We start from the raw sequence: 130,767 nt of genomic DNA, 5'->3' as shown, positions 1-130,767 counted from the left end.
CAAACACACAGAGCAGAATTTACATACTGAGTACTGCACATAATACAAATTGGTGGAAAGTAATGATGTACAGTTACTCAAATACTGTATTTTATGTGAGTATTTGAATTTTCTGCTACTTGTTACTTCTACTCCAATAAATTTAAGAGGGAAGTATTGTATGTTTTCTCCATTTTTCATTTATTTGATAACTTCAGCTACATTGTGGTATTCCCACTTTTATTTAAGTGAAAGATCTGAGTACTTCTTCCACTGCAGTATAGATACAGATACACAAGCTGCTGCTGTTCAAAGAAAAGTCAACTATATGTAAATATTTTCTTGAATGCTTTCATCTAAATTCAACTTAAACATGCCTGCATTCTCCACAATGTAAAAAAATATAAGAAGATTTTGGTATTAACTCAGAAAAAGATGAAGATTTAAGTATTTGAGGACCAGACAGCAAAGAAAGTGGCTCCTGCGCCACAGTGTTGCTATGTTTGGAGAGGAGAGGGCCTCAGCATGTCGTAAGTTAAGCTAACATGTTTCCGCTTTTTCCTGTTGTTTTTTTCTAATCTATCCGTCTAGAGTTTTTTGTTGCAAAACATGTTTTTTCTGTGGAGAAAGTGCTGTCAGTTCAGGAGAAGTGGACTGAGGAGAGGAAATGTAGTTTCTTGGGTTAACATAAAGCTACACAAGATGGCTACGATGGCTAAAGTGACAGTTAGGCTAGGGAACTTTTTCGCACACAGTGAATGAATAAGCTGTTACTAACAACACCACAGACCACACTTGGAGCCACAAAGGTAAGCTTGCTTCGCTGGAATTTTCAAACTAACCTCTGTTTGACTTTTACAGGGGAGCCATTTCAATAATTAGCGCTAACAAAGTTAACATTAGCTTCCTGAACTCACTATCGCACGTAAGGCTAAGCTAGCTAGCGGCTATGCTAAGTTTTGCCCGAAAGCGTGTGGGACCTATACAGCTCAGGTTCAAGTATTCCCGCGGCACGTATTCAGTTGAAAGCGCCGTAAAGCACCAAAGAGTTAACCAGGTGCTTGGTGGCTGAACTGAGCTAACTTTTCAGTGATATAGTGAAGGTAGAGCTGTTCAGTGGTTAACCGAATGCAGATACTCCTGAGGCTGAAGTTAGCAGCGGATTCAGGAGTTGAGATTTATTTTAAAGTGTAAAATGAGCTTTTACTCTGAAGGTTCACCTGTTTACTCCACTTCAGGTGATAGTATCAGCTCTAACTCTGTTTAAAAGAGAGCTGTTGCTGAAACAGATGAGTAAACAATTAATCAATCAATTGAAGAATAAGAAACCATTTTGACAGTCAATTGATCATTTCAATAGTTTTTCAAGCACATATGCCAGACTTTCACTTGTCCCAGCTTCTTGTGGGGGATGTCAAATGGTACTGCATGTCTTTTATTTGGCTTTACATCTGACAATATGAAATGCTATTTGTGTAATGACAAATCAAAATGTGTGGCATGAAAAATGATGACAATGATGATGCTTTTAATCCCATAGTGACTCCTGTGAATACACAGGTTTTGTAATTGCCTGTAGTAATCTATAATAATCCATTCTGATCTATGTATGGAAAAATATAGTGTTGCTGAAGATTTAAAGCAGCTAACACATCAGCGCTAAGTTAATAAGCTGGTGATAGTGACTGTGTATCTGTCATGTTGGTTTGATATCTATGTTTGCCCCCTTGTGGACACAATTGGACTCACCCTGAATGGTTTAACAGCAGGGTAACCTCTGTCTATGAATTTATTGATTTATATTGTGTAATATTCTTTTAATTGGATAATATCCACTTGAATTGGCTTGCTGATGGACATTGTTTTCATCTGAACTGAAGTGCATTGATTTCCACCCCCACTTCTTACAGCAGAGCCCGCTCAAGTGCTGAGTCTGTCGGACCAGAATGGAGAAATGGATCGATCACTGTGACCAGAGACCCTCCTGAAACACATACAGGCAGTGAGTATAAAGTCAAGATAGACTGAAGTAATTACAGACCTATCCACTGTGCTTTGTTGATGTTCATAATAGTTTTTAAGTCAACACATGTTTGTGATTTCAGCACTAGATAATTATCACTGTTAACTTGGAGAAAAGCAAAGGTTTGATTGCCTAAACATTAAATCACCACATTAAGTCAGATCATTTGCTCCATATTCAACATTCAGAACATATACAAGATTGAAAAGTTTTTACTGGTTGGTCACCAATAAGTAAGACTTTCTCTTACGCCCCATCAGAAGGATTTGTGTGATCTCCAGTAAGATGTTCTCTGTGTAAGGCCTGGATGGCCAAATCATGTAAGAGCAGCATGTAAGCCATTCAGAGGCAGAATGCATGCAATGTCATGCAAAGATTTTTATAGTATACCCAGTGAGCTTTATAATTAGGATCAGTGGACCAACAGTATTTCTTTAGTAAATAACAAATCATGGTGAATCCTAGAAATCAAGCGGTACAAATAAAATAAGAGCAAATCGTGGATACAAACAAACATAAGAGGAAATTTGCTCATATATCGCGTCTTGCATGAAACCCATTGTCACCCATTTAATTATCCTAAAGAAGTTACAAGAAATAGTCACATGCAATAAAGGACACCAGCTGCCATATTCTGCAAACTCAAACTCAATCTCAAAAAAAAAAAAAAAAAGAAACTTGCAAAAACAAAAGTTCTTTGACAATAATGAGCTGCTCCACTTGTGTGTTCAGTATTTCTGTTTGTGTCTGCCTGTGTGTGTAGATGGAGCTGAAACCTCTCAGGATCAATTAGTCAGTTTGGTCATAACAGGTGTAAGCAAGACTGCCGTCCTCTGGGAAGCAGTTTGGTATGAGGAGAAAAACACATCAGGTCTCTCCTGAGGGAAAATGAGAAGGTACAGCGGCCTGGGAGTCCCCAGGGTCAGCCTGCAGGAGGTGTTGATAGACCTGTTTGTAATAGAGGAATGTAAGATCAAGTTAACTCTGCAATCCATGATTATTGTTTTATGCTCTCCTTGCTTGTCAAAAAAGAAAAGAGAGCCTAGAAATGTTGAAGATGTAGTATTCAGGAAACCATAGTCTAAAGATTACATCTCAAGGATGTTGTGCTAACAACACCTAGTAACGAGTAGCGAGTACTGCTACTGCTTCTACTATTGCAACTGCGACTTTGACAACCGATAGCATTACTCCTATTAGTTCTCCCACAACTATTATTATTATTACTGTGACTGTAACTAATAGTAATACTACCACAATGAGTGTAATTACGACAACTATTTTTACAACTACAGCCGGAAATAATACTACTATGACTTCAGTTACCCCTAGATCTATTACTACTCCTAATATCCTATAATCTTCAGCCAGTAATAGTACTAAAATCATTTCTAAAATAAAAAACATGTGCAGGTTCCAGCTTGAGGAGTGTGCATTTGCAGCTTTTGTTTATCTTATATGATTATGAAAGTAATCACTTGCCCTTCTGTGTATGTTAGACACACCATGGTGTTGCATCTTGGAAATCATATAAAAATGTCATAAGGTTGTCAAATTAGCAGGTGGTTGATCCTGTCAGCAGGCTAATTTCTGAGCTTTTTCTGTGGTGTGTAGAACGGTGTAATGAACTGTTCTCTGCAGGCCTGAAGCAGTGGATTCATCCTGACATTTTGTCCTCTTCGTTATTTCTTTCAGAGGAGACGTCTCTCTGTGGGAGAACATAAACACCTGTAATATACCCAGCGAGCTAATTTCATTAGTCTGGAAACAATACCTGAATAATAAATCCCTATGGGTAATACCCCATGCAATACTTTGAGTTTAGAGGTCTTGTGGCCCTGGAGCTTGAATAGTCTCTGGAGTAGGTTCTGATTCAGAATCGGCCTTCTCCAAGGTGGAGGTTATTGTTAGAGAGATTAGATAGATTTTTTTGTCCCAGCGGGAAATTTGCCTAGGACATCACAGTGTCTGCCATATAAAGTTACAGCAGAAAAACTGTAAAAAACGATAAATACATGCCTGCATTAATTACACATGCCCATATAAATTGGAAAAAGTGCACACATCGTACAGTATATACAGTAACAGCGTTCAATGAGAAGGATAGCTATGGCGTACACATTTCAGCTTTAATGGATATGGAGGATGACAAAGGAATGTTTGACACGGTAGCGCCTGCAAGGGGAACCCTGTACCTGTTCAATGCTGTAGAAGAAGGCAGTGGTAACACTCTTTGATCTCACTGCCACATGGTCACGTGGTTCATGCGGCTCTCAATATGTCCAAATAAATCTGTGCCGTCAACCTGTTTGAATCATTTCAAGTGGGACAGACAGCAGCAGGGATTATATTTGTGTCAGTTTTGGGGCAATACTAGTACATAATGTGTATTGATTACTACGTGTCATTGACTACACTCATGTTCAGTATAGCATTTTTTTCTGTGGAGGGGTGGAGAGACAGCATTGATCACTTTTTCTGTAGGAAGGGAAGAAGGAGAGCCATAAACATGATTCTATCTAAAAACTGTTGAAAGTATGACTTCAGTTTTGTGGTTACGGTGTGCACAAGCAGCTGCCCTGAGAGAATTTGACTGCAAGGGAGAGTGAATACAATTCCTTGTGCTTTGGTTGTTTTCAGTAACAAGTCTTCTCCCCCTAGACCTGGTCCCAACACAAGGCCATGCAGTCTTGGGAGCCATTTTCTCCATCTCTTCCACAGCATTAGGACTGTCCCTTGGCACACACACTCACGCACACACACACACACACACACACACACACACACACACACACACACACACACAGACAAAGTCAAGACCACTAGCTGAAAGAGAGGATGTTTGCATTTGCATACATTGCTGCTTTTTGAATCCTTTGTTGCAGCTTGCAAGGTCATCAAAGTCAGCACATTATGGACATAAATGTCCCCATGTTTGTCCTCTAATGTACACAGAGGACTTTTTTTAACCTGACACTGCACAAAAAATAATAATGCATAAAAGTCACTGTTGTAATATTTTTATGGCAGTGTTTTAACACAAACATTAGGTCTGCTTTTGTAGTTTGACGACCTTCTTTTCTAATGAGGCCAGAGGGAATGGTTTGACACTGAGCTGGTTCAGTGTGTTTAGTAATATGTGGGAGTAGGAAAGAAGTGTTGCACACTCCAGATGCATTTCTTTTATTTAGATGACGTTTCGGCCCTCAGGCCTTCTTCAAGATTCACATTCATTTATTGTGGATCACTTCTGTCCTGCTCTCTAGTTTACTTCCAGTGATCAGCACCTCACTACAAACCTTGGTGTAAGTTACTCTTCTGGGGCCCGTTTCACAAAGCAGGTTTAGTGAAAACTCCGAGTTTGTTAAGCCTGAAATGAAGGAAACTCTGAGTTTTCCGTTTCACAAAGGGAGGTAACTCAAACCAGAGAAAGAGGGGTAACTCTAGCCTGTTTCACAGAGAGCGGTAACTTAAGCTCTCGGTCAGTTACCATAGTAACAGACTCTATGAACCTAACCTGGTCGGGACCAGGTTTTTCTCAATGAACCTCGAGTTTCTCTCTGTCTCCGCCCTCTGTCAGCCACACACGGTATTTGATTTCCTCATTCATTCGTCAGCAGGCGAGTTTTGGGATAACATAGTTTTGCCGTCTGTTATTTAAAAAAAAAAATCAGTCAGTAGGCACTTTTTTCTCTAACATGTCTTTTTGACAACGATCCCGTGGATGAAGGTGCAGCATTACTGCGCAGGGAATTAAATATTCGTCGGGAGATGGTTATCAGACCGCGCATAGATGTTCTGGCATTTCCAGACAATTATCTTTTTGAACGGTACCGTTTCACGTCACAGTCCATCATCTACATACACAACCTAATCCGTCCTTACATTTGCAACATTACCAGCCGGAGTCATGCTCTCACATCCCAGCAGATATTGTGTGTTGCGCTGCGTTTCTTTGCGCAGCATTATGTTGGTGATAAAACAACTGCACAGTCAAACAGCCACTTAATATTTACTTTACAATGTAACACATGATCAAAATGAGGTACCCCCATTAAATTATGCCGTGTCTTAAAAACAATGTTTTTATGTTTCATCTTGAGCTGCTGCCAAGTGCGCTTCTTCTCCGCGGGATTGCACCTACATGAAATAAATTAATGAGCTACCATTCAAGCAGTTTTCCCCTGTAATATTACTGTGATTGCAAAGGACTGCGTTTAAACTTACGCACTGACCCGAGCAGCAATGTTCTCCCACGCCGCCTCCCTCTCTTTTGCAGCTGCAGCGGTGTTACACTTTTTTCTAAAAACATGCTCAAATTCGTCATATGAGCGCATTAAGATTTCGAGTTCCAGTGGGGTAAAATACGCAGCCCTCCTCTTCCCCGTCGCCATGGTGACTCGTCGAATCGGGGCTCCATTGATGTTGGCTTTTTATAGTCGTGGTGCACGCGCTTAACTCTGAGTTAACCTACTCTGAGTTGATTGAACTAACTCAAATCACCTGTTCTGAAACCGAAAACTCGGAGTTTCCTATCTCAGGCTAGATCAACTCAGGGTTCAGGATTAGACTCGGAGTTTGTTGAACCTCCTTTGTGAAACGGGCCCCTGTTCTGTCATATTTAGGGCTGCAAGGTGTTAAATGTGGACTACCATACACCTTGGGATGTTTAGTGACCGTGTGCACTATACTATTGATTGTATTATCAGTGCCTCAGTGGTGTCAGCATGGATCTAACTGTGGGCATACCTCAGACGTGCTCACCAGTATTACCATGCACATGATTAAATGGTCTGAAATCATGATTTTCTTAGGGGGTTAGGCTTTTTTGAGGGACAGGCATGATTTTCCATGTTGGTGCTTGCTTGCTTTTCACAATGAGTCTGCAGACCTCTAAACTGAATGTGTCAGAATATTTCCAAACTCCCAAGTCAGGTAAAATGGCCTCAGGCTGAGACACAGCAGCTGCAGCCTCTTTTCTGAACTTTATACTAGCTGTAGCACTTCATTAACACTCACACAGAGCCCGTCCTCTCTGCTTTTCCCTGAGACTTGAGTTCTGTCTGGATGAATGTGGGTAAAACCTCCAATTTCCACCATAAGATCTGGGATTTCTGGTCTTAACCATGTCTCACTGAAGAGCATTATTCAGGATTCACAGCAGGCTTTTGAAAGCCATCTTATTCCTCAGTGATCTGGCATCATAGATGGTAAGGGAGGCCTGTTTTCTATGCTTCTTACCAGCTGTTGGACAGCTCCTCTCTGGCCTCTTTTTCTGTCACTGTGATCATTGTGTCTCCTTGGGCAGGTTTTCAATGATCGATCCCTGCAGAGTTTGCAAGGGGACAGAAGCACCTGTTGTGTGTGTGCTTTATGACGAGGTTGTTCATTCCATGACAGGGTGTAGTAGTTTGACAGATGGCAGCAGGATCACTATTGCTATGAGAAGAGTTGAATGGCTCGCTGTAGCGCATTCCTTTTTGTCGTTCATGCACGTATGAATGCACATCATTTTTAAAACATCCCGATCATCTGACAGACAGCTGGTTAAACAGCCAGTCAACAATCAAATAAACACCAAAATACAGCCACTCACTGGTGTCTGTCCAGAGTTTAGTCAGTCTCCATCTTGCTGCAGAGACAAGTAATACAGTAGCTCAACCGATATGAAACATGACTTCTGTCAAGTAATACATATAAATCATGTTTCTTCAAAATGTTCTTTTTTTAATGAAATGGCGTCCCATGCAGTGATCAGCAAGCATGTACTGTATGCTTATTCCTATTAAAATAATCAAGGTCATGGAAAGTTTCTAACTTCATGAGGCAATGCAATTATTGCTGTCTTCCAACTTCCATGACATAACCCCCCCCCCCCCCCCCCCCCCCCTTCCTTGACTCTCCCCTGCAGTTTGGGACAAAGTGTTTACCAAACTATGTCATCATCCTGCAAAAGCAATGTCGACAAACAGCTCATTAACAGCCTCATTAGAGTTGCTCCGGCTTTCAGCAAGGGAATACAGAATAGTTCAGTTCTGAACTTCTTACTGCAGGAGGCAAACAATCAGAATTAAAGTATGAAGCAGCAAAAAAGTGTTTTCCTTCTGACTTTCAGTGTGTACAGTATTACTGATGTAAAAAGCAGCATGATTAGATGCATGAACAGTATATTTCCTGCTGGTGTTGAGCATCGTCTGAAACACATTTGCACATCTAAAGGAGTCCTTTTGGTTAGTACCAAAGGTCATCACTACGAATGAGGGAATATCATGTTTTTTGTTAATCTCAACCATGAGGAACATCTTGAGACACTTGAACTTTCGCTTTACACAACTCTTACTCCAGTGGTACATAGTCCAAATGGCTCAAAGCAGTAGCTCTGGTATGTGGTCATCATAGACTGTCCAACTGACAGACCTTAAAGGCAGCCTGAAGCTCTCCTCACAGTTTTATAAAATAAGATGGATTTATACTGTAGTCCCGCTGTAGATTGCTATGGCATAGCTTTAGATTTCTAGTCAGAATTCTCCAATTAATATCATCACAGTGGCAGAAGATGGATGTATTTTAACAATCTCTACCAGCGTAGCATACCACCTAACATAGCATTTTTCTGTTTCAGCTGCGCACTGCTCAGTGGCTGTATTGAGCTAATGCTACCTCACGCCAAATTTTACTGTAGCTGAGTGTCCAATGTCGAGTGCTGTGGGTTTTTGGCAGGCAGTGTGCAGTTTTAATCAAACTACATGGACAGCAGTGTAAACAAGCGATGTGACTTAATGGGCTGTAACAGAACACACAGAGTGCCTGGAAGGGTACGTTTGATTATTGTTCCCGTCCTTGCCAAATGTGTGGGCTGCCTCACCATTCAAGATGCAGTTTGCATCAAGGACAGATGATAACTACAACAGCAGGATCAACAACAACTATAAAAATAGTGATGATCATGATGATGATGGCATATCTGCTCTGTACTGTACTTGATTTTTCCCCACATGAAGAGGGCAAGTGGGGGAAAAGGTTACGTTGGACACTGCTTTCTCCTTACTTTTCCACTTATTGCAGTTGGCCTTTTTATGATACATTTCTTCTGTTAATTTGTCATTATAAACAGCTGTTTCTGTGACCATGGCCCAGTATGCCAGCTTGCCTGTAATGACAAAGCCTTCAGTTCTGTCACTGACCTCCAAACCATGTCAGACCACAGCGAACAGGCTCCAGAAAACAAAAGCTGACAGGGATTTGTGTTCAGTTGGTCTTTTAAGGATATCACTGATCAAGGCCTCAGTTGTGCAGTGCTCAGGTCCGACACAGTTCCTGAACGGTTGCTAATAATTTCAGCTGTCAGGCAGTTGGGGGATGTGGGGATAACTAAGAGTTTAAAAGCAGGAAACATTATTATTTATGATGTTACGGACTGGCTATTGATTTCTGTACTTCTACTGTGTGATTTTATTGTGAGGCAGGTAGAGGAAGTGTGACTCTGTGGAGCTGAACTGCCCTTTTCTGTCTGTATGTTTTGCATTTTTGAGATTTTGTAGGGCTAACACAGCAAAATTGAACAATGTTTATTCAGAGTGAGGTTTTTTAATCATGAAACAGCTGAGATAGGTCATTTAGGGTAAATGTGAGGTCTGAGTCTCTTTTCAACAATTTTTTTTTTATTGTTTTTGAAGGAAATTATGGAGAGAAGCGTTTTTATATACGGTATCATTAAGTCCAAATTTTTTTTTTATTATTTCTTCTTAAAATAACTATATAGAAAACAATGCAATCAAACGGAAAACTAATCAAACGGCCACTCACTGAAATAGAAAAATATCAAAATATATGTTATAGGTGAGTAAATGTAAGTAAATGATTGCTGTCAGTAAGATGATCACTGGCTTACATCCAGTAGACACAGGGGAACAGACAATGATGTAATATATGACTCTAAGCCAAGACAGTTAATCTGGGACTGAGCTCTGTCACCATGAAGACAGAGGACCTCCGTCTACATAAGACCACACAGTCCTGACGTTGATGCACAGAAGAGGACACTTCTTTACATAAATCGCTGTGCTGTGGACAGTTTTGCAATGGATTTCTTCAACTCTGCTCTTGGGAAAAACATCTCGTTTGTGCGTCCTGCCTATTTCATAATCAGTGGTTTATCTGGCATTGCAAACATAAAACATTACTATGTGTTTCTCTTCTTTGTTTACATTGTTTCAGTGCTGGGAAACACAGCTGTAATGGCCGTTATATACTTGGATCATAATCTGAGAACTCCAAAATATATCGCAGTTCTTAACCTCGCGTTTGTGGACCTGTTCGGTAGCTCTGCTTTGGTGCCGAAGCTTCTCGACATCTTTCTGTTTAACCATCGCTACATCGCCTACAACGACTGCTTGACCTTCCTTTTTTTCTGCTACACCTGCCTTTCGATGCAGTCATTTAATCTGCTTGCGCTCTCCTATGACAGACTGATAGCTATCATCTTCCCACTGCATTATCAAGTGAAGGTGACCCACAGCTTCATGTTGTCTCTGATTGCCTCTTTCTGGGCCTTTGTTTTAATCGCTGTACTTATTGCGGTCGGCCTTCTCACACGACTTTCCTTCTGTAAATCTGTGGTTATTAACAGCTATTTCTGTGACCATGGGCAGATATACCGGCTTTCCTGTAATGACCATTTCCCCAATTATGTCCTTAGTTGTTTGTACCCAGTTCTTCTGTTCTGGCTTCCGCTTGCTTTTATCTTGTTAAGTTATTTATATATTGGCTTTACTTTAGCGAAAGTAGCCACAGTTCAAGAAGGACTCAAGGCCTTTAAAACATGCGTAGGTCATCTCTCATTAGTTGCAATCTATTTCATCCCACTGTTAATAACATTTACACTGATGGAGAATATACATCCAAATGCCAGGATCATAAACCTGTCTCTGACCTCCGTCTTTCCTCCCATGTTGAACCCAATCATTTATGTTCTGCAGACACAAGAAATCAAAGAATCTGTGAAGAAGTTATTAAAACTAAGAGGAAGATCCAAAATAACTATGAAAAAATTAACCGTAATGTGACAATTTTTCTATATGCTGTCTTTTTTGGTGTCCAAAAAGTTACACATTATAGATGTTAGATTTTGACATTGCACAGATTGAATGACTACATTACACAACATTACTCCAAACTACTCCTCCAGGGTATGAGTCCACTGAGGTTAAGACTGTGGCAGTTGATGGTGTTTTTATAGGAATGTTTAAAGACATACAACAAATCTATTCAGATAAATGTTTTAGATAATCCACAGAACTGTCTCTGTGCTCTACAAAGTTTTCCAAAGTAATAGAAGAAGAAAGATGAAAGAATATATAAATATTTGAGAAAACACAGTGAATATACTTTGTTCTTTTTTGTGTGTATCCAGTTAAAAGCAAAAGCAAAAAAGTCTGATTTCTTGGTGCTGTTTATTTTTATTTCTAAAAGGAGTTATAGAATTAAAAAGCAGCCTTTGCTGAAATGGTTCACTGCAGAGTGTTTTGTGAATTTTGTGAGCAGATGTTAAATCTGGCACAAAAGCAAAAGCCTTACAAAGAAGTGTATGTTTGTCTTGTTTAAATTTATAATGGAGCAGACAAGTTATTCTGATCAACAAATTTGTGTCTCTGTGAGTTTCCCGTCTTCTGTGTATCTGAACGTTCATTTTTTGTTCTTTTTTACCTCTTTGGTGAAAAATCCAAACCGTATAAAGAAGGCACATTTTGTGTTTCTGAAATCAGTGATAACTTGTTTATTATTACAAATGTGTTGTTCTTTGTCTGCATCATGATTGAATGTTCTCTACATCTAAAAAATAAATTAGCATTTTTTAAATGATTTCTAATAGTCAAGTCAATTTTTTTTTATATAGCCCAGAATCACAAACTGTAGAGCACACGATACCCCGTGTCTGTCCTGGGAAACTCAGCTGGAATGGCTGTAATATACTTGGATTGTAATCAGAGAGTTCCAAAATATATTGCATTTGCCAAAAATCGCCACCTTAATGCAATTGCCAGTGGCAGTAGTAGCAAACTGATTGATTGTTTGACCAATCTGATTCATCTGGACTGGTGTGGGTGCGGTTAGGTCAGATTTGATTGTCTGTAGCCTTGCAACATAAGTAATCAACCTCACAACTGTCTGATACTGATTCAAATTTTAATAAATGTTGATCGGGGAAAGGAAATTCACCTTTTCCCAAGTGAATGCCAAACACCTCACACCAGTGAGAAGAGCACCGAGCAAACCATACAGGCCGAAATAACAAAACTTGGCAGAAAAGTTTGTGTCCATGCTCATAGTCCCACATTAATACTTTAAATTAACATAGCCAACAGAAGAGCACTGCTCAGGGGGGGGAGGGGGGGGGCTTGCCTCTGTCTACATATGCGAACACAGGACTCCAACTGAAACACAGTCTGTCCATGAACCTCTGCAGACAGTAAGACATTGAGAAGTCTTCAAATGGAGTTTTTCAACTCAGCTCTTGGAAAAAACATCACCTTTGTGCGTCCTGCATATTTCATAATAAGAGGTTTTATTGGCATACCCAATATGAAGTATTACTACGTCTTCCTCTTTTTCGTTTACATTGTTTCAGTGGTGGGAAACACAGTTGTGATGGCTTTAATAATGTTGGATCATAATCTGAGAACTCCAAAATATATTGCGGTTTTTAATTTAGCATTTGTGGACTTATGTGAGAGCTCTGCTTTGGTGCCGAAGCTTCTTGACATCTTTCTGTTTAACCATCACTCCATCCTTTACAATGACTGCTTGGCTTTCCTTTTTTTCTGCTTCGTCTGCCTTTCGATGCAGTCTTTGAATCTGGTTGCGCTCTCCTATGACAGACTGATAGCTATCTTCTTCCCACTGCATTATCAAGTGAAGGTGACCCACAGGTTCATGCTGTCTCTGATTGGCTCTTTTTGGCTCCTTGCTATTACTTTCTTACTCAGTGGAGTTGGCCTTCTCACAAGACTTTCCTTCTGTAAATCTGTGGTTATTAACAGCTTTTTCTGTGACCATGGTCCATTATTCTGGATGGCCTGCAATGATATTTACCCCAGTTATGTGTTTAGTAGGTTGTCATCAAGTGTTATTCTTTGGTTTCCACTGATATTCATCCTTGCAAGTTACTGTGGTATTGCCTACTCCTTGTTAAAAATTTCCACAGCTAAAGAAAGAGTGAAGGCCTTTAAAACATGTACAGGTCACCTTTCATTAGTGTCAATATATTTCTTCCCTGTCTTATTGGTGTTTTTTGGGGGAAAAATACATCCAAATACTAGAATCATAAATCTCTCTTTGACTGCTGTCATCCCTCCCATGTTGAATCCAATCATTTATGTTCTGCAGACACAAGAAATCAAACAATCTTTGAAAAAGTTGTTGAAAATGAGAGGGCGACCCCAAATTGCAACAAAAAATTAAAACATATCTAGCCTTCTGCTTTTGCACTGAGCGGCAAGATCCATGTTGAAATAGGTTTAGTTGTCGACTGTTTAAAATTCGCCATCAGCAGCAGCATATAAACAGAGGAATGAATAAAGTTCTTTGCTTAGTAGTAAATGTCTGCAGAATATTTATATTTCTAGTGGTTGCTTGTTTTTTTTCAATGCCTCTTATCATCATGCAAAATCAGTGAATCGTTGTATGAATTGGAATTTAATTGTGACTGGGTTTATTGACCTGAAATTGCAGCCAATGTTATTGCTGTCTCATATGTGGCACTGCAGCTGATACAGCCAACAGAGCTTAGATTCTGTGAAAAAAATGTAATAATGATAGAAAAAATGTCATGTAATTATATCACTAAATTGAAAACAATATGTAAATGTAGTCACAAACTTGAGTGAAACTCTGAGTGAATAAATAGTTTGTTGTCATCAGAGAGTTTTTGTCACTTGTCATCATGATGGAGCGTCCCCGTACGACTGTAGAGACTCAGAGATGTTCTGTTCTCATGCACTGTTTTTGTCTAATGAGCTTATGATGTTTAGTGTGAATTACATCAGATTTTCACAATGACTTGCCACGATTTCGACTAACAGTTGTAGTTTTTGTGGTTAAAAATTTGCCATAGATTTCACAAGATCTAATGTTAGTGTCCACTTTGTTTGACTGCATTACATTTAATGTGTTACTGGAATACAACAATTTGAAGTTACAAAGAAGCTTTTATTTCAGAATGAATGATGTTCAGACTTCAGCAGATCAACTGATGTGAATATGATCAAGTCACTCTGGTGTGAAGCTCTAAAAGTGGCCAAATGAAGAATAAGTCTCTGCATTAAACTTTGTATTTGACATGACACATTTAATTCTCCAAACACTTACGTAAATTTATATTTTAGCTCTGTGTTTATCAGTACTCCTAAAGTGCTTTCCATGTAAACAAGCTAAACAAATAAAAGTATACCTTATGCCTGGATCAGACCCTACAAATCTTTTGTCTTTCACGATGGTCACCGTGTCCGATCTAACAATCATACTGCCATAAACCGGTGCCGTGTCTCGGTCGGGTGAATGGTGAGACTACATGTGTGACCCTGATCGATCTCGCCACGTCATAGGCGGGTGAAGCCACTGTCAGTCAAACTGACAGAAGTGTTGTGTGTGATGCTGGCGGTCTTGTGTCGTGGGGCGTCCCAGACGACAGGTCGTTTAGCATGTCACACTGCACGGGTATGTGCGCACAATTGTCGTTCGAGATTGTCCAGGACACTGGTTATTTGGCCACGAAGAAATCGTCTCAAAATCAGGCTAAAATCATGTAGTCTGACTCCTTAGTTTGTAAAATATGATATAAAATATTTAAATCCCTGTCTGACCTATTCCTAATCCATTCAATAAGGGCAGTACTGGCCTGATACAATCCAGTTTATCCGATGAATCACTGTATTTCATCTGTTTTTTTAATTTATGTATATATTGCATTTTGTCTTAAACCTTACTTTTTTTTTCTTAACTTGACAGATCACTGAGAATTTCACCTTCACTTCAGTGAGTTGGTAAGTTCAGCTCCCTTCTTTTGACAAACTTTATGAGCACTGAATTCCTGTCTTGAGTATCATAACGCGGTGTTGATGTATGACAGTTTGATATCAGGGATAGACTTGGGCCTAACTACACGGATATGTGAAATGAGTAATTGAATGTGCAGCAAAGGGACAGACTGAAGGAAATCAATGAATTAAACTTATTGTTCAGTGGGAATGACATTTCTTATTCTTCATGTAGTTGCTGTGGATCAATGACTGTAATCCATGGTGTAGCTTGTAATGTTCACATAATCCCACTAGAGGGCAGCACTTATCATATTAACATACTGTAGGCTATGTCCTTGGTCACAGACAGCTTGAAGTATACTGGAATGTATTGTTATCCTGTAATATCATACAGGATGAATAGACATCATTAAGGACATCACATTTTATGAGATCTGGACACTCTATACTCCAGAGCATCGTCCAAACAGAGGAGCAAGTAGTGCAGAATGGATTCAGAGTCTTTTACTTTCTCCAAACGAGCACTAATGTCTGCTGGGTTCATGCTTCTGGTCAGTTCGCACTGTTGAAACTGTGTCAAGGAATGAATGACAATGGGGCGTCTATACCCGTGTAGTGTGACATGCTCAACGACCGTGACACACCGATGCAAAGACTAGCATGTCAGAATTTGTCAGAAGACAAAAAAATTGTGTAGTCTGATCCAGGCATTGTGGGAGGGCGAGGCTGGTGAGGGCCAAAACCAAACCAAGGCGTCCATAAGGCAAAAAAAAAAAATGCAAACAGACTTCCATGCACCGGGGAAGAACTAATGAGGCACAGTTGAAAACAGTCGGACAATCGCACAGGCGGGAAAATACAGGAAATAAAGCAAAATTTATCAAATAGGAATCAAATCATTTGGAAGCTGTGCCAGATATACCAACACAGTTAGGCAAACCTATCAATCTATCTGATGAGATGATGTCATGGTGACAATAACTTCACTGAGTGGATTGCATCAGGAACACAGTGGCAACCTGTGAGACAGTTGCACATTGAAGTGCATGGATATCTAACTCTGACCACGTGATACAGGCACCTGCACTTCTGTCTCACAGTGACAGAGGAACAGTATAAATGACAGGTCTTACTTGAATTACACATTTGGCTCTGAGGTGAGTCTGATTTCATCAACTTACATTAAACACCTAAACTATGTAATCCTTTATTATGATTTCTATTGTTTTCTCTCTTTATATTTTGGCAAACAGAGACTTGTAATGGGCCCTGAAGAGAAAGCTGCTACCATATTTAATAGCACATTTATTCGCCCTGCAAATTTCTATCTGAGTGGGTTCTCTGGCATCCCTCATGCTAAGTATTACTATGTGTTCCTGTGTTTTGTCTATATTGTGAGTGTTCTTGGGAATGGCTTCCTTCTCTTAGTGATTTACCTGGACAAGACTCTTCATTCTCCTAAATACATGATTGTTTTTAACTTGGCTTTGGCAGATTTGTGTGGGAACACTGCTCTAGTCCCAAAACTCTTGGACACATTTTTGTTTGACAGGAGATTCATTGTTTATGAGGCTTGCTTAAGTTTTATGTTCTTTGTTTTGTTCTTTTCAAGCATCCAGTCATGGACACTTGTCACGATGTCGTATGACAGATTAATAGCAATTTGCTTCCCTTTGAGGTACCACAGTATTGTGACCAAACCAGCTATTGTTGCAATGCTGCTGTTTATGTGGGTTTTTTTAGTGATTCTACTAACATATACTGTTAAGCTTATTGATCGCCTCTCCTTCTGTAGATCTTTGGTGATAAACAGCTTTTTTTGTGATCATGCCCCCGTATATCGTCTGGCCTGTAACGACACGTCTTTAAATAACATCATGGCATATGTTGCCTTTATTGTAGTCCTCTGCATTCCTCTTGTATTGATAGTATTGACATATGTTTGGATTTCCATAGCGCTGAGCAGGATTGCATCAGGAAAGGAACGACTGAAAGCATCGAAAACTTGTACTTCTCATCTCATCCTTGTGGCTATGTTTTTCCTACCAATTGTGGGCACCAACATTGCGGCAGTGTCCTCCTACATCCATCCTAATGCCAGGATAGTAAATTCTTCTTTGACTCAAATAATACCATCTTCGCTCAATCCTATTGTGTACTCTTTAAAGACAGAAGAAGTACTGAACTCAATCAAGAAGCTTTACAAAAGAAATAGGATTAGCAACACAACCACAAAAAGGAAAGTCTTAATCACTGTTGCACTGACACATTAACCAGAGTTACAACAGAACAATTGTGTTTTGTAACGTTTTGCTATTAATGTCTAACTAATAAATACTACAATTGAATAAGTAAAAATGATTATTATGTGGTATGTTGTATTTACTGTATTTTGCTAAATAAGAAGTTTCATATTGTATTAGCAACACAATGATCTGTGCAAAATGAAGATCTATTTCAGGAATTTCCATGTGTAGTGAATTGTTGTTTTTTTGCTTGAGATAACAATTATGTGGGAAGAGGAATCAAACCATCTGCAGCTCTTTTGTGAAAAGACTTAACTGAAATAGTCTTAACAAACGCCACGTTTTTGTACAGTACTTCACTGTATATATGTAGATATTAAAAGATGTACTCAGATATGATAGATAATTGTTTTAAAGAGCAAAATTCAACACGTTATTTTGCTTGCATTAGTTTTCAAATCTTGGAAATCATAGTGTTATGCATGCTCTGTCAAGACATGACTGTCGTCCATGGTGTGGCTTGTAATGTTCATATAATACCACTAGAGGGCAGCACTTATGCGCCCTGTCATGAAGGGTGAAGTAGCTTAGGGTACTCAATCTAGAAGGAAGGAGTTTAGAAAAGACTGAGATTTGTATTCGTGGAACAAAAGAACCTGTTGTTTCATTATCACTCACACAGGAGGACCAAACTGATGTGGTTCAGCAGTTTAATTTGGGTGCAGTCAACACAGTCATGTAGCACATGAAGAAAAATGGAATGATTGATGGCGTCAAAGGCCGCAGTCAAACCTGGTCGGATGAGAATGGAGTATTCACCTTTGTCTGCTTGCATAAACACTCTCAGTAAAGTGGACTCAGCTTGTGATGGACACCAGATGAAGTGTGTCAAAGGTTTTATGAGCCTCAACCAACTTTTGAGTTGGTCAGTGATTATTTTTTAAGGGTTTTGGGTAAAAAGGGTAGATTGGAGACTGGTCTGTGATTCTCTAACTGGACTCGGCCTGGAAGGCAATTTCGTAATAGTCAGGGACAGATCTGGATGCGAGAGGGTGGTTGAAAATAGAGAGCAAACAGAAGAGAGGAAAGATTTTTTGGAGGAGTTCTATCATATGAAACAGGAGGGACACATGTAAGTGAAGGATCTTCATTTAATTTAGTTTTAATACGTTCAGCCTTCCTATATTCTCTTCTTTGTTGTCTTATGACATTGTTGATCCAAACGGTTGAATCAGTGACTGGGACTGCTCTGGAGGTGTAGTTAGCAGAAGCATTAATCCAACGAACCTGGTCATTCATGTTAGTGAAGTGAGTTCTGCAATTGGCCAGATGAGAAAAGTAGCTGGAAAATGTGGCTGTGGACTTCTCATTAAAGATGAGCAGCCTGCCGCACCATTGAACGTGTATAAATGTATTTTTACAACACATTTATGAGACGCTGTATGAAAGTGTCAGAAGTTACCAAACAGTATGACGACCTGTCTTCTATATTACGTTCCCTGAGGATGCATTTATCGTTAAACAGACCATAGTGAGTCAAGACAAAACAGTTCTAATGAGCCCAGTTTGTGATGCCATCACCAGAACGCTTTGGTTAATGACCTCGACTTTAACAAGCAAACCTTTTACTGTTTAAACTTCAAACTAATTACTCCCAGTTGCACCTATTAAGAATAAAAACAATGGACAGAAATAGGTGGAAGCGTACAATACTGTTTTTGTGTTGTTAGAGTGATAGATCCTTTGAACCTGAAGTGACATGCCAGCACTCACGGGATGCTTTCACTGGGCTTTATTTATACTGAAATGAAGTCAGTTAATCTCACATTCATTAGCATTGTCATTAAAAAATAAAAATTGAATGATTATCCCACAAGATCTGTTATCTGCTTTTGTTGGCCTGAAAGGCAGAATTACTGCAATTTTAACTTGTAAAATTATATTAAAAATTTTGAAGGACTGCTGGATGAAGAAAGAAAAGAACGACAAAGGACAAACTTAAAGCCTCAAGCTGCAATCAAACAGTCAAAAAACTGCCTTTTAATCTTTCCCTGAACTCTTTTTCCTTGACCTTGATGGAAAAGGTCATGAGGTCAAGGAAAGATGTGATAAAATGACAATGTGCAATCACACTTTTACTACATTTCAAGCCTTGAATGGGCAATTGACTCACTACAGCCAAACAATCTGAGCACACTTGCATATTACACATATTGAAACTTCAATCACATTTACATAAATCGTGTGCGGTGACACTGTTCAGGTCTTCACTCACTGCACAGGCAAATAGGTCCGACATTGTTGCTGTGTTTTATTAACCCTCCATGCATTACTTTTTTATTGCCGTGTTTATTGTGTGCCAGTTTTATTTTTTTCAGCAGTGCCAGGGCTCTGGTTTTGATCTCTTCAGTTTTCAAAGAATATACAATAGGATTGATGCAGGGTGGGAGGCAGGAGGCCAGCGACAGGCTCAGCACACGCTGGTCTGCGTCAATGAGGCGCAGATAGAAGCCGATGGTGAAAATGGTAATGAGAGGAATGTAAAACACAGCAACAAGAATGAGATGCTCAACACAAGTGGCTAAAGCTTTCACCCGACTGTCCAAGGATTTCATCCTGAACACGGTCACCAGGATGCTGCCATAAGACAGAAGGATAAATATAAAGGGTCCCACAAGGAGCAAAATAGTGACAGAAGAAGCTACAGACCACTGCATTGTGTAATCATTACAGGAGAGTCTGAACACAGGAGCATAGTCACAGAAATAACTGAACACTCTGACAGAGCTGCAGAATGACAGTCGAGTCATTATACCTGTTGCAAACGCTGTTACTCCCACAGCAAAAGACCAAGTCAGGCCGACAATACAAGACATGCTCCTCAGCGTGTTGATGGAGTTGTGACGCAGAGGGAAACATATTGCGATCAACCTGTCATAGGCAAGAATAGCGAGCGCATATGACTCCAAAGTCCCAAAAGCATAGTAGACAAACATTTGAAAGAGACATAGGTTGAATGGGACAAAGTTGTCCTTAACGAGGAATATCTTTACCATGCTGGGAATAGTGCACGTGTTAAGGATGATATCAATTAGTGCGAGGTTGACAACAGCCAAAAATTTTGGCTTGTGTAGACGATGATTAAAGGTAATTATGTAGATCACCAAACTATTGAAGAACACTGTGACCACATAAACAAACACTAGAAAGATGAAGTAGATATTGATGAAGGGAAACGTCTCAAATCCGATGACATAGAAGCCTGGAGGGTGAATGATGAGAGAGTCGTTTAAAACAGGACGGAAAAAAGACATAGTTAAACTCCAGCAGCTTGTGTGTTGGAGGAAGCCGTCTGCTTAAAAGCTCTGCTGTCAGACAAAGAGAGAAATGAAATCATATTGTACATCAGACCTCTATACAGACTGTAAACCAGTAATCATTCCAGTTTGATGAGCATGTTTAAACTTAATGCTACATAAAATATATTCTCTTAGTTAAAACATGCTAACAGCCAGTGAATGTGTCTTACCTGAAGTTTCGTGGCAGATCTGTTTGATGCTGCATCCAAAAGCAGCAAACAGACGACTGCATGCCTGACCTGTGTGCGCTGAAAGATATACTTTCCTCATCCATCTCTTGAGAATGTCATTCAGCAATCCTCTATTAATGGCATTAATTAGATCCACAATGAGCAGGGGTGTAGCTTACTCTGATTAAACCTGAGCGCTCAAAACAAACATCCAATTAATGTTTTGATAGTGATTTAGTGGGTTTGAGCAACAAATTTCACATTCTGGTTGTGGGAGACATTTCTTAGTCATATTTGTTGCTCCCATAATAGATGCAGTTTCGTTTTTGGTGTCCTTGATTTTTGAATTCTGCTCTGTGCTGTCACTTGGCCATATATGTGGCACGAAAGAAGCGCTTTGACAGAAACTTAGTGATAGAGGAGTGGAGTCGGTGAGACTGGATCAATACCAGATTTTAGGCAGATCAATATGAATACACAAAAAATAAAAATAAAACAACTCAACTGGACCATTTTTGTCCATTAAGACTTCCTTAAATTATTTTTTGATTTGATTTGTTTGTTTTTGTACAGTAGTGACCAAGATATGTGCTGAAGAGGACATTTTCCAATTAAAAAATAACTTTTCACTGCTCACTGGTGGACAAACTACATAATAAAGACACTATCTGTAAATGAAAGTCCGCGACAGGATTTTTGTAGCTGCTCAAACTTGTTTATTTTCCTTCCAAATAATCAAATTATGTACAGTGTTATCACCTCAAGTATGCCAAGCAGTCCTCAGTGTGTGTGTGCGTGTGTGTGTGTGGTGGTTCAGCTGGGCGCAGACTGAGTGGAGGTTGGGTGCTGCTTCCTCAGCTGTTCTTTGCGGGCGTTTTGGAAATTCATCATGCAGTCTTTGAACGTCTGGACCTGGCTCTGGCACACTCGCCAGTCCTGGTGCTCGGCCATGCACTCCTGCACAGCATAATGTAGCTCGGCGCAGCCGGTGCGGGATATCATCCGTTCCACGGGGTCATCCTCGTCATCATCTTTACGGCTGCGGTCGTGTGGTGAAGGGGACGCCATCCTGTTTCAGTGCACGGTGCTGATGCGGTGGATCTGTTGAGGGGGACACATGGCGTTATTAATAAACTAGTGATAATACAGCTTTATGAACAGCTACAGAACATGCTGGCTGTTCTTCAGCGTTCCTTAGATGTTTCAGCCTTTCAGCAGTGGAGTTTATCTCTGTATCTCCAGCTGTGAAATCTGTAGCATTTTAAGTCACCTTCACACTTTTCAGCCGTCTTTTTGAGGGTTCTGTCAGGCCTTTTCAGATGCTTAATAAGGAGCTGCTCCATTCAATGACTCATTTTATATTACATTTCAGTTCTAATCACATTTTCTCATCTGAGTCCTAATGGTTGGTGGTATGTGTTGTAAATCTATCTGGTCTCCTAAGGCGTTTTGTAACCTTTGTGAATAAGCGTTCAGTTTTTAATCAAGGTTTATATCGTTTATCCAGCTTAACTCTTTCACTCCACTATAGTTCAGAGGGAGAAAGTATTTACTCCAGTCCGTTTGACTCAATCACAGTTCATTTGTGGATAAAGATTTTATATACAAACATGTTACGATGTAAACACTTGAGTGAGCTAGCTGCTACATTTGAAGCACGTACGTGTTAATGTATCACTCATAATAATCCAATCGCTCTCTGAAGTGGTGTTTAGTACACTAAGCACTTTCAATTTTGACACTTCAACGTGAACTATTTTAACTGAAGTAAAGATCACGAAAGCACTCGTTCGTGTCAGGTTGTCGTGGTCGGTCAACACACTGTGATGATACTTTAGTTTAAATCCAGCTCAGTGTCGTTTTAGGTAAAAAGCAACAGCCTCTGCTCCTCAACGTCGGTTAGCGTACCTCATGCTACTTAAGTTAACGTTGGGTTAGCTGTTATCATCGAGAACGGGGCTAACAGTTAGCTAATACACATTTTCACATTACGTTGTTCTTACCTGTGTTGGGGCTCTGCGTGAATCTGTTCGATAAGACACTGACATTAAGTTTCCGTCACCTGCATAACTCCGGACGTTTCATAACCAGGTGCGCGTCCGACGCTGAAAATGTTACACGGAGGACACATTTGAACGGAGGACGAACGTGTCGCCGTAAAATAGGTCCGTTCAGACATACATCAGTTCCGCCGCACAGCGAGGACAAAACTAATAATAAAACAGTGGTGGAATGTAACTAAGAAATTGTACTGAAGTACTTACGTACAAATTCGAGGCACATCTGCTTTACTGGAGTATGCCCATTTCATGCAACTATATCCTTGCACTCCACTGCAGGTAAATATTGTACTTTTTGCTCTGCTACATTTACTGACAGCTTTACTATTCAGATCCCAGTTTTTTTTTTTCCAGATTATCTGGAAAATGCATTGTCACAAAGCAGAAAACATGGCTGTTCTACTGAGCTCCTGAAAAGTTGCCCTTTTAGAGATATGTGGTTCTTACACTACGAACATATAATGATCTTATACAATATGGTGCATTGTCGTTTAAACTATAGGATATAAAGTAGTTAAAATTGGCTCAACTATAAATATCTGCAGCAGTAAAATGCAACATACACATGTAATATCATGTAATCAAAGGCACCATATGTAACAATAACACCTGTTTTATAAGTTTTAGACTTGTTAATATTTAGAAACTAAAAAACAAACAAACAAAAAACAACTAAGCATTAGCTTAGAAGTAGGCAATTGGTTAATAAGCCTTAAAGAAAAAAATGCACCCGGAGCCACTAAAATTGATTTTCATACAGACAACATTCAGGAAATCTTCCAAAGGTAAAAACGAGAAAGGCAGTTGTGCAGCTGTAGCCTCAATAATAGTTTTTATTTTTAATATTTAGACCATTCGATTCAACATGACAATGACGTGAAACCACATGAAATTATGAAAACACTCAAATCATACAGGAGTGCGTCTCTTCTCGTCCAATCAGAGTTGGCTTAATATTTAACCAAGATTTGGATGTTTACTCAGATTGAGATTAAACATAAACAGGTATAACCACTTTCCTCTTGTAAATAAGAAATTAGCAGACACATGGAATCACAAACGGGTGGAGGTTTGAAACAGAAATAAGACAATCACCTGCTCTGAAAACGCCGCCTGTGAAGCATCAGTCTGCCTCTTACAGTTGTAACATTTTAAGCAGTTTTCATCAGTGAAACATCTCATGAGTATTTCAAATTCTGTAAAATTGTGAAATACAATTTTTACATATAGTCGAACAACATTTTCCACACTTATATCACACAAGGTACAAGGTATACAAAATATTTGAGCACCAGAAACCTGCAGACACAATTGAACAAACTGCAACTGTCCCAAAATGGTGAATACCCCTGCAGTGAAATCACATGACCCCAGAATTATTCCGTGGTTAGGGTAAGGGTGAGGTCTGGTTAAGGTAAGAGGAAATGGACTGCCATGGAACACCTGGATAATCAAAGTAAAAAACTGGATCAAAAAGAGTCAGGCTGGCTTTTGACCCACTACACAAACATGGCTTTTGGGTGGAAAAGAAAGTTGTCAAGGATTTGTTTTCATTCTGTGGACCAGTGCCAGGGCTTTGGTTTTGATCTCTTTGGTTTTCAAAGAATATACAATAGGATTGATGCAGGGTGGGAGGCAGGAGGCCAGCGACAGGCTCAGCACACGCTGGTCTGCGTCAATGAGACCCAGATAGAAGCCGATAGTGAAAATGGTAATGAGAGGAATGTAAAACACAGCAACAAGAATGAGATGCTCAACACAAGTGGCTAAAGCTTTCACCCGACTGTCCAAGGATTTCATCCTGAACACGGTCACCAGGATGCTGCCATAAGACAGAAGGATAAATATAAAGGGTCCCACAAGGAGCAAGAAAGTAAGAAAAGAAGCCATGGACCACTGCATTGTGTAATCATTACAGGCGAGTCTGAACACAGGAGCATAGTCACAGAAATAACTGAACACTCTGACAGAGCTGCAGAATGACAGTCGAGTCATTATACCTGTTGCAAACGCTATAATTCCCACAGCAAAAGACCAAGTCAGGCCGACAATACAAGACATGCTCCTCAGCGTGTTGATGGAGTTGTGACGCAGAGGGAAACATATTGCGATCAACCTGTCATAGGCAAGAATAGCAAGCGCATATGACTCCAAAGTCCCAAAAGCATAGTAGACAAACATTTGAAAGAGACATAGGTTGAATGGGACAAAGTTGTCCTTAACGAGGAATATCTTTACCATGCTGGGAATAGTGCACGTGTTAAGGATGATATCAATCAGTGCGAGGTTGACAACAGCCAAAAATTTTGGCTTGTGTAGACGATGATTAAAGGTAATTATGTAGATCACCAAACTATTGAAGAACACTGTGACCACATAAACAAACACTAGAAAGATGAAGTAGGCATTGATGAAGGGAAACGTCTCAAATCCGATGACATAGAAGCCTGGAGGGTGAATGATGAGAGAGGCGTTTAAAACAGGACGGAAAAAAGACATAGTTAAACTCCAGCAGCTTGTGTGTTGGAGGAAGCCGTCTGCTTAAAAGCTCTGCTGTCAGACAAAGAGAGAAATGAAATCATATTGTACATCAGACCATGGGCTTCAATGGAGGCTAATACATAAGATGCACAATCTCTATGCCATTCTGATATAACACAATCCAACCAAGCAGTATTTATACATGTATGCAATATATTCTCAGCAAGTTGAACCACACATTCACGTGCTACAAGTCAGTCACTGAAGCTTACCCGATTCTCTGTGAAGAGTCGTTAAAATGCTAACTCATGATGCTGACACCAAAGGCAGCATGCAGATGTCTGCATGTCTGACACGAGGACAGCCACGAATATACTCTCCTGTTCGACCTCCAGAGATCAGTCAGTCACAGTGCAATCGTATCAATGAAATTAATTTGATCCTTGGAGAGTAAGGCTACGGGTTATTTGTTTTGATTGAACTTGTCCTACATTCAAAACAAACATGCCATTTTTATTTGACTGATAGTTTAACTGCAGAAGAAGCTGAGGAAAACACACTAAAATACTATAAAATAGAATAGAAAAGAAAATAGGTCATGGATAAACATATACTGCTTCGATTGTTCAACAACATCTGACAAGAACTGTAATTAATCAACAGATGTCTGAATATCACAGTAAGTGTGAAATCGTTGCATTTTGCTCAGTGCCACTAATTCCACTGGTTCATTTGAACAATTGCGTTTGTTTTTAGAAAATGTTGAGGAGGCAGGAAGAGATTTGGGCACAAATATACGAAAAAAACTTTTTTGTGAGAACACATTTTGCAACTAAGTAGTGACAAACACACGTACAGTAATGACTCATGTACTGCAGTAACGTTCCCCGAGGATGCATTTATCATTAAACAGGCCATGCTGAGCTAAAACAAAATGATTCTAATGAACCCAGTTTGTGAAGTCAATGGTTTTTTGTCTCTAACAACCATTTATGGTTTAAACTTCAAACTCATTAATCTCAGTTGCACCTGTTAAGATTAACAACAATTAAAAATGAAAGGAAATGGGCATGGCTGCTGATTACGTGTGCTTTCAAAGGGCTGCGAGAGAAAAGGCAGAAGTCTTTCCCCTCACACTCCACCATGTGTCCTCTGACAACCTTTTGCTAAATCAAGTGACATGTTTAAGATCTAATCTACTCGTCCTGCTTTGTTTTTATGCATTGAATTCCCTCTTAAAGGACTTAAAGGACTAAATACTCACTTCCATTCAGACTTTAAACTCAGTTTCCCATTGGTCACTGCACATGGCACATTGTTGGCATGTTCTTCTTGTGACTTCAGACCTCTAAAGCTACATTTAAAGGTCTCATTTCAGTAAATATTTTCCTGACAGATGTTCTGTCACTGGGCTGCTTTGTAGTATATTTTTTGTAGCATTGCACTGAACCGCAGCACAAAAAGTTCCTGTTTAAGTCATCAATATTCATCCAGCCTGCGTCTGTATGTACAAAGTCCAACTTATTAATTTATATTTAATACATTTATTTAATTTGAATGAATAATTCATACATACTCGTTGTAGAAAGTGATATAAGGTGACTGCATATATATCGGAGCCCAAAAACATTTCTCTGCATACCTCCGTCTCGCCTGCATAATTTTCAAGAACCAGAAATAAATAAAACATTTAATCAGCCGTTGTTTTAATATGGAGGGCTGCTCCATCTTTGTGCTGTAATGAATCCTGAGATCTACTTGACATAAACGTAGTTCAGTATTACTGAAAAATGGCTTTCTGATTTGGAACAACCAGCACTGTGCCTCAGGTAAAAGCAATAATGAATGAGACCGTCTGTTTTATCAGACACTTTATGAGCGATTTAGATGTGACATACAGTAAAATGAAGTCAAGGAGTGTCGTCAGAGTGACAGGTGAGGACGAGAGCGGTCCTTCTCTCCGGTCCTGTCCTGTATGCCTGGGATGTATGGGATTTATATTCTTTTCATTTGTTGAATTTGGTGAGTGTTTAAATAATAGTTAAGAAAAACATTAGTGAATAATAAGACAAATGTGTCTTTTTATGCTGATTAATCAGACAAGAACATTAGTAAAATAGGTCCCCTTAGCGAGAGCACATGACTCCATACTTACACATACATAATCATTCTGGTAATAGTGCTTGTGTTTGAGATTACAATAATAATTGCGAGGTCGACAACAACCAAAAATTGTGGAGCTTGTAAGCAGTGGTCACAGGCAAATGTGTAGATCAATAAAATATTGAACACTTCACACGGACAAAAGCTAGAAAGATGATGTAGACGCTGATACAGGAAATGTCTCAAATCCAATGATATCGAGAAGACATAGTTCAAGTCCACAGTCTATGAGCTGGAGGACTGTGTGGAAGCTCTCCAGTCTGAAGAGGAGGAAAACAATACAACTTATTACAAATCCTTCCAATCACATGCTTCTTCTGAACACATATACACTTGTGTATTTGGAATTTCAAGGCCAGTTTTATTTATTTATTATTATTATTATTATTTTTTTTTTTACAAATATTAGTCCTTTAAACAAACCTTTATGTCCATCAGACAGTATTATTAACTTAGATTGTCTGATGTCTGATAGTGTGACCCTTCTGTTTTCAATTGATTGTGTCTTTTAATAAGGAATTTATAGCAAACGTATGAAATATAGTATAGTTGCTGGTTTGGTGCTGACATGCTTTCAGGACCACGGACAGAGACTTGGTCTTCATGTCTTTGCTCTGAGGCCAGTTCACCCTCCCTCTGCCATCATGATATTAGATTTTTTTTTTTTTGTATTTCATTTGTACATATTCAAACTGTCATGAGCGCAAAAATATATGACTTGAATTAGTGGAGGAAAAAGTGTAGTGATCATACTCATCCTCTAGAGTCTCTCTAATGAACCCAGTTTGAAATGTCATCACCTGAGAATGCAGGTTAATGACCCTTCTCATCACAAAGAAGCCTTTTGCTGTTTAAATCACTGCCTAATTAATCTCACCTGCTTCTATTAGCAGGTCTCACAGTCTCACATTTGGAGGGGAATGGAGGGGAGCCCCTGTGCACTGCTAGCTTTTCCCCAAGAGGTCCTCTTCTGAAATAACAAGTTTCTTTGGACTGTACAGCAAAACATCATTAAATTTTGTAGAGGCTCGATTAAATCTTGAAACGCAATCAATTGCCCAAATCAACAAATGATCAAAGCTGTGATTGTAGCATCATGGCCGTAGGCTCACACGTTAATACACACACAAACTGACTATAGACTAAATGTAATGCAATGGGGAACATACATTGGTACACACAGTCAGAAAAACTGACTCATACTCAAAGAAATCTTTAAACTACTTTCAGCATAAACTAAATGTACGTGTGCATTAAACTGTCACGAAAGTGGCTCAACAACAAAATGTAACACTGACAATGAACCGTGTTCCCCAAGGGGACTGTTATCAGCAAACAGGACACGGTGACCCCAGACAAAAGGATCCTCTCCTTCCTCATTGACTCCTGGGAACCCTGCTAATGAGCCCCATTTGTGATGTCATTACCAAAGGATGCCGGCTAATGACTGCCAGCCTGTAACAAACAAACCTTTTACTGTTCAGATTTAAGCCTAATTAATCTCATCTGCATCCATTAGGAGGTTTTGCTCTCTCACAATTAAAACCGTAATGGGAAGGGGTGTGCACTGATATTAATGAGTCTTTAGTGTTCTTGAAAATCTCAAGTAAACCTCCTGATTGTTTAATAGTCACCTCTGCAACGCTGTAGCCTGCAGTCCCTGCCCCTACACACCACCGATGCCCTTTCTGAAATTGCATTTTTAGGGCCACGGGGCAGCCACGAGCACTACTGCCTACAGCAAAGCTGTAGACAGTAGTGCTCGGGGCTTCTGTTATCCTGCGTGTTTTTTCTTCTTATTAGGGCCACGGGGCAGCCACGAGCACTACTGCCTACAGCAAAGCTGTAGACAGTAGTGCTCGGGGCGAAGCCCCGAGCACTATTGTTATCCTGCGTGTTTTTTCTTCTTCTTATTATTATTATTATTAGGGCCACGGGGCAAGCCACGAGCACTACTGCCTACAGCAAAGCTGTAGACAGTAGTGCTCGGGGCGAAGCCCCGAGCACTATTGTTATCCTGCGGGTTTTTTCTTATTATTATTATTATTATTATTATTATTCTTCCTCTTCCGGACGTTTTTCGATTCGCTACTCCTCCTACAGTTTTGGGAGCACCCACGCAAATGTTATATCAAAACGTGCGTCTCGATCGGGATCGCTATGCTATTATTTTTCTTAAATTTTCCATAAGAAATGAATGGGAGGCGGTAAAAATTGTCGCACTTTTTCTACTGGCTACTGCTCCGGCATACTTTCACCTAGAGACTCCGTTTAAACTTTAAATTGTAGACACAAGTCTTGTCTATTGGTGTATTAAGCCACGTTTTGATAACTCGTGTAGTTTTTGAGTAATCCCTCATCAATGACCATGAGCGTTTTTGGAGAAATTCTCTGATTTCAATGGGTGTGTATTGCGCGGACAGTTAGAGGCTAGAGTGGGTGACATCATCGCTAGAGTGGGAGAGAGCCGAAAAAAACGCCTGGATTTTTGCTCTTTCCACGCTCCTCCCGGCCACAGTTTACACTCTACAGGCATGATTTTTTCCACAGTTGTAGACAAACTTGTCCTCTCTCTCACAATGTGCTCGAAAAATCTGTGAGAGTTACAGAATTTGAATTAGCAGCCTCTAAGCGCGGCCATGTCTGTCTCTGCTCCCCATGCACTCCAATACAAAGATTTTCGGAGAGAAGCAGAAAGGAGCCCCGTTTTCAACTCGCGACTGTGTCCACAATATATGCTGTAGAAGCATAAAATTACACCAAAACGTTCAGGAAGTCCTCAAGGCGCTCACGGTGTCTTTGTTTTTCTGATAGGAGCTTCCGTTCTCTCAGGAGAAGCCCAAATGTGAGAGGAGTGCAGAGGCAGAAAATCGCTCGTTTTCTCCGCTTTTCTGTCGCCCCTCTCTGTCTGCCCCTATCGTCATGGGCAACCAAGCCAAATTGCCATGACAACCACTGGGCCTCAGTGGCAGAGAGCCTAAAAAAAACTCCAGATTTTCTGTCTTTCCAGGCTCCTCCCGGCCACAGTTTACACACTACAGGCATGATTTTTTCCACAGTTGCAGACAAACTTGTCCTCTCTCTCACAATGTGCTGGAAAAATGTGTGAGACTTACAGAATTTGAATTAGAGGCCTCTAAGCCCGGCCACGTCTGTCTGTGTCTCTTTTTCTCTCTCTGAGTGCATGTGTGCCTGAGTGCTGAGAGGGGGCGTATGTGTGCGTGCGCAGCTGGGTCTCATAGAGCATGATTGGGAGGGGCTCTCAAGTTGCTGTGGCAACCTCTGAGGCTCAGTACCTGTGTGAGCACTTCTCTCTCATGCTCCCTCACACAAATAAACAGACATATGGGCATATAATGTAATGTATATGTACGCGGTCGGGCAGTAGACCCCGTGGCCCTTTCAAAATTTCCCGCAGGGAAATTGTCTAGTTATTATTATTAGGGCCACGGGGCAAGCCACGAGCACTACTGCCTACAGCAAAGCTGTAGACAGTAGTGCTCGGGGCGAAGCCCCGAGCACTATTGTTATCCTGCGTGTTTTTTCTTCTTATTATTATTATTCTTCCTCTTCCGTGTCAAATTTCGGACCGCTACTCCTCCTACAGTTTTGGGAGCACCCACGCAAATGTTATATCAAAACGTGCGTCTCGATCGGGATCGGCGTGCTATTATTTTTGGGAAATTTATCGCAGTTTTTCGCGACGTAAGTCGCGAAAAACTGCGATAAATTTTCCATAAGAAATGAATGGGAGGCCGTAAAAATTGTCGCACTTTTTCTACTGGCTACTGCTCCGGCATACTTTCACCTAGAGACTCCATTTAAACTGTAAATTGTAGACACAAGTCTTGTCTATTGGTGTATTAAGCCACGTTTTAATAACTCGTGTAGTTTTTGAATAATCCCTCATCAATGACCATGAGCGTTTTTGGAGAAATTCTCAGATTTCAATGGGTGTGTATTGCGCGGACAGTTAGAGGCTAGAGTGGGTGACATCATCGCTAGAGTGGGAGAGAGCCGAAAAAAACGCCTAGATTTTTGCTCTTTCCACGCTCCTCCTGGCCACAGTTTACGCTCTACAGGAGTGATTTTTTCCACAGTTGTAGACAAACTTGTCCTCTCTCTCACAATGTGCTCGAAAAATCTGTGAGACTTAGAGAATTTGAATTAGCAGCCTCTAAGCGCGGCCACGTCTGTCTCTGCTCTCCATGCACTCCAATACAAAGATTTTCGGAGAGAAGCAGAAAGGAGCCCCGTTTTCAACTCGCGACTGTGTCCACAATATTTGCTGTAGAAACACAAAATTACACCAAATCGTTCAGGAAGTCCTCAAGGCGCCCACGGTGTTTTTGTTTTTCTGATAGGAGCTACCGTTTTCTCAGGAGAAGCCCAAACGTGAGAGGAGTGCAGAGGCAGAAAATCGCTCGTTTTCTCCGCTTTTCTGTCTGCCCCAGTCTGTCTGCCCCTGTCGTCAACGGCAACCGGCTTAAGTTGCCATGACAACCTCTGAGCCTAAGTAGTCAGAGTGGCAGAGAGCCTTTTTTTAACTCCAGATTTTCTGTCTTTCCACGCTCCTCCCGGCCACAGTTTACACACTACAGGCATGATTTTTTCCACAGTTGCAGACAAACTTGTCCTCTCTCTCACAATGTGCTGGAAAAATGTGTGAGACTTACAGAATTTGAATTAGAGGCCTCTAAGCCCGGCCATGTCTGTCTCTGTCTCTTTTTCTCTCTCTGAGTGCATGTGTGCCTGAGTGCTGAGAGGGGGCGTGTGTGTGCGTGCGCAGCTGGGTCTCATAGAGCATGATTGGGAGGGGCTCTGAAGTTGCTGTGGCAACCTCTGAGGCTCAATACCTCTGTGAGCACTTCTCTCTCATGCTCCCACATGGACATAAACAGACATATGGGCATATAATGTAATGTATATGTACGCGGTCGGGCAGTAGACCCCGTGGCCCTTTCAAAATTTCCCGCAGGGAAATTGTCTAGTTAGGGCCACGGGGCAGCCACGAGCACTACTGCCTACAGCAAAGCTGTAGACAGTAGTGCTCGGGGCGAAGCCCCGAGCACTATTGTTATCCTGCGTGTTTTTTCTTCTTATTATTATTATTATTATTATTATTCTTCCTCTTCCGTGTCAAATTTCGATTCGCTACTCCTCCTACAGTTTTGGGAGCACCCACGCAAAAGTTATATCAAAACGTGCGTCTCGATCGGGATCGGCGTGCTATTATTTTTGGGAAATTTATCGCAGTTTTTCGCGACGTAAGTCGCGAAAAACTGCGATAAATTTCCCATAAGAAATGAATGGGAGGACGTAAAAATCATTCCACTTTTTCTACTGGCTACTGCTCCGGCATACTTTCACCTAGAGACTCCATTTAAACTTTAAATTGTAGACACAAGTCTTGTCTATTAATGTATTAAGCCACGTTTTGATAACTCATGTAGTTTTTGAATAATCCCTCATCAATGACCATGAGCGTTTTTGGAGAAATTCTCAGATTTCAATGGGTGTGTATTGCGCGGACAGTTAGAGGCTAGAGTGGGTGACATCATCGCTAGAGTGGGAGAGAGCCGATTAAAAACGACTAGGTTTTTGCTCTTTCCACGCTCCTCCCGGCCACAGTTTACACTCTACAGGCATGATTTTTTCCACAGTTGTAGACAAACTTGTCCTCTCTCTCACAATGTGCTCGAAAAATCTGTGAGATGAACAGAATTTGAATTAGCAGCCTCTAAGCGCGGCCACGTCTGTCTCTGCTCTCCATGCACTCCAATACAAAGATTTTCGGAGAGAGCAGAAAGGAGCCCTGTTTTCAACTCGCGACTGTGTCCACAAAATATTCTGTAGAAACACAAAATTACACCAAAACGTTCAGGAAGTCCTCAAGGCGCTCACGGTGTCTTTGTTTTTCTGATAGGAGCTTCCGTTCTCTCAGGAGAAGCCCAAATGTGAGAGGAGTGCAGAGGCAGAAAATCGCTCGTTTTCTCCGCTTTTCTGTCGCCCCTCTCTGTCTGCCCTTATCGTCATGGGCAACCAAGCCAAATTGCCGTGACAACCACTGAGCCTCAGTGGCAGAGAGCCTTTTTTTAACTCCAGATTTTCTGTCTTTCCAGGCTCCTCCCGGCCACAGTTTACACACTACAGGCATGATTTTTTCCACAGTTGCAGACAAACTTGTCCTCTCTCTCACAATGTGCTGGAAAAATGTGTGAGACTTACAGAATTTGAATTAGACGCCTCTAAGCCCGGCCACTGTCTCTTTTTCTCTCTCTGAGTGCATGTGTGCCTGAGTGCTGAGAGGGGGCGTGTGTGTGCGTGCGCAGCTGGGTCTCATAGAGCATGATTGGGAGGGGCTCTGAAGTTGCTGTGGCAACCTCTGAGGCTCAGTACCTCTGTGAGCACTTCTCTCTCATGCTCCCACATGGAAATAAACAGACATATGGGCATATAATGTAATGTATATGTACGCGGTCGGGCAGTAGACCCCGTGGCCCTTTCAAAATTTCCCGCAGGGAAATTGTCTAGTTATTCTTCCTCTTCCGTGTCAAATTTCGATTCGCTACTCCTCCTACAGTTTTGGGAGCACCCACGCAAATGTTATATCAAAACGTGCGTCTCGATCGGGATCGGTGTGCTATTATTTTTCTTGAATTTATCGCAGTTTTTCGCGACGTAAGTCGCGAAAAACTGCGATAAATTTTCCATAAGAAATGAATGGGAGGCCGTAAAAATTGTCGCACTTTTTCTACTGGCTACTGCTCCGGCATACTTTCACCTAGAGACTCCATTTAAACTTTAAATTGTAGACACAAGTCTTGTCTATTGCTGTATTAAGCCACGTTTTGATAACTCATGTAGTTTTTGAATAATCCCTCATCAATGACCATGAGCGTTTTTGGAGAAATTCTCTGATTTCAATGGGTGTGTATTGCGCGGACAGTTAGAGGCTAGAGTGGGTGACATCATCGCTAGAGTGGGAGAGAGCCGATTAAAAACGACTAGGTTTTTGCTCTTTCCACGCTCCTCCCGGCCACAGTTTACACTCTACAGGCATGATTTTTTCCACAGTTGTAGACAAACTTGTCCTCTCTCTCACAATGTGCTCGAAAAATCTGTGAGACAAACAGAATTTGAATTAGCAGCCTCTAAGCGCGGCCACTTCTGTCTCTGCTCTCCATGCACTCCAATACAAAGATTTTCGGAGAGAGCAGAAAGGAGCCCTGTTTTCAACTCGCGACTGTGTCCACAAAATATTCTGTAGAAACACAAAATTACACCAAAACGTTCAGGAAGTCCTCAAGGCGCTCACGGTGTCTTTGTTTTTCTGATAGGAGCTTCCGTTCTCTCAGGAGAAGCCCAAATGTGAGAGGAGTGCAGAGGCAGAAAATGGCTCGTTTTCTCCGCTTTTCTGTCGCCCCTCTCTGTCTGCCCCTATCGTCATGGGCAACCAAGCCAAATTGCCATGACAACCACTGAGCCTCAGTGGCAGAGAGCCTAAAAAAACCTCCAGATTTTCTGTCTTTCCAGGCTCCTCCCGGCCACAGTTTACACACTACAGGCATGATTTTTTCCACAGTTGCAGACAAACTTGTCCTCTCTCTCACAATGTGCTGGAAAAATGTGTGAGACTTACAGAATTTGAATTAGAGGCCTCTAAGCCCGGCCATGTCTGTCTCTGTCTCTTTTTCTCTCTCTGAGTGCATGTGTGCCTGAGTGCTGAGAGGGGGCGTGTGTGTGCGTGCGCAGCTGGGTCTCATAGAGCATGATTGGGAGGGGCTCTGAAGTTGCTGTGGCAACCTCTGAGGCTCAGTACCTCTGTGAGCACTTCTCTCTCATGCTCCCTTCCACAAATAAACAGACATATGGGCATATAATGTAATGTATATGTACGCGGTCGGGCAGTAGACCCCGTGGCCCTTTCAAAATTTCCCGCAGGGAAATTGTCTAGTTATTATTATTAGGGCCACGGGGCAAGCCACGAGCACTACTGCCTACAGCAAAGCTGTAGACAGTAGTGCTCGGGGCGAAGCCCCGAGCACTATTGTTATCCTGCGGGTTTTTTCTTATTATTATTATTAGGGCCACGGGGCAAGCCACGAGCACTACTGCCTACAGCAAAGCTGTAGACAGTAGTGCTCGGGGCGAAGCCCTGAGCACTATTGTTATCCTGCGTGTTTTTTCTTCTTATTATTATTAGGGCCACGGGGCAAGCCACGAGCACTACTGCCTACAGCAAAGCTGTAGACAGTAGTGCTCGGGGCGAAGCCCCGAGCACTATTGTTATCCTGCGGGTTTTTTCTTATTATTATTATTATTATTCTTCCTCTTCCGTGCTTTTTTCGATTCGCTACTCCTCCTACAGTTTTGGGAGCACCCACGCAAAAGTTATATCAAAACGTGCGTCTTGATCGGGATCGCTATGCTATTATTTTTCTTAAATTTATCGCAGTTTTTCGCGACGTAAGTCGCGAAAAACTGCGATAAATTTCCCATAAGAAATGAATGGGAGGTGGTAAAAATTGTCGCACTTTTTCTACTGGCTACTGCTCCGGCATACTTTCACCTAGAGACTCCATTTAAACTTTAAATTGTAGACACAAGTCTTGTCTATTGGTGTATTAAGCCACGTTTTAATAACTCGTGTAGTTTTTGAGTAATCCCTCATCAATGACCATGAGCGTTTTTGGAGAAATTCTCAGATTTCAATGGGTGTGTATTGCGTGGACAGTTAGAGGCTAGAGTGGGTGACATCATCGCTAGAGTGGGAGAGAGCCGATTAAAAATGACTAGGTTTTTGCTCTTTCCACGCTCCTCCCGGCCACAGTTTACACTCTACAGGCATGATTTTTTCCACAGTTGTAGACAAACTTGTCCTCTCTCTCACAATGTGCTCGAAAAATCTGTGAGATGAACAGAATTTGAATTAGCAGCCTCTAAGCGCGGCCACGTCTGTCTCTGCTCTCCATGCACTCCAATACAAAGATTTTCGGAGAGAGCAGAAAGGAGCCCTGTTTTCAACTCGCGACTGTGTCCACAAAATATTCTGTAGAAACACAAAATTACACCAAATCGTTCAGGAAGTCCTCAAGGCGCTCACGGTGTCTTTGTTTTTCTGATAGGAGCTTCCGTTCTCTCAGGAGAAGCCCAAATGTGAGAGGAGTGCAGAGGCAGAAAATCGCTCGTTTTCTCCGCTTTTCTGTCGCCCCTCTCTGTCTGCCCCTATCGTCATGGGCAACCAAGCCAAATTGCCATGACAACCACTGGGCCTCAGTGGCAGAGAGCCTAAAAAAAACTCCAGATTTTCTGTCTTTCCAGGCTCCTCCCGGCCACAGTTTACACACTACAGGCATGATTTTTTCCACAGTTGCAGACAAACTTGTCCTCTCTCTCACAATGTGCTGGAAAAATGTGTTAGACTTACAGAATTTGAATTAGAGGCCTCTAAGCCCGGCCATGTCTGTCTCTGTCTCTTTTTCTCTCTCTGAGTGCATGTGTGCCTGAGTGCTGAGAGGGGGCGTGTGTGTGCGTGCGCAGCTGGGTCTCATAGAGCATGATTGGGAGGGGCTCTGAAGTTGCTGTGGCAACCTGTGAGGCTCAGTACCTCTGTGAGCACTTCTCTCTCATGCTCCCTCACACACAGAGAGGCATAATGGGCATATAATGTAATGTATATGTACGCGGTCGGGCAGTAGACCCCGTGGCCCTTTCAAAATTTCCCGCAGGGAAATTGTCTAGTTAGGGCCACGGGGCAAGCCACGAGCACTACTGCCTACAGCAAAGCTGTAGACAGTAGTGCTCGGGGCGAAGCCCCGAGCACTATTGTTATCCTGCGTGTTTTTTCTTCTTATTATTATTATTATTATTATTATTATTCTTCCTCTTCCGTGTCAAATTTCGATTCGCTACTCCTCCTACAGTTTTGGGAGCACCCACGCAAATGTTATATCAAAACGTGCGTCTCGATCGGGATCGGTGTGCTATTATTTTTCTTGAATTTATCGCAGTTTTTCGCGACGTAAGTCGCGAAAAACTGCGATAAATTTCCCATAAGAAATGAATGGGAGGCGGTAAAAATTGTCGCACTTTTTCTACTGGCTACTGCTCCGGCATACTTTCACCTAGAGACTCCATTTAAACTTTAAATTGTAGACACAAGTCTTGTCTATTGCTGTATTAAGCCACGTTTTGATAACTCATGTAGTTTTTGAATAATCCCTCATCAATGACCATGAGCGTTTTTGGGGAAATTCTCAGATTTCAATGGGTGTGTATTGCGCGGACAGTTAGAGGCTAGAGTGGGTGACATCATCGCTAGAGTGGGAGAGAGCCGATTAAAAACGACTAGGTTTTTGCTCTTTCCACGCTCCTCCCGGCCACAGTTTACACTCTACAGGCATGATTTTTTCCACAGTTGTAGACAAACTTGTCCTCTCTCTCACAATGTGCTCGAAAAATCTGTGAGATGAACAGAATTTGAATTAGCAGCCTCTAAGCGCGGCCACGTCTGTCTCTGCTCTCCATGCACTCCAATACAAAGATTTTCGGAGAGAAGCAGAAAGGAGCCCTGTTTTCAACTCGCGACTGTGTCCACAAAATATTCTGTAGAAACACAAAATTACACCAAAACGTTCAGGAAGTCCTCAAGGCGCTCACGGTGTCTTTGTTTTTCTGATAGGAGCTTCCGTTCTCTCAGGAGAAGCCCAAATGTGAGAGGAGTGCAGAGGCAGAAAATTGCTCGTTTTCTCCGCTTTTCTGTCGCCCCTCTCTGTCTGCCCCTATCGTCATGGGCAACCAAGCCAAATTGCCATGACAACCACTGGGCCTCAGTGGCAGATAGCCTAAAAAAAACTCCAGATTTTCTGTCTTTCCAGGCTCCTCCCGGCCACAGTTTACACACTACAGGCATGATTTTTTCCACAGTTGCAGACAAACTTGTCCTCTCTCTCACAATGTGCTGGAAAAATGTGTGAGACTTACAGAATTTGAATTAGAGGCCTCTAAGCCCGGCCATGTCTGTCTGTGTCTCTTTTTCTCTCTCTGAGTGCATGTGTGCCTGAGTGCTGAGAGGGGGCGTGTGTGTGCGTGCGCAGCTGGGTCTCATAGAGCATGATTGGGAGGGGCTCTGAAGTTGCTGTGGCAACCTGTGAGGCTCAGTACCTCTGTGAGCACTTCTCTCTCATGCTCCCTCACACACAGAGAGACATAATGGGCATATAATGTAATGTATATGTACGCGGTCGGGCAGTAGACCCCGTGGCCCTTTCAAAATTTCCCGCAGGGAAATTGTCTAGTTATTATTATTATTATTCTTCCTCTTCCGTGTCAAATTTCGATTCGCTACTCCTCCTACAGTTTTGGGAGCACCCACGCAAATGTTATATCAAAACGTGCGTCTCGATCGGGATCGGCGTGCTATTATTTTTGGGAAATTTATCGCAGTTTTTCGCGACGTAAGTCGCGAAAAACTGCGATTAATTTCCCATAAGAAATGAATGGGAGGCCGTAAAAATTGTCGCACTTTTTCTACTGGCTACTGCTCCGGCATACTTTCACCTAGAGACTCCATTTAAACTTTAAATTGTAGACACAAGTCTTGTCTATTGCTGTATTAAGCCACGTTTTGATAACTCATGTAGTTTTTGAATAATCCCTCATCAATGACCATGAGCGTTTTTGGAGAAATTCTCAGATTTCAATGGGTGTGTATTGCGTGGACAGTTAGAGGCTAGAGTGGGTGACATCATCGCTAGAGTGGGAGAGAGCCGATTAAAAACGACTAGGTTTTTGCTCTTTCCACGCTCCTCCCGGCCACAGTTTACACTCTACAGGCATGATTTTTTCCACAGTTGTAGACAAACTTGTCCTCTCTCTCACAATGTGCTCGAAAAATCTGTGAGACAAACAGAATTTGAATTAGCAGCCTCTAAGCGCGGCCACGTCTGTCTCTGCTCTCCATGCACTCCAATACAAAGATTTTCGGAGAGAAGCAGAAAGGAGCCCTGTTTTCAACTCGCGACTGTGTCCACAAAATATTCTGTAGAAACACAAAATTACACCAAAACGTTCAGGAAGTCCTCAAGGCGCTCACGGTGTCTTTGTTTTTCTCATAGGAGCTTCCGTTCTCTCAGGAGAAGCCCAAATGTGAGAGGAGTGCAGAGGCAGAAAATCGCTCGTTTTCTCCGCTTTTCTGTCGCCCCTCTCTGTCTGCCCCTATCGTCATGGGCAACCAAGCCAAATTGCCGTGACAACCACTGAGCCTCAGTGGCAGAGAGCCTGAAAAAACCTCCAGATTTTCTGTCTTTCCACGCTCCTCCCGGCCACAGTTTACACACTACAGGCATGATTTTTTCCACAGTTGCAGACAAACTTGTCCTCTCTCTCACAATGTGCTGGAAAAATGTGTGAGACTTACAGAATTTGAATTAGAGGCCTCTAATCCCGGCCATGTCTGTCTCTGTCTCTTTTTCTCTCTCTGAGTGCATGTGTGCCTGAGTGCTGAGAGGGGGCGTGTGTGTGCGTGCGCAGCTGTGTCTCATAGAGCATGATTGGGAGGGGCTCTGAAGTTGCTGTGGCAACCTCTGAGGCTCAGTACCTCTGTGAGCACTTCTCTCTCATGCTCCCTCACACACAGAGAGGCATAATGGGCATATAATGAAATGTATATGTACGCGGTCGGGCAGTAGACCCCGTGGCCCTTTCAAAATTTCCCGCAGGGAAATTGTCTAGTTATTATTATTATTATTCTTCCTCTTCCGGACGTTTTTCGATTCGCTACTCCTCCTACAGTTTTGGGAGCACCCACGCAAATGTTATATCAAAACGTGCGTCTCGATCGGGATCGCTATGCTATTATTTTTCTTAAATTTATCGCAGTTTTTCGCGACGTAAGTCGCGAAAAACTGCGATAAATTTCCCATAAGAAATGAATGGGAGGCCGTAAAAATTGTCGCACTTTTTCTACTGGCTACTGCTCCGGCATACTTTCACCTAGAGACTCCATTTAAACTTTAAATTGTAGACACAAGTCTTGTCTATTGGTGTATTAAGCCACGTTTTGATAACTTGTGTAGTTTTTGAATAATCCCTCATCAATGACCATGAGCGTTTTTGGAGAAATTCTCTGATTTCAATGGGTGTGTATTGCGTGGACAGTTAGAGGCTAGAGTGGGTGACATCATCGCTAGAGTGGGAGAGAGCTGATTAAAAACGTCTGGATTTTTGCTCTTTCCACGCTCCTCCCGGCCACAGTTTACACTCTACAGGCATGATTTTTTCCACAGTTGTAGACAAACTTGTCCTCTCTCTCACAATGTGCTCGAAAAATCTGTGAGATGAACAGAATTTGAATTAGCAGCCTCTAAGCGCGGCCACGTCTGTCTCTGCTCTCCATGCACTCCAATACAAAGATTTTCGGAGAGAGCAGAAAGGAGCCCTGTTTTCAACTCGCGACTGTGTCCACAAAATATTCTGTAGAAACACAAAATTACACCAAATCGTTCAGGAAGTCCTCAAGGCGCTCACGGTGTCTTTGTTTTTCTGATAGGAGCTTCCGTTCTCTCAGGAGAAGCCCAAATGTGAGAGGAGTGCAGAGGCAGAAAATCGCTCGTTTTCTCCGCTTTTCTGTCGCCCCTCTCTGTCTGCCCCTATCGTCATGGGCAACCAAGCCAAATTGCCATGACAACCACTGGGCCTCAGTGGCAGAGAGCCTAAAAAAAACTCCAGATTTTCTGTCTTTCCAGGCTCCTCCCGGCCACAGTTTACACACTACAGGCATGATTTTTTCCACAGTTGCAGACAAACTTGTCCTCTCTCTCACAATGTGCTGGAAAAATGTGTTAGACTTACAGAATTTGAATTAGAGGCCTCTAAGCCCGGCCATGTCTGTCTCTGTCTCTTTTTCTCTCTCTGAGTGCATGTGTGCCTGAGTGCTGAGAGGGGGCGTGTGTGTGCGTGCGCAGCTGGGTCTCATAGAGCATGATTGGGAGGGGCTCTGAAGTTGCTGTGGCAACCTCTGAGGCTCAGTACCTCTGTGAGCACTTCTCTCTCATGCTCCCTCACACACAGAGAGACATAATGGGCATATAATGTAATGTATATGTACGCGGTCGGGCAGTAGACCCCGTGGCCCTTTCAAAATTTCCCGCAGGGAAATTGTCTAGTTATTATTATTATTATTCTTCCTCTTCCGTGTCAAATTTCGATTCGCTACTCCTCCTACAGTTTTGGGAGCACCCACGCAAAAGTTATATCAAAACGTGCGTCTCGATCGGGATCGGCGTGCTATTATTTTTCTCTACAGAATACGCGTTTTTCGCGACGTAAGTCGCGAAAAACGCGTATTCGTTTCCCATAAGAAATGAATGGGAGGCGATAAAAATTGTCGCACTTTTTCTACTGGCTACTGCTCCGGCATACTTTCACCTAGAGACTCCATTTAAACTTTAAATTGTAGACACAAGTCTTGTCTATTGGTGTATTAAGCCACGTTTTGATAACTCGTGTCGTTTTTGAATAATCCCTCATCAATGACCATGAGCGTTTTTGGAGAAATTCTCTGATTTCAATGGGTGTGTATTGCGCGGACAGTTAGAGGCTAGAGTGGGTGACATCATCGCTAGAGTGGGAGAGAGCCGAAAAAAACGCCTAGATTTTTGCTCTTTCCACGCTCCTCCCGGCCACAGTTTACGCTCTACAGTCGTGATTTTTTCCACAGTTGTAGACAAACTTGTCCTCTCTCTCACAATGTGCTCGAAAAATCTGTGAGACTTACAGAATTTGAGTTAGCAGCCTCTAAGCGCGGCCACGTCTGTCTCTGCTCCCCATGCACTCCAATACAAAGATTTTCGGAGAGAAGCAGAAAGGAGCCCCGTTTTCAACTCGCGACTGTGTCCACAATATTTGCTGTAGAAACACAAAATTACACCAAATCGTTCAGGAAGTCCTCAAGGCGCCCACGGTGTTTTTGTTTTTCTGATAGGAGCTACCGTTCTCTCAGGAGAAGCCCAAACGTGAGAGGAGTGCAGAGGCAGAAAATCGCTCGTTTTCTCCGCTTTTCTGTCTGCCCCAGTCTGTCTGCCCCTGTCGTCAACGGCAACCGGCTTAAGTTGCCATGACAACCTCTGAGCCTAAGTACTCAGAGTGGCAGAGAGCCTTTTTTTAACTCCAGATTTTCTGTCTTTCCACGCTCCTCCCGGCCACAGTTTACACACTACAGGCATGATTTTTTCCACAGTTGCAGACAAACTTGTCCTCTCTCTCACAATGTGCTGGAAAAATGTGTTAGACTTACAGAATTTGAATTAGAGGCCTCTAAGCCCGGCCATGTCTGTCTCTGTCTCTTTTTCTCTCTCTGAGTGCATGTGTGCCTGAGTGCTGAGAGGGGGCGTGTGTGTGCGTGCGCAGCTGGGTCTCATAGAGCATGATTGGGAGGGGCTCTGAAGTTGCTGTGGTAACCTCTGAGGCTCAGTACCTCTGTGAGCACTTCTCTCTCATGCTCCCACACACAAATAAACAGACATATGGGCATATAATGTAATGTATATGTACGCGGTCGGGCAGTAGACCCCGTGGCCCTTTCAAAATTTCCCGCAGGGAAATTGTCTAGTTATAATTAGTACGCTAAGTGTGACAAACAATAGGTGCCATTAAACCTTAGGAAGTGTTCACAGTTATGGTTGTGTCCAATACCAGTTGTGCCGGTATTGGACACAAACAATCTACTGCAGAATCAAAATGAATATGATTCATCAAATCTGTATCCCTCACTGTGTGGGACTCACTTGGTTTGAGTTCATGTGGATGAGAAATATTGCGTAGAGAGCGTGAAAAAATAAACGATAGAAAAAATCTATCGTTTCATATTATGCTCTATTGTCACGATATATATCTTCAAATCGCATTGAACTAGAAACTTTAGTAATATGGTGTCTCTCTACTTTCAAGCTTTTTGTCCAGACCATTGTTAAATACTGATCTGAGTGTCAAAGGGTTAATGAAACATTGAAAATAGGAGAAGTTAGCGATAAGGCCGAGCCAAGATCCACGAGAGCAGAGCAGATAAGAGCTGCCTTTATTGTGCAATGCAGTTTAGAAAGTGTGCAAAGATTTAGTGCAAGAAAAAAAAACACAATATAAAGTTATAAGATAAGGTAGGGCTGTTTACTCAGTGCTAAAATGGGCTTATTTATGCTGTTGTTAAAAACAAGTCGCAATAACACATTGGGACTCTGCATGTAAACTGACCAAATTATGAATTAGTACCCATGAATTTTTTTTTTTTTTTTGATATCACTTCATGTTTATGTATCATCAGTAGACTGGGCACACATCCTTTTAATTATATACTCAGGGTCGTAAGATTGAGCTTTCATGCTTTGAGGGTTTAAAACACGGGAGGCCATTTGATGGCGATGATCAAGCGTCAGGTTTTCCTCAAAATGTAATGTTTCTATGAAATATTTGCCTTCCCACGGTCCCCTCCATTTTTAATGAACGAGGGAAGAGATTAATTAGGCAAAAGGTTCAACGGTAGAGGGTTTGTTTGTTTACAGGCAAGGTCATTAAGCATCGTTCCCCTGTGATGCCATCGCAGCTGGGACTCATTAGAGAGGCTCTGAGGAGTTGGAGAGGCACAGTCTTTTTGTCTTGGGTCACCGTGTCCTTCTTGATAATAAAATGAATGTAAGTGGTGAATCCCAAAGGGAATCTCATGAAAGTGTCAAGACAATGTAATAAATAATGATATAATTTGTGTCTTCTGGCTTCTCAATTATGTAACTGGATTGTATGTTCATGTCAGCCCAGGTTTGAACAGTACGCTGACCTTGGCTCAGCTTTTAAACCCATGACAAACCCTGTCTTGATGATTTGTACCAGGAGAGGACTTCTGAGGCTGAGCCAGGCTTTGATATATGTAGTTTATGGAATTAGAAAAGATGTCTGGACTGCAGGTGTCTGATAAGGCAAGCCTGAGAAGCCCTCCTTGAATTGATACTGTATGTGCAGAGAGGAGAGCTCCGACAGTGGATTTAAAGTTTCAGGACCATGGATAGCGAAGCATGTCTCTGTTTTTGGATAGGAGGGGTCTTTGGACGCGTTGTCAAATGTAATGTTTTACCCTCAGTCGCTAACTTTTTATGTGTGAAAGTTTTAGACCATTTTCACAAACTTCTCCTGCTGTTAGCTTGCAGTACCTGTGATTTATGGCTGCACCTGAACGGCCTGATCTACATCTCTTTCATCCTGACGTTGATTTATGATTCTTTTCACTCTGGGGTAATGGATATAAAATGAGCACTTGTGTTCTGTTCTGTGAAACTGATGAGCCAAACTTTAGATATGATCAACTTTCTCTGGGGACATGACAGTCAGAACAGGTGGTACTCAGTTTTATGAGCTCCATCACGGTCTTCAGTTGCTGTTACGCTAACTCCTCTTGCGATATGCAGTATTGCAGAAAAGCTTAGTACAGCCCCAAACTTCCCATTTATCACCCAGAAGTGAGATGTACATCAATGTATGTTTCCTCTGCACTTATTACACTCGCTGTATAACTTCCATATAATCCATATATTAATTCCCGATGGTGCCTTTGTCAACACCCTCCTGACTCTTTGACTCCTGGAACTTTCCTAATGAGACTCATTTATGAGGCGCTGCTTTGTCATTTGATCAAATTGTTTTAGACTTTAGCCTCATTCATCTCATTTGCCTTTATGCAAAGAAATGTGCTCACAATTAAATCTCCTAACATTTCTGTAACTGATGAGTGAGACAAATAACAAAGTGGAGCCACAGCAGCAGATACACTCTATGTTTATACTGTGACAATAATAGTACAGGTGTAGGTTAATACAAGGTATCTGTTGCTTTATCAGCCTTGACCAATTTGCTGGATCCTCAATCATTTTAAATATAATTTTTCTGTTCTGCACAGAATAAAACTGCTGATACCAATAATAAGAATCACACTCTAGAAGAGGACCTTTATATAGTTTATGCTTTAATTATTTATCTAAATGATCAACAGCAAGGTCACTCTAAAGGCTTGGCTCTGACTCCAACCTTGGAGATTGTAAAGCTTGATGTCTGTGTTCTGGTTCTGTTCTGGCGCTGTAAATTATGCTATTATACTAGATATAATCGCAAATTCATGAAGAATGAAAGCTCATAACAAGTTACCACAAATCAGAAAACTACCTGGTTGTAAACATGACCCTATGTCCACTATTATTGTCCGTTTAGGCATTTAATGTGTGAAACAGGCAGTGTGTGGATTAAATTTTTAGTTACACAAGGAAATGAAAACACGTCAGAGGGGTTTATCCAGCTGGATTTTAGCCCAGTGGCCACATGAGGGCAGTAGTTGACAGTTTAATGATTTTAACAGTGAACGCTAAGAAGGGTGAAAAAAGTTAGTGTGCACTGGAATGAACACTGAATGATATTGAAGATTGTACATAAACGTGGAGCTTTATACACCAGTTTGGCATTATGGGCTCTCCAGGAGCGGTCAGCGGGCTGTTTGGCCAGTCTTGGGTGGATTTTGCTGACAGGATTGTTATGTGAGCACTGAAAGACATGAAACCATTGTGAGAAAACTTTCCAACACATGCAAATCTAAATGGGTGAGGGTGAAAATATTCTCCTGCTTGTACTGCGGTTGCGTATTGAAATTCAGGTTGTAATAGTTGAGACTGCACTGAGAGGACAGAGCTCTTCAAATACCCAGAAAGTGACGGACAGGTTGTCAGAGCAGATGCAGTTTTCTCTGAGGTAACGGGCCAACGTTATGACCGGTCAGACGATCGGCAGCTCCTCTCCACTGAAGGACAGCATGAAATATTCAAACTGCTGAGACTGCATTTTTTTCCTCACAGTCGTTTGAATGAGAAGCTGCCCGTCACGTATTCACGCTGCTCAGACAGACTCGCTGGCAGCCAATTAGCAGAGCTACAGTAGGAGGTGATGTGATTAATGGGAATGGAATTTAATGAGCCCTGAATGTTTCGTCATTAAGATGAATAATTGTTACAAGGCTTTGAAATACTTTCTTATCATTTTTCTAGAATTGCTTCAGTGATTAAAAAACAAACAATGTTTTGGGGTGTTGCTGTGATTAAAATGAAGCCACAGTGGTGTGCTTTTGTTAAATGTACCACAGAAAATTAGTATGTAGAAATGTAGAGCTGTATGTTTGATATATATATAATTCATTTCTCTGCACAACATGTAGCTTTAATGTCCTGAAATTAGCTGAACATATATTAATAAACATCAGAATACCGTTTTTTCTTAGTGTGTCTTCTGATTTTAAGGGTTCATACAGGTTTCAAACACAGAAAGTGTGGGTTCTGTTGCTGCTGAAATTTGCTGTCCACAGAAACTGTACACCCTCGACATCTAATTATTCATTCACATATTGATGGAGTGATTTCTGGTTGTCCTTGAGAGGACAGCGCAGCCGGTGAAAAAGGCTGAATTAATACCTCTTAGCAGCAAGGCAGCTGCTGAGTTGTGTTCGCTACTGTAGACGACAACTTGTAAAAGCTGCTGAAAGGTTTTTATGAAATGACAGTGGCACAAGGTCACCGGGAAGTTTGTCTGAGGTGCATAGAGAAGCACCCGTCTCAGCTCTGTGAGAGTCACATCCTGATCACTCCAGAGGTGCCGGCGTCACCTCTTCGATCATTCCGCTGAGCTCGGACGTGAAGGATATTAATGATTCTTCTTAACCGATTAATCTGATCCAGAATGAGCACCTGTGCCCTCGCTGGAAAGAACTTGATTGAAATTTATGTGTGAAATGTGAGGAATTAATGTTTGTCCTTAAGTGAGGGATTAAGGTCAGGACTCCCTCTGTGTCTTTCCCAGAAGATCTTTCCACACGCTGACTGTTTCTTCTTTTGATTTACAGGCAAGTCAGCGGGTTTTAATTAGCGTATAGATCTGAGATCCAGCTTATTAACACAGAATCCGTTCTCCTGGTCAAAGGCCAATCGACCTGCCAACTGTGTTTACACACACAGTCCAGGGTGATTTTTAACCCAGGCTAGGACTCCAGTTATCCTTTTTATTACTTGAGGTGGACCTTATCAAAACACACAAAACCTTTGAGCTTAGAGGCAGGACAGAAGTTCATAATTTCAGATGTGGTTCCCATGGTTTGTAATTACAGAAAATAGAAATATCAAGGGGAGTAGTGCAGGTGGAAGCTGAGTTTGATGCATTATTTCATAATTACCCACCTGATTCTTGGATTTCTCTCTAATCTGATGAAGCATGAAGTAAATCAGCACAATGAAAATAAAATGACGACACGCCAAATGCGTAGTATTCCCTTGGTTGTCTTTATCACCAAACAGGACAAGCTGACCCCAGACAAAACTTCTAATGAGCTCCCTTTATGATGACATTACCACCGAATGCCAGTTAATGACCTTGCCTGTAACAAACAAACCTTTTACTGTTCAAATTAAAGCTTAATTAATCTCATAAGAACTTGTTGGGCGCCCCAAGCTTGTCCTCTAACAATTAAAACTGGAAGGAAATTTGCGAGGGCGCACACTAATAATGAGTCATTAAGCTTGCTCTGGAAAGCTGCCACTTCATTTAAAGTAAACATGATAATGGTGAAATGGGCGGCGCTTCTGTGACACCTATTCACAGCTGTGTGTGTCTCAGCGGCGGTTTAACGAGCTCACGCTGACTTCACCTCGGCTCTTCCTCCGCAGGGAGTCCCCGTCATCATCTCCTCCTCTGAAGTCTGAACGGTTGAGGGAGAGTGTGAACAATGACAGACCAGATTTAGTAAATGAGAGCACGAATCTGACCAGATGTTCAATGCCAACTTTCAGTTCTCAGGTTTCGATACTACAGCTGTTGACCAGACTGATTTACTGATCAATATTAGCTTATTGCAGATATATCAGTATTTGTACAAGTGTCTACTGAGAAGTAACTAGAAATCCGAGCACAGAAATGCCAAACTAACTGTAGTTTGTTCTCCAGAGAGCACTGACAAGTTGTTTTTTTCAACGCTAAGTATGTCTCTTGGTCACAATTAGCCGATATCATTAAACCAAATATTAGATAATATATACCTCGTGTCAGCTGGGCGGGTTTGATTTCCAGCACTAATTGCAAAGAAACCAACACTGTGACATTTGAGGGCTTGTATATAAAAATACCACATGAGGTTTTAATTACACTCAATATTTCGGTGATCAAGGAAAGGCACATTTAATTTTCTATCTCCTCCCCTCCAGTCTGTGATGTACTGTAAATAACCCGGTGCAGAGGAGAGGTAAAAAGCAAAGTCCGTGACGTGCCCTCCATTGCTGCCCTTTTTTCATTCATATTAACAGTCTCCTTCTGTGCGTGAACGTTTCTGTCAACACTGAGTCAAGCCTGCAATAGCTTTCTGGCTGTTGTGATGGTGTGCTAAAGATTTATGTTTTAGAGTGAAAGACTGCTTTGTGATGCAGGAAAAGGTTCTGCTTGCTGGTTTTGTTGAGGACCCTGACAGCAGAGGAGGGAAATAGAAAATCGTGTTTGCCTCCAGTTCACAGATGAAGACATTAGTGCACTGGAATTTCAAAATGTTCTCAGCTCACATTATGGAAAGCTGCACTGATGAATTTGTCCTCTGAAACATTAACCCTCCTCTACCACTGAGGGTTCAATCTGAGCTGTGTCTGAGCAGACAGATGTGACCCTCGACCCCCTCCTCTCCTGCAGAGCTGAACCCCTTCCCTCATCTTCAGACAGCAGTCAGGGCACATCCAGCAATCAATAACCAGTAATCAGACCACCAACTAGCAGACTCATTTGCATATGTCACATCGTGAACTTCTCACAGTCTACTTCCCAGGATGCCGCTTTCACCTGGGCAGACAATAAATACAAACGTACAAGTGGATATGTGTGACCCACAGGGGCTTCACTGCACCCTCAGTCTGCAGCACCTGCATGTGTGAAGGTAACCGTCCTGTTCAATCAGTGGTTGATGGGCTGTGAGGCGGACAACTCATCTTCAGGCCACTTTCTCAATGCCATAAAAAGTGTCCTGAAGTTCAGATGCGGTTGAGTTCTCTGATAGCAGCAGCTGTTTAACAATAAAAATAATATTTCTCCCCTAGCTTGCAGTTGGGCTTTGGCCACCCAGACGTTCATATGTAGAGCAAGACGATGACTCATGCCTTTGCATAAGGCAAGGACATTTGGTGCCCGGACTAAAGAACTCTAATGAATCTTTTCTCTCCTTCTCTTTTCTTTATCTTTCTTTTTGCGGCCTTCCTTTTTGCCGGGCTCGGCTTAAACCCTACCCCCACGTCCTTACAAAGTCACTCAACTGGATAAAGTCATTTACCTGGATGAAGAGGAGCGAGAGAGAGGGGAATAGACAGAGAGGGAGAGAGAGATGGAGGGAGGGTTGGCCATGCAGGGCAGAGAGGATGTATCTGTGAGGAGAATGTAGCAAAATGGAGGAGGAACAAAGAAATGGAGCAATGCCATGTGAAGTGCACCGAGAGGGCAGAGTTGAAGCCTGAGCGCTAGTTCAGATTTGTCTGTTTGACCAATAGCAGAACATTGTGTGGTTTCTACCTAAAATAGAGAGAGCTGATGGTTCGACAGAGAAACAGAGAGCATGGCAGCAAAGGCAGGCTGAAGATTAGCGAAGGAAAGCTCATTTAATGTCTGTCAAATACAGCAGTGTCCATTTGATCATGTAACATATGATGTGTGTGGTGCAGTTGCGTAAGAGACAATGCATTGGTAAACATTAAAACTGTGATAAACAGAGAGACAAAGACTGTGTGTGTGTGTGTTTCCAGACTTTTTGAGGCCAGATATTTCCAGATATAAAGTGCAGCACATAACCATTAATCCTAGCACTTGTGCTGAAACAGCACATAAGATCCTCTCTTCTCGTTTTATCTATTCTCCGTCTCCATGAGATAAATGTGATCATCTCTGTGTTTTCTTTTGTGTTTTCATCCAGTTTACCTGTTTGATGGCACTACTTGATTTACTTGATTGATAATCAGATGTTACTCTCAATCTCACTTAGCTAATTATCAGATGAAAAAAAAAAAGTTGTGTGCTCCTTAATGTGTCTCTTCACTGCTGTTTGGTGCATACTGTCTGACCAATTTCCAGAAACTCAAAGAATTACCCCACAGTCACATTGAAGCATGTGCCACATTATAGACATTCACAAGCAGCTGCACATTTAATTAAACCTTGAGACGTTATTTTTAGCCTCACTAGTGGCTCTTCGGGTGGTAATCGCAGTCTGTCGGCTGCCTGTTTGGTCCAGACTGAAATATCTCTCTAAAATTAAATTTTGCACATGAATTCAGCATAAATCTTAAGGCCTTTGGCGACCCTCTGACTTTCAATCCAGTGCCACCACCTGCATACCTGCAACACTTAACGTCATTCCCATCAGCCTTAAGTGTTCTTTGCGTTTCCTGCTAATTAGCTAGCATGCTAACACAGTAAACTAACATGCTGAACTTGGTAAACATTGCTGACATCAGCGTTGCTAGCATGCTGATGCATTCAGCTCCAAGCGCCAGCCTGACTAAGCACAGTCCTTCAGAGTAGCTGCAGACTCTTGTTAGCTGGGCCGTGTATATACAGCACACAAACACACACAGTCCTCCAACTTTCAGCACCATCACAACATATTTCTGACACACTGTCATGTCTAATTTACATCATTTTAATTGCAAAGTTTTTTTTTTTATTAGTCCAATCCTCATGGATACTTTTTCTGACTTTTCCTACTTCATACTCCCCTCCCACATGCAAGTGGGTGTTTCAGTTGTTTGCTCTGTTCCTTTATTGATGGATGGCTTTGCTGTGCATCTCTTGAAGCTCTTAAAACAACATCCTGGATCAGAGTTTCTCAGAAGTGTTTACAGTATGAATAGATTTTAAGTTTGCAATGTCAGAACGAGTCAACGTGCTTGTATCCTTGGACACTGCTTTCCCTGTCAATAAATGCATCCTCTCAGCCTTTATATGCAACATGACAGTGTATGGTGTGCTGTCATGTCACCTGATATAACAAGTGACAGTGTCTCACATTTTGATGTCAGTGTTATGTAAAGGCAGCTCCGACACTGCTGACAGTGAAGTACTCTCACCAAGAGTGTACTATGTTGGAAAATTACGCTAGAGTCAAAAAGATATGAATACATGATCTGTCTTTCATGTTATTGAATGATCTTAAATCTACAATTACCAACATGTTAAAAGCTCTCTGTTTCAACAGTATTAATCTGTGTATTTGATCTGTGTGGCTGGGAGTGTCCATTGCTAACCATCAACACCCTCTTTGTCACACAACTGTACATCGAGTCTCCTGTAGATGATTCATCTCTCACCTCGTCGTCTTAAATCTGGTGCGTGAAATCACACTGATCCCAGATAGTTTTGCCAACCACTAGTTTTCATGTGTAAACACATAAATTACATGAGAAGAGAGGCGAACTGTCACGTGTTAATGAAACAAATAATCTTCATTAAAATCCCTGCTGGTTTTAGAACACATGTGTTTGTTGTTTTCACTTTCATCACATGGCTTTGATTAATATGCTCACACACACACACACACACACACACTCTTCCTCTCCTGCTTCTTTCCCCCAGCTTTTCATGATTGACCTTGGTTTCAAAATCCCCGTGATCGTAACTTTAGTTAAGAGGGTTGATGAGCTCCAGGCTATAGAGAGATACTGACTCCACAGGTCGATCATCATTCACCATGCTTTATTAGTCACGGTGCTGATGAGATTAACGCTGAGATGCCTTTCTGTTACATTTCTCTCTGTGCAGACCTCTGCCAGCCTTACACTCCTTGGTGCTTTAAAAGAAGAAGTGGATGAGATAGTCTAGTCCTTTTCTGGTGGGCCCAGAGGTACAGATACACCTGCTTTTAGCATATTTACTTTTTTTTCTGTAAACAAAATACAACTTGGAAACATTTCTTCTGTTTAACGTCCGGCACAGTGCTGCACGAAGGCAACGTTTCCTGACAGTGATGGTAAAATGTCCTGACGTAAAGAACACTGCTAACTCACCATTTGTGTTTGACCTTTTTTATTAATGTTTGGGTTGGTTTTCTATGCCTACAACAATCACATGCATGGTTAGATTCTGTCTCTTCCTCTTTCACCCCTTCACCGATAAACTGCCCTGCCGCTCGAATGATGCACGTGTGCTATTTTCAGAGATCAAAGGCTGCTCATAAAGACGAGGTTGGTGACTTGTGCCATGTGGTTGATGATGAAACCTGACAGTTTACTCCAGCATCGCCCGCTTGCATGAACATGGCACTCCAACAAACATCCTTGCCTCATCTTTTCTGCCTTCTCTACCACTTTTTTTTCCTCTCTCTCTTATTACATTATGCACTCTCTTCATCTGCAGATTACAAACAGAAATACATTGTATTCCCTGCAGGGTTTCCTGAATGCAGACTATTAGCTTGCAGCAGTTTGCAAGGGCTGCAGTTTTAATCACACTGATTCACCGTTTCATTGCATCTTTGCAAATCAGAAATTCTATATACCTTTACTGTATATTTGTCACTTGGTTAATAAGATAAATAATACTAAGTCTGACAAGCTGCCGTAGACTGCGTAAAATGATGCATGAAAAGCATTCCTGTCTTGAGGAGATACTATATATTTGTACAATATGTACAATAATAGTCTCTTATAGTCTTTTGAGTGTCTTTGGCTCTGTGCATATTCCAGTGTGAGAGGGATAATTGCAGTTAATTGGCCAGCTGCTGAAAATGATGAAACTGGTGTTTAACTCGATTGTGACAGGACACTGCCAGGAAATCTTCCCAGTCTTTATGATGAAGTACATCTCTGACTCGCCATCCTTCCCAGAAACACTGCCTATCCTTCCCTCTCACTGTAGAGAAGTGGTCTGACGTTTCAGCTGGTCAAACAGCCACGTTGGCCAGTCTCGGGTCCGAGTCCTGCTCGTAGCGGTAATGGTAGACCTCCATCTGGTCTCTACACGCCTCTCTGATGTTGTTGAGCCATCGTTTGATGCCTCCTCGGTTCAGATACAGCACCATGAGAAACACCACCCCTATCAGGGCCAGCACTATACCGAGGAACACGTACGAAACCGCCTCAAGGTTTTCATTCATACAATCCACGTCCTCCCTTCGGAGCTTCTCCACGGGAACCCCCCTCTTGGCCTCTGGCTCGCTGCACAGGACGCGCTGTGCATCCGGGCACTGGGATGAGTTCTTCAACCAGTAGTAAAACGCCTCCAGTTCACAGTTGCACCGGAACGGGTTCAAAGACAAGTAGACGCGTATGCGCCGCAGCTGGTACAAATTGGTTACGTTTTCCGGGCCAATGCTCTCTATTGAGTTATTTATCAGCACCAATGCGTGCAGGTTATAGATGTCTAATCTCATAAGGGGTATAGACTTCAGGCTGTTACCCGCCAGCTCCAGTCTGTGGAGGTTGTGCAAACTTTGTGTGCTGAGCGCATTTGAGAGCTGCATGGTGGCCGGAGGCAAAAGAGAGTCGTTTAGGTAAAGAGAGCGCAGCTCCAGTAACCCGTGGAACGCCCTGGCCGAGATAGACTCCAACTGATTGTGGCTCAGATCCAGCAAATGCAACCGGGGGAGTCCCAGGAAGGCGTAGGGTTCAATAGCCTGTATTCCGTTGTAGGACAGCGAAAGTGTTGTCATGTCCGACTCCGTGCCGTTGATCATGAACGCACCGCGCTGTAAAGTTGAGATGTTTCTCCCCTTAAGTATCAGGGTGGACGTCCAGACCGGTATGTCTCCCGGTACCTCAGCGTCCTCTCCATCACGACAGGTCACTGTCCCGGAGTCTCTGGCACAGACGCAGGACGACGGGCAGGCATCGTCCGTCCTGACAGGCGAGAACAACAAACACACCACTGCTGCGTAACACAAACACCACTGATTCCAAAGAGAGAAAAGACACTTTGCGTTGTCGGCACTGTGAAATATCCACGTCTTCTCCCTCATGTTAGTCTCCGAGCAGCTCGCCTAGATGCCGATGTGTCTTGCAAAGATTTATCCGACTACAATCCTCTCAGGCATGTAAAGTCGACTCGGTCCGGCACCGGTTACTTTGAACCATCAGGACAGAAAACAGAAGCTTTCCACGGTCATCTCGGCGCGTTGCGTCCCCGTCTGGAGAAAAGATGAGTTTTCAGGGAGGTATTTTACGCATGGGACGGTGGAAAACAGCCGAGTGTGGAAAGCTGCTGATCTGCCCTCCCTTGGTGGTATTTTTGACGCCTGTCACTGAGAGAGAGAGAGAGAGAGAGAGAGGGAGAGAGAGAGAGAGAGAGAGAGAGAGAGAGGCAGTACGCCAGTGCAAGTGCTCCCAAGCCATCCTAAATTATACTTATTTTAGAAATCGGATCAGCAGAAGAGGCCATTTAATACTGAAACACTGATTCTATTAATGTTGTTGAGAGTAAAATAATTTTAATATTCACATGTTGCTGCCTGAAGACAGACTCTTGAGTTACTGTCTCCTCAAACCCAATTTTCCCAGTTTGAACAGCAAAATGAGCCCATTTATCATGACCAGATGGTTGTAGGATAATTTAAACTCCAAGAGATTTTGTCATTTCCTCCCACACCACGTTTCCATTCTTGCGGCCTTAATTTATGGCATATTGTGTTTGTTGTAGATCAGTTGCTGTTATTATGTGTGGGCAGTGGAGCCTGTTTAATGGGGCTATGGTGGAGAAAACTCGCTTTTGGGGAGTTGGCCACGCTCTCCACGTCTACAGTATGGAGTTGGCAAACAAATCAATAAGCTTGAATACATAAACCGCTTCCAACACAGATTTGCATGGGGCATGTGGTGCTGGACTGACATGGGACTGATCCGTCATTACATGCCGGGGACCAAGAGAGTTTCACATTCAAGCCTGGAAATAATGAGAGTGAGGTGAGTTTAACTCTAATAAAGAAATATGGTGGCTTGAAGACGGCTGGTACAAAGCATCTTTTATCCTAAGTGGAAACCTCTGACAATGTTTTCACTAGTCCCCCAGCAGCCAGGATAATTCTGTGCTGAACAAAGTGCTTAGAGAAGGACATAAATAAGTGAGAAGTGCAGAATGTATCAGTTTAATTAAGTGTGTCAGTGTTCATAGGAAGAGAGTCAGAGGTTCAGCCCTATGGACAGCTCTCCCGAGCCCTACAGTACTGCGCCTTAAAGGAACTTGTGTGTTCAAAAGGATGCCAAAACAGAAGCTGCCAACAATAAAAAGATGAAGGGAAGGAACGAAGAAAAGAGGAACAAGCTTAAGCAAACAACAAATACAACAGGAGCTGAGGAAGAACAAAAAAATACAGAAGGAGAGAAGTCAGAGAAGGCGAGAGGTTCAGCAGCACGGAGAGCTCCAAATGGCAGAGCGGTGCACTTATTTCTGAGTGCAGACAGCGAACAGAACAGATACTGGATACCAAAATAACACTCAGGATGACAACCCAACAAGCCAACTTCAAATCCAACCATTTGGGGTTTACTTAATTGGAGCAGATGCAGAGTAACAGGAAGCTGTCGTTCAACATCCTTACTGACACCTAATCACAGTCACAGAGGGCCGAACTCTTCTTCTTTTTCGCTCTTTCTCTCTCTCTGTGTGTGTTTGTGTGTGTGTGTGTGTGTGTTTACCGAGTGACTGAGAGCTCACACCAAGACAAAGAGCATCAGACCATGGTGTGCGTTTTCTGTCCTGATAAGCAAAAGGTGCATCTGCAGTCTGCCTTGTCTGTGAGTGCCAGCCTTTTCTGTTTTCTGCAGCCTTATGAGGACATTTCTCTGGACTGCACAGAAAAGGAACAGGACAATGTATAATAGTAATTGGCTTTTTTTGTGAAAACATATTCAAAGTATTGCTGAACATCATCTGGATGAATCATTAACTCATAATAATTGTTTCAATGATTTTGACCCTCTGCTATATATCCAGCCTATGTATAGTCTCACCAGCTGTATATATGCAGGTATTCCATGTAGCTGAAAGTATGTGGACACCCCAGACATTACACTCATTTGTCCTTGTTTGTCCTTGTTGAAAAGCTCTCGAAAAACTCTCCATTAAAACCACTGCAGCACTGGTTAGGTTGGGGGAATGATGTTGGACAATAGACTCTTGTGCTGTACCAGTATATGCTGTGACATTGAAATTGAACAGATATCGAGACTTACAGCAAGAAAGCAAATAAGCGTATTTCCCAAAATGACATACTCCTCCTTTAAAGGACAAAAGGAACCATGGAGGACATTTAGACCCATAGTGTTTGTTTGTATTTAATAGGGGCCATGACACTGGGGAGTCTTGCGCTTACTGCACTTCGCTGTCATGCCCAAGAGCACTAAATCTGGAGCGGATGGACAGAAATGGCTTTGGTGGGGATGTAAATATAAACACTGGGAGACAGTGAGAATAAGAAACTGAGACAAAGAGACAACAGGACAGAAGAGATACCGAATGATGGAGAATGGCTTTACCGCTGGCGTTCCTGATAAGCACAAAGGGCCATCAGGCTGTTTTGCCTGTTAAGGCATATGGGATAGTATTTCTTCCTCCAAACAAACAAGGACATCTGCTCGGTCCTCTTCTCCTCTCAGGATCCTCGCCTGCTCCACAGGTGTCCGCTCTATCTGCCGGTGCAGAGAGCTGATTTAGTGGTGGCTGCTATTCACAGGCCGTTGCTGGGATATTGTTATGGTGCCCTCCTCGTGGCCTTCAACTTGACACTGAACCTCGTAATTGATTTCCTCAAGGCTGCCCATCCCTATCGCCCGACTACAGTTTGTGTGTGTGTAAACTTGTGGGTCACCAGTGGGCAGTAGCCTTGGCGGGCGAGTTTTAGCAGCTGCATACTGTTTTTTTTTGCGTGTGTACATGTGCACAATTACATTTCTTGTGTGCTTGTGTGTAGAATTTCGATTTCCACTGCAAATTGCTCCTGCAGTCTGCTCCCACATTTTGATTCCCTCCTTCATCCAAGCCGCATCATTCGTCATTCATTAACCTTGTTTTAATGGCCAACCTAATCTGTCCTTCGTCCTCCCACCAGCTGGTACATGACTGACACATGCTGGACTCACTCTTAATTAAATGCAATCCAGTGTGACCCAAGGACACAGGCATGCATATGCCATGTAACAGTCAAGGCTTGAAGGTATCCCAATGCAGAAAATAGTCGGTACAGTGGATGAAAGAAAGAGCATTGCTGTTTGTGGATAAACTGGGTATGGGCTGTGCTAATAATGCTTTTGATGTGTGGTTTTGGTTGTGAACGTGCCAAAGAGATGTTATTCAAATAACGATTGAGGTGCTGTTCCATTACATTGCATTATATTGCGAGGCGTGAAACAGTTTTGCCCTTCCAATTCCCCTTTTCCAAAGTCACAGTGGTGCTGCATTCAGAAACCCATTCTGAAATCATGACCTTTAAATAACAGATTGCTCTCTTTAACAACCACGCCAAACTGCTTTCTCCTTCACCCGGTTTGCCGTATTCCATCTTCAATGGATTCTGCCCTTCTTCTTACCTTTGACGGATTAGCAATGCTCATTTAAGTTTTGCATGAAAAGGACTTAAAGCTTGAGGACTAACTTTAATAAAAGTGAAAATTTCGTTGCTTCTCTGCAGAGGCATAACTCTGTTAGCTATGAAAGTGACTCAAGGAGCTTTTGTATGTGCAGGATCATTACCGGCTAGGAGCACACACACACACACACACACACACACACACTTATCCTGCTGCTGTCCATTAGATGGGTGGCAGGGGACGTACTGTGGTGCGCCAGGGTGCTCATGGGTAACAGTAGTTTCATCTAAAATCTCCTTTAATCTTTCTCCTTGCACTGTGTGCGTGTGTGTGCGTGCGTGTGTGTGTGTGTGGGGGGGGGGGGATGTTTGATAGTGTCCATCACTTAAAAAAGCAACCGGGGGTGAGAAGTTGAAGGACTCTGTAGCAACTGTGAATAATGTGGTTTACACACACACACATACAGACATGGAGTCATGTTTCCATCACTTTTGGGGACATTACATAGACTTTCATTCATTTCCTGGAGACTTACCCTAAACATAACCATAACCACTACTTGCCTAACCATAACCCTTACCCTAACCTGAGCCTAACCTTTCCCTAACTTTAACTCTAAAATTGAATGATTTACATTATGGCGACTTGAGTTTTGTCCCCGTAATGAAGGTGGTTCCCCACAATATGATTGTGCAAACAGCTTTATGTCCCCACACATGAGTAATACAGGTCCACACACACACACACACACGTACAGGGTCTGATAGTATCTATCTGACCAACAACATAAAACTCTTCAGAGAGGAGTGTGGGTGCGTTGTGCTGGTAGGCAGGTGGAAATCAGGGTTCATCTATCTCCCTCCAGACAAACTCCTGCAAAATACCTCAGAGTTGAAGAGAGCAGTAAAGATAGTAACACATCACCGGCCTCGCTATCTCTCTCTCCCTCCCATCTCAAATGCAGCCGTGCCCCTATTTGTCCAGTCCACCTGTCTCTCAATCTGCCCCGTCTGTCTATCCGCAGACCTGCTCCTTAAACAGTACTCCACCGCCCGATGAATAAGAGATGAGGGGGATGAGTGAGGAGAGGAGAGGACGGAGGTGAGGGAGAAGTGAAGAAGTGCGGTGGAGTTCAGTCAGAGCCCTTGTGGTGATGAGGGTGTAAATGGATCTTGAGGAGCCGGTGTCACCTGTCCCAGGACCATTAATTAGTCATTTAGACTTGTAATGGAGTGAGCCGTCGCCAGACAGACACAACCGGCCAAACAAAGCCAAGTCACTCAATCAGAGGACTTAGTTGTGGCTGCTGATCACTCTGTGTGCCCAGAGTGGAAAACTATAACGTGATCAGAGGAATCACTGAGTCCATGTCATAACAGAACATAAAACACATGCAGATGCGTACAGATGTGGAATATGTCGTCTTTGTTGGATTCTGGGATTTTCAGACACATAATAATGATAAGAAGAAGAAAAAATGCAAAAATGCGATATGGGATACAATAAAGACAACAGCAGTAAATGACAATGACTTGGATATAAAAACAAAATAAAAACCATTTGTTCAAGTTAAGTTGAAACAAACTCAACAAAGAACAAAAAAATGAAGACCAAAGAAAAAATTGCTTAGTCATTTTTCTTTTCCTTATATATTATTATATCGTATGAAATAATTTATTCAAATAATATCATAATAAATCTAATATTCCATTAACCATCTTACTTGCCCACCAAATATCCTGCATATAATGAAAAGTTAATATTCCATTTCGAGGCTGCAGATGAAGGATGTTTTCCAACCTTTTCGTCACTGTGATGCATAAATTCATCATTTTTCACATTACAGTCTGGACTGGGGGCATGATGCATCGCGTTCACTCAGTGGTATTCCACGGCGCTCAAACTCTTATGATTTAGAGTCTGAATGTAATCTGATGTGGAAATCAATAGTTCAGGGGAGTAGTGAAATCACGTTCACGCACTTTCCTCTCTAAACAGATATGCGGCTCTTTGAATTCATTACATAAGCAGGTAATTCAGCTTCACCTGCACAAGCTATGTTTTTATTGATTCATATCCAAGAGGCCATTTTTGCTCTCAAGTGTTATGTAGGACTTTTGAGCCGTGCCTACACCATGAAGTTTTTTTTAACGTTTTACTGACATATCTGTAAGTTTAAGAAGACTGATTATGTAATGATCATGTAACAATCAGTTGATATAAGAGTGACACAAGAGGTCTTCTGGTTTATTTCAGCATTTGTTTGGTCAAGAAGGTTTTTCAGTTTCCCAAAGGTCCTGATGGCTTTACACAAAATTACACAATAGTGACTCCTCCAGCAGCCAGTTGGATTAATTTATATCTCTTCCCGGCCCATAATGAACTTTGAGTTTCTGACGAGCACGACAAACGATATGGATACTTGGCTTGCAGTGTCTCTGTTTAGATCAAATTACAAAACAGTTGATATCTGATGTTCAGGTGACCGCTGTTTGTCCTTCTGGCTGTCATTGACTGAGGACGCCGAGGTCCCCATGGCAGTTAAGACACTCATGCTGAAGGGTGAAGTGTATCAGTGACACCTTGGAAAGTGAACCTACTGCCTGAGTCCGGGCAAGACGCTGGCCTGCCGCCAGTCCTGTTAGAAGAGGTTAGTCAGTGCCACTGGTAGGTGATCCAGTTTCAGTGCCACTATACGGATAAAATGTTTTGGAATAGGGAGAATTGCTTCCACTTGTCTATTAGATAATTGCACTATAAATACTGTATTTCTTTCTTTGTTGAGTCCAATAACATGGTGGTCCCATATAACAGATCAGGAGTGCACAAAATTCTTCTGGAGGACCGAAATTGAAACTTAATGGTGGGCCTGGAGCAAAAGCAGACACCTAATGTATTGTATTAAGATGCAAAATGGACTGACTTCCTGTGTCACTTCCTGTGCCGCCCTGCTCAGATTATGAAAAGGGGTGAATAATTAAAGATCCTACGTATTTAAAGATAATTTTACCTCACAAAAATAAAACATAAACAGCTCTTTATATTGTAATGTTTTAAATTGATTCTTAATTTTTTTTAATCCAGACCAACTCTTTGGGCAGCCCTATAATAGATGGACACATTTTATGTAGAGAAAACAATACAATGCTGATACTCAACCTTATATACACTTTGTTTAAGTATGCAGTCAGACTGGGGTCAGAAGTAACATCAGTCAGGGTGAGTTTCCAGAGTCCAGAGAGGTCATCAGATAATCAAGTGACAGTGTGTTGAAACCAGTGACTTAACTGTTAAATACCAATGCTAGGCTATTCAAATAGACTGTAAATTAAAGGGGCAAATAAACAGAGCCATAGATGTTCATTGTAGCATAGCCAGTCTGACATCACTCCCTCAGCCTCTTTCAATAAACCTTGATGCTGTCAGGCTGTCCTGAAGGGGCAAAGTAAGAGACAGTATTTATGTTTGGCAGGGCCAGGCAATCAGAGCAGTTGTACCCTCCATCCATCAGCAACTACTGTAGACGGCTCATCACTTCTGCCCACAGTCAGGGTGAACTTTCCAGGGCACGCCGCCGCTGTGCTGCTCTGCACCCACAGCAGCAGGACGCTGTGGAGATGGACGAGCGGCGACCAGAGTCTGGTGCTCTCGCCTCTCACTTATTCAGTAATTGATGCATTTGTAGCTGCTGAGAGATGTGAGATCTGCACGACCTGTGTGGTCGAGGAAGGTAGTTAGCAGTCAGCAGACAGTGGAGGAACGTACATTTAGAGTGTTTACTCCTGCTTTATACTTCTACTCCACATTTCAGAGGAAGTGTTGCACCTTTTCCTCCGCTGCATTTATTTGATGGCTGTAGTTCCAAGTTATTTTGCATTTCAACAAAAAAATGTGATAAGCTTATAAAATCCGTGTACTGTCAAAGATTCGCAGTCTTTTGGGCTTGTGGCCCCTTACTAAAAAGCTGTGCCTTGTCACATTTCTTGTTAGTAGCTCCACCAAAGACATTTCCTCTCGACACTTCTGAGATGGTTTTTATTTAAATGACTGTTCAAAACCCACAGAGGTTAAACTATCCAATATTTCACCGAAAAAGCAAAGTCCAGAAGCTGCTGAGCTTTTACATTTTTCCTGCCCCATGAATCATCTCATGACCCCCCAGATTTATTTTGTGTTCCTGTGAAGAATCACCTACCCTTACTGACCAAAACCAGCTCCACCTTGACCAGCTACAACAGTAATACGTTGCTTAGACAATGTTGCATCAGTATTAACAGTCTAAAAATGCCATATATAATCATATATCTCTCACAGGGGACTTTTACTTGAGTGGTTCGAATGAATTAAGGCTTATTACATGTAACAGACTACTTTTACATCATTAAAGATCTGAGCACCATCACTGCCTCCAGATAATCAACTGACCAAGCTCTTTCAGACTAAAAAGGCAGAAGGGAGACCCTTTGTCAGCAGGAGAGGACCAGCAGGCATTATCCCTGCTGAAGTGTCCTTGCACACGACACCAAATCCCTACCTGCTCTGCAGCTGATCCTGCACTCCTCTTATGAAGGCAGAAAGTGAAAAGGAAATTTGCCTACAAAGAGCAATAAAGGATCACATTGCACATTACAGGGAGGGACAGCTGATGAAGGAGAAGCGTGAGCGGTCATAGAGGGAAATGTCTTCATCACCATCCATCCACATTTCACCACGTTGCTGAAAATACTCGAGCCATTACGGCTGAGAACAGAGCAGGACATTTGCAGGGAAAAGGAGGCATGGATAGATGGACAAGGAGGAGGGAGAGATTATCTTACATTTATTATGGTGGAGCTTATTAAAAAGGAGAGGTCATTATTTTTATCTGGAGAGGAGAAAGAGAGGGACCTATTCTTAGCTTTTACCCCTTTGGCTGGACAAGATAGATCTACGGTTTTATATGAGCCTGTTTTAGAAAACTCAAGCCTCACTAAAGCTTCATCAAACACACACAAAATATGTCCTGCTTATATTATCATTGCTTTGTCGGGTGAATATACTTTTATAGCAGTTATGAAAAAGAGGAAGAGTTGCAGGCCTTCTATTCTACAGTTAACATATTTAGTACCCCGGGCGGCAGAGGGGAGTGCTGACACCACAGAATATAAACGAAGTAAATAAATAAATTTCCCCAAGGGCGACTTTCTCCTGAATATTTTTTTTTATTTGCTTTTTAAAGTTCGAAATATGTCACCGGGGTTATTATCCCCTGGAGTGGGATGAATAATGTCGGCAATATTCTGCGTTCATATCTGGGAACATCGTAACAAGCGAGCAGGCCGTAGTCAGTGGGCAGGAGAAGGCATTCCTCCACACAGTCTGTCAACAACAGCAACTGTCATTACGGGAGATAATGTGTGGATGATGATTTTAACAATTATGCAAAATAAAAATGTCACTTTAGGATTTAATGACAAGAATCAGCTCATATAAGAAAGGTCAAACTTTAGCTTCTCAAGCTTTTAAACAAGGAAACTGGACTGCGAGTCCACAGCCATGCTAGCAGCTTTGTGAAGCTATGCAGTGAGACTTTAAGCTAAATGCTAACTTCAACATGCTAACCACATACATGAGCAAAACAAGCTCACGGTGACACCAACACGCTGCTGCTAAGCAGGTGTAATCTCTGCCATGATTATCATGTTTTGCCATATTAGCATGCTAACAGTTACTAATTAGCACTATAAGAACAAAGCAGAGCAGAGGCTGATGGGGATGGCAGTTTTGCGTGTATTTGATCATAAAATTGAACATGGGAAGCATGAATCTCTTCATTAAATGTCATGGCAATCCATCCAACAGTTGTCAGAATGATTTCAGCTGGAACTAAATTGGTCAGCCGAACTAAAGACTGCCATCCCCAAAGGTGCTACACTAGCATGGCTAAAAATGCCGAAGATTAAAGTGCCAATCAAGCCCTCACCTTGTACGGTTCAGACTGCTTATTCATAGGTGTGTGACTGCGTTCCAGCAAGGTGAACTGTGTTAGGAGACTGATTGCCGGCGGGTGTGCCGGCCCAGCTGACCCTCATCTCGTCCAGCCGTGCACACGTCTCTCATACACACATGCCAAATTTAGCAAGCCCCCGCCTCTGCAGCCGATATTACACCAGCCCTCAAACACATAGATCATGATTCTCATTCAGCCCACAAGCCCTTCCTCTCTCTCTTTCTAATCATGGTTTGGATGTTGAAACTGTTGCCTGCAAGTGCAAGCAAGAACAAATGAGCGTTTCTATTTTTGCTCCAGCAGAAATTGAGACCAACCCGAGTCTTTCCAAACTTTTAAACACATCACTGTGCTTAACGTTCAGTCTTGAGTGACTATTATTTACTGTCAGCCATTTCCATAATAGTCAGTAATAACCTTGCTTGTGTGAGGGAGCGATGGGGATTTTATTTTTACATGAGCACCAGCCACATTAGCATCGTCTGCATCATGTATCAGATGTCCTCTGCCGCGGAGAGAGGGGCTGAAAGATGGAGCATCGAGGATACTGACTGAGGGAGCAAATCCACTTAAAGGCAGGCGCAGACATAGGAGAGCATGAGGGGGTCGGAGCTCTCGCAGTGTAAAGTGAGGGGCTCATGTAACTTTTTTTTTTTTTGTTCGATAAAGGTGAACATGAAACCCTCCGCAGGGGTTTGCGTGGGAGGATTTGAAGTGCAGGTTGATGGATAAGTGGTGAAAGGGAGGCCAGTGGGGTTTTTACTGAGTAGGTACAAAATGAAAGGAAATTATGATCGCAAGAAAAAAACTATTGAACTGTAAAAATATGATTAAGAGCTTAAAGGTGAGTAGTTTCAGTATGACAACAGAGCTTTTTTTAAAGTTTCTGGTTGTCTTTTGGGCTTTTCTGACCTTGACCTTTGCACTTTAGTGGCAGTGATTTTAAGCACTGGGCATCTGCCTTTCTGTTGGCAGATAAACTGACAGTTATGCCTGAAAACGAAACTCCAAAGCAAAAGAACAGAAGCCAAACAGCGAGGGGGCACTCCACTAGTTTCACACATCAGGATCAGTTTACTTATAATGAGGAGTACCTGTGAAAACACTTGTATTATGTCTCCTGAGGCTCTGGAGGAGCTTTGTGCAGTGTGACCAAAATAACCTGAGTGGTGGCAGCGGGGTAATCATGGCCTTGAGCTTGGAGGCCACTATTTTTTGCTGCAAAAGCTGTGTTAGACACTGGGAGCTCTTGAAACATGTAGGTGTTTATCAGGTAAGGAGGGTCTAATTTAAAATGTGTTGCATTGTGGGAACAGTGGGACCCATAGTCTCTGCAGCTTAACTCATGTTGAGAGTTAAAAGTCAGAAAATCTGCTCTGCTGCATCAGTTTTGACCATTTCTTTTAGCCATGCATGGCTCTATGGAGGATCAGTCTGTCTGTCCACACTGTCCTTGTCTTTGGTCCAGACAGATTTCTCAACCTCTCACATTTCCTCCAGCACCACCATGAGGTTAGTATTCGTGGCTGAGAGCGAAATATCTCGGCTGTCGGATGGATTACTGTGCAGTTTGGTGCAAATATTCAGCTTGTTAACGCTGGCAATCCCATTTCATATTTTATATTTGTTTGCTCCATTTAATGATTTGGCTTCTTTACAGTGAAGCCTCACAGGACTGCTGGTGCAGCTGTAAACTCCACGTCTTGTTTGAATCTGTCTCTTGTGAATCCACAAACTTAATAGCAGTGCAGTACCAAATTGCTGGAGTCGTTAGTGATTTGGGATGGAAATCCAGGCTCTTTTGACTCTCAGATATTCAGCTCTTTTTGATATATATTTTAAATATTCAGTAGCTTCAGGGTATCGTTATTGAAGTTTGTGAGCACTGCATTGTTAAGGGTACACAATCGATCTCATTAGACATTTGCTGTTTTCTAAGTAGTGATAAAGGCAGCTTGTGGTCAGTCTGATGATGTGGCCATTACTAAGTGCTTAAACTGTGTGTCAGGTGAGGACTTGACAGTCAGTGTGTTGGTCTTTTCTGTCACTCTATGAGTCGAGTCCATACCTTCACACTGAAGGTCAGAGTTCATTGTTATGGTTACAGTTGTGTGTATAATTCATGCAGGGGTGGTTGTAATGGCGAACACCAGCAGTTTACACAAGACACGCTCCCGCTCAGCTGTTAGTAACTCGGTCGGTCTGTGTTACAGATATTGACGCAGGCCTTGTTACAGAATACACACGCGACAGCTTTTTGTTTGCAGTCTGGCCAGTTTTGATTGCATTATGTATAGCAAGACATCTGATAAGATCCCAGCTGCTGGAAATGGCCTCAAGTGGCACTGGACAGTCAGTGATCTGATACTGGAGCAGCAAGGAGATGTCTGCAGTCTTACTCATGCCGGCTGTCTTCCTCCCTCGTCCCTGCTTCGCAATATTTACTTTGCTTGTGTTTTTCCTTTTGAACACGAGCTCACATTTTTCTCCCTGAGCTTCTGACTGATATAGAAACACACAAGGCTGAGCGTACAAATGCAAGCAAGCAAACAGAAATATCTCAGAAAAACATGAATGAAGAGTTTGTGTGTATGCGTGTGAGTGGGGGGAGTGCAAAGACGTACAACAACTGGAACCTGACGAAGCCTTTTTTTTTATATCAGTTGTGTTTGGAGAGGGGCATTACTGGATTTTAACATTCAATACTGCAGCTTTAATATTTCTCGGATTACTATTACAACTATGTTAATGACAGGCTCGTACATGAGGGGATGTTAAGCTACATTAGTGAACATCTCCCATTGTACGCTGCATCAATTCACGTCTATGTAATCAATGTTATCTCCGGCTCTATGTTTGCAGATTTTAAGCTGCATCGGTGGCTCTCCCGCTGTAAGGAGACATTATCTGACACGTCATGTTAACATTGCATTAATATACAGTAGCTCATTAGAGGATAAACTGCATAAAAGAGGGATTTGAGAGGACAGTAACTCCATACCCTAGCAAGTTCACTGGAATGTAAAAATGCATTGTTTGCAGAGTGGATACAGACTGTGCACCGGTATGATTCAGTTCTCTGAGAAAGTGTTTCTTATATATAATACAACCTGGAGTTACTCTGACTTTATAGTATAGCATCCTGAGGTATGTCTTGTATAGCGTGTATAGGTTTGTTTGCTTTAGTTGCAGCCCTACACTGACAGAGTATAATAAATGATAGAATAATCCCTGTGATAATGTCTTATTCTTTAAGCTAAGTTCCAGTGATTCACGAATGACCTGCAGCAACCTCGTCATGGAAATAATCAGCGGGAACCTGCCCCGTGGAGCCTTTTGCGTTCCCCCTTACGCGACTCCTCAGCTGATTCCACCAGCTGCCTCTCTGAGTTTTTTGACTTGACCTTGACTCCCTGTAAGTACGGATCCACGTCTGTCGGATTGGCTGCCCTCCAGATACTGGTGATGTCTAACTGGCAGACGCCTCAGGAGTTCCAGCTGCGATCGTGATTTTATTGTCTTTGCTTAACCGAAGCGGGCCCTCATGTCTGGAAACCAATGAACCTCTACAGCAGAGCTCACAGTGATCGGACCTCTTATTTTCCAGCCGTTTATGTGGCACACCAGGAATTAGTCCTCGTCCAACAGTGACTGATTGATTACAAGCTGAGATAGGAGGAAAAAACTAAAAACCTTATAACATTAATAGGTTCATAAAGACTTTTAAGTTGAATGTATAAGGTCTTGGAGGACATGGGGTGGGTACTGTAGGTTCAAGAGCCAGAGCAGCATCTTGCTTTCCGCCCATCGAAGCATGAAATTGAATTTGTCTGTGGATAACTGCTGCCACCTAAAGGTCAGAGGGTTACCTATTTATGTATATAGTAGCCGAGGGTATTTGCAGATTGTATAGATTGATCAGCTTGATGGGGTGTAAACCATTTCTTAAACACAGCCATGAAAAAGGCACACAATTACTTCAGTCTCATTAAGAGAAGTACATGTAACCTGGAAGTAGCTGGTGGATAAGTTGCCTCACACTGCAAGAGTGCCACTGAAGCATGAAATTGAAATTACTGATGGATACATTCTGACACCAACAGGTCAGAGAGCCACAATCAACTGCATGTACACCTGTGGCCATTTGGTAGCTGTGCAGACTTGCATGTCGCCTCTAGAACAGTATACTTATATACTGTATATCAGTATAAATGTGCCTGTATATGTACACACACGAGTGCTTAGAAATAGTAATATATCAGTTTCTGAATACATACAGAAACACAGAGAAAATTTCACAGATTTTAATCAGTTTACAGAGTTCAAACACGTCATTTTATCCTAAAGGTTTTTGCCCTTGTGTATGAGTAAGACTACCCTCGTAGACAGTCTTCCATACATTGCAGCTCCTGTATTTCATGACAGTGAGGGCCACAGTGAAGACAGAGGAGGCGTCTGACCTTGGGGATGACAGAGAGGGCCGGGCCTCTGGCACCACTGAGAGAAGGAGAGGAGAAAGAGAGCAAAGAAGAGCTGTTATTTCTACTAAGATCCTCAGTCAGTACATTTAGTTGTACAGTGAAAACAGAATTTTCATCGCTGTCTGTACAACACACTCACCCATTGAAGTGCAGCTGAGCTAATTTGAAGAGTTGACGACCCAGCTCAATACTATCTTCTCCGTACTGGGAGCCAATAGCTACAGTGCTTCGCTCCAGATGGGAGGCTGCGTTATTCCAGTCACCTGCAGACAGACACAAAGCAGTATGAGGGCTGAAAAATGTGAACTGTGCACGACTCTGCTCACGACTCAGTAAAGGTCACAGTGATTTATTTGACACCCTTTTGGTTTCTTGGGTTTAGCTCGACAACATTTGGCCAGTCATCAGTGTGGTTGTTCAGTAGCTCTTAGTTCTGCTCTCCTGTTACTGTTACTACGGCTGCATTTTTTCATTTCTGCTGAAACACACAAAAAGTGAATGCTCTTGCTTGATGCTGTTTATGTGTGTTACAGAATATATATGCTCCTTTATGTGAAACCAGTGCAATCAATGGTACACTGGTGTACCATTATGACCATTATGTCTATTTATTCATCTAGATGTGTAATTAAAACATGGCTTTTATTTCACTTCAATGGAGACAAACCGACGGACATCCCTGCTGCTATTAATGACCGTTAGAAGGTTTTCATGAATACGCACACACACACACACACACACACACACACACACATAGATATATATCCTGCTAACAGACAGACAGAACAAAGCACAAACATACCCCCTGCACCTGCCCATCGCCATCATTTAGGTAAATCTACCTAAACAGATGGGCACCACATGAAACAGTAGGGGTGTTTTGACCACAAAGCTCATCTGCTAATATGCATGAGCTGTTATTCTCACCTTTCGTAGCATATGCTCTGGCCATGGCATCTGCCAGCTCCCCCTGTAGAGGGTGTGTCTGTGTGAGGATCAGTGCAGACTGACCCTGGGTCCTTTTCAACAGTCTCAGAGCCTCATCTGATGGAGTGCAGAGCAGGAGAATAACACAGAGATGTATGAAAAGGCCTCTTGAACAAATGGCACACACATCACTCTATCTGCATATTGCATCACACCCACCTGGCCTTTCTCCCTCCATGAGGTCCACGGCCTCCTCCAGGCGGACCCTGATCTCCTGCAGCCTGTGGCTCACTTCAGAGGAAGACATGCGATGGCCACAGGATGACTGCGAACATATAAATGCTATTCCTCTGTCCTCACTGCGCTTCTGAAAATCACATAAAGGGCCTCAAAGGTCAACAATAGCAAGTTAAATCTCAAAAGAAGAATATATCAGAGATCAGTACAATTAATCACGCATAACAAACACAAATTAAAACTTACTTGAAGAGATCCTTTGCACTTGCCGCACCGGAGACCCAAGTCACGTGGACTACCTCCTGGACCACCACCTGATGACTTCTGTCTGCCCTCTGTACCCTCCCCCTCCTCCTCCTGCCGAGTGCACGCCTCACACTGACACAGGAAGTAGTACTGTTCCTGCAGGAGACGCTGGCGTTCTTGTGTCACCGTCCTGCTGCTGTGGGGACCTGACAACAGCAACAGAACAACACAGCACATCAGAAGCAGTAATTTCAGCGGAGAGTGCTGTAAAAATTCTGCTACTCACCCCTGCATCTTACGAAATATGTCTGCACCCAAACAATGCTTCACTGGACTCATCAAAATGACACATTTTCTTACCATAGCAGTGCAGGATCTCTTGTCCAGGAGGGATAACTTTGGCTGCTCTGACAGTTACAGTGACTCCGCGGGCTGTGCTTCTGTCCTCAGCTTCACTCTCACTCAGGTCTGCAGACACATCTGAACCAGAGGGAGCAGCGCCGGTTCCAGTGCTGAACACCAGGCTGGTGTTGGGACAGCAGGAGTGATTCAGAAGACTAAGAGTTGGGAATATTGCAGTAGCGATGCGGAATTCCCTGCTGGACTGCACCGGCGAGTTTGCTGCCCCTGAGGAGAAATGTAAGAACCGAAACATTAAGGTCACTCATAGTCGTCATTAAAAAGCACAAATTCTGTTATAGTATAACCATGAATGCAGTTACAGTATGTCAATGTTTGCTAACACCTGTGAGTCACCTGTATCTTGCAGCATGACGACTGCCTGGGCGTTACACCTCAGCTGCAGGATGTGTCTCAGGACTGCACTTCCCAGCAGCCATAGCTCCGAGCTCCGATCTGCAACACCTGCCTCCTCGCCTTTACCCGAGGGTCTGCTGAGGTCCCACGATGCAGGTGGATGTCCTGCCTTACGGAGCTTCAGGTAGAGCGTTGCTGCGGTGACAGCACACAGGAAGCGCAGGCCAGAGCTGTGGCGATTCAGGTGATGCAGCAGGTGAAACACGCTCAGGTAAGAGTCACCGTAGTATGAATTATGACATGGATCAGAATCCCTGGACTCTCTGATAAGACAGGTTGGCACTGACTTTGTGTACTCGTCTCTGATTGGACCCCGGGCAATTTGAATGTTTTTTAACCCCGCCTTCAGTGTTACCCTCAGAGCGAGCTGCGACATCACACCCATCACCATCAGATCTGCTCCCAGTGGACACTCCCAGCGGTGATGTTCTTCCCAGGCGTCCCGCTGACAGGAAGCTGAGCAGTATCGGCTGGAACTACACCCCTCACACGGCACGGGACACAGTGTTTCAGTCAAACACCTGTGACAGCGCCTGTGCTCCATTCCAAACAACACTCCTCTCTCCGTGTCCTGCCTTGCTCCCTCACCTTTCACCTCCACCATTCCTGGTATAAGGACACAGCTGTACGGCCTTTCACTGAGGATAACCTCCCCAGCTGCTATTCTCTCTGCAGCCACCAGGTGTCGACCTTTCTCCAGGCTGAAGCCAACAGCGGCTTGAGGACTAATCCCAAATGTGAGCGGCCCCTCTCTGTCTGGACCTTTATGATCGTTTGAGGCTGGATTGTGATGAACCCCTTTCACCTTCTGACCTGCAGAGAGGTGCTTCAGGCACTGTGCACGACGCTCTTCCAGTTTGTGGACAAGCTGAGAGGGATAGCCGTTGTTTAGAGCTCTGTCCATGTCATTAAGGGATTCCTGAAGAAAAGCAGAAACCCTGGAACGTGAGCCATGACAAAATCCAAGCTTGTGAGCTAAACCAAAAGATGACTGACATTTTGTTAGCTTATTTAAGTCAGCATTTTATCTTTAAGACTTTGAGACAAGTCTAGGACTGAGCGCAGATCTAAACCTTATCCAGGAGATGCTGACCTGAGAAGACTGAGAAAGGAACCATAAAGCTATCTGAGTGGTCACTGTGGCATCAGTCGTGGCTGGAGCTTCATCACTGATCTACTTAAACTTGAGAAGGCCACAGAATGAGTGATCATCCTGTTCATTTCATATTTCATCCATAGGGCCATTTAGCCATAGGCAAGTAGTAACAACAGCACATAAAAGATTCTGGAAGAATTTAATTAATGAAACAAGGTTGAGTCAATTTGCCAATCACTTGATTAAATGAGGCGTTATGGAGTCTGAACCCCTGCCCTCAGAGGTACATCTATAATAATTTCTCATTTCATGAGTTCCCGGAAAGATTTCCTGCAGGGAAAATTATACATTACCAGGGTGGCCTCGTGAAGAATTCACTTTAATGTCACATGATACATGTGAAAGAGTCAAATTAAGTGATTAAACTGTTCTCCCATAAAACCACTTATTTATGTGCTCAAGCAAATCATCTGCTATTTGTGTGGACTTTTAGTATCCACAGCATGCGAGGGTACTCTACATATAATTAAATATAATTAAACATATAATAAAAAATAATGAGAATATTTCCCTGCAGGATTCCTGCAGTCAAGCGCTGTTCAGACTCACAATGACACAATCTGTTGAACGACTACAACTAATATTAAGCAGAACTGGTCTGAACAGGTTTTAATGATAACCGCATGTATGACACGACCTCATTATTCGATTGCTGAAGGTGGCGCCAACTCACCTGGTAGTGCTGCAGATGGTAGAGCGCAGCCGAGCGGTTGGCATAGCACAGAGACAGCTGCTCTGAACTTAGGGGAGCAAAACACACGCCCTGTCATGACAGGAGACAAAGAAGCTGGAGGTCGATACATGTTAATCAGGACAAGCAAGCATGCCATGTTTAAGGTGTACTGCCATTTGCAAAGTACTAACACTTTATATTTAGAGTAACATCTGATTTTGGACCAATTTATGGAGATTTCACCTGCTGTGTAACAACTCCATCAGATGACTGTTGTTACTTTTGCACTGCATCAGACCTATTACTACATTAAAAATCATTTTCAGCCATCTTCTAATGTTCCCATAAGTACAAAATTAACTTAAACAGTTCAATAATGGAATAGTGGATTTTAACACGGTCCAATTTTTCCCAGAAGTGGATTGAAGTTTCTATTTTCTGGCTCATATGGAACAATACAGTCTCATTTTCCTTTCACCTGTGAGTAGTGCAGAGCAGCTGCAGTGTAGTCTCTGGTCTTGAAGCAGGAGTTGCCCCTCTCCCTGCATTTGGCCGCTTGCTGTGTGTCCTTCTGCACAGAGCATCCTGCAGAGATTGACTGCACGAAGTCCAGGTCATCTTGGCTATGAAACAAAAATGAAGAGCACAACTAAATGAGTGCCTCTGAGCGTGCCCCAGCAGCAGGAAATTTGGGATTTATTGTTTATAGTCATAGACAAGTTCTGAGAAAGCCTATATTCACATGAGCCTTTATTAAGATAATAAACTGTGGTCTCAGATTGCTCAGATAGTGTCTAGAAACCAACATGTATAAAACTACAGAAGTAGCGCTAAGCTAGCTACTCACGTTGTCAGAGTTAGAGCACATTTAAAAACATCATCTATTTCAGACAGGGATGTAAAGTGTTCCTTTAGCTCGGGTTGGAGTGCGGTCCATTTCTGTGAGACGTGATCTTGCCACTGGACACACGGCAGGTCCATCGTGAACTATAACAAAACCACATGGGCTAACCAGGGGTTTGTTTTCAGTCAGTTTCACGTCAGCCCGCAGCAGTCCGGAAAACTGTCAAGTTAGCGTGGATCAGAAGACTGTTTCCGGCGCCAACATTCGAAAGAAAAGCAGTACAGTCGAAACCCATGCTGTCAAGGGAAGTTCAACAGGATTTTCGGCGATTAAAAACCTTTTTTAACCTTATTTATGATGCATTGTCAAAACTGCTTTATCAGGACGTGAAAGGCGATTTTTAAAAATGTTCTATTTTTACTAGACAGTCGCTATTTCTCATATTGGTGTGAATGAGTATCCTAATAGTTAATAACAGAAAAAGCACATGTACCATTTACTTTACGTTTTAAAAACTCTCTTTTCACATTTTAACTTAAGAATCTGGTGTCTTTACATGTAACATTCTAACTATACATAAGAGTAATAAGTTCCATAAGTGCATGGACGAGTGCTATCCGTTTTACAATATCTTGACCAATGTACTCTTTTATTCTGAAAGCATAAATGTATCATATCCGGTGTTTCGTAGTAACGGAAATATCGTTTACCTCGCGAGAAGTGTCATACCTTTAACTTGAATACGCCTTCGAAAAGCTAAAGTTTGCTGGCTGTGACAGCCACTGTACTCAGGAGACATGAGTGCTAAGCTCACCCAGGGGGCCGTTGAAGTAAGAATAAATGTTAATATAACTGAATTACAGTTTGTGTCTTGACTCGATGTCTCGAGGCTGGCATTTAGCAAAGTAGCGCTACTAGCTATAGCTGCTAGCACTGTGAGCTAATGAGAGTGACTGTCACAGATGCATCAACAGTACCATTAACAGATCAAATTCCTTGTACTTTGCTCTTGTTGTGCTTTTTGATGTCTCGAGTTTATGTGTTTATATGGTGAAATAAATGCAGACGTGCCTCATTTACGCAAATATTGACTCAGAGCAAGGTCTTGCCATTTGGCTAATTACACCCTTATAACGTGATTTGGACTCCAGAGATTTAATGGAAACAACAGGACGGTCTGATGTAGTCCTGTGCTGTTTACTCACTGATGCCTCCCTGCTGGGGGTGGTACATGAATTGCCACTTCATTAAACTCCAATTATCGTTAGACTGTACCTTTGCATTATCAGCACGGTAATGTGATGGGACAGGATGGGGACAGGCGGTAGATAGTGACATGTCCATGTGTGTTATTGTCTAGGCCCTGTTCAGAGGCTCGGAGGTGAGCAGTCCTGTGCTGCAGCTGCTGGTGAGTGCACTTAAAGTGTCCACAGGACCATCCTGTTCAACTATGCAGAACTGTGGGATACGAATATAAAACCTTGTTACTTTGGAGATTTAATGAGCTATTCAAAAGATCGTCTCCAGACATGTTTTATGGCTCATGAAAAACAGTTTACTTAGGATAGCACTTTCTGTCTGATAGGGTTTTTTCACATTGTTATGCCTCAATCCAAGAACTACAATCAATGAAAATAAATGCATTGACACATGATGTCTCTTACATTGTACTTCAGTGAATTGTCCATTTACGGGGTCTGTGCACTGAAGGCTTCAAGTTTCAGAATTACCCTTGTGTAAATGCATAGATTCAAGATGAGCACAGAGAAACTTTTCCCCTTCAGCAGATGAATTTGAAGGCTTTGTTGTTTTGCTTATAATATCCCTCCTTCTCTCCGTGTTCGTCAGAACATGCGTAAAATACCCAGTGGCTCTGGGCCACCCCGGTTCCGGCTCATGATGAGCGATGGCCAGCACTCTTTGTCTTGTGAGTATTTGGCAGTAGCCAGAAAACTTTCAGTCTGTGGTTTCAGTTTGCCAAGGTACACTTGGTCTCTTGTTGACGAACAAACACATTGAATCCAACAATGGTAATATCATGAATTAGTACCACTGATAGGCAGATTTGTTGCATCATTTTTTCTAAAATGTACATGACTGTATTTGGGTATGTGTGTGTGTGTGTTTGTATGTAGCCTTCCTGTTGGCCACACAGTTAAATAATCTGGCAGACGAGAACCTCTTGGTACCAAACTGTGTGTGTAAGGTGAAGAGGACCATCACCAACACGCTGTCAGATGGCAGGTATGTGTTTTCATTTTGTTTCCTCTTGTCCTCTCCCTACTTTTTATTTGGCCCTTTTGGCCTTATTTTTACCTGTCTTGTACCCCAGGATTGTGGTGATTGTGATGGACATGGAGATATTGCAGTCGGCTGAGGAAACAGGAGGAAAGATTGGAAATCCCACTCCATATAATGCAGAGGGTATGCTTCTTTTAAGATGTGCATGTATGAAGTGAGAAACAGTAATAAACGACTTCTGCAGGTCCCTTAAGACATTTGTTCAACTTGCAGGTAAGACGTCATCCTCACAGGAGTCGGCCTCTAGTACCTCTGTCCCAGCATCCCCTCCATCTGCTGCAGAACCTGGACCCTCCTATAAGAACAGCAGCTGTGAGTTTGACGTCAGATATTTGTATTTATGTTTCTGTATATGAAATTCTCTTTTCCTGTCAGTCATTACACATGAATGCTGTGACAAAGATTGATCCTGTGATACTGACCCAGCAGAGTGTTTTTGCTCTGCCATGTTAATGGCAGAAGTAGCTGTTTGAGTCACTGACTTTTCAATCACAGCAGCAGTAACTAAAGAGAGATGTGCGTGAGCAGTGTCATTTTCTGCAGTGAAGGGTTGGTACACTCTGAGCATATTCTACCCGAGTTTTCCCAACTAGAGCCCATCAGCGGCGAGTCTCCACTTATTTTAGGAACATTTTCTACAGCCAACAAATTGGATGAATTTAACTCGTATCTCCTGCGCTGCCATTCTCGTTGTAGCAGGAGTTTACAACAGCTAAACCTTTGCTTTCCATGTCCAAGTGGGCAGCATGAGGCTGATTCAACTTCAAAACAAAACAATTCGGTATCAAACCAGGCATGCACAGAGTTTGTTATAGCCATCAGAATCATTTAGTCAAAAAAAAAAAAAAAATGGTTTGTGTGTTTTTTAAACCTGTAGCACACAGGGAGTATTGGCAGCAGTACCAAAAAAATATATGGATGCTTTCCCAAGCCACTGCAATAGATGACTGAATAAATCACAACAAAACAATGCACCCAAAGGCCCTCAAGCTCTCTGTTCATGGATATTACATGGCAAATAGATTAATACTGCTTAACTTGCTGAGTAGATTACAGCAATTAAATACCTCACTAATATAAACACGTTCTAATTTCCTCATTTAGCAAAGTTCGATGTACTGAGAATCAGGACGTTGCTCAACCTCAGCAGAGTTTGGCCGACTAGAAGTCAAAGTTTATTCTTTATTCTGCAGTCATGCACAATGGACTCTTGATATGTAGCATTATGGAGGTTCAAACTACATTTCTGAATAATAATGTGAAGTCAGGGAAGCATGCAGGGATCATTTTTCAGTAATAAGTAATTCGACATCCTTTGGGTCTTTGTGAAATGTGAGCTTTTCAGTTACATGACAACATAATATTTGTTGATTGTTTACAGCAGTATTAGGTCTGTTAACACTGGTAATAATTGAGTGGTACTTTCAGAATAAAATTCAGGAATTAGTTTGATATTTATTTTTGAGAAAATGTGAATAATTTGTCAAACCCTCATCTCACCTACAGAGGGAGCCATGTACCCACAAGAAAATGACTTGCACTCCCCTCACTGGTTTTTCTCCTCATTACTGTTGTTCTGAAGCCATAATTTGGGTCCAGCGGAGTCTTTGTTGTTCAGTTTTCAATCTCAATCACCATATCGCACTTAAACCAGCAGCATGAACTGAAAAGTTAAATCCTGGTTTTCATTCCTTTGATATTCACAGCACACCAGTGTTCAAAGGCTGTAGTCTGAGTGTGGGTTAAGAGCTAGATGAAACGGGATCATACAGCACAGGATGGTTTTCAACCAGTTGAAGGTAGCCACAAATTAATGGAGGTTCCTTTAGTTTAAGTGTCCCTTTTTCATATCCCATTGTGCACTTTTATCATACTGTATTTACTGCTCTGCTATGAGAGCAGAAAACTATCTTGTTGCCCACTGGCCACTGTGGCTGGAGGAGCCCATAACTCTCACCTTTCACTATTTTACCGCCACAAGATTTTTATAACAGAACAGGGGCTCCAAATGATGGTTGGTTTTCTGCCAAAATGGCTGGTGCCATGTATCATGCCTAAAGTAGCTTGTGCTTTATTGGATCTTCTTTTATTAGCTTAGCCTTTGTTTCACTCAGTTGTTTTATACCACCGACCGCTCTCAGCATCGACATTGATTTTTGTTATGTGGCAGAAACATACCAATAGTCCTCCTCAGTGGAGGATGTAACCATGTGGGTGGATAATGAGGGCTCGGTATATATTGTGTGTTTGTGCGTGTGTAGGTGTGTATCTATGTGTGTTGTGACTGAGGGAGCTTGTGTGGGCTGTTGGCTCCTCCAGTTCATGGCTTCATGAATATTGTGTTGTGGACTGAATCCCCTTGTAGCGATGCACAGACGGAGGGAAAGAGAGAAAGTCAACTAATTTGACTCAGCAAAGATGAGGCTCTGCATTAAGCAGTTCATCAGACTTTCCTCGTCGTATCCTTTGCATCATGTTACCTCAGAGATCCTGCCAGATACAGAAAACCTTCTGCTCTGTTTAATTGTCCTGTTGATGAAATGTCCTGCATCCATCGTTAGAGCCAAAAACAAGCCGTATGTATGAAGTCTCAAAGTAATTTCTCCACTCAGTGTGGCTCAGGGTTTGATTACTTTTCAGTCTTTTTGTAAATTGCATTTTCAGTAAGTCAGTCAATTCGTGTGCGTTCTCAAGATTGTTGAATGCCACAAATGAGATGTGGGCGATGCAATGATGAGGGAGAGCACTGTTTTATTAGAGGGTCTGAGTTCAAGCCTCTCTGAAGACTTAACAGTCATCAAGAAACACACTAAATCCCTGCATGCTTCCATTTGGCTAACATGTTTCCTTGCTTCCTTCACTTGCGTCTCTTCCTTGTGTCATAGCTCCTTTCAGCAGGGACACAGATGAGAGCTAAGATGTGAGGAAGAGACGCAAAGACAGAGACATTTCATTTAGCAAATGGGACATTTTGGCTTTTTCATGAGACGGCTACAACCAATGATGCACAGCATCTCAACTGTCCCATAAGGTGTAGAAATAATTAAATAATCATTTTAACAGCTCCAATAACAATTACAGATCTATTGCTGAGTCAGAGCATGGCAGTAATAACACCAATAGACAAATAAATGTGTTTATTACTGAGCGAATGGAACAGACAAGAGGGAGAATTAAAATAAAATCAGTAAATTGCCTCTGAAAGGCTGCCGGTAAACTAAGTGTGTCCTGTTCAGGCTCAGGCTGGATATTACAGGACTGTGCAGCTGATTAGTACAGACCTTTTTCCTGACTAAGCTGAGCTACACTTGGAGCAGAAAAGAAGAAGAAAAGTATTTTGACGAAGATGAAGAAAATGATTTATTTGTGATTCAGATTAAGCGCAAATCTGATTATTGTTAAAGTCTGGATGAAGATGAAAAACGTCAGAGCTGCCGTTGGTGCTGTTTCTAAAGCAGTTCGCTCAATGTATGACCATGTAACCGTGCAACAATACTAATATTACAGCACTGCAGTTCCACAGTCCATCAGCCCATTCCTTTACTTTCCCATCAGATCAGCCGACCAATCACCTAACAGACTCTAAGCGATGCTGTGCTTCTGTCCCAAAAAGCTCACACATAGGATACACATGCAGCTCCTCACTCCTTGTCTTCTCTGAGATGTAGTTCAGGATTGGTGCATCCTTCATGATGCCAGACCTTCATTAGTTTCCAGGTAACAGGCCAGAGGATGGAGGAGCGAGGACGGGAGGAAGCGTAATTAGCTGAATGGAACACAGCCCCTGTCAGCTCCAGGCGTTCTGCTCTGCAGTGAACTTTGACCCCTGACATCCTTGTCGTGGGAGGATGTGGTCAGAGAGCATTTTTCCTCTGGCATCGCCAGAGTTGGGAGAAATAATTTCAAATATTTTAAAGCATTTAATATTGTTAAATTATGCCGCGTAAGCTCTGTCAGTCACCAGTGACACTGTACTCTCTCTCGGTTAAAAAATATCAACATTTGAGTCACAATATTCATATTCTGGGAAAAAAAAAGACGCCAGTCCTTCAGCAGTAGGTGTAGAGTCAAAGGTCGTGACACAGTTGTCACTGGCGGTTCTGTGTTCTCATTTAAATATTCATCAGCAGCTATCCTTGAAATAGACTACCTTCAAACTGCTTCGCGGATGATATTTAAATTCCAAAAAGAGATCTGCACTTGCTGAAGTGCACTTAAAAAAAAAATTCATTATTCATCACTAACCATTCTCTGCAGGTTTCCTTTGTCCTCACAACTCTTTCCCTCTCTTCCTCCCTCTCTCCCTCTCATAAACACACACTCGCTTCTACACACTCGCTTTCTTATTCACTTCCTCTATTTATTGCCTTTTTCTCATCTATATATTTACTATTTACTATCATTTCTTTCACTCTCTCCTCTGACAGAATCCTCACCGCAAAGCGCTCTTCGCAAACAGGCGCTGTTGAATACGTTACCGGCATACATATTAGGACTCGGTACTGATCTTAATCACAAAAAATGAGGATCCCTGATAAACCTCTGTGCCCCTGTCTTTGCTCTGTTCTTCACTCCACCCACCCATCCCCACCTATCATCTTCTCCTCTCTTCTTCCCCTACCAGCTCCTTCCCTCCAACACTCCATCCGGATGGCGTGTGTATGAATATTGATGTTAATTACCCCTCGCCTGAAAATAGCTGTTCAATCTGTGATTTCCCCCAGGAATTTTGCTCATGACACACACACACACACACACACACACACACACACACACACACACACTCACACATATACACACCCGCAAAGGAGGGTATCATGGAGGTGAGTGTTTGTTGTGCTCCATAACGGGAGCTTAGATCAGGGGAGTGGTCTCGCTGGAATTGCATCTTTTTATTCCGAACAATTCTTCCCTCAAACGCTGTGGCTCAATATGGCAGATGATCTGTGCCAAAATGAGGCATTGCATAAAATGTGTTTTGACAACAGCCAACTATCTAGCCTGAATCACTGCTGATGGGGCTGATGCGACTTTATCGTGGGAGGTGAGGTAACACCTTGTGATTCTGTGGGCTGGTCCGAACTGTTCAAGTGTTCTGGCAAAAAAAAAAATAAATAAAAAAAGCTGAGCAGGTGTTTTAGGAACAAGGGGAACTTATTCTCAACTTTTAAGTAGTCGCTGTGTTTTATTTGTAAGTGAGATTTTTGGATTAGGTCTGAGTTGGTTAAGTGCACACCTGATGAGAAATTGTAATTCAGTTCAACTCAGGACAGGATACTGTGTTCTCAGCTGATTATTTCCACATGAGGCTTCAAGTGATCATCCGATAACACCTGACAAATTCAACCTTTTAGTTGCCCAAGTACCTACATATGTCACATACAAAATGGTAAATATATTCTAATTATTCCAAGCATCAGTGAGAAAAAACCTTTAGTCTTATGCTCCCTCATTTATTCATGCTGTTATATACTTCACTGCCTGTTTAAACTAATCAAGTTTCCTTTTAAAAAGCATGGTTGTCAAACTAAATCTAAAACTGTGGTGATGCAGGAAGGTTTTTAAGACTAGTATTTCCAGATTTATGTCAGGTGTCTTGGCAAAAAGACTGATATTCTGATAACTAATCCTAGTTTTTCTTATTCCTATGACTGAAAGGCATAAGTACAGTAATTATGAAATGAATAATTGATTGGCAGCCCAAGAAGAAAAAGGCAGTTTCATTCATTGGCACGAGCTGGTGTTAACAGGGAACTGAGTAAGTCTACAGAGAGATCAGTGGGGAGAGTTTAACTTTCTCAGGCATTTTATCATTTTGGCAGCTGCTCGAATCATCAGATAACGGCGCTACCACTGGTGTTTAATTAAGTTTCCACTGTCTAATGCTGGTAGGTCTGTACCACTTATATATATATATATATCTCAGTATCAGCAGATGAATTCATCCATGTAAACTACGGTTATTGATAACTTTGGTATGCACTTTGAGGTAATGAGTGTCTCACAATGTGTGGAACTTCTGTACAGTCAATGGAGAAAATTATGAGACTTTGGCCACATTTGTGTATAAATAAACATAATTCATCCAGGCATTTATTTAAAGAAGAACTCCACCGATTTCGCATATCAAAGTGTGTTTACAGGCTTTGAGGAGTACTACTGCACATGTGGAAAAAAAGTTGCATAAAGTCTTTTGTGGCTCCAGAGGGAGCTGCGCGAAGTCTGATAAAAGTGACATCACTTGAGGCAGCGTCGGTCGCGTCTGAAGACTGCGAGTTTGGAGATGAAAAAAATTAAAAAAAATGTGGGGGATGCAGAGTTAGAAAGAAGTGAGCTTACCAGACCTCCGCAGCTAGCTCCTCATCTCTGCTCCAGGCTAGAGGCTCAAGGCTACATTAGCTGTTACAAACAGAACGCTCCCGCATCTCCAACCAAACTGTCGGCAGTCGGGTTGCATTGTGGGTAATGTAGGTTTTGACAAGGAGGAATGAGTGGACTAAAATAGATGATACCTCTGGTTCTGCTGCATTAGTATTTATAGTTTTTTTTAAATGGTCCATCATGAGTCTGACAATGTTATATGAGTGCAATGTTAAATCGATGGAGTGGAATTGTTCAATTTCATGGTATATTAGTGACAATGAATGATTAAGTATTTGCTACTCACAAAAAAAAGGGTTGCTGAATGTATACACGCTGGCATAGATGGTTTATTTGTAGCGCTGCAGCTCACAATTATTATCATTAATTAAACTTAAGGATCTTTAAAAATCACTTCATCTTAAAAATGCCAGAAAACAGTAAAAAAAAATACGCATCACAATTAAGACAACATCATCACAGTGCTTGTTTTTCTCAACCGACAGTCTGAAAATATTCAATTTACAATTAAATAAAACAGAACGGCAGGAAATCCTCACAAGCTCGAACCAGCAAGTGTATTATTTAATGTAATGTATTATAGGTATTTTGCTAAATGAAGTTATATATCAATTACCAACACTGTAGTCAGTCTCTGTCCACTAATCAACTAATTAACTAGTCTTTCAGCACTATTAAACTGTCATCTTGTTAAATTGGAGTTCCCTTGTAAGTATCTCACTTTGTTTTCCAGCAGCTCTCTCTCCTCCCCGAGGCGGTGGAAGTGGTTTTGCAGGAACATCGCCCTCAAAGTTTTCACCCACGAAGGCTTCACCCTCAAAGTTTTCGCCCTCAAAGTTTTCACCCTCAAAGTTTACACCCACAAAGTTTTCACCCACAAAGGCTTCACCGTCAAAGTTTTCACCCTCAAAGTTTACACCCACAAAGTTTTCACCCACAAAGGCTTCACCGTCAAAGTTTTCACCCTCAAAGTTTTCGCCCATGAAGGCTACCAGCACGTCTCCAGGATCCTCAGCAAAAGTGATTCCTATTGCTCAGCTCAACCCCTACCAAAGCAAGTAAGTTTAAGCGTGTGTGTCTGTGTCTGCATGCACCTGCTTTCCGATGCACGTGTGGTATCTGGAAAATGATTTAAACTTGACTTGAACGCTGCGGTGGATAGTTAGAAAGCGTTGCGTCTGACTTACATGCATTTCCTTCCAAATTGCAGGCAAACTCTGGGCTGTATGATTTCACTTTGATTCTTTCCCCCTTCTGCTCATTCATCAGCTGAACTATTTCCTCTCATGCTGTGACTCTACTTCCCTGTTTGCTGCCATTCCTGAGTAGCACTTTGGGGTGTGTGTGTGTGTGTGTGTGTGTGTGTGTGTGTGTGTATGTGTGTGTGAGAGAGCATTAATTTTTTTCTGTATCAATGCATGTGTGGCTGTGTGGATTTGTGTGTGTGCATGATAGTCAGCCCATCTGCATGGAAATGAAATGAAATGACCGATCTTGCCTCAGAAATGGACACTTTAACGGCAGGTACTGCTGGGTCTTTATGGTCTGCTGCTGAGGTTTTGATTCTGTTATTTGGCCTGGTGGGGATTTGGCCAACCTCGTTTTTTTTCTCCCCCCGCTTCCTTTCCTCTTACAATTTCTTAACCTCCTCCAGGGCTCCATTTTACCGCTGTTTTTCTCCCCTCTTGCTTCTTATCATTTCATTTGGCTTAAGTCTCTGTCTCTGACCTTAAAGTTGCCCACAAAAAGACAAGAGAACTGTATAGCAAGATGTAGTTGTTCAGATTGGAGTAAAGGTACCCTGTCAACTCTCCCTCCATGTTTGGGCTCAGATAACGTAGCCCTGTTTGAAATTGCAAGCTGTAAAGATAACTGTGCCTCTAGGTGTTGTAATAAACTGATGACTGTTCTAACTTTGAAGTTGGGGGAGTACCTACAGTGAGTAAAACAGATGACTTCAGCAGCTGTTCTTCTATGTATGTTTGCCTGAAATGAAAAGCGTGTGCCTGTGTGTCTGTGTGTGACACAAGTAGATTATGTAGGGATGCTGTGTATGTGCACATGGTCTTTTATGGCCGTTTGCATTGCTTTCTCATCTCATTCTCCTGGTGTTAAGTAATAGCATCTAGAGCAGGCTATAATTGGCTTTTGGCTGCCATAAACCTTGTTGTAGCAGTCTTATCCATACTGAGCAGGGAATGGGGTTCACTCTGGGCCAGCAGCTGCTCTCATGATAGGGGATTTAATTGCAGGCAAAGTTATGGTATGAATATCCTCCACTGCACAATTATCAACGCAGTCAAAAAGCTCACTGCTGCATAAACTGCCGAGCTTGGCTGGCTGTTGTTAAAAACAGAACAAGAAGCACATTTTAAATGCATCCAGGAGTTGGCAGATGTACAACAGCTAGTTCACTGTTTGAAAGAAAAGTTGCTGGATGATTTTTTATTTTTTTTCCCCTTTCAGGGAACTTAAAAAAGACGGAAAGACACTCATTCAATTTCCTTGGGAATTGTTCTTTTGTGCGGTTGTGTTTCACAGTGGTGATTGATGTGAGCTGAGTTGGGATGCTCATTAACAAAAAAAGGAAGCTTTTTAAAGTGTCTCCGCTGCATTTCTTTGCTGTTTGTGCTGACCTTTAGACTCCTCGTGCAGCTCCTTTAGTTAAGTTTCACATAACTGTTTTGGTCAAAGGAAACTTTTTGTAATAGTTGATGGAAGGCACTCGTGTAACTTCTGCAAGTCAAACACTTTCAAAGCTTAGATTTTGATCCCGTGATGAAGGTATTTTTAATTGAAAAATATTGGGATGTTTTCAACCTTATAAAACCACCTGCAGCACATTGTGTTTTTAAGTTAGTTTTGTTGACGTATGTCTTTGTAAGTGCTCATCCGTTATTACAAGTGTGTACTCTGTGTGTGTGTATCCCCAGGTGGACTATCAGAGCCCGAGTCACCAACAAGTCCAGTATCCGCAACTGGAGTAACTCTAAAGGAGAGGGCAAGCTCTTTTCTTTTGAGATAGTAGATGAGAGTGTGAGTCGAGGAGGGCAGAGGCCTGAATATCTTCCTGTTATGTGCATGCATGTCAACATATGTCACACATGGCTGTTTTTCATTTTGAAACGACATGTTATTTCATGGAAATGTGCTGGTCAACAGGGAGAAATCAAGATCACAGCCTTCAACAACGAGGTGGACAAGTTTTTCTCTCTAGTGGAGCAAGGCAAGGTAAGCAGCTCCCACTCACCCATATCCATCCTCACTTCAAGTGATAAGAGCTTCTTGGAAAGTTCACTTAAAAATGATAACTTGGTGCATATCGCACATCGCCAGCAGCTTAGCATGCTGCAAGGGACTGTTTGTACTCATGTTTCAAAAGGAGCTTCTAAGCTTGGTCACCATTTCATTTCTTCAATGAAGTTGATTGACGAGCCATTTTAATGACAACACGACAATATGTAAAGCTGTAAATTCACAAACCAGTGTGCCCATTTTGTGTGCAGATAGCATTACAAACAAATGCATCATTGGTAAAATATTGGCTAATAAACCCTTCTGCAAAATCCTGTCATGCATGCAGGACTTCTGGCCAGTGACTGAGCCAGAGGCAAGTATTAGAGGATTTTGTGGAAAGGGATGTATAAAATATGTCTGTTTGAGACGTTAAGGATTTGGTTAGATATATGCTGCCGAGAAAAGTGTGAGGAAACTTGCCAGATCTGATATGTGGATATTGTTTTGCCGTTCTTAAGGTGGTTATCTTGATTTTGTCAGAAATGGCTGCCAGTCTTGCGCGCTGTGTTTTCCATTATAAAGTTTTTCTTCTGGTATAAGTAATTGATCCAGAGATTATCATTTTTAATTGAAGTACTCCTTTAAGAAATTAAAGGATAGGTTAGGATGTCTTAAAGTCTTTCTTCAAACATGCACATGCCGTATGTATGTTGAGAGATTTATGGCTCACTGTATTCGATCCTCTCCTCACTGCCGGTAGTAAAGTGATCCCTTCAAGCAGAAACACTGGAGGAAATGGGGCGAAAAAAGTCTTTATTCTGTGCAAAAATATATTCAAAAGTTTGGCCAAAGCTAATGTGCGGCTTCAGTGATCTGAGTTAGCCTAATTAAGTCGCTTTCTTTGGCCGGTAGTCGAGAGTAGGTTTACTGCCAGTGTTGTGTACTGGCAGTGTATCTGCCAGGATGTATGAGCCACGGCTCAGTAAGGACACACTGTCAGGGTAAACAAAAAGAGGAAATTACAGTCTTAAAAGGCCCTTAGTTTGGAATATACCCACCCTATCCATAAGATTTTTTTTGCATTTATCATATAGAGTAATACTAGAATTACAGTCGGGCAAACGTCATTGCGTATGAATCGTTTTGGTCTTAAAGAATCTTGGAGGTAGCCTTCGTTAATCAGATCATCTTTCAACCAGAGGGCCCTGATTCAAGACCTCCTGTCGGCTAGCATCTGCTTTACTGTCCTTTAGTAAGAAATGTAATGCCTACCAGCCGCAGCTCCAGTTGCGTAACTGAGGCTGACACTCACCTCTGACCTTGCTGTAGGGCTGCAATTCTGAATTTTATGCAAGAATATAAATATATATATACAGTAGGATCCTGAAAATAATCAGGAATTCTTTGTGAAGACGCAATTAAATGCCGCCCTCAAAAGAACTTACTGAACTCAAGTAAAGTCAAGCACCGAGTACATAATCCGTTCAAGTGGGTAAACTAATAAAACCACCAATAATAGACAAGCGATGAATGTAAAATGTCAGATGAGGTATGCAGATGGAGGATGACAGACAGTGAGAGATAAACAAAGACAGAGTTGGCACCAGTTATCAGGAGTCTCAGGGACGAGCTGAAATAACAGCTGTTTGTGTTGAAATGGGCAGTCATCAGTCTGAACACCCAGAACTTGCCCTTTGCATGTTCTTGTATACCTGTGCAATTACAGACAGGTAGAACACATGTTAAAGCTCTTGCTCAGCTCAGTCTGGCCCACAGAGCTTAATAACTCAATTAACCCCGGCCATCATTTTGCTAGTCACACTGGCTCAGGTATCAGCCACTGGCGGTGACTCCCAGCACAGCCCCAGATCCAATTTGTGCCCTCTGCCCCCCAAAGATAAATAAAGGAATGAATCCGTCTTCCCTTCGTGATCTGAGTATTGACAGAACAGTGAGTGGGTGTGACTGGCTCTGAGCGGCCAGAATGCTTATCACATTAGTTTCATGCTCCTATCTCTGTGTGGGGTAAATCAGAGAGAGAGGGAGGAAGGAGAGGACAGCAAGTAAGCTGTAGAGACAAACTCTGAGGCAGAGAGGGAGAGGGGATATTGGAGAGTTGGGGAGTAAATGAAGGAGTGCGCCTTGCATATTGAGTTTAAATTGTGCTGTTTAGCTCTCAGCTGCTTCTTATTTTCTGGTGAATTAGAGAAGTGATGGGGCTGATATGACACCACATCTTAGTTGGACCTGAAGGTTTTTCCATTCTTATTAAGAGGTTTTGGTGGAACAGAAGCTGTATTGTAATAATGAGAATTTCCCTTCCAGGATCAATAAAGTGCTCGCTCAAATCGATTAGTCATAGTTGCTTCAGATTCACAGGAAATAACCGGTCCGATTAGGTCTAATTTTATAATGCAAGTACACCTTTCTCGCCCGGCCTCTGTAGGTGTACTACATTTCCAAGGCTACGCTGAAGGTGGCCAACAAACAGTACACCACCCTGAAGAATGACTACGAGATGACGCTCCACGCTCATTCGTCCATTGTGCCCTGTGATGACAGTCAGGGCATCCCCGCAGTGCACTGTGACTTTGTGCCCATCGCAGAGCTGGAGAACAGAGACAAGGACGCCATCATCGGTAAGGAAGGAGTTCATCAGCGAGACTTCGCTTGTGCATTTGTACCATTTAACAGACAAAAGAACAACTTCAACAGTGAGTGAGCAGGTAGAGCTTTCACGCCAAGGAGAGCTGGGGAAGCAGGGAAAGACGTGGCTGCTGAGATGTTTCACCCTCACAAAGCCAGACTACATATCACCGGCTCAATTTACGCAATCAGGGCTTGAAAACATTAATAATCAAGTGATCCACATATGTGTGTGCGTCAAACCAATCAGCAATCTGTGGTGAAGGCCCCGATAATGACATGACTCACTCCCTCTCCAAACTTTGTGAACAACCATTGAAACAAGGTGTTAAAGATAGAAAATCAAGTGTGATACAGAGAGTGTGTGGCATAATTTTTTTGCTACAGATTCATTCAGATATTGATTTCTGTGGATAGTTACGGAGATATTTTTTTTTGTACCACATTCCTGAATGGCTGCCATGTACCGATCATCTATTTGAAAATCAGAAGCAAAGGCCAACAGCCGCTCAGGGAGTGTTGCGTTGCGTTGCGAGTGCAATCAGGTAAAGAAAAGGATCTTTTTGAGCTGTCAGTAATCTTTTGCACTGCAGCTTACATAGAGTTATGTCTGTAAAGAAAAGTCTCTCACCAGAACGCAACGGGCCCCATGAAAGAACATTTTTTTGTCTTTTTATTCGAAGCCTCTCTTACTTTCTTCTGTCTGCCTACACCTAAACTGGACAACCTCCACAAAAACTGAGCCTTTCCAGGACGCCCCTTTCATAGCCAATCATGATATAATCACCTGTTACCAATGAACCTGTTTACCTGTGGAGTGTTCAAACAGGTGTTCTTGGAGCGTTCCACAACTTTCCCAGTCTTTAGTTGCTCCTGTCCCAATATGCTTGAAACATATTGCTGCACAAAAATCAATTAAGTTCATGAGATAAAAAAAAAAAATACTTGTATTTTTGCTGTTTTCAATTGGGTATATGTCAAAAAGGATGATCACGTTCTGTTTTGTTATGTCTTACAAGCGTCCCAACTGTCCTGGAATCAGGGTTGTATTAATAGTACAGCAGCTGTCAGTGACGTGTCATCAGAGCAGTGATGCACTGTGACAGAAATAGTGAATGGTCTGAAATTATGTTAAATGCTAAAAGGAGTCTTTCTAAACAAAGCGGCTGGTGACTAATATAAAATATGGTCTTGTGACAGTGCATGAAGCCAAATAGCCAGCTGGTGTTTTCAGACTAGGAGAAGTTAGTTGCTGCCAGTATTAGAAGATCTGGTTTATCAGCTGGATCATCTCTCCAGCTGCTCAATCAACCAAGGCAATTACAGGTTATAGATATGGATGGTAAAAAAAACTGAGCTAATAGACAGACACGTGCCAGTCAGCCATGTTTCAGGTATCTTGGAAGAATACATTATGACGGGGTCAGCAGGAAGGTTAATTCAGGCATGGTAAAGAAGAGAGATAAAAAAGAGGATAACGCTCATTCCACTGTTTTTATGAAGGTTAGTTGCGGCGCCCGCCCTCTGCGCCTGACAGGAATGTCTTATCTCTGTGACAGGTAAATTGGGATGGTCCAAGTGCAGATTGGGGTTGAAATTGGCGATTCAACAGTGTGCTCTCGGCACTGCTCTCGATGTTATTAGTGAGATGATACACAGGTGTGGCGGTGATGTTTCTGCCGTTGTGGCAACGAGGAAGTCATTTTTTAAAAAGCTGCTCTTGGTCTGTTCCAAATTGAGGGGTCAGGACACAGTATTGCATGTTGAAGTTTTTGGCCCTGTCAGTTGTTCATTAGTAGTGAGTTTCGCATGGATGGTTATCATTTCAAAGTTCACTATAGTAGGGTGTGTTTGATACCTGAGTGTTGGTACTGAGACCAAAATGATGTGTTTTTTTGATACTGTATTTTTGAGGAACGTGTCTTTCATTTAACAACAGAGCCTTAAGTGAAATTATGTCTTAATGCAAGAATCCAGTGTGCCGTACATGAGTTAACAATCGTGGAAAACAGCACTTTCACACATCAACATCTTGTTTGGGTGAAAAACATTGTGCACCGACCTCTGTGGGTTGAAAGGTTAACTTCCGTTGCATTTGCCACCTCACCCAACAGCACAGGCCCGTCTGGTGTTTTGTGCTTGCGATCAAACGCCCAGATGTGATTTTTCATTGCACAGGAAGGCGGGTGCTGCACTGCGTAGGGTCAGCGGCTGTTGTATGGCCGTACGAGCAGGGCTGTTATTTCTTGTAAGTGTCAGACACGCCATATTACAGAACAAATTAATGGTCGTAAAGAAGTGCAAACAAAATGCTGTAACCTACTGAGTAGAAGATTTATGTAGGTTAATATCCGTGATTATAGTAGTGTGAACAATGAGCAATGCACAGCAGCACACCACAGAGTTTAGAGAAGCAGTGAGAGGTTTACCTGGAGGAGTGTGTTTGTGTCACTCACAGAGGGCCAGCGTTACATGTCCTGTGTGTCATCTGTTGTCTCTCCATTTGCTCCCCCTGCACTCCCTCTCTCCTGGCTCCTTTGTTAAATAGGGGATTATAACATGGTAATGAGAACTGTCAGCCTGTTCCTGTGGTGATAATGGAGTTCAGAGGTGGATGACATCGTCTCAATCATAATGGAATTAAGGAAGGCTGAGAGAGCACAGACAGAAAGCAAGGGAGGGACGGGCGAGGAGGGGGGAGAGGCAGAGTTTAGACAAAGGTGAGCGGAGGTAGCAGACCTGAGGATGGAGTTCAGAGGAGGACTGGTTTGCAAAATCTATGTTATAATTCTGTCCAGTCATTTTATTAAAGGCACGGTCACTAGTTCTGACACTATGGCGATGATCGACACAAGAGCATTAAGCCGTTTAAAGTTGTTCTGTGGAGCTTTTGACCACAAGCAGCGCTGCAGAGCAACAACACCATACTCACATCTGCTGCCTGCTTCACACTATATTCAAAAATTGCTAAGCAAATATTTTATTAGTAAGTGCATTCAACCCACTTGACACGTCCCAAGGATACACGCAGTGTGTTTTTATGAGTGACACTGAATGTAAACAAAACTGTGTTTGTTTACAAGAAGACTTCCAGAGGGCATCTTAAGTTATTCATCAAGTGAAAATGACAAACCTCTGCTGCTTACATCTGCTGCTTCTCTTGTTTCAGAGGAATGAAAATAGGTTGTAAGAGTGTTTTATCAAGAAAAAATGGGGACTTAAGAATTGTACACACACTCTTATCTAACCCTGTGTCATAGCATTGATAGATGCATTAATCCTGTCTTTGTACACTACTTTTTGATTTAATCTTCATTTGTTTGCTTGTTTTCAGTAACCTTGTGACGATCCTCGTTTGTTGTACAATAAGCACTTTATAAATTAATTTGATTTGTTCTGATTCAGTGTTTAATATTAGTCATGGTAGGCCAGCCTCTTCACCTTGTTCGAGCTCCGCGGTGTCTGCTCCTCAGTGCAGTAATCCTGAATGAAGTTTTTAGGCCTTGAGCATGACAGGAAACATGAATGAGGAATGAGTGTGTTTGTTGTGATTTGGAGTGTGGGCCTGGGTGTTAGCCAGCCTGTTATGACATTTATGTCAGTCTGCTCTGACTTGGCAATATCAGAGGGGTGTCAGCTCTCAGCTGCGTTGCATCGTTACAGCTTATGATGTGATACCGCTTCATATTATGTAGAGTATAACCAGGAGGCATTTTTACACGTTATACCATGTAGAGACATTTCAAAGGGCTCCCGTCACGTAACTATTGCCTCCTTTTTCTTACCTCCTTTTAAGCTTATTTGTCTACCTGTATTCATGAACTGTCTATTTCTGGAGATGTAAAATGACTCTCTCTGTCTGTAGATGTGATTGGAGTGTGTAAGAGTGCGGAGGATGTATCCCGTATCACCACTAAGACCAGCAGAGAAGTCTCCAAGAGGGCCCTCAACCTAATAGACACAACTGGCAAAGTGGTGACGGTCACATTGTGGGGAGAGGAGGTAATAACTATAATCTCTCTTCTCTCTCTGCTAACTCTCTCTCTCTCTCTGTATCGGGGACGGTTTTGCAGTTTAACATAAAAACGCATAGAGCAGACTGTAATTAATCGTGTGTTTATAAAGGTGGCCATCCGTGTACGTGCCTGTGCGTGCGTGTCAGTAACATATCTCTGTGTGTGCTCTTGCATACACGGCCGTTTGATTGGGTTTTCTGGGCTGTAAAATTTGGATCGGTCAAATCATCCCCGTGACCTTCAGGAGTGTTTTGGACCAGAGTCCCTGATTTGAGACGGAAGGCTAAATAACTCTCGAATGTGCATGAAATGGCGCTATTCTTCTCTAAGCTCATTCAATCTGCAAGAGCTAATCCCTCCTCTTTGCCAAAATCCAAAAATGACTTTCAAATTAACTTGTAGGTTGTCCAATTATAAAAGCAAACTATACCACATATTACTTTCCGGCCTCTCCAACAAGCTGAAGGCTGAACATATGAGACAATAGCACAACTGCTTTTGCCGTCTTTGACGTTGTTTTTGCTCTCTTCAGGCGGAGAAGTTTGACGGCTGTGGGCAGCCTGTGGTCGCCATCAAAGGAGCTCGCCTGTCTGATTTCGGGGGCAGGTCTCTCTCCGCTTTGTTCAGTTCAACAGTCATGGTCAACCCAGACATACCGGAGGCCTTTAGACTGAGGGCCTGGTGAGTCACTCTGGTGTGCACTCACGCACCAGCGCTCACACACACATTGATAAACACACTCACCAAATACTTCACACATTATGGTCATGCGTGCAAGGACTTCGAGAAGCACAGCATGTGTAAACAGACGAGCAAATCACTCTACAAATCGGAGGGATTGTATGTTCCTGTAGCTGCAGTGCTTATATGAATAAAATAACCTAACCATGCTCACACACATAGATGAACAAACCTAAGCACAAAGCCCTGATGATCACATGGCAGGAGACATGGTGGCATGCACCTCCTCAGTCCCAGCGGGGCTCGAGACAGGATGTAGACAGGATCGGATGGAGGGAATAACAGAAAAGCAGAACAGGGATATTTCTGGAATCCAGCTCTGAAGTGCTACTTTAGGTGCACAGAAAGATGGAGCCGCATCAAACTGGATTCTTATTAGCAGTTCCTGTGGAGGGATTTTATGTTATGACTCATTCACTCATTAAGGCTGTTCCCAACTCTGGCCACAGCTGAAATATAAATGCATTTCTTCTTCTTCCTCTTTTTGTGTGTGTGTGTGGATACACATAGATGCTTCATTGTGCATACGATTGCCTGTGTGTTACACTGAAAGCTATTTTTAGGCAAAAAATTGCATCAAAGGGCAGGTTCACAGCTTCAAAGTGTGAATACAGTAAATACAGAGGAGTGTTTGTTAGTACCTGTGGGCATTATTCTCTCAACTATTTCAGTCGTTAATGTCTGTTATATAAATTTGGCTAAGTGCTCCATGAACAATAGCGTTGGCCATTTTTGTCTGTGCGTTATTATAGCAGTGTGTGTGTGTGTGTGTGCGTGTGTGTGTGTGTGTTAGAGGGAGGGGGAGAGAGAGGAGGGGCAGGTTCCATTGCTCCAGCTTTAATCTTGGTCTTATTAGTCTCTGGTCAATACACCATCTCATCCTGACATTCAAAGAGCTAAATAACTAAAAAACGGGCCCTCCTTCCTTTCATTCCTCCCTCCATTCTTCTCTAATCCTTGGCTTTTCCCCCTGATCTCTGCTGCGGTTCGGCCCTCTCTCCAGTTTACATGTTGACAACGGTGAACGAATGACAATGAATGTTGTTCAAGGAGCAGACACACTGTTTTCCACTCCTTCTTAACATTTAAGTCTGCGCTTCGCAAAGACAAAGTGTGTCTGTCTGATTCGAGGTCCTGTGGTGATGTGGTGCTCTGTGGGATTGTTTTTTACCAGGCTTGCTTGCATAATTGAAGGAAACTGATGAATTTGGATGATGCCTTGATTAGATTGCTCTGCTTGGCTAGAATACAGAGCAGGAGTCACACTGCTGCATTAAGATTTTAAAGGGAATATTAAAAAGGTAGATAAATTAATAGCTGGAGTGGGTCGACAAAAAAGACAATTTTAGTTCTTCCTTTCCTTTTTTCCTCAGTGGAGAAGCAGTGTGTATGGACAGAAATGTCTTCAGATACAAAAAGCTGATTGATGTATGAATGCATTTGTCCATGACAGAGAGCCATATGTCAGATTAAACAGATTGCAGGATGCAGATGCAGTGGCTGTAAATCAGTTAAGGGATTAAGGGAGTCATTCAGTCATGGCTGAAGATGGTTTCTTTAGATCATGGCAGACACAGTGCAGTGTGTGATACAGTACCTCCTTCACAGGAACAGCCTGTTTATAACACACTTTCTTATATGTAAACAGCACACACACTTGCTTTCACCCTCTCTTTTCGGCAAAGAGGTAGATAGACACTCCTGCACATGTTCAGTGACTAATATTGATGTTGTATCGTGTGTACTTTAATCTCTTTTGTTTCCGGGGTTCATTAGTTGTGTTCTCAAGCACGCTCTGTTTGTGTTTTTCATTTGACTCAACAAGCCCTTCTTTCTTTATACTCCTTACACTCTAAATAATGCATGTTATATTGCATATGTATGTGTCTGTTTGGGTGTAGGAGCATATTTGCACATACACTTATTTTTACCTGTGTGCTGTGTGTTTTAATTTCCACACTATAGGTATGACCAGGAAGGCTGTGAGCTCGACAGCCAATCCCTGACAGAGACGAGGTCAATGGGGAGCGGAGGAAAGATGAACTGGAAAGCACTGAGCGATGTGAAGAGTGAACACATGGGACAGAGAGAGAAGGTGTAGTGCATTCTGATCGTAAACAACATGCATACATACATACATAAAGTCTAATGGGAAAAGACGTCAGTTCCAAACTGGCTTTCCAAAATGACTCTTTAAAGGGTTGGTTCACCCAAATTACAATAAATGTCAGAGATCTAAAACCTGGCGCAGATGAAGCCAATATTAGTTCCCTGGTGAGACACGGTGAAGGTAAGAGAGACAATATGTTTTTGTGCACCATGAAACAGATTTTGCTCGTGGAATTTGGAATTTGTTTGATGTAGTTTTATGTTAATCGGCTAATCGATCCAACTCTACAGTGAAACAATGCTTAAATCTGTCCATAAGGCAGATTACTTTTTATTCATGGAGCTGGAACTCATTCTTTATTAATACTCCATGAATGGTGTTAGCCATAAAAAAAAGAAGATTAACTTGAAGAGTAAGAAAGTGGTGGAAAATGAAGACATAAACTAAAGTTTTAGATTCATTTAGGCTTTTGCTTGATTCACCTTAAAGGGCATTCAGAATGGAAGATCCATTATGAGAACCACAATCAACAGGGATGCTAATCATTCTTCTTAAAATGCTTTTATTTGGCTGCGTAGCTTCAGTTTTTAGGGAGTCACAGATGTACAGAGATCAGATGCAAATTAAGCCACGAGGTGTGGAACTTCAAAAAGCCAATCTCGTTATCTGTGTTGCAGTTTTAGTCAGATCTCTGAGCCGGTTCCTCCATGAAAACTTTGGCTGGTGGCACACTGTTTGTGAGTCAGAAAATCCTTCCCTCACTCGGCCAGCTGGCTACTGTTTGAAGACGAATGAAAAGAAAAACCTCTACAGATGATGTAACATCAGCATAGCTACAGTACAGCAGAATTTGATAGCAGAAAATCTTTCAACGTTGTAATACAAACACAGTAAACAGTGGGTTTTGCTGTCAGTCCCTGAGAATCAAAGAGCTGGAGCTTCACTGTTTGCTACCAAAGTTTCGCAGTCACACGGGGACGAGTCCGTCATGTTGATGGACTTTGACGGCTTTGAAGAGCGTGACTACCTGCTCTTTCTACCCTATCACTATAGCTTATCTCTAGCTCCACATACAGTATAACCCACAGCTGAATTCAACTGTCAGAAGGCATTTTGGAAACGTATGTTTAAGCCCACCACTGTTACTTAACATTGATTTGTATGTTCGACCACATAGAGATTACACTGAAGAGGTGTTATTTAAGACTATCAGAGGATATTTTCTGTGAGCAGACAGATGGATTTAGTGATTTTTTAAAACTGACCGCTTCCCAGTCTCATTTGAATGTAAGCGTTTAGACAAACAAATCCGCAATCACTCTCCCATTCATTGTAAATAGAGCAGCTCTAGGCTGTGCCTCGCTATGACTTTATGGATTAGAGTCGTGCTTCTCGTTTTAGCTGTGGGAGGGTGATAGTGAAGCTCTGACATATTAGCAGGACTGATTTGAACACCCGTACGGCGTTGGAGGAGCACGTGAGAACTCTCAAATTGATCCATGTCCCATTTTAAGAAGTGTTATCGCACAGAATTATCATGCTTTTGACTCAAAGTAGAGTGCGTGTAAGTGGTATGAGCCACTCCTAAACTTTCTGCCTAATTAATTAGGTTTATCTCCAACTAGTCTCCCTCATCCCTCACGTTTAATTAGAAGCCACTTACGAGTAAGCTTCAAGATCAGTTTCGTTTCTAATAAAAAAAAAAAAAAATTCTAATTATGTGTTGGAGGTGGAGGAAGCCTATAGGGCATAACAGTACCAGAAGGAAAGCAGCACGGATGGAGAACGTGGGAGAGTGAGAGACGGCCAGAAACGCCAGGCAGGGTCACTTTTAACTTCATGTCACTTACAAACTTGTGGTGATGGATGGAAAGGAACAAGGCCCCGGAAAAAAAAAGTGAAAAAGCAGCGAAGAGTGTGATGACTAAGAGAGAACCGGTGACAGGGGGTATTGAGGAAAGGATACAGATAGGAAGGGCTAACTGGCACATGTGGGGAAAGGAGTTGAAAGGTGAAAATGTGTAAATAATTTAAGCTCTGATTTTTTTTTTCTCCTCTTTTTCTGTGTTTTTTTTTTTTTTTTTTTACCCCTTGCCTTATTCCCTTTGTCTTCTCCTCTTTTCTCTCTCTGCCCCGCGTACCCCCAACCGTTTCTGTAATTGAACGGCTTTAAGGAGGTTGTCTATCACATACTCTGCGGCTGCAGCTTGGCTAATAATAATGGAATCCAAATCATTAGCTTGTAGTTTGAAGAAACCTAATTTGACATTCTACCTGTTTGCCTCCATGTATGTGCGTGACTGTGACTCTGTTTGTGTATCTGTGTGTGCTTGTGTGTGTGTTGGATCTAAGTGTACAAGTCATTTCTAATTAATGTAGCAATGTGTGTGTGTGTGTGTATTGGGATTTTGGGACAAGCATTAAAGTTGGCATGTGCAGCCACGTCAATTATGTGAAGTAGATTTTCACTTGGTTGCCCTTCCACATACAAATTTTAATTGCGTTTAGGTGCCAGAAGGTGACGCAGGGATTTGGTGTGATAAGAATGAAAACTGTTTTCAGAATGTTGGGTGTGTGTGTGTGTGTGTGTGTGTGTGTGTGTGTGTGTGTGTGTGTTTATGTCTGTGAATCTTTAGGTAAGTCTGCACGCATATTATTTTTGGTGTTAGTGTGTCTGTGAGCGTTTTTGTTTGTGTGTGTCTCTGTGTTGGTGCTCTGCGTTCGTCATGCTGCCCTTCTAGGTTCTCCTCAGTGTGCTTAAGGTTAAGACTTTGCTCCAAGGCTTCTGTGTACACACTGGAATACAGAGGGAGAGGAGGAACAGCACAGGAGGAGAAGGGGAGTGATGATGACAAATGCAGGGGGATTTATTTGGAGTGGTCTAGTTGTGATGGAATCGCTACGGTCCAGATTCTGCTGACCTCTGTCTTCACGTTCTTGGTGGCATCTGCCAACATCGCAAGCCCTCAACAAGCCCCCAAAGAAAAGTGTCATGTTCTCCCCGTCACATGCGCCCTCCCACCACCTTCCCCACCCATCGCCTTCCCACCTCTTCTAGCCTCCCAGCACTCCAATCTGCCCAAGTCTGCAAAATGTGATGAGGCAGGCATGCGGGCAGAAACATGGGAGTGGAGTGTTGAGGGGGAGAGGGCTGTTGCTAACGGGAGAAATTCTCCTAATTAAAAAAACCTCCTTAGTAAGTGTTTCGGAGGGGTTCTTGCTGTGTGGCATGGGCGCTGGGTAGATGGACGGGTGGACAGATTATGAGGCTGTGAGTCAGTGTTTGCTAGCGGGAGGAAAGTGTCAGAGAGCTCTAAGTCTGACTGACAGTATCTGCAGAGGTCGTGGGGACACAGGACGGCATCAGCCAATCTCAGAAGGGATGCAGGGAACACAATGGCCTTTTCACATTGGATGCTCTCACTGAACACTTTACAGAAAGAGTGGGTTGTATAAAGAAGGAACAGCATTGCTCAGTCAGTGTGTGTGTGTGTGTGTGTGTGTGTGTGTGTGTGTGTGTGTGTGTGTGTGTGTGAATTTGGCCAGCGTCCTAGAGAGAGAGTCTTTGATAGACTCATTTAGGCCAACATTAGTAATGAGTCTGGCCCAGCTCTAGCTTGTAGTTGTTGTTTAGAATGCATTTTAAAGCATTTCATTTTAAATTCTGGCTGTAATTCCAACATCTTGTTTAAGGCCTGCTCTCCTGGTAGAAGATGTACCCTCCGGTGGAGCTGAGAAAAAGCATTTTTCCCTGTGCTTTCTCACTTGGGCGTATATATCTCATTTATCGCTTTGTGTTACATCCGTGTGTGTGTGTGCTCGCATGCGGGCGCCGACACGTGTGTGCCTCTTCCCAATGAGACACAGTTCATCTCCTGTGTGCATTCTTTATATTTATATTTATGGAAATCGAATGCCGTGCTTCTCCACAGGATGAGAGAATAGCCTTTTTTTCCCCTCACAATTAGCATTTCTTTCCTTTTTAGCTGTTGATTTTAGCAGTGTGAGTTCTGGCGCTTAAGGTGCTAATATCTGTTTAAATTACAGCAACATCGCTGCATTTTAATTTGATTCGGTTTGACTGTGTGCACTTCAATTTAAATTCATAACTGAAGGAAGTTTAGCTCGTTGCATCTGTATTGCAAATGTCTTAGTTTGGGCCCTTGCATATAACCTTGCATGTTAGCATGTGTCTGTGTGCTGGGGTGTGTGTGTGCTCGACTGTGTGTGTGTGTACATTAGCACAATTTATGTATTAGAAAGAGAGAGAGAGAGATTCGTCTCATCTCACATCTATTATGCATAGAATTCTCAAACTCCCCTCGCTCTCTTTTTAAACTGTTCCAAGATTGTTTGGAAGTCAAATAGAGATGTGTAAACAGCATGCATCTACCAGCTGGACTGACTTGTTGGCAACAGTTTTGCTGATGATGCCAAGTTTGATCTGCGTTTATTTTTATTTTATTTAATGTTTGTCTTCTCACCCTAAGCAGCTTATTCACGTTCTTTAAATTGTTGAAGGGTGTGCTGCCTGCGTGAGAAGGCATCCTCATCTCTTCAGTATTTTTCAGTTTGATGGGCCTTGGTTTTCATGACATTTGTTGTGTGCTGCAACATTTAAAAATACCAATAATGATAATACAAGCAAAATGCCAAAGACTACCATTTGGACGAGAACAGAGCATCAACCCAAGATTATTCACCCAAAGGTCTGATGAGTGAATGATTCTTTCTAATGTTGCTGTGTTTGACTGTATCCCAGAGCTGTTTAGTGGGACTGATATCACAGCACTGTTAGGAACCATGTCTGCACACTTTACCCAAATTAGCTCTGGTTCTTGAACCGGTTCTGTTCAGAAGTCTTGAAAGGTTCGTGTTTTGCAGTGAACCAGTCCGAGTTTCCACCAGTTTTGAGCAGAACAGAGGGCATTGTTCAGTGCACAGTGGAAGTAAACAGTAGTATTGAGGTGTTAGATTTTATTAATCACCTGTAAGCTTTAGTTCTGTTGTTACTGATATTTGTTTTTATCTAAAAACAGGCACAGACCAACTATTGATAAGATTGATAAGATGACATAGAAGACAAAACGAAAGACCTTCTCCATCCTCCCTTTCCAATGTGACACACCTGCCCATATTGTCACGGTCCACACTTCAGGAAAACCACCTTTTGGTTCCGGCCAGGAACCAGCTTTACGGGTTCTGAATCAATATATTTTTGTGCAAAAGGCTCCGAATGGTTCAAAATTAGGTGCGTGACTTGACAGAATGCTTCCCATGTTGGTGGAAAAGGTGATCACGGTGCTCATCACCTGGAGCTACATGGTGGTCATGAATGAATGAATGAATGAATGAATGAATATGGCCTGTACAGTTGTTACCATGCAGGTGGAAGACAACACACTGTCAATCATTGTGGTTTGAACATCAGACCAGACGAGGTTTTTTCAGCTATGGACCGTTTGGTAACCTGCTGGAAGCATGTTTTAGTGTACGGTTGGCAGGAGAGCAACCCTTTGATTTAATCCACAATTGTACAACAACAAGAAAGACTTCAGCAGAGTGTGTTTTGATATTTGTCATCGTACACGACCACCGTCATGTGATTTTGACTCTTGTGCTGTGGACTCGTGATTACTCATTGTGTTCTTACGGCTTGAGCCACCTGGCGTCTTGTTCATCCACCAAGATGCAGCCTCCTACATAACAAACGCTTTGATGAGATGTCTTGTTCCGCTGCATTCATTGTACACCTGCAAGATTGTCTTTGCCGTGCTCAGACTTGTTCTCTCCTGGAAAACATAAGGGTGCATTTTTAAAATCTGTGAAATCACACCTGTTTATATCCTGTTAAGGTATTGACTTGCACAGATACACAAAATGAGAGAAAGATGGTACCTCAGCCAGGACCGACTGAATCTCTATTAAGAGGAAGATAAGTGTTTGAAATGAAAAGGTTAAACGAGCTATGTCTCCATAAATATTACAGTTTACTAATAAGACCTTTTTAATGCTAAGAAGTCCATAATTATCTGGAGCTCGTACATGAGTGGAGTATTCCCATGTGCATCTGCCTTGGTATAGAAGCCACGTGACCTTAGACATACAGCCTGAAATGAGAAGCAGTTTTATGTCTGTATGTGAGCGGTGTTTCTTTTCCCACTGGAAATGCACTGAAAAGCATCCTGGTAACACAGTTTTACTCCAATCTAAGACTCCAAAAACAAGAGTCAGATGGGCATGTGCTGAAATTTTTATGAAACAAGGCAACTATACGGCAGTCACAAGAACAATTACAGTTATCTTCATGTTTTTAACATCTGCCAGTACTACAAGCAAGCACAGACACATTCAAAGGAGACGCTGCCAGTTTCTCGTGAGGTTAACATGAACACTGGTGTTCTCACTCATCCTCTATCACCAGTCCCTTCGTCCTGCAGCAGTTAGAATCACTCAATTCACCATATTTCCAGTGACTTGATTTCTGCCTTTGAGGGTCAGTGTTAATAACTGGTGAATCATCCTGCTACACTGTCTTTTCTCCCGGCTCCAACAGGATTTCTTCCACTGTTGTGGTTCCAGTTGCCAAAGTGATGCATTTCATGCAATGCTCTGGGAAGATGTCTGGTCGGGATTTAGTTGTGGTGGGATGACATCCGACCAGACAGCTCGCCTCATATTCTCTATGCGGGGGCAAACCTTTTCATTTAAATGACAATGTTTAAGGCTGATTCAGTTTGGAAGATTTTTCCAGTATGTAACTTGATTTGCAGGTTAGATTTCTCCTCAGCACAAGAGTGTGAAAGGGTGCAGCACCTGTAAATTAACTGCATCCTGTTAGACACTCGAAATGCAGTAGTTTGATGCAATTTGGAAGTATGTATCCCCGTAATTAGATTTCTTCCTGTCTCATTTTTCTTCTCTCTCCTCAGGCGGACTATTTCAGCTGCGTGGCGACAGTGCTGTACACTCGCAAGGAGAACTGTCTGTACCAGGCCTGTCCGTCTGCAGACTGCAACAAGAAGGTCATCGACCAACAGAACGGCCTGTACCGCTGCGAGAAGTGTAACCGAGAGTTCCCCAACTTCAAATACAGACTCATCCTCTCTGTAAGTGCATGCACTGCACATCATTAACACTTGTTTGTCACACATGCCGCTGACTTTGAGGAATATTGTCACTTCTGTGATCACACATGCACACATGAATGATCTCTCGCCCTCCTTCATCATCCCTGTCTGTCTGACTCTCAGGCCAATTTAGCAGACTTCGGGGATAACCAGTGGGTGACATGCTTCCAGGAGACAGCTGAAGTCCTGTTAGGTCACAGTGCAGAAACACTGGGACATCTCAGAGACACAGTGAGACACACACACACACACACACACACACAAACACAGTTATACTACCACACACTGTTCTCCTTAAACTAGTTTGTTCACATCTGACAAGAAAATTGCCTTTACAATTTTTCCAGGAGGTCTAACTTTAACAGACTGCGTCCTGTAAACCACTGGCCCTGACTTTGTATCTCCCGTCTGTGTGCGTGTGTGTGTGTGTGTGTGTGTGTGTGTGTGTGTGTGTGTGTATGTGTTCTCAAGGATGAGGCTGCATTTGATGAAGTCTTCCAGAGAGCCAACTTCACCACTCACATCTTTAAAAACAGAGTCAAGCTGGAGACGTACAACGTAAGTACCTATGAATGGGGGCGCACTGGAATTCGATACAATGCAATGCAATTTATTTTCGCAGGAATAAAAGAGCAGAAGATAATGGCGTACGATGGTGCTCATCATTGTCCTGCAAACAGTGAGATTTTTTCTTTAAGTGATCTCTGCCTTGCAGGAATACTCGACCCTGATTGGCTCGTGCTTGTCTGTTACAAACAGCTGTCTTATCGCTGTTCAGAACAAATACACCAGCAGGCATTTTTATTTCTCCCGTGCTCTAATAATGGTCCTGGAAAAATGGGTTTTTCAGAATAACCTGAATTGTAAACAAGTGGCATTGTTGTAAAAACAGTAAATGGTCTCATTTAGGGTCAATTTCACGATCTAACCAGAATGCGGAAGCAGCTACGGTAAATGCACCTAAGCTGCAGTGTCGTGTGTGTGTGAGTGTGTTAAAGAAGTGTCGGAAATTGTAATTGGAAATTACTGCATTTAATATCCCTCACAGGATTCTGTTTTTGTCAGACTCAAGTAGCACTTCCTGTCAAGTTTTCTGATGACAGAGGGCTGCTTTCCAAACAGCGCGTAGCATAGATGTGTAGAAGCTGAACATTCACTGTTTTGTGTTAAGCATCCATGGCGTTGAAGCGTGATGCATTGTGGTATGCAGTTTTAATGAACTGGCTGCATGCCATTTTGGAGGATGCGACAATGACTCGTCATCAGTTATTATGTTCCGCTGAACTTCGGCCCCAAGTATGTGAAGCCACAAAACAAGGCGCACTAAGTGTAATATAATCGTGACACAATGTCAGTCAGACAACGTGAATCCAAAATCATTTCAATTAGTATCACAGTGACAAGGGACTTATTATGTAGCCAGTGCACTTTGGATAACAGAAAACAAATGCAGCTGTGGATTCATTTCTCTTAATTAGGCACTAATTAGCATTTAGCTATTGTCTGTCTAAGCCTAATTATCTTAATTATTCACAGGCTAATTTGCTACTTGGGGCACATACCAAGAGTCTGAGTGGAATGATTGAGATGTAGGCTGAGCTCTGAACGATCGTGACCTCCAGAATACCTACAAGGAATGCACAGCTCACAAACCGCCCTCCACAGTCTGGAAAATAATGTTTTAACTTTTCAATGAGGAACTACACAAACACAGTCTTTATATGCACAAATGTATTGTTTCTGTAGCCGTATTTAACATGAACATGAAGAGGAATCTTAAGTTATGAAGTGAAATGAGGTGAGCTCTCTGGGAACAGTAAATGTCAGCATACCGCTGCTGCCACCTGTAGTAACCAGCACTAGGCGCAGAGGCTGGAGGCTAGAGCACACAAGTGTTGGTCAGAACAAACAACATGCTGATGATTTAGCTTTTATTAGAGCTTTCCGAGTAGCGGAGCTTAAAATACAGTTTGTCCTCGGGGCTGCATTACAGGAAGAGTCATGGGTTCGTCGAAAACAAATGGTGCAGGTTAGAAAAACAGTGCATTACTTTACCTACAGCAGGTCAGTTTAACACCACAACCCATTAATGAATTGCATAACAAGGCACAAGAAGCACATGTCCTTAAAGCCTGTGCAGCGCAGTGTGGGCCTGTATTTGAGCCAAAAGTGAGACAGATACATTAATTTAGCAAGCTTACACCCCACCAAAAATCTGTAACTGTATCAGTTCTTGTTGCTGATTAAATTAAATAATTTTTACTTCCAGTCTACAAATCATTTGGAAAATCCTCACCTTTGGTGTCACATCAAAGGTGACATTGAACCTGCACAAGGAGGTGACAGAAGACACACAGCAGTGCTCTTTAAGTGCTCAACAGGTGTAGATGACACACCTTGGAAATAAGGTCTATATACTTAAAAAATCCTGACTCTAAGTTTGCTGTACAGTTTGGGTTAATCAATGTGTCACTGTCACATTTTTGAAGCGTTAATTGAAGGAAACTCAGTGTGTCTCTGATATTGAGCTCTGAGCAGATACATACGCTACAAAAGGCTCATCACTGTATTCAGAATTTATTTTCAGCGGGTTTTAGTCAAAGTTGACTGTCTTTGTTTCAAAGCTTGTTATTTCAAAAGACGAGCACAGACCGGAGAGTCTGTGATTCATGTGTTCGGAGCGTTCTTTCTACCTCGGCCTCAGTTCTTTGCCGCAGACGTGTGACTGCGACACAAGACGAAAAGATCACACATCCAGCATGGCGTTTTTATAAAAATAGAAAATTGTAATGAAATGTCAGAGCTTAACAAGATTAATGAAGTTACAAAATGTGTGCTTTGTCATTTTTCATAACAAGGACACAGAGAGAGAAAGGACAACTGAGCTTAGGATCGTATTTTAAAGTTGCTGTTTTGATGTCTCCTGAATATAAACTCGAGTTTGTTTTATTTCAGGGCAGAGCAGAGATGATAAACTACCGATTTGTGGGCTTCTCAGTTAGATACTGGCTGTTACACAGTGGGTGATTTCAGTGCTGCAGCAGTGTGTGCTGCTTCGATTGATTTTCAGATTTAATTTAGCATTTTTTAAAAGCCTGACTATCTGGAAATGTTGGACTATAGTTCATGACAGATTTACTAAATTTTCATATAAATGCCTGTTTTCTCACTCTGTTACTGATGTGATTCAAGAGATGAGGCTTAATTCAGGGAAAATCATGTTTGAGGACAACAGTACGAGAAACAGCTTAAAGAGATAAAAACTGAAATGAAAAACTATTTAGAAGGAAATAAATGAAAGAGTCCCAAAGTCAGTGACCTCCATAAGCTCTATACATTACAGCACTTAGGCCACATGCATGATTTATGCATTATTTAAGCCACACAGTCAGTATGAAGTATTAACCTCATGAAATATACAGAAGGTTTATATATAATATACTGCATATGTAGTATATATATGTCTGTAATAATAAAATACATGATTGATCTGTAAATGATATATAATCATTATATATGAAGGGTAAGCTGTCTGTCTGTAACTGGAAGGCTGACGATGGGATAATTGTTTAAATATGGGGACAAAGGCACAGGTTTCTCATCTCTGACATTCAAAATATTTGCACACACACAAGAAGACAAATAGTTGCGGAAAGGAATGAAAATAGATTCCTCAAGGGAGAAGTTCGAGTTCTCGGCCTACTTTTCTCACCTCTGGCCGGCCCCTGCAGGACGTGGACTTGGATTGTCATGTCGTCGGTTTGGGAAAATCCTGCGTCCTAAAGGTGTGGAGGGAGAGGGTTTGACACGCTGTTCGATCCATTGGCTGTTCTGTCGAAGCATGCTGGCCCCTTACCGGTGCTGTAGTCCATGGGAGTTTCTCTGTTTGATGTAATCATCGTCCACGCTAGAAGTGATTGTTTAGAAAGAACAGGTCAGATGGTATAGCCTGTTTATACCTGAAGCAGATCAATAATCTCAGGATGTAGATAGGAGTCTACACAGCCTTACAAAAAAAATCACTATATTTAAATAAAATTCCACCTTAACTGTCTGTCACATTTCATTAAGGTGGAGCCCCGCAGAGGCGGCAGAGTGTGCAGTTGAGCAGACACTCGCGCTGCAGATTACATTGGTGGTAGAAGCCCGCCTCCCTCTGCCACAGGTGGAGTTAATGGAATTCAGATGATGGTGAAGATCAGATTTGGACTGCGGGATTGGATTTTGCTGAGCACAGATGAGTGCGTTTTTCCACATAAATTGTCAATCATTTGCATTTATTTAAAAGACAATCCAAGGTAATTGATGCACTCACAATGTGGGAAAGTGCATCTGACTTCCAGCCGCAAACTGGATGCAGCATATTGAGTCCAAGGTTTGTTGAATTTATTCCAGGCTGGACGATCGTCTTAAAGCTGTGATGTGCTGTCTAAATATCCGGGCTTGTATGAGAGTGTAAGAGCACCTGTCTGTCTGAAGTGATTTAATTTTAATAATTTTGTCTAAATGAATACTTTAGTGTCAGAGGCGACCTGTTTTTCCTGCCTTACGTGAACAGACAGGCCATTGAGAGCCACACACACACTTAACACACTCACTTAACATCATCAACAAGCTTCTCTCTTGGCCTCGTCAACATCACGTTCAAGTCTCAGGTATTCTTATGTCTCTTAGTTCCATCTTTATCTTGTGTCAGACAATGCGCACTTAGGACAAGGGTGGGTGGACAAATTAACAAGGACACTTAATACAATGTACTTTCTATGAAGAGAGAGGATGCAGGGGCCAGACGTGTTGTTTAGTTGAATGTGTTAGTGTGGCCTGTCTGACTCATTGATCCTTTATCTGACTGGGATTTGTGCGAGTTAGAATCTGTGACCCCGACCGTGGCTCTGAACTGTCAGCAGCCTCACTGTGCATCGATGAATCCATGACCCTGTCTGTGGTGCTGAAGTAGCAGATGAATTTGTAATTGCGCCTTTTTCTCTTAGCCCTGCCCTTTTGTCCGTTTCATCTTGGATCTGAAATATTCTGTAAATGTTATTCTATGAACACTCAAGTCTCTACTATATTATAGCCTATATACTCTATAGAGTAGTCTCACCTTTATTGTCAAAGTGACAAGTAGCAGCATGTGGTCACAGAAGAGTGAGAGGATCATAGAGGCACACTGCTGCCTGTAGTGTCTCTGTTAATCCATGGCTATGGCGTAATCAGTGCTGTGTCTGTGTTTTGTCTTCCATTTGTGATGTCATATTTAGGGATGTTGCCAACTTCGTATTTCATAAGATAAACAGGAAATTATATCGCCATGAAATACGCAGTGTGTAATCAGACATAAGAGTTTACAGCCCTGTTAGCTCTTTGAGGCTGTGCTCAGGTACAGAGGTGCTTTGAGCCACACGCTAACGTCAGCATGCTAGCAAAGTCAAGTGAATTTTATTTATGTATCCCAATAACACAGAACAGAAATCTGCTTCAAGTCTGTACAGAATACCAGACCCTCTATTCTAAAAACGGTAACAGGGAAAAAGTGACAATGCTAACATGCTGATGTTCAGTCCCTAACCCTAACCCATGCTAACGGTCATTTGTTCTATAAAATTCTTCTTATTAAGTCTATAAATGGTGCTGCTTGGTGATGTGCATGTACACATGTAGCTCATCTGTGTATTATTTGATTTACATCCTCATCGTCTCTGCAGGACTCTTCAGCTTTATGTTGTTTTATTGTCAGTACAGTGCAGCACCTCATTAATTCTCTGTGCGGTCGTGGCACCAGGAGGAGTTGTGTGTCGGCTATTTGCATGTGTGTGTGCACAGCGTGTCAGCATCCAGAAGTTGTATTGTTTAATTCCTCTGGGACGAACCCCACCATCTGAAACCGAGTCGGAGAATAGGGGTGACTGTTAGGCCACGGAGTAATTGTTTTCTCCAGATGTGATTGGAATATTAGTGTACGCATGTTCAATTAATAAGCCTTCCTCCTCTCACTGACCATTACTTTTAAAGAAGCTGTCACCTTTTGTGAAGTAGCACCTTTGTCTCAATAGCCCCTCGTGTTGTTTAATTTTCCTGCTATCCTCAGGTAGATGCAAATTGAAATAGTAATAGAGGTGCTGAATGACAGGAGATAATGGGCAAATGTTAAGTCCTTGATGCTGGTTATGGTGGCTGAATCGCTAATTGATTAACGAATTGTCTCTGGATTAATCCGTTTTATACTGACGGTGATTATAATGGGAATGAGTTTTTGATGTCTTCATGACGGCTGATGGTGGCTGTTGGCACCAACTGTCGAGAGTGAACGACACTGAATCTTATGGCCTTCGCTTTCTCATTGGAAATCTTGATTATGTAAGAAGTAGAAGTACGACACCGTTTTATGACAGAGTATTCCACCTTTCACCCCCTGTCCCCCCACAAATTACATTCACCATAGATGTTTTCACACTGGACGACTTGGAGCCAAACTGTACACGGTCCAATCAGGATGAGTCATCCTGTTGCATTGCTGCAGTTCTCTGATCTGTATTTCGAATACTCTTGTCGATCTGAGCGGACTTGCTGCCAGCTCTGATCATGTGGTGTGTCGCAGTCACTACAGGAGAAAAATATAATGTCGAGAAGCCCGTGAAGTGCCGGGAGAGCCACATGCGTAGTTCGTGGCTGGTCTGTACTTGGGTGCCATGTTCGGTGTCCTTGCTTTATTTGGATACTTTTCATATTAGACAGGGATTAATTAGCATTGGGTCTGTTAGGATCGACTGTCTCTGAGTAGGTTTGTCACGTTTTGTTAAGAAATCCTTGACTTCATCATCTGTATGAGGCGTCTGGAGTCAACAGGAGCGGTTCTCAAAGTGGGTGCCTTGATGATCAGCGAAGGACGCTGCGAGATTCCTTCATTTTTTATTGTTTGTTTATTGTGCATTTCTATTAAGTATTCAGCGTGTGAAGTGTGTCTTTGTTAAAAGGATTATCACATCACCGCATCCTGCTTCGTGTTGCACGTAGCATACTGAGAACACGCGGTGCAGGCCGAGCTGAGGGCGTGATGGCGTGATGGCGCAGGCTTGCCGGTGGTCACAGTAACAGACTTGTGAATTTTCCAGGTGTACATTCAAAAATAGTGACGGTGAGAGCGAGCAGTGGAAAGATTTGTCACTTTAAATGCTGATACAGTCTGAGATAAGCAAACAAACTGAAATTGGGCCGTGCATGGAAATCTACTGGGCTTATACTTTTTTGTATAGATTTTGGCTGCTTTTGGGAGATCATTGTGCTGCAGTGCATTCAGTGTGATATTGCCAGTCGCATCATATATCTCTGTGATCTGTCCTTTTTCAGCCTCGGTGAGAATGAAAAATAAAATATGGGCTTGCCTGTTGCATAAGAAAATACCTATGAAGGTGCGCCATAGTTTGAAGCACTGATCTACAGAAAGTCATGTCAGCTGGGAGCAAAGAGCCGCCGACAGCCGACAGCAGCAGACGGCTCAGTGCGCCACCAGAACCACGCTCCACCATCAGATGACAGACCTGTTTATTTAAACCCATTCACGTGTGTTATTTCTTCAGTGATGCTCATCAGAGAGGTTAGAAATGTCTTTATCAGATCAGCTTCACTTAATGTGTTTCTTCCCTCCGCAGGATGAGAGTCGAGTCAAGGTAACTGTCATGGAAGTGCAACCGGTCGACCACAGGGAATACAGCAGGCGGCTCCTCAGTAACATCCGCAAATTGGCCGGATGAACTCCCAGTCCCAGTCACGATGGTGATTAAACGTGTGTCCGGCTTTTTCCGCCAGCGAGATAACAGCCTATCTGACTGAGGCAGCAGAGGGGCGGCCGGTGATTCATCTGATTAAATGGCAGCCAAACAAAAGACTGATATTTAGTTGCTCACTTCCTTGAACAGGCCAATTATGAAACACCGGAAATGTGACGGAAATAACATTTTACTTTTAATCTAATAACAATTCAAGAGCAAGGTTAGACTGTTTGATGGACAGCGTTTTAGAGCAGCTCACTTGTTTATTCATTTCATGTATCATAAGATCGCAGGGTTTTCTTTTGTGATTCATCTCTCTGGTTTCAGATCTGTGTTGGTGATGCTCAGCGTTGATTAAGGCGTCCGTGGATGAGTCAGATCTCTTTTAACTTTCATTGTTTGCTTTTAAAAATGAAGGTGGGGCAAAAGTATGTGGGAGACGCACATGTTGCCGTTTGTTTTAACTGTGTTCAAATTGTCCTTTGAGTTTACAGAAAATATGTTTGGTTTGCTGCCCCCCCACCCCCCCACCCAAAAAAAAAAAAAAAAAAAATTCACACAAGGAAAGCGTGATTAAAGAATGTTGCTATAAAAACGTTTGTCGTCTTCACTGTTTTTTTAAGAGTCATGAAAACTCTAAAAAAATCATTGAATGTCCGTCCACAAAATAAACTCTGGAGGGTCTCACAGTTGCCACCACAGACAGTGATGTCATAACATGTTCTTGGATCTGACTGCAGATGGTCAGGAGACATTGTTCACCTGCAAACAACGTTGGATTACAAGTCACTTAAAGACTTATTGATCAGTCATCACACATTACTCACTGAGAAAGTAATTATATCGCTCTAATACAAATGACCAAAGTGCATCCCCCTTGTTAACCTGCTGCCCCCCCCCCCAAATCAGCAGAGAGAGTGCAGGACCAGAGGGGTTGTTTAGTTTCATACTTTAATCTGGTCTGTCTGACTCATTGATCCTTTATCAGAGGTTTGTACAAGTTAGTATCTGTGACCCCGACCGTGGCTCTGAACCATCAGCAGCCTCTCTGTGTATTGATGAATCCATGACGCTGTCCGTGGTGCTGAAGGACCACGCTTCTCGACTTGTTATTGCGCCTTTTTCTTGGATCTATAATATTCTCTAAACTATAAACCATAAATTCTCATTTTAATTCTATACTGCAGCCCATAAGCTCTTTAAAGTTTCACCACGATCAGAGTTACAAGTAGCAGCGTGGAGACCTGAAGAGCGGAGAGGATCCCAGAGGCGCGCTGCTGCCTGGAGTATTCCTGGAATATTTCTATTATTGTTTCGTTGTGTGCTGCTAGAATTAAACCCCCCAGAACAAAACACCTCTGAGTATTTCTGAGGGGAGACATGACAGCAGATGTTGTTTTTTAAGTTTTGGACCATCTCCCCTCATCGTCTCATAGTGGACAGTTTTCTCAAAACCTTAATGAACTTCATAATTTCCTGGTTCTGTTAATTTCATTCATTTTATCATCAGGACTTACTGTTACATACCGCTGGATGTGATGAAAATCCGGAGGCCGTGTCATCCCCGCTGATTTTCCATCGCTCATATTTTTGTATTCTGTGTGTTAAACAGGTCAACTCGGGCACATTTCACGGACTGAGAAATCACTTTCACATCATTGTGTGTATCAACATTTCAGATTAGTTCATTCATGTTCACCGCGGGTCCATTCAGACACTGGAAAGCAAGGACAGGGCTTCAGCGGCGCGCCTCTCCAAGGTGTGGCTCGAGGGCATGACACTGATTTATGTTAGCAGCAAGCCGCCTGCCCGCCTCACTCCGCGCGCCGTCAGCACCGTCTCCTGCCCGCCGTTGTGCGCGTGTGGAGGTTCGGGAGATTAAAACGCACAAACGCTGATCTTTTCATCCCGGTGTCACTTGCCTTAAACTTTTTTCCATTACCGTTTTTCCCTTTCGTGTTTTGTTCAGAGCCTCTAATCATCTCTATTGTGATAACAACACAATCCGACTTAATGCGTTAAACACAGTGGCCTGACGAACTCGAACAGGCTGCGTTTGAAACATGAAGCGAAAAGTGCAAAAGGGTTTAAGTGAATGATTAAAGGCTGCGTTTGATTCATGTGTCAACGGAAATGGTCCCACGCGGCGACTCCTACTTTTGAGGTTCGCTTTACTCTGAAACGTCGACAGGTCAGGGACCAAATCAGGATTTTTTTATTTTTTATTTTTGGTTAAATTTGCTGGCAGAAGCAGCTGCAGTGAGTGCGACTCTGTGTTCTGTTCAAATCTAAAAAAGGAGCCAGTGAGATCAGAAAGTCATTTCCGACTTAAAGCCTTGCTGGTGATTGAGACTTAAGATGGAGACATGTCAGTCTGCATCCCCGAGGCATTATGGGACAGAGGAGGACATCGTGAAGAGATTAAGAGAAATACATTTTTTTTTTTTTTTTTGCATTATCCTTGGAGAACTTTATCTGAATGTGACGTGCTGAGCGGTAGTGAACGGACTTGCTGGTGAGGTTGTCATATCTTCTTTCGGGGAATGTGGGACCTTCAGTCTGGTGAATACGCGGTTTGTCTTTATCTGCGAATGTGTGTGAGGCTACAAGGACAGCAAATGGAAACGAGCGGCGGTTATCACAGAGGTCGTAGCCCTGATCACAGTCTATCTGACCGCCGTCTTATCTTAAAACACACTGTAGTTCAATCAAGCCCTCCTGTGTGTGTGCGTGAGTGTGTGTGTGTGTGTGTGTGTGTGTGTGTGTGTGTGTGTGTGTGAGAGAGAGAGAGAGAGACACAGCACAGGTAACACCTGCACAGTGTTTCTCAGGGCTGTTTCTGAACATTTTGGGGCCCCAGATATGCCTGAATAGAATGAATCTTTATTGTCAAGACAGCTTTTAATTACCAAACAAAGCACAACATGAAAACAGTAAATAATAATACACAAGAAAATTATTAAGAAAATGCAAATAATAATAATAAAAGAGACAAACAAAAACACAAATCTTTTCAGTTTAAATTACAAGTTTATTCTAATGCAAAATAACTGGTGGTTAGAGGCGCCTTTACAGATGTTTATAATGTAAATAGCAGCAAAAACAGAGCTGGAACCACCACGTTGTAAACACTGACACTGGAGACACGGGCCTCTGACACACACACACACACACACACACACACACACACACACACACACACACTGTAGGCGTAACTCTGGAATAATGCCTTTCATTGTGGTTGTTGTGTGCATTCATATTCAAATACCATTTGTAAACTGCAGAGCCTGCCTACACTTAAAGGCCCTCCACGCTCACACAGCTGTTTTCAGCCACTCTGTCTCATTAAACCTCTGGTCAGGAGGAGACTGCAGAGAAACTCTTTGACCTGATAACAATAATGGAAATTGTCTCAGCTGCTCAAAACTAACCAGAGAGTGAGGAAGCTGTCAATCAAGCCCTGCTGCCCACGAGACATCAGTCAGGTGAAAACACCTGGATCAGCGGACGGTCATATACGGACATAATCCATCTGAAGCTGCTTGATGACTGTCAAAAATGCAAAAGCAGAATGATGTGCACACTAGCAGATTAGTTACAAGCATACATATTGTACATAGATACCACATTACCCGCTGCTGCTTCTTGGAGAGATGTGTAAACATGGCTGCCATATTGGTACAGGTCTATCCACAATTAAAATCAATTTGAACTTGATGAATTTTCAACTAATCTGCAAGTAGTTTGGTTTGTTACAAATGCCAGCCATGTAGTTATGATACAGGATGCAGGTTTTCATCCTGAAATACTTTATATATAGTATATATTGCCAAAGACATGTTTGTTTGTTCTTATTCTGTTGGCTATCAGCCAAAGGCGAAGCAAAGAAATAAAAATGTTATTCAGTCAAGGTTCTGTTTACATGTATTCTTAAAACTGCATCATCCTTGGAGAGCTTTATCTGAAAGTTGCTGGTGAGGTTGTCATGTCTTCTTTCAGGGGATGTGGGACCTTCAGTCTGGTGAATGTGTGGTTTGTCTCTATCTGCCAATCAATGTGCTCTTAAAACTGCAATCACTCATCTGGCCACTTGGGGGCAGCAGAAACAAGTCAGCAAACAGTTGCTTATTTACACATTCAGCAACATTAACACTGATCTGGAGTCATGTTTCTGATGAATTTAAGTCCAATAATCACTCTCTTGTAGCTCTGTTTTTGGTCTCCACCAACTCCTCCATCAACAGAGGAGAAATCTGGCTCTTTAACTAGATGTGTTCACTGGCTAGTCGCTGACTTGTCTATGCAGGTGGTGGACAGTGGGGCTTTTTTGCTGAAACAAACAACAGGCTGCAGAAAACAGCACTGTGAGATAAGGCTGAACAATTCATCTGAATATTATCTAAATCGCAGATGGCCAAGTGCAATATTCCCCCTTTCACACTGTCACATATTTCTCATGTTGTCATCTGACAGTATTAGAAAAGCAGGCATTATAGTCCAAGTCAGTAGAAGGTCTGCTCAAAGGCTGTGGTCCAAAACTTTGACATTAAAAACAATAGAGTAATTGAAGCTCAGAGGATTGCCTCTTTGTCTGAAAGGGCACAAACTTCAACTATCACACGTTTGTTTCTTTCAGAGAGCTCATCGCCTCTTTATATTTTTGTTTTTTATATCTGGAAAGAATCAAACAAATATGTGAACATAAAAGTGCTCCGGGGGGGTCAGATTCAAGTTTGTGAAAACACTGAATTCAGCCAGCGCCCGCCATCCCATCAGCTATCTACATGTTGTGCTTTGATGTGCATAACTTAAAAACTCTCGTCGAATCCACAACATGCATCCGCTGGCAGGAGGAAGAAGACTGTGTTTCCCCACAGCTCGCCGAGGACTGTGCTCGTCGGTTTGCCAACTTCATCTCTGCTGGTCTCACAGAACACTTTGATCGACAGTTTGACTGCCTGTTTCTGCTCAAGCATTTCACACTGTTATCAAGGACCTGTCACTCTCACAAGGGTATTTATAGGCTCTGTTTTCTGCGTGTGAGTCTGCATGAATGTATGCAGAATCTCAGATCTCGGTTGAAAAGGGCTCCGGAGGCAGGAGCATGCGTGTTCATAACAGGAAGCTATAGGTGCAGGTTTCTGGCTTTAACTCGCTTAACTTTCCTCTCCTGTAGGAGGCCGTTCTTTCTTATCTTCAGCCCTCCCTTCTCGCCTCCGTCCTCTCTTTACATAAATTACCCGATCCCCCTTCAACGCCCTACTCATTCCATTATTCTCCTCATCTGTCTTTTCCTGTCCACCTACAGTATCTGTTGTTTTTTTTTTTCGTACTGTTTCCACCAGCATCATCATCATTTCTCTCTGAGCTCCTCATCGATTTCTTTCTCCACTCCGCTCTGCCTCTCATCTTCTCCTGTCTTTGTTTCTCTCCTACCCACCACCAGTTAAATAAACCTTCCCCACTGCCCTCTCTCTTTCCATCATAAACAGATTTGGCCTGAGGGCATTTATGTATGTTTTTGTCTGCTCCACTTGGAGAGCCAGAGGCCATGCCGGCACCAAGGCCAGCATGCAGCGTGCACGCTATGTGCCTGTACTTATGCATGATAACTCTTCAGAGGTGGAAGGATTTTAAATTGCCAGCGCGACCCAGTTTATAAAGCTGTGAACAACATGATGGATTGCGACTTAGGTGGGGAAATTGTTGGATGCAGTTACGACATGCAGTGTTTTAGGCACACATTAGTGGCCTGTCTGAGTAGGTATATCCGTATCACTGGCAGATTCAATTGACATTGTCATGTTTATATGACATGCATACATAACAAGTGGATGATAAAATCGCAGGAGCGCTCGCAGGACGGCTATGAGAGGGTGTTGGAGCATTACATTAAATGTCACAGTGGCACAGACTTGCCTAGAAATGAAAGCTAACACTGACACCATTAGATACATCAAGCATTATTATGCAATTGTAAATGCATAATCATCTGAATATTTATCACAGTTATGTATCAGGATTTATTTTATGGAGATTTTTAAAGCCATTATGTGCACAATTTCTATTGCATCTTTCTGATTACATGACATTTTGTTTGTATTCTTTGTTTGTTTGTACTTTGTACTGCTTGTTCTCTGATCAGTTCTACTTTTTTTTTTTTTAGCACACCATCTCACTTTGTTTTGCATTTGCACCCCAAAAATTGAAAATACCGTATTATTAAAGATCCCCTCCAGACACATTTTTGTTTTCCACCAAATCTCCTTCATTGAAAAATTCAGAATTTGCAGATATTGTTCACTTCAAAAGTTTAAAGCAAGTTTAACTGCTGGACACGAGATGTCTCCTACGCCAGTGAAAGGGCTTTTCATAGCATGTGTGCACTGCTGGTGTCAAGTTTCCACATCGCACTTGTGTCAGTTGCACAGATGAATGTGAAATCAGCCTTCTCATGTCAAATTCTGCACACATTATTCCGCAGAGTCAAGGGGTGGATGTAGCTCAGGAGGTGAAGCTGGTCGTACAGCGATCACAGGGTTGGAGAGTCCATCCCCACCTCCTCATGTCCACATGTCAAAGTGTCCTCGGGCAAGACACTGAACCCCAGTTTGCTCCCAGCCGCTGGGGATCCTCAAGCCGGTGCATTCCTAATTGCTGGTCTCAAGCTGAGGAGGGTTGCATCAGGGAGGGTGTAAAAAGCCAATGCTAAGTCAAATATGTGACTCATAAAGAATCTGATCTCCATGGCAGGGTGAGCGGGGCCGGCTTGCCAGCGAGATGGAGACAGATGATCCGCTGTTGTGACCCCCCCATTGGGAGAGAGAAGAAGACTTTTTTTTTTGCACAGAGGTCAAACATCCAATTGAATTTTCAGCAACCAGGCTTCATTCGGCGCACCTCAGCTCCACCCATGTTCCCCCTCTTCGCCCATTTTCGGATGAGCCTTAGGTTTACCTCAGTGCATCGTAAAATACTATCAATTCTTTCACACTCAACTAATCATGCGCTGCATGGGTGCATGCAGGCTTTTATAGCACATTTAAGGAATTGAATTGGGACACAGTGCAGACTACTTCCTCTCTGCTTAATGATTTCCCAGAATGCCTTTCAGCACCCCTCAGAGATAGGATGAGAACTTCTTGCACTTATGATGTCGGTGAAGAGAGCAATGGCAATATCAAGAGAACACGAGGACCATAAATTTAAGAGAAACAGATTGAGAGAAATGTGTGAATAGCAGGCATTACTCAAAACACTGTATTATATTTTGGTCTATTGTGGCTGCTGTCGACGGACAAATTGGTGTCTCTGGGCTCTGTTCTAAAGAATCAATGGTGCAGAGTGCTGCGCTCACGCTGTGGCAGCTGACTTTTGGATATTTCATTGCTGGAGGCATGTGGCACAATTGAAGTGCAGTTGGAAACAGGGTGTGATTATGAGAAATATATTATCAGGATGTGGTAGAGGCTCGCGTCAGTCATCATCAATCAAACGAGCTTCTCCCCCTTTCTTTTCTAAAGAATTGGTCTCTGCTTCATGGAGCTGAGAACAGTTGGGAGTGGGTTCATTACAAAAGCTTCTCTCTGGAGGAAAGTGATGTCTTTGTGTGGGAGATGCAGAATTGCCTTGAGTGAATGTGAGACGCCTTAAATTAAATTAACTTAGATGATACAAACCTGATTTCAAAACAGTTGGGACGCTGTGTAAAACATAATAAAACATAATGTGATAATTTGCTCATCCTGTTTGACGTACACTCAATTAAAAACAGTGCAAAGACAATATATTTAGCGTTTGACCCCCTGAGCTTCATGGATTTATTTGTAAATTATTCTGATGCAGCAACAAACAAGTTGGGACAGGAGCAAGAAGAGACTGGGAAAGATGTGGAACGCTCCAAAAACACCTGTTTGGAACATTCCACAGGTAAACAGATTGATTGGTAACAGGTGAGAGGATCATGATTGGGTCTGAAAGGGGCATCCTGGAAAGGCTCAGTCGCTCACAAGTGAGGATGGAGCGAGGTTCACCCCTCTGTGAACACATACATACATGGACTCAGTAACAGTTTATAAAACTGCTGTGTAACCACAGTTTGTTTGTGAAGGATTGCATTCTGTTTTTTTTTATGTTTCACACATCGTCACACTTTTTTTTTTTTTTTTTTGGAATCGATACATATCCAGAAACCGTTTGATGATATTCGTTCAAACAGAAGTGGTGGCAAAAGTTCAGTTTTTCTTCTTGAGGGGCATCAACCAGCCAGGATGATCTTAATCCACACTCCGCACTGTGGCAGATGGATGTCAGACCGTATAGCGTGCAGTATGTTGGATGACAGTTATTCACATCACAGCCAGATCAGCTTATAGTCAGAGTGACAGATTTTCCCCCTCTCTTAGGAATTTTATCAGGTCATTAAGCAGCATATGAACTGCGAAAAGTGTGTTAACTGACTGGAACCATTCTAGAGTTTGTCTCCTCTTTTTAACTTTTTCAGCAAAGAGTAATTCACAGAATAATCAGTCTTTGAGATATATCGCAAATAGTCAGCTATCTGGTAAAAATTCTGCCTTCAGATCTTTAATATTAATGATCCCCTCCAGATTTGCTCCTTTCCACAAATAATAATGTTAAAAGCACATCTGCCTTGTTCCCCTCATTGATCATCACTCTATAAATATGCCAACATGTTTTGTTTCCACATCACACTCGTGTAAGTTGCCCGTTGGATCACAATCGGCTTCCGCTCGTTGTGACGGCAGATGAGCGAAATAACAGTGTTCTAGGCTTAAACTTTGCACAAACACTACAGTTCAAACAGTTTGGAATAAGATAAGATAAGATAAGACTTTATTGATCCTGCACTGGGGAAATTCTCTCTCACAATGGCAGAATAAAAAGGAGAGTGAGAAAACAAAACAACTAGAACAAATAGACAATAAAAAAGATATAAAATCAACTATAGAAGGCCATGTACAATATATAAAAGAGAGTATAAAGATATATTACCAAAATACACTGTCTTTGGGTTATTGCACGGTATATATATGTGTATATATATATTGTATTGCACAGATTGATGTTTTTCTTCTTTCCTTGAATAATGGATATTTTAATATGGATAAAACAGTATAATTCAAACATCAAATGTATTATTTACATTAGAAATGGTTTTAGCCCCAATAATAATAATATTTAAATTATTAAAACTTCCATTTACTCGATGTCCTCACAGTGCTGCACGACAGGACAACATTGTTATAAATATTATTATTTTTTTGATTTTGAATTTGTTTTGCAGCCCAGAAAAGATCATTACTCAAACACAACAGTGCAACTTGGCTCTAAATATTTTAGGAGCCTGTTTTTCTTTGTGTCCTCTGCCGTCTGCTCAGCGGTTAGAAACAGGTCTAAACTGTGATTAGCTTGTATGTTCAGCTTTGCTAAAGCAACACGCCTGTTAACTCCAGCTTGTTGTGCACTTGACACTGAAACCTGTTCCTGCTTAAATCTGCACAGATTTTGACGCTGAGCTTCACATCTCTTTGACCAGCGAGCGGTGATCTCTTTTATTTGACTGTAGCTCAGAGGAATCCTCTTCTCTCTCTGCCCTCTCAGTTGTCAGTCTGGTCGGACCGCTGCGCAGTGTTTTGTTCTCCGTCTGCAAAACATCTCTTTTGTTGCAAACACTTTGTACAAACATCTATTTGCAAAGAGAGCTTTCTACAACCTAAAAGCATGAAAGACCACTCAGAAATATAGAGTAGTCCTCTCAGCCATCTGTCAAGCTTCGTGGCAGGCGATTCCAAACTTTTGAAAGGTAGTTTACATCATTCTGCACAACGAAGGTCAAACCTCCAGGATAAGCTAAACTTTAGGAGTGGAGGGTAAGACGTTTCTGGTAAGATCTGAAAAGATACAGATTTGATACGCAGATTCAATACTGGATTCAATAAAATCACCCAGCCCTGATGTCAGGCTGTACTGACACACGCTGGAGTAGAGTTAAGTCTGTTAAGTTGCTCTTGACTGGAGAGAAATTAAAGGAAAAACTAATGAATGAGTGGAAGAACACAACAGATGCACATTGTTCCATATGTGTTGTGTTATGGTGGATAGAATCAAATGGCCTTCATCATCACCACATCTCAGCCCGGATGAGTTCGGAGACCTGGAGAATCTCTGCTCAGAAGCATTAAAGCTGTTCTGGTGGTTGTGTGCTGTGTTGTTTTTTATTTGTCCTCACATGAATCACTCATATGTATGTTCATGCATACATTACTTGGTAAAACAGCCAAATTGGCACAGAACAAAACTGCATGCTGTGCTGTAATACATGGCATTGAAATTGCGCTGCCTCTTGTGATTGCTGCTGCTACAGCTATTCATCCACCTCTCCCAGTCAGGTTCCCAGTAATTGGACAAAATATCAGTAGGTGGGAAAGCAACCTGTGTACAGCTGAAAAAAAGTCACTTCACTGGTGCAAAGTACATGCTGTCTTTTCTTTGATAGATGCTGTTATTGGACACATACAGTCAATGTAGAATGGCAAGTCTGCAAAGACGCTGATCTGAACTTTGTACAAACTGCAGCAAAGCTAAATGACCGTAGACCTACTGCGCAAGGATTTACAATCCACTAATTCACTGCTTTACAGTTTGTTATTGCAATAAACAAGTTTCCAAGGCAACAGCATGCACCAAACTGATTTATGGGAAATTGGTTATGGTTATCATTTTACTCAGCTCAGAAGCAACAAAAAGAAAAGACAGAAACAATTTGACATTAATCTTCATTAATCTGAAACAGTCTCCTGTTACTCTGGACAGTCCGCAGCATTGTCAGCACCTTTCATTGGATCTATTTCTTCACTGGAAAGTAGTTCCCTGATTATTCAACATGGCAGAACTTTTTCAAATACTGAGTACTGCAATAATAATACATTTTATAGCAACAATAATAATCATTATCACACTGCTATTAATACTACTGCTACTACTACTAATAGTGATATTAATAAGCTTTATTTAATCAGGTAACTCCCACTTAGACCTGACTGAATACAAGCAGGGTGAGGTCTACAGCCACAGCGGCTCCGTGAGGCTTCACGTTGCTCAAACCAGTGAGCCAAACGTCAGAACGCTAACACGCTCACACTGACAATGTAAACATCCTGATATTATTGGGGATAATGTGATGAATATCAAACCTATCACCTGTGACATGTTGTGTCCCGGCTGTCAAGTACAGAAAGTGAGAGAGTGTGAACATCCGTCCATCATGCATGTCAAAATGTGAGCAAATAAAGCCAAACTATCTGCATGGCTGCGAGTGGAAGAAAATATGTAATAGTTCGGGTGAACCAGCACTGACTGCAAGTACGGGTGTCATTCCTCACCTGTCCACCAGGCTGCCTCAGTGTTCTCTCTGCACACCTGTCGCTGATTCCTTCATCAGCCCTTGTGACCTGCTCACCAGCTGCAGCCCATTCCAACATTAGTGTCTCTGTATATATAGAGAGTTCACACTGCCTTCTGGCTTTTGTCGGGCTGTCCTGGCTGCCTTCGCTCCTCTGTGCCTGTTTTCTGTGTTTACATTTCTGCTGTTTTGTGCTGAAATCTCTCAAACCTGCAAGCAAAAGAAAGAAAATCTAGAATTTTATTAAAACCCCACAAAGTTTTGGGAGCATGACAGCTCTGCAAGATGCTGATCTGAGGGCACATTTCCAAATGTTATTCATTCTTAGTATGCTTATTAACTCCTTATGCTGTACCCATCTGATGGCTCAGTGTTGTTCAGTCAGTCCACGTGACGGCGTCGCTGTGTGCACCTGTAGTGTCTTCAGGATGAGCCGGTAGATAACGGTCTTAAGCCTCTATCTTCATAACCTCTAATCTGATCACAGACAGATGACTGAGATAACTCCCCCTTGTTTGTTTTGCTTATCTGTAGGATTAGATGCACCTACTGGGAGAGTTCTACCTTTCCATTACCAGGTATAGCGAGGAGGAGAGGTGTGGGCTTTTATAATGAAGTCTGCACAGATGCGCGTGATTTCGCTAATCATACATTCATGACAAGGCTCGATGTTTTCCACCTTTACGTTGCCTTGCATATTGAAGCTCACACTCATTCAGGCCTCATCTGATGGTAAAACAAAGTTAGTCACATGTCACTTGTGTCTCTACCCTTTCTGTCATTTATTAAATATTTAAAACTTCTTTAATCAATATTTTTATATTAACAATGGATCAAATGATTGTGTGTGATGCAGGAAGAATCTCAGTGTTGAACCCGCAGAGAATGATGACCTGACACAGTTCCTCTCAGGTCTGAGGGAGCATTTTGGCATCTTTCAGTTCATTGTTTTGATGGCAGACAGATGACAGACAAAGTTAGCGACAACTGGTGAACATAGTGGAGCATTTAGCAGCTGGAGAGCTGGTGGAGACCAAACAGAGCTAAAAGGAGAGTGAACATTTGTCAGGTGAATGAATGCAAATGCTGCTTGGTATATGCTGGATGTGTAAATAGCTAATGTTCCATATCAGCTTTATAAGGTGATGATATGTTGTGTTTACAGCTTGTTGTGCAGTCCCCCAGTGGTCAAAAACCATGATCATCTACGCATTTCAAATGAGACAAATAGAAAACACACGAAACCACCCGCAAGCAAAAGCAGCATTCCCTAAGAATACAAAAAACATGAGAAGAGGAGAAGAAATCCGTAATGAGAACCAAAGAGGAGGCTTATATTGGCAAAATCATCAATATTTAATTTGTTAAATCATTATGACCAACGATTACGACTACGACCATAATGACCCTCACAGTTCCCTAAAGCCATTTGCTCATATTCAAAATTATCAATGCAGCGACGTTCTGTTCAAATTAACCAGATCAGATATAAGATGATCTGAAAAGAATGCAATGTGGTCCATCCTCACATCCGCGTCCTGTGCACGAGCACGCAGACATCCCAGGGCACTGGGTTTATTTTCTCTCAAAGGAGGCTTCACAAGGGGAGGGCTTAACATAAAAGAGAGCCATGGTGATTAAACACACAGCATATGGATAATTCCCATTATGCCAGCATGTGTTTTGTAATGATTTGTTTAGGAATTGCATTATCCTGCTATGGAATCAGAGTCAGCAGATGTGCTGATGTGTCTGTCTGCTGCTTTGCTCACTCCTATCCATGTTTCCAGCTGAGAGCTAAGTGGAGACACAGCTAATTACCCAGTTTACACGGCAAACGTAATTACACCCCTATGGGAAGTTACACGTTGAGTGTGCAGTACGCACTGAATGTGAGGAAGAGGGGTGGAGGGTGTGGAGGCTTTTTCCCTCTGTGTGCGCGTGTGGATTCATCGCAGGTACATCGGGGGAGATCTCCTTGAAGCTTACAGAACAGGTTAATATTTAATTAAGCATTGAAGCACCCTTTGAATGTTGCTGTTCAAGCAGGATTAATAGAAACAAATAAAAGAGGCATTTGAAAAGGCGAACATAATAGAACATGTCTGCCTTGCTACTGAGCTTTCAATACCTGGTATCTGACTTAGAATAAAACAATGCAGCTTGAAGCTCATAAATCTCTCTCCCAGAGGGACGTGGCTAATCACAGACCCACCACATGTCTGAAGCTCAGTTATTTAGCCAGATTATCAGAGCAGGAGGTAGCCGGCAACAATGCTGCAGACCACATTGCTGAACACACAACCTCCGGAGGTGGTGATCGCTGAAATTTTTGCAACCTTGTATTAAATTCGATTTTAAAGGGAAAAAAAAAGGGAGAAAGCTTTATTAAACAGGGGATTGGAGAGCAGAGGCTGTCAGAGTGGAGCTAATGTGTAAAAATGATCTTTTCTTCCTCATGCTATGATATCAACCTGCTCGACGACTGTCTTGTGTGAATGCACCCACACTCACGTGTAGCATGTGAACATGTGAGCGCGCACGTTTAATCACACACACGCACATACACACACACAAACCCACATGTCAATCATGCTCTCAAAATCAGTTATTTCAGCTCAGTTATGTCTTGCCTGCTGACGTGATCAAACCCACAGGAAGAGATTAAAAACAGAGAAAATACAAAGTGGAGTCGCAGCAAAAGCACCAATCAAAAACCATCAGCAGTGCATATAAGGTGTAAAATCGCTGAACAACAACAACAACAGCCGCACCTTTTAAGTTTGAGAGAGGAGAAAACAGAACAGAGCAGCACTTAATTATCCCTGCAGGGAAATTTACCGGAACTCATTACAGCGCTCATGTGACAGCAGCACACTCTCGCTGCAGGTCATGAAATCGTCACAAAACTCATGAACAAGGACACAAATTTTTAATTCCTATTGTGAGATTTTCAGCAAAAATAAGTATCTAAACAAAATGAAATATGCAACGTCTGGTTAGACTTTCAAAATAAAGCTTGCTGAGAAACATTTCAGGGGAGCGTTGCACGTTGGTTTGGCTGAAACACCCAAACTTCTCCCTGCACTCCTGTCCTGTGTTCGGCTTGTGAATATGTGTGTCCATGTGCCTGAATTGAATAAGTTAAATGTCATGATTATTTAACAAACTGCCCTGATACTGGGCTGGTGCCAGATATAACCAACATATTATTAGAAAACAGTTTCCACTAAGGTATTGCATAATCCAGCTCAATAGAGAGAGAGAAAGCAAACGGCAGATAGGATGCATCCTGTCACGGTACAAATGTCTGTCATTCTGCACTACCTGCTCCTTTTCTTTGTGCCATAAAAATTGATGTTTGCCCTTCCATCCTGCACACTGTTCCAGTATTGTTGGAAAATGGAAAACGCAGCTTTGTTGGAGGACACACTTGAGAATCCTTTGTAGAAAGTAATTTCGTACGTATAAAGGCACTTTAAAGGTGGACGTTTTTCACCGTTAATAGCGCTTTTGTTGATTTTTGTTGAGTAATTGGTCCACATTATTTGTGCCTCACGCGCACGCTGCATTGTGTCCTCACGTCACTTCAAGATGACATCAGGGGCATTGAGAGATCCCGTGGTCGTGTGCCTACACACATATCCCTGGTTATTGCTGTTGACAGATTATTCAGAATATTTCTGATGATGAGGTTTAGAGATATGGCTTTAAATCATTCATGCTGGCTAGTATCATGTAGGCTTGATCCTAAATGCCGTGAAATGTCTGTGGCCTATAAAGGAGATTACACCTACATAATCCTTATTTAATGCACGTTTAGTGATAGCATGCTGGTTAATTGTCACTGCACAATAAAACAATGGGACCTTGAATCTGTCCGTGCATGATTAAACCCCGTGACTGGCCAATGGACAGCTGTCCGTCCTTTTGTCACCCCTTGTTAATCCAAACATCACGGCAGGAGATGAGTGACTGTGCAGACTAAGGCTGGTATCTGTATATCTTTTGTGGACATGATGGACGCCACTGCCCTTGACAAATGAAGAGGGTGACCAATGGTGGGCGAGCAGGGCAGGAGTAAGAGTACACTTCCTGTCTGAAGTTGCATATTGAAGGTAACTTTTCCAGTTCAACCACCACTTAAACATCATTACACTGTGACCACTTTGCTGCTCTCGTCCTCTTCCCATGGATCCTGCTATTCTCTCGATGTCTTAGAAATGGTTGTCATGGTTTGCAGTCAGTTTTTATGTTTATGCTGTCACTGTTAATGAAAAAGAATGGAGTGAAAACCCCCCAGCAGTCTAGCAGAGTTAATTCTATTTAGTTTTTATTGTTTACAAGGTTTAAGAAGTTCAGAATAGGTATTAAAACACAAACACTTGCTGGCTCACAGTCATGTAGTCATGCCAGTCTTAATAAACATACGTTTGCACCAATGTCTCCTCATGCTGGTTGTGTTGACAGATTTTGACCAAAAGACATTTCCTGCATGTTTTTACACACACCTAGTTTTAGATTTTAGTTTAGCCGACTATAATTACCTTGCAGTGGAGATAATTTACTCCAATAAACTCAACTCTTAACATTTGGGAGGAGGTTTTTCCTGTAATAACAAAATGCAGCAGCACATGAGCCTTCTGGTTCATCAGCAAAGCACAATATGCAGCGATATTAACATCCAGGTGACCAGGATAATTGTGAGGTCTGACACCAACCAACCTACAAGGGATTTGAAAGAAGTTTTGGAATGATTTTTATGAATGAATGAATGAATTTTGTGAGCTTCTCACACGGCATCAGCAATGCAGCCTTAAGATCATTTTAATGTCACATGTTCCGAACATCCCTCAGCTGTGACTGTTCGTGACTCGTCTCTGTGAAGCTGCCCATGTAAACATTTTTCACTCATTCAGTCTGCGTACAACAACGCTGAACTCTGCATCCTCGCTGTTACACTGCCGCCTGCTTTGAGAAATGAAACCCCCTCCAGCTCCCCAGCCTCCTCCTTTATCAGTATTTAGCTGTAAATTGTTTCTTTTAATATGCATTCATGTTCATCAAATGTTGTGTTTCTGCAGCTCTGTCAAAGTCTGTGCAGAGCCACACCGCCAAACTCAAACACGCACATTATTGTTGCCATAAATGGTTAAAACCTTCACGTGGGCGTCCCGACTGAAATGTTTATTTATCCTTTCTCAGATATTTCAGTGCTTTAAATCTTTTAAATTTGATTTTGGCAGCAAGCGCCCATATTCATCAAGGCTCAAAACATATCAAAACGAGGGAAAATCCACAAAATTAATAGTGAAAAAAAAAATAAAAAAAGGAAAGTGTTTGGATGTGTTTTAAAAGGGGCATATACCCTTTAACAGTACCAGCCTTTTTAATCTTCTGTAAGTGGCATCTTCTTTTTCCCTTTTTAAATTTAGCCTTCTTTGTAATAACATAACCGAGATCCTCTCTGGTCGTTTTGTCTTCAGTCTAATTAGAATCACTCTCTCCTCAGTCCTTCGCCTTCTCATTTATCCTGAACCTTCTGCTAATGAGTTGAGCTTAATCAGGCATTCCATTTCACTTAGAAACCAATGAAATGCTGAGATCACTCACAAGTGAGTTTCCATTAAAAAAAAGAAGAAGCAAAAGTCACAGTAGATTACTTTAACACAAAGAACTCTCTTCTCACAGCGTTGTTTCACAGGCATAATTGGAGGGAAGGTTATCGCATTGTGGACGGCGAGCTGAAAGAGGTGTTTCACAGAGGAATAATAACACATTTCATTATGGATAGCCTTGTAGTGAGGTTGTTCAGGGGAATAGTGACTTATTATGTTGTCTTAAGATTGCGGGAGGACATTGTTCACAGAGGATATTGTTCATTCCTCCTATCCCTTAGACCACGGCGACCGCACACTGTGCCGTGTGCTGCATTCAAGAGCAAGCAGTGTAACAATTGATCAGTGTGGCTGCTAAATGATGAGCTAATTTATGGCTTTCCAAATGCACTGACTCAGAAGGCAGCATGTTGTGAGTAGGCTGCTTAAATCAGTGACACACCTCCTTCTGCTCCAGAGAGGTAAGGGAGGAAAATGAGGGGCCTGTTATACTGTATCAGCAGTCAGGGGAGGAAGTACAGCACTGCAGTTCATAATTGCACAATTCTGTGCACAAGGCATGTGTCAGCTGTTAAGTTTTACTGTTCATCTGCCTTCAGAGAAAGTTAAACCTCCCATTTGTAGGGTTGGACTTAAACCTAAATTGACTCGCTTCGTGATCTCAGTCAGCGGCTGAATGTGAATCCTCTGTGGAGCTGGAAGTTATTCAAGCATCTGGCCATTTTTGGATGGTCCGCTGCTGATGCTCCACTTAACATCGAGTGATTGTGAAGAGTCCAATGAGTTGCAGGTGAGGCTCAGAGCAGTGGAGTTATTCAGTGTCTGGGTTACAATTGATCTGAGGGTTGAGTACGCTGTTAGAATAAGTGTCAGGGCCAGATAAAAAGTGGAGTCAGGTGTAAGGTTTTAAAGTCCGAAGTGAAGCAGGAAATGCAGGAGGTAAATTTGCCACTATGTATGTTTGCTGTGTAACATTACAAGCATTAGTCTGGAATTTTTATCACTGTGTCATGCTTACATAACTCTGGCCTGCCTGCACGGGCCCACAAGGTACCATAAATTCATACGAGGCAGGTCCAGAGCTCTGCGGGCACGTTTCATTTCTAAACAACAGGGAAAGTCCAAAAATAGAGAAGCAAATGAAGCCTCTTTCATAATCATATCCGCAGCCCGTGACTGCCAGCAACAAAATTCAGAAGTCGTGACAAAAACATAAGCTATGTAGTATTCAAGAAAGCAGAATAAATATTAATTAAATAGTCCCTCTTGCCATCTTTTCCAGGCTTCTGAGACAAAGTTAGCAAACTTAAACAAATTACAAAGCCGTTCCAATTTTTTCTCATCCACACACCAGAATATGTTGGGGCTTTGTCAAGCCATTTCATGGAAAATTAACTCTCTTAAATCATCATCATTTGTACAGTACAAAAGAAAATGGGACTGACTTTTTTGCTTCTACCAAATCACACAGCTCACACAGTCGCTTTTCCTCTGGAATACCTTTGAGTAGACCAACCTCAGCGGCCAGAGGAGGACCACCAGCTCTGAACTGGGCTTCCCCCACTTTTCTGATGCGTCCCTTTCTGTTTGAAAAATCATGTTTTAATGAGTATGTATGCATTTATTTATCTGCACATTATTTCACAAACTAATCCATATCCAATTATCTGTATATATGTGTTTTCTCATAGGCTTCTTATGTTGCCATAGATGGAAAATTGTGATTCTTCCACTCAAGAATAAATGTTATCCAAAATCCCCAAACAACTGACTTTTTTCTGTATGTAATTTAAAAGTACAGATCCAGTCAAAAACATTAAAATGACCTTGTGTCAACACATCAGCTGTTTTCAGATCGGACACGTTTCTGCAGCCTCGCTGCAAGAGCAGCAAAGCCATTTTTAGTTGATTTCAGCCAGTGAGTGAGCAGCCTGTTCAAGTTCAAGCTCTCATTCGAGATCAACATGGTGATGTGCGCGTTGGATCAGGGATTAAATCTCATTTCAATACTGACCCTGCTCCTCACTTTTTTTGTGTTGCCTGCAGAAAAATAAAACAAATCAATTGAGGTGGCGCGCTGTCATATCAATATCCATGTCCAGAACATAGCACCTATGAACTAGTTCTGTCATGTGATGCAGTTCACTTGCCTTGTGTTTGGCACATTCTCATTTCTATACTGCCTTTGACTTGGATTTTAAACTTTGTATTATGTTTGAGATGTCACAGTGTAACCTTGTTTTTAATAGACAGGGTGTGATGTCCCTCCCACCGTCCAGAGAGCTGTCCTTGGCAGACAATTGGCTGACAGTGGAGGGCCGTCACTTCATCTAGTCCGCCTGGGCTCCCGGGCTATAAAAGCCGACCCGTGTGCTCCGTTCTGCCTTACTTCCTTCAGCTGACATCCACCCAGCATCACCTTCTTTTCCTTGTGCACCTTCAACACCTCCACAGCACATATCTCACACATCCACGCTGTCCTCACTGAAGCTGTTAGTCTCACACCCTGTTGTTTATTATGTGTTAACTTCAATTTTAAGTAAATCTCATGCATCTCTTGTGTGAACTTTCTCCTTTACTATCCAAAAAGGAAATTCACTTTGTCAGGTGTGCGAGATAAAAAAAAAAAATGTTGCAGTCGAGTGTAAGACATGAATGAATAGTCCCAGATTTTGATCTGATAAAATGTGTCTAATGAAAACTTGTCAGCTTTGGTTTTCTGGGATTTTTATTTCAAATGTGTGGTGCGTGGAAAACAAATTAGTTTTGACGCTGGGGACAGTATAAGCAGACCCGTCCCACACAATCTGGACTGTTATTAACATAGCAGCAGGTTTGAAATGTATTTTGAAATCAATTCTTTGATTGTAAAATACACACAGGAAGCCAGTTTGCAGATCTAAGAACGGGAGCTGTCTGACGGACTTTTCAGAGAGACCTGCGGAGACGCCGTCACAGTAGCCGAGCCAAGCGAGGATGAAAGCGTGAGCAAGTTTTTCTAAAATCCAGCTGAGACGTATGGTCTTTAATTCTTGATTGGTGATAAAGGCTGATGTATTTGTTCTAATGTTGCAATGCAAATCAGCCGAAAAACTGGCTCACAGGACTCATAAGGCTGCCCGCATTGTAGCCGTTCTCAAGAGGTTCTTTATGTGTGTATCTGTTCTCACATTCATGAGATAGAGGGGCGATGCAGACCACCATGCAGAACTAGGACACACATACAATGTAGGTTAGCACTTCTGAGGGAACAGGACTGTCTGTCTGGGACAATTCACCAGAGACAGTGTGAATGTGTATAACCTAAAGAGTAATACCTGAGAGGCATGTTTGTGTGTGTGTGTGTGTGTGTGTGTGCGTGAGCCTGCTGCACATAAGTCCTGAGAGAAACCGTGAGCAAAAGTTCCCCGGCCCGTGGAGTGAGTTAGCTGTCATCAGTAAATAGCTGCCTGTGTGGGCCACTGGGCAGGCAGAAATAACGAGGACTGAAGACGGAGCCAGATGGATCTTCACTTCACACAGCGTGACTCTGCTCGACTTTCTAATGGACGGCGTTTTGTTATGTGAAAGGAAAACTTGGGTCAGTTTTCTGACAGTTGTCTCTCTCTCTAAAAATAGACAAATCTTTATTAGTGCTTGGAAATGCTGAGCTGGAAATACTGAAGGCCTGCGCGTGAGGACAAAACGTGCACGTGCCTCAGCAGTCAGCGGTCGTGTTGGAACAGTCTGGAGCCTTATCAGATCAGCATTATTTTAATCTCAGCAGATTGTGGTCGGTGATTGAATGAAATGACATCATAAAGAGGCTCTATGGTCCGTAGATTTCCATAGATGTCCGCTCTGTGCACTGCACTATATTAACACTCATTTACTAATATGAGCTGAGAAACAGCAA

At 42.3% G+C, this 130,767-nt stretch overlaps 9 protein-coding genes across 10 annotated transcripts; 4 read left to right on the top strand and 5 right to left on the bottom strand.

The window, feature by feature from the left end:
- The first annotated feature begins 10,083 nt into the window (after positions 1-10,083).
- On the top strand, positions 10,084-11,126 carry LOC143333100 (olfactory receptor 1C1-like). The gene is given in 2 exon segments (XM_076751035.1): positions 10,084-11,023; positions 11,026-11,126. Coding segments are annotated over 2 exon segments (1,041 nt in total).
- Positions 11,127-12,493: 1,367 nt separating this feature from the next.
- Positions 12,494-13,462, top strand: LOC143333099 (olfactory receptor 1500-like). The gene has a single exon (XM_076751034.1). The coding sequence runs from the start codon at positions 12,494-12,496 to the stop codon at positions 13,460-13,462; it is 969 nt and encodes a 322-aa protein (XP_076607149.1).
- Positions 13,463-16,301: 2,839 nt separating this feature from the next.
- On the top strand, positions 16,302-17,312 carry LOC143333098 (olfactory receptor 1-like). The gene has a single exon (XM_076751033.1). The coding sequence runs from the start codon at positions 16,302-16,304 to the stop codon at positions 17,310-17,312; it is 1,011 nt and encodes a 336-aa protein (XP_076607148.1).
- Positions 17,313-19,524: 2,212 nt separating this feature from the next.
- Positions 19,525-21,021, bottom strand: LOC143333193 (olfactory receptor 2AT4-like). The gene is made up of 2 exons (XM_076751169.1): positions 20,815-21,021; positions 19,525-20,653 (listed from the first exon to the last, which is right to left on the bottom strand). Exon 2 carries the CDS (start codon positions 20,597-20,599, stop codon positions 19,553-19,555), a length of 1,047 nt encoding a protein of 348 aa, XP_076607284.1. The 5' UTR covers positions 20,600-20,653; positions 20,815-21,021; the 3' UTR covers positions 19,525-19,552.
- An 82-nt stretch (positions 21,022-21,103) lies between these two features.
- Positions 21,104-22,946, bottom strand: coa4 (cytochrome c oxidase assembly factor 4 homolog). The gene is made up of 2 exons (XM_076751171.1): positions 22,818-22,946; positions 21,104-21,915 (listed from the first exon to the last, which is right to left on the bottom strand). The coding sequence occupies exon 2, from the start codon at positions 21,880-21,882 to the stop codon at positions 21,628-21,630; it is 255 nt and encodes an 84-aa protein (XP_076607286.1). The 5' UTR covers positions 21,883-21,915; positions 22,818-22,946; the 3' UTR covers positions 21,104-21,627.
- A 1,464-nt stretch (positions 22,947-24,410) lies between these two features.
- Positions 24,411-25,373, bottom strand: LOC143333096 (olfactory receptor 1M1-like). Its single transcript, XM_076751032.1, has one exon. The coding sequence runs from the start codon at positions 25,371-25,373 to the stop codon at positions 24,411-24,413; it is 963 nt and encodes a 320-aa protein (XP_076607147.1).
- Positions 25,374-52,635: 27,262 nt separating this feature from the next.
- tpbgl (trophoblast glycoprotein like) lies at positions 52,636-54,763 on the bottom strand. Its single transcript, XM_076750854.1, has one exon. The coding sequence runs from the start codon at positions 54,565-54,567 to the stop codon at positions 53,494-53,496; it is 1,074 nt and encodes a 357-aa protein (XP_076606969.1). The 5' UTR covers positions 54,568-54,763; the 3' UTR covers positions 52,636-53,493.
- A 13,643-nt stretch (positions 54,764-68,406) lies between these two features.
- On the bottom strand, positions 68,407-73,710 carry smyd4 (SET and MYND domain containing 4). Its single transcript, XM_076750758.1, has 10 exons — positions 73,502-73,710; positions 73,133-73,277; positions 72,655-72,744; positions 70,766-71,744; positions 70,370-70,636; positions 70,010-70,215; positions 69,746-69,893; positions 69,527-69,643; positions 68,739-68,862; positions 68,407-68,615 (listed from the first exon to the last, which is right to left on the bottom strand). Exons 1-10 carry the CDS (start codon positions 73,633-73,635, stop codon positions 68,492-68,494), a joined length of 2,334 nt encoding a protein of 777 aa, XP_076606873.1. The 5' UTR covers positions 73,636-73,710; the 3' UTR covers positions 68,407-68,491.
- A 482-nt stretch (positions 73,711-74,192) lies between these two features.
- LOC143333191 (replication protein A 70 kDa DNA-binding subunit-like) lies at positions 74,193-110,428 on the top strand. 2 transcript variants are annotated; one of them, XM_076751166.1, is made up of 17 exons: positions 74,193-74,328; positions 74,859-74,906; positions 75,347-75,425; positions 75,634-75,742; positions 75,831-75,922; positions 76,013-76,111; positions 82,914-83,238; positions 85,114-85,216; positions 85,343-85,411; positions 87,864-88,056; positions 91,929-92,065; positions 92,612-92,760; positions 94,786-94,915; positions 101,863-102,039; positions 102,184-102,291; positions 102,532-102,618; positions 109,710-110,428. In XM_076751166.1, the coding sequence occupies exons 1-17, from the start codon at positions 74,296-74,298 to the stop codon at positions 109,809-109,811; spliced, it is 2,040 nt and encodes a 679-aa protein (XP_076607281.1). In that variant the 5' UTR covers positions 74,193-74,295; the 3' UTR covers positions 109,812-110,428. The 2 variants fall into 2 exon arrangements, with proteins under 2 accessions (XP_076607281.1, XP_076607282.1); XM_076751167.1 differs by having other exon boundaries at positions 82,917-83,238; positions 109,710-110,427.
- The last annotated feature ends 20,339 nt before the right edge of the window (positions 110,429-130,767 follow it).

This window comes from Chaetodon auriga, chromosome 15 (genome assembly GCF_051107435.1).
Source record: "Chaetodon auriga isolate fChaAug3 chromosome 15, fChaAug3.hap1, whole genome shotgun sequence".
Classification (NCBI taxonomy): domain Eukaryota; kingdom Metazoa; phylum Chordata; class Actinopteri; order Chaetodontiformes; family Chaetodontidae; genus Chaetodon; species Chaetodon auriga.
Note: the sequence above shows the minus strand (reverse complement) of the source record. Positions and strands in the feature narration are given on the sequence as shown.

Excerpts from the sequence above, each read along its gene's own strand:
- LOC143333099 (XM_076751034.1), top strand. The coding sequence starts at position 12,494 with ATGGAGTTTTTCAACTCAGCTCTTGGAAAAAACATCACCTTTGTGCGT.
- LOC143333098 (XM_076751033.1), top strand. The coding sequence starts at position 16,302 with ATGGGCCCTGAAGAGAAAGCTGCTACCATATTTAATAGCACATTTATT.
- LOC143333193 (XM_076751169.1), bottom strand. The coding sequence starts at position 20,599 with ATGTCTTTTTTCCGTCCTGTTTTAAACGACTCTCTCATCATTCACCCT.
- coa4 (XM_076751171.1), bottom strand. The coding sequence starts at position 21,882 with ATGGCGTCCCCTTCACCACACGACCGCAGCCGTAAAGATGATGACGAG.
- LOC143333096 (XM_076751032.1), bottom strand. The coding sequence starts at position 25,373 with ATGTCTTTTTTCCGTCCTGTTTTAAACGCCTCTCTCATCATTCACCCT.
- tpbgl (XM_076750854.1), bottom strand. The coding sequence starts at position 54,567 with ATGAGGGAGAAGACGTGGATATTTCACAGTGCCGACAACGCAAAGTGT.
- smyd4 (XM_076750758.1), bottom strand. The coding sequence starts at position 73,635 with ATGGACCTGCCGTGTGTCCAGTGGCAAGATCACGTCTCACAGAAATGG. Across the intron at positions 71,745-72,654 it reads ACCATCTGCAGCACTACCAG|GAATCCCTTAATGACATGGA; the intron begins GTGAGTTGGCGC and ends GCTTTTCTTCAG. Across the intron at positions 70,637-70,765 it reads CGTCATGCTGCAAGATACAG|GGGCAGCAAACTCGCCGGTG; the intron begins GTGACTCACAGG and ends ATTTCTCCTCAG.
- LOC143333191 (XM_076751166.1), top strand. The coding sequence starts at position 74,296 with ATGAGTGCTAAGCTCACCCAGGGGGCCGTTGAA. Across the intron at positions 76,112-82,913 it reads CTCCTATAAGAACAGCAGCT|CAGCTCTCTCTCCTCCCCGA; the intron begins GTGAGTTTGACG and ends TTTGTTTTCCAG. Across the intron at positions 102,619-109,709 it reads TCAAGCTGGAGACGTACAAC|GATGAGAGTCGAGTCAAGGT; the intron begins GTAAGTACCTAT and ends TTCCCTCCGCAG.